At 37.4% G+C, this 144179-nt stretch overlaps 2 protein-coding genes across 2 annotated transcripts; both read left to right on the forward strand.

Annotated features, from left to right (window-relative positions):
- The first annotated feature begins 4063 nt into the window (after positions 1-4063).
- Positions 4064-26252, forward strand: rad21a (RAD21 cohesin complex component a). The gene is made up of 14 exons (XM_051721111.1): positions 4064-4186; positions 6240-6426; positions 6509-6638; positions 10509-10608; positions 13704-13810; positions 13897-14088; positions 14172-14294; positions 15018-15149; positions 16941-17164; positions 17540-17693; positions 17848-17993; positions 23405-23587; positions 23711-23794; positions 25168-26252. The coding sequence occupies exons 2-14, from the start codon at positions 6283-6285 to the stop codon at positions 25357-25359; spliced, it is 1911 nt and encodes a 636-aa protein (XP_051577071.1). The 5' UTR covers positions 4064-4186; positions 6240-6282; the 3' UTR covers positions 25360-26252.
- Positions 26253-29093: 2841 nt separating this feature from the next.
- Positions 29094-119757, forward strand: eif3ha (eukaryotic translation initiation factor 3, subunit H, a). Its single transcript, XM_051721122.1, has 8 exons — positions 29094-29252; positions 45990-46146; positions 94366-94533; positions 102420-102519; positions 106987-107136; positions 112072-112192; positions 117652-117784; positions 119510-119757. The coding sequence occupies exons 1-8, from the start codon at positions 29172-29174 to the stop codon at positions 119605-119607; spliced, it is 1008 nt and encodes a 335-aa protein (XP_051577082.1). The 5' UTR covers positions 29094-29171; the 3' UTR covers positions 119608-119757.
- Positions 119758-144179: the final 24422 nt, after the last annotated feature.

Consider the following 144179-nt stretch of genomic DNA (forward strand, 5'->3'; position numbering starts at 1 on the left):
CTCATGCTGCAACCCCCCAATATTCAAACCAAATCTACGCCCTTGCTTTAAGCCCTCCAAAAATTGGCACCATTCACTTCCATAGTAATGGAGCTTTATTATGTTTAACCCGGAATATTTATTTTAATATAAAATGTGTGGTCAGAGGTGTGTTTATCTGATATTTTAAACATATATTCAAGAGAGAGTTAACAAGGCAGACCACATATCAAGGTAATATCTTGAATCTTTTTTAATACGATATTGTTAAAAAGGTGGCTTGCACATCTTTTAATTGAACCTGAGCCTGTGTGGAATTTCAATTGGACAAAATTGAATCAATTCATGGGGAGTTTTCATTTGCACATTTTGATTAGTCCCATTTCTCAGAGCTGTTCCCAGTGAATACAAACCGTGTCTGATATGCTAAACAATGCCATCACCTTTTCTCATTACCATGCCAAACAGACAAAAGAGTAGGGCCAAGGGATCGCACACACAGACCTGTTGCACCTCAGGTTTTATTACACTTTTCACCCTGAGGCATTACAAAGTCAACTGCCATCTTGGTGACGCCCCTGGGCAGCTATTTTCTATCTAGGTAACAGAGCACAACAGTGATCGCTCACTTTTTAGCTGCCTTGGTTCTGGGAGTATTTTCCCCAATCATATTCTCCAAAGGGTTTTTAAAAACGTACATACACATCTATATGACTCTTATGCTATTTTACAGTGTTTCAATAAAGCATTGCATTCCTATTGCATCTGTAATCTGCCACAGTGCCTTCCACTGTGAAATGTGAAAATGTTTCCTGCAAATTCCAGCCTGCTTCAGCGAGATCTAAATTCATTTAGTCGCGGTATCAAAGGCGCAGAAGATCAATGGGCGAGAATAGCTTGGGGTCTGCAGCACGAACGCCCCTTAATCACCTCTCCCATTTTAAATCAACTTAGCACCATGAAAGAGACACTGAGTAGCGGCTAGCCTTTGGTAACTGAGTGAACTCATTCTTAATAGAAGCCAATCAAGGCCTGCAGCAAGCTATACGCAAAGAATGAAACCAAATATTCTTCATGCTGCATCAATACGTTGAACTATTTTTTGAGGTTTGGATGCTGCTGATTAGAATAGAGTAATACATTTTTCTTTTTTGTATAGAAGAATAAAGCGAGAACGAGGCAAGTTGTCCCACATTTCTCATGGTATCTTTATGGTCACTTTTGAAAGTCAATTTCTTTATGGAAAAATTAAAATCTTGACTACAAAATAAGCTTTTGCATATTGCTGTTATATTGATTATTCTTCTGTAAGTCGCTTTGGATAAAAGCGTCTGCCAAATGAATAAACGTAAATGTAAATGTAAATTGCTGAGGTAAAGAACAGCTAAAGTTCATTTAACACATGTTGACCTTTGGTGACCACATACCCCATAGCATGCATAAAAGCCAGGGGGCATGTTGTCACAATATGAACCAGCTGTTTATTGAGAATGATTTGAAAAGACTACACCTTTGTTTTTTATATGAAATACTAAATTAAATTTTAAAAAAAGCCACCTATATTTAAATATATTATGACTTATGACTTTTCAGATAGAATTTAAGCAGTAAAACAATGATGACACACAAAACAATTTATGAATTGAAAAAAGTAGCATAAAAAAGTACGGTAAATTAATGAACTGTAGAAAATTACAAACTGTATATCAATGTGACAACTTGCCTCGACCTGACATGAAAAAAAACCTCTGTCCTCAGAACACAGTTCGACCTTTCAGTTCAAATCTACCATCAGTATATAGCTGACCAGTGTTGGGTAAGTTACTTAAAAATAGTAATCCACTACAAATTACTAATTATTTATCTAAAATTGTAATCAGATTACTTTACTAATTACTTCATTGAAAATGTAATGACATTACTAATTACTTTCCTTTTAAGTTACTTTCTAAAACACTTTTTCACAGAACAAATAAAAAATAATGTCTATAGTGGGGCCTGGGTTGTTCAGCAAGTAAAGACGCTGACTACCACACCTGGAGTCGCATGTTTGAATCCAGGGCGTGCTGAGTGACTCCAGTCAGGTTTCCTAAGCAACCAATTGCTAGGGAGGGTAGAGTCACGTTGGGTTAACCTCCTCGTGGTCGCTATAATGTGTGGTTCTCGCTCTCGGTGGGGCACGTGTTGAGTTGTGCGTGGATGCCGCGGAGAATAGGGTTTGCCTCCACATGCGCTATGTCTCCGCGGTAACGCGCTCAACAAGCCATGTGATAAGATGCGTGGATTGACGGTCTCAGACGTGGAGGCAACTGGCAAATTCGATTGAGGTGAGTCACAACGCCACCTCGAGGACTTAGAGCGCACTGGGAACTGGGCATACCAAATTGGGGAGAAAATGTATTTTAATTTCAAATAAAAAAAATGAATAAAAATAATGTCTATATATCTTGTTCATTGTTACACACAAGTCATACACTCAGCACCTCACATTTCTCCTTCACAATGACTCGTTATGGGGCCATAATTAATGTATTCTACCGAAATAATATTACATTTATGCATTTGGCAGATGCTTTTATCCAAATCAACTTACAGTGCACATATTACAGGGACAATCCCCCTGGAACAACCTGGAGTTAAGTGCCTTGCTCAAGGACACAATGGAGATGGCTGTGGGGATTGAACAGGCAACCTTCTGCTTACAATGTCTGTGCTTTAGCCTACTACGCCACCACCAAATGTAAATGTTAATATAATATATTAGAAATAAGCATAACCCTATAATGTACTTATAATTCTTGAAATGAAAAAGTAATTAGATTACAGTAACTAATTACTTTATAATTTGATTACACCCAACACTGTAGTTGATCATTGCATGAATGCACCTCAGTGTAGTTTTATCGTGTTCAATATGTCTATTATCAGTGTTGGGTAAGTGACTCTAAAAAAGTAATTAATTACTAACTACTAATTACATCTTCTACAGTGTAATTAGATTACTGTACTAATTACTCTGTCTGAAAAGTAATTGCATTACGTATTAATAATTACTTTCTAAAACCCTTATCAACCTTGACCAGATGAAGTTTCATGTCTATCCTTGAATTGTTCTTTTAACTCTTTCAAATAAATCATTTAAAATCAAATAAATTATTCATGAACTGGCCAAAGAATTTAAAGGGGCAGCGTTAAATTAGAAAACATTTATTTTAACATTAGACGTTAAATTGCGATTTTAAATTCACTATTGTTTTATTTTGAATTGTTCTATAGTCTGTACAGTATTTATTGCAATTATATCAGAAGTAACTGTAATTAAATTACTAAAAAATGAAGAGTAATCCCTTTACTTTTTTCAACAAAAAGTAATTTAATTACAGTAATGCATTACTTAGTAATGCATTATACCCAACACTGTCTATTATTTATTATAAATATACAAAAGATATCCTTCCTCTCAGCTCATTGTTGTGAGGCCTCGTCTTTAAGAACCAACATTCGTTTTGTAACACAACACCGCCCTCTGTCAACTGCACAGCGCGCCGTCATTGGGCTCTCCGGCAGCCGCGTCCTGTCAATCACCGCTCAAGTCCCTCCCTCCACCGTTCTTTCAGGCAATCGCGGTCCTGTCAATCACCGACCAAGCCCCTCCCTCCACCGTTCTTTCCGGCAATCGCGTCCTGTCAATCACCGACCAATCCCCTCCCTTCACCACTCTTTCCGGCAGTCGCGTCCTGTCCGGCAATCGCGTCCTGTCAATCACCGACCAAGCCCCTCCCTCCACCGTTCTTTCCGGCAATCGCGTCCTGTCAATCACCGACCAATCCCCTCCCTCCACCACTCTTTCCGGCAGTCGCGTCCTGTCCGGCAATCGCGTCCTGTCAATCACCGACCAAGCCCCTCCCTCCACCGTTCTTTCCGGCAATCGCGTCCTGTCAATCACCGACCAATCCCCTCCCTCCACCACTCTTTCCGGCAGTCGCGTCCTGTCAATCACCGACCAAGCCCCTCCCTCCACCGTTCTTTCCGGCAGTCGCGTCCTGTCCAAGCCCCTCCCACCGCTGAATTTTGACTGTAAACATCCCGCCGAGAGTGCGCGCCATCTTTGTCGGATTCAATGAGAGGAAACGGTTGCTAACTTCTCTCCGCAGGAGGGGAGCGAATAAACCAGCCGAAATCAAACACGAAAAACATATATTGGATGGTGAGTTCTGGAAAATGCGTGTTCTTGTGGATAAATGTCCCTGGAAAGTCAAACATATTTAGAGCAGGAGAATGAAATTTGATGCTCGCGCGGTGTTGCTAATCAACAGTTGGCTAATGCTAATTGCTAGTGCTAGCTTGAAAAAAATTACTTGGACTTTGTAAATATTTTTTAAAATCATACATTTAATTGGTGTTTAAATTTACTGTTTGTATACCATCGAGAAAAATAGAATATTATTTAATATCTATAGATTTATTAAGCCCTTATTTGGCTTTTTAAAGGTTTTGCATTGTATAGTCTGGCGTTTTAATGGAGTGGAACTGTGTTGTAGCTTGCTGTCTGCATGCTTTGGTGTTGTAAAGGCGGGCAATGCTGCACAATATTATTACTGTAATAATTTTAATTATGAACTCGAAATCTAGGCGTGCAATAGTTAAAACAAAGTAATCTTAAGATGCATATTTGTTGTTATTTTGCATGATATTTGAGTAGTACATTTGATTGATTGGTTGATTTGTCAATCATTGGTCACATGTGATGTTTTTTCCGCATTGGAGAGCATGTAGTTGCATAATGCCATACAGGGTTCCCACGTTCATGGAAAACCTGGAAATATCTGGGCTTTTGAAAATTGTGATTTTCTTGGGCTTGGGATGTCGTGTAAATTACGAAATTCATTTCATATTGCGTATTTGTTATGCTCTGCTCTAAATGCGTCATTTTTGTGAGTTCAGTCGCTATAAATGGATAATCACAACAATTATGGAAAAGTTAGGGACTTTTTTTTTTTTTGTCAAAAAGTCTGGGAACTCAGAATCTTATGCAGGGATCCAGACAAAAAAAAAAAAAAAAAAAAAGGACTTAGGAGCCATTGGCTCCTAAACTGAAACATTAAGGAGCCAAATGGCTGTTTTTAGTAGCCAAATCACAGAATTGCTTTATTTAGATAGACAGCTGGAAAAAAGACAGCTGGTAACCCATTAATCAGAAGTTTAATAAACAGTAGATATAGTTGAGAAGATAAGTTTGCATCCCCTTTGGTCCCTTTCATAACTTATACAAATATAAGAGATTAAAAATAAATTATTTAGTACTGCTGTTCAGAATCTACATTACAGATATTTACAGAAAGTATAGTATGCATATAGTAGTGTGTTGTCTTCTTGAGCATCAATGAATGTTTTCACCTTGTGTAATAGTTGTGTACAAGTCCCTCAATTGTCCTAATTGTCAAAAGCTTGATCTCATATATATATATATATATATATATAAATTTGTTTTACAGTTGCCTTAGTCTGTACTGTTACCGGATGGACACAGAGACTACAAGAGCGCAAATTGAATGAAATCCCAGATGCAGTTTATTGCGCTAATCCAATCCCAATCAATAATTACCAGAAGAAGTAAAAAACTGGTATACAATATGTGACTTTTAATTATAAAGAACCCCGGAATACACATGGGACTCTTATTTTGAAATGTCTGCGCTCCCTGTTGTGAGCTCACTGGCGGCTTATTCGCTGAGAACGTGAATCGGATTCAAACTGCTAACCTGAGTTCAAACCCTCTGTTCTTTTCAGTTGATTCATGAAAAAGACCCGGTTCAAAAGAGTCATGTGTTCATGACTCTCTTGCGCTTGGGTTTTTGTTGCGTGCGGTTCAGCGAGCTCTTCAGAAACAGAACGGGTGTAAAGTGGCGTGAGACACACTGGTGCGCATTCTAAAGATGTCATCAATAACTCACAAGATGATATCTGACGAAACTGCATATGAACGAACACAACTCAACTGTTGCCAGTGGCGATTAGATTTTAAATTATTGTCACAATTAATTATTTTTGGTCGCATTTGCTACCATTTGCTACCAGTCTGGAGCCCTGTTATGCAGGATGTCTCAAAGCCTAGTGAGCTGCCTATCTAGACAGCATTTTTGGGTGTGCCTATGATTCCCAAAAGTGTTAAGTTAGACTAGTAAGACTAGATTTTGAGAAAGCTATCAAGCCTTATTTTTGAATGCTCATATGTCTTAAATGCTTATGTCCCCTTCCAGGTGTAGCAGAGCATTCTCAGAGCTTTGACCAGACACTGGGGCAATGTTTTACGCCCATTTCGTCCTCAGCAAACGTGGGCCGCTAGCCAAGATCTGGCTGGCGGCTCATTGGGACAAGAAGCTGACCAAAGCACACGTCTTTGAATGCAACTTGGAGAGCAGTGTTGAAAGCATCATTTCACCAAAGGTTTGTCTCTAATGCGTGTTTTTTGAATGCTATGTGTGTGTTAATACAAATGTTAATTTTGCTTCGATACTCTGATTAATAGGTGAAAATGGCGCTGCGTACATCTGGCCATCTTCTCTTGGGAGTGGTGAGGATCTACCACAGAAAAGCAAAGTATCTCCTGGCTGATTGTAATGAAGCATTTATCAAGATCAAAATGGCTTTCCGCCCAGGTAACGATTGTGAAATGTCAGCTACTATATTCTTAATGCATATTTTTGCTAGGATTTCCCGATTAGATTCCGATTCACAAGCTTTCAATTCCAAATTCGATTTGATTGATTGATACTAGATCGATTCATATGGGTATATTTCAGTTACAGTGTCCATTGTTGCTGACATATTAAATAAATTCCCTCTCAGCTTATCTGGTAAAGTGTACAGAGGACCTTCTAACTTGGTACAATATGACATTATTAATTTTACAAATTTGATTTAATCATCGTGTATCGTTTTGGTCACATTTTATCTATTTAAAATTGCATGTTATCCATCAATAAATATGATGTCTTGATAAATTGCAGATATTATATTGCGTATATATACTGTATATACAGTATTTTGTTTACATGCATTATTAGCATCATTTTAGCATATTGAACATTTTGAATTTGACACTGAATTTTTACCTTAAGGTACTATGTAAATTCAAAGTAAATTTAATTAACATTTATTAAAATGAACTTATATAGGACTTATCATATTCTGTCTGTACATTAGAGTACTTTACTGATTTGGGACTGTGCTAGTGAAAATGTTTGTTTCCCACTCCATAACAGAAATCATTTTTCTTTCATCAGGCGCCTAGTGATTTGGGCTAAGTAATCATTACTGTGGTTAGGTCAATGTAAATAGCCTTTTTTTAAACCTACCACAGTTGCAGTGAATATTAGGGGTGTAATGGTTCTCAGTAAAAAAACTAACCATACGGTTTGTCACCCACAATTCAGTAATTATTGCACCGCGGTTCACCAAATGTAATGACGACACATGGAGCACAAGGTTTAGCGAAGAAGTCAAAGCATCAAATATACTTGCACAGAAGGTTTGCCACGGTGTTACCAGTTTTACTCTGGACAAGGGATGACACCGGTGTGAAATTTTATACCGGGTAAAAGGGTTAAACATTATGAATGGAACTTCCAATATCAATACAATAGCCTAACGAATAGAATAGCTTTAAATAAAGAATAGTTGCCTAATGAGGAGTTTGTGACCCATGATAAATGAACCTAAATAACGCATTGAAAGTCAGATGTTCTTTACCAACTTATGAAATTACACAGTAACAAAGTACACACACTGACAGTAGATGTTTAATTGCAGGTAGCGAATATAATGTGCAAGGTGGGTAAATGTAGACTTCTCGGATTTGGAATGACACAAGAAATGCTGTTAGAGACATGCTTGAAGAAACACAATTATATTTTTAAGAACAGATGACAGAAAAGCTGTGTATGCGCATGTCTGACGCACTGTTTGTTCGGAGGCGTGCAGTCTCGTGGAACACGTATGTAAAGGGTTCTCACTCTTTCTTTGTTTCAGTCTTCTGAATTTTTTTTGCAAGAATAGTATTGTCTATGAGTGCTGCAAGAGGTGCTCTGAGTTCAGTTCGCTTTATTTCCACAGAGCAGTTCGTTGTCAGCACAAAATATAGCCTATACATCTGTGATTAAATCATAAAATAATACAAAAACACGTTCACCTCGAACCATGATTTATATTTCAGTGATTATTATCGTCATTATAAGTATTATGATTACATTTATAAATGTTAGATCTTATTTCTTAGTCATTTTCTGCCTTTTGTCATACTTGCGTGATGGTAAATGGAAAGGTGGTTATGTGTTTTTTTTTTAACCACTTCGTTGTTTTAATTGCTTTTTCGTTTATTTTTTTAAGTGCAATTTAAATTTAGAAATGTCTTTGGTTTAAGTTTTTAGTTTTTTAAATAAATGAATTTCAATGCAAAATCACTAAAGCAAAATTAGTACATTCACCGATCCCTCAGCCGAGGGGTTGACGATATAATTGGGATATATAAACTCGCTCAGCCCTAGGAGGAAACACAACAAATGTATTCACATGCATTCAAAGTCATTACCCTTCTGAAGCATCTAAACTGGGTCCTGGGTTGAAAGGTAATAAAACACCAACATTAAACCCTCAACATCACAATAAGTGACGTATTTGCCCGGACAACGAAATACCTGACCGGTAGCCCATGATGGAGAGAATGCACGGATGAAGTAGGTTCGTTGCCAAAGAGATGTTGCCCTTCACAACTGTTGAAAAGCCATCTTTCAAAAAGTTGAACAACACACATTTTAATTGCACTTAATTTTTTTTATAAATAAATCAAGCTGCCTTGTGTTATTGTGTAGGCTATTGCTTAACAAAAATTACCCTATAGTAACACTTAGCGTCCAACCAGCGGTAATAGACGGTTTGAACATGAACACCGCACCGGTGTGAAAATTATTATATCGTGGCAAGTCTGTTGCACAGTTACAGTCTCCTCTAATGCACCTGTATTTCACATGGGTCAACTTGACATCACTGTTCTGAGCCGCAGATGATCCTGAAGCTGCACACACTCCCTCCTGTTTTTAAGGAGGCACTCAGTGCCAATGCGGACACATGAAACAATAACTAAAGCATTGCCAAAGTTATGTTGCCCTACTCCACTGATGAAGATTTGGGATTTCAGCGTATTATTAAAACACTCAAGCTGCGTTATTATATCCATTCTTTTATCAATTTTAATAACAAGGTTATTCCTTCTGTAGGGATGTGTAGCTTCCGAATGTTGAATATATGTTGAGCAGAGTTTGAGATGCACTTTATTGATTCTTGTAGCATAATAGTGCAGGTGTTAAGTTAAAATGTTGATTTAGTAATGAGAGAAGTTTTTTTTTTTTTTTTTTAATGACCATAATGAAAATTATCCATGGTTTAACTATAGTAATATTGTAGTAACCATGACTGCTGTCTCTGGTTTTCTTAGCAGAAATCATTGTTTTGATGCAATTAACCATGGGTTTACAACAGTAATACTGTAGTTTCCATATAGTAACCATGATTTTTCTATATATTATAACCATGATAGTAACCATGTTGATTTTGTAGTTACTATGTTTTTACTAAAAATACCATAGTTAAAATATGGTTACTGTAAAACAATGATTATTTTTTTTTTTTTTAAGGGCAAACTTGAAGTGTTTGTTAAATAGAGTATTTTTCTTTTCTTTTTTTCTGAACATGGCAAATACCGAAATGTACCGAAACAGTGATACAAACTGACCCGTTAGAAATTTGAACCATTACACCCTTAGTAAAAATGTTTTCGTTATTTAAAACTTTAACATTTCTGTCAAAATGCCGTAGTCTCTGTCACTACTGTAAAATCGTGATAAATTTAAGCAAGGGTGATGATGTTTAATTTAAAAATCCTTTATTTTGGCGCCTGCAGAGTTTTGTCTTTCCCCATCAGTGCTGAATAGAATCTGTTTGAGAGGTTTGACATCCTCGATAGTGCTTTAAACTAGTAATTTTCAGAATTCAAATAGGTCTTAAGTTCAGAAGACTGCGTGACGATATCAAGGGAAGCCGAGCTGATATCAAGTGATCAGCTCTGCACTATCCCACTTCTGGAGCGCTGATAGCGAGGGAAGCCCGTTGAAGTGCATGCTCCAGAATTACAATAGAATAGAGCTGAGCGCATCACTTGCGTGAGCTGCTGTGATGTCTCGTGCCACACTTGCCTGAAAACCAGGCTTCAACTGCACTGCACAAATGCGTTTAAAGCATATCAAGCGCCGGACGCCAGCTTTGGCGGCCCGATGACGCTAAATTTAGTCGCATGTGCTTAAATTGATTTTAGGATTTAAGGATCAAGATCGTTCAAATGAAGATTTGCGATGCATCGATAAATTGATATTTTTTCCCACCCCTAATTTTTGCTGCAGTTGTAGGTTTTGAAGTCTTCTAACTTTGGCTGTCGCTAGTTCATGTATTTACTGGGACGTTTTACATGCTTTTAGGTGTTGTGGATCTGCCAGAGGATAACCGTGAAGCCGCGTACAATGCCATCACCTTGCCAGAGGAGTTTCATGATTTCGACCAGCCTCTCCCTGATCTTGAGTAAGGGAGACCATTTCTGACCTTTTTACACTTTAGTGCAGGAAGATGCATCACATATGTGCAATGATTTTGCTGGCTATATACAATTTACAATTTTGAAGAGTCATATGAATTTTAATGCATTTCTTATTTTACCATTAAGTTTCGTGAAGAGGATTTGATTAAACAAATTTCATGATTTTTGCATGTCTTGTGACTTGCAAGTATGAGAGCATTAAGACAGATGTTTTAATTTAAGCTTCTAGCAAAAAACGGCATTAGTGGCTATACAGAGTCTCAAGACTTGCTTTGAAATGTATGACATGTATGATTAAACTTGACATGGCATCTAAAAAACGTGGCTCTCCAGCGTGAGGTGCTGAAAAAACACAAGACACAGCATAACGGTAACAAAATGTCCATCTAATGTACGTTTACATAGAAAAACTATTTAAAATCAGTGCAGATAGATGCAGAAACGCATTTGGTGTGAACTGCCCCTTGGAGTTGGTAAGTTTGACTTTTCAAAGTGTTCGTTTCAATTAATCAATTCTAAACTCTGATGCAATCATGTATGTTGTTACGTATTGTTTATTACTATCTATCAGAGATTTTCACAAGTCTTTTATCTGAAGTCAGAGTCAAGTCTGAAGTCTTTAATGCTGGAGTCTGTGTCAAGTCTAGAGTCTTTTGTCATGAGTCCGATTGAGTCTCAAGTCACTAAACCTTACATCTTTCACGCTTAAAAAAAAAAAAAGAAAAAAAAGAAAATGCTCTACTTAAAAATCATATTTACACAATTACATTATATAGCCAAAATGTATGATCTTTGAAAAATCTGGGATACTACTAGGATTCTACCTGAACTTGTTAAATTTTATTTTATTACGTTTTATTTTATGAATTCAGACTTAATGGCTTTATGAAAAACGAATAGCCTAAACACGTTAGAAACCTTTATCTACAACTTTGACAGTTAATAATACCAAAGGAGATGTTAAGTAGATTAAACTCAGTCATTCACTTTCATTACACCTTTTTCCATAAATTTTTAACAATCATTGAAGAAAGTTCTGTGGGTTTGGATCAAGATAAAGCTAATTGAATTATTATTAATAAAATTAAGTCTTATAGATGCACCCTTATTGATTTATTATGCATCTATACCAGTTGATTTTACTTCAGTTAAAACATTTTAGCATGAATAAGGTGTATTTTAAAAACCTAATCTGTGTTGAACACACCTCGTCAGTTTATGAGGTTCGACTTGCTCAAATAGAAGATTCTAGGAAGGATTCAAATGGGTCACATTTGCGGTCTCCGCTGGCTGCTGCGATATCGAAGTCTGAATCATGCTAGTTTTACTCTGCACTGTGACTGTCCCAGAGCTCTGGCAGTCTTCTCTCTGGATTACGCTGATGTACAATACGTGCGAAAGTACGCTTCAATCACTCCACACAGATGCGCGTTCAAGTTATGAGAGGAATATTTAGTGCTTATAAGGCCCTGAACGCAGGATGATACAATTACATTTCTTTCGGCTGTGGCCACCTGTCAATGTGGCTAGTAAGGGTGACGGAGTTACAGTCCTCTGCCAGTTTCTACCCACATTTGGCAGGTGGGCGGGTGTTGATGTCAAGCCCAGCGCAGATGTTATAAAATAGGGCTGCACGGTTATAGCAAAAATCATAATTGTCGATTATTTCCCTTGATTTTATCACGATTATTAATGTCGATTAAAAAAATTAATTACCATGACGTCACAAAATAAGCAACCGTGCAATTCTAAAGAGTAGCAGATTTCAATGGTGGATATGAGCTGCGCTCCAGTTTCTTTTAAGTATTGTAATAATGTTAGATCTTCAGTTGTGGTCTTGTTCGTGTTAGATCATTTTTGGCCTCAGTGGTTGCACTTGGGAAATTCAAAAAAAGTCATTTGCGATCGGAGTTTGTGCGATTCGTGAAAATGTTAAATCTACTAATACCTGCTGCGTAGCAAATGGGCCTTATTAGAGCAGATGTGAGAGCAATGATGGTGATTCCTAATATATGCTATTCATGCCATATTCTTTGTTGGCTACACCTCCAAAACAAACTTAGAACAGCTAAGCTGAATTACTTTATTGCTATTTTGTACAAGTCAAATTCACATTGGCCTACTTATTAACATGACAAAACTGTTATTAAATCTTTTATAAATTGTACACAGATTCGAGCAATGCGACAAACTCTCCCATTACAATGACCCATTATATTCTACAGCTTCTTTTTGAGTGTCAGGTGATGTTTCTTCAGTATTAATTTTTGTGTGCCACCGCGAACAGTGGTGGAACATAAAGCAAAAATCTGGGCATTCAGACGGTTTAAAACGTGCACATTAGGATCAGTTGTCATTACTAATAGGGCGGAGGACCAATTTAAGTGGCTCTGATTGGCCATTGCTCAACGGACATGCTAGTGGTTGATTAGAATACTCAAAAACTAACCACTGAAAAAACATGTTGTAAATAGAAACCATTGATGCAACAGGAGCAGACTTAAATTGAACACTGTAATCATCAGTTTTCACGATTACATAATCGTGGCAGCCGTAATCGCGATTAGTTTTTCGATTAATTGTGCAGCCCTATAATAAAACTATACAAAAACTTCCTTTAAGATATCAATAGTTAAGGTTAAAAGACGTGAGTCGTTTTTTTAAACATTCACAAGTCTTTTTTGTCAAGTCTGAAGTCATTTCAGGTCGAGTCTGAAGTCTATTAAAATGCGACTCAAGTCCATGTCTCTAACTCGAGTCCCCATCTCTGCTATCTGTTGTTATATTGGTGCATATAAATGAAATAAATGATTATTTCAAACTAGATTTTTACTGCTTGCATTTAATACAATTGTATTGGCTTTAATGGCTGTTTAGATCAATTGTTGATTCCTCTGATTGAAAAAATGTTTTCCTTTTAAGCCATTTCCTTTTTTTTGCTAAATCACTCAGCCCCAGTCTACGTGGTGAATACTATAGCTAAGACCCTAGCATCTAATTGATGTTCAGCATTATTTTTCTGTGTGCTTTCTACACCTTTTTGATTTTTTTAACTGAAATATTTGCGGATGGATTTCAGTGATATAGATGTAGCACAGCAGTTCACTCTGAACCAGAGCCGTGTTGAGGAGATCACCATGAGAGAGGAAGTGGGAAACATCAGCCTCATGGCCGACAATGACTTTGGTAAAATCTCACAGGCTTTTTTCCTCACTAGTGAAAAGAATAAATGCCTAGTACTACATAACGTAATGCTTTTACTGGGATACCAGGTGACTTTGGCATGGATGACCGTGAGATGATGAGGGAGGAGAATGCTTTTGAGGTGGACATCATCCACGGTTCTTCCACCCTGCTTCTGGAAGCTGAGCCTGGCCCCGCCCACCTACCTGACAAATCAACTAACCTTGAATATGATGACTTTGGGGACAACAACCTGGAGAACAGTGATGGTGGAATTCTAAGTTAGTTCTCAGTGATTTGACCTTTATAATTATTTATTTGATGATGTGATGATTCTTAATCCAGTGTTTTTACTCCATTTCAGTGGATAAGATTCTGAGCAATGAAGAAGGTGGTGGAATATTTGATGATCCCCCAGCTATCACTGACAGCGTAATGATGCCACAAGACCATGGGGATGACGAAGATGACTTCGATAACTTTTCTCGTAAGTAAATCGTACTGAATTCATAGCTATTGATTGGGAAGTTAATGTAACAGAAGGAGAGTTCCTCATAAAGGTTGAGTATTTTATTCTACTGATATGCTCCTTTGCACTTGATGAATTTATTTTCTGAAAGTGTTTAGATTGTACTGTTTTGTTCTGAATTTAGTTTGTTGGTCGATTACAAATAGGGGTGTTATAGATCTAGGTCTCGCCTAGAAAAAATCGAGTTTTAAACACTTTCTTAGAAATGTGATCATTGTTTTCATATTTAAATGTGTTTTTGTAATTTTGTATATCCTTTTTATTTCATGACTCTTAAAATGTTAAGGTGTTAATCACATAAAAATTACATCTTTACATTTCTTTGCACACTGAATACATGTAAGATCATAAACATCGTAATTATTATTTTGCTCTCATACTCAACTGACATGGTTTTCAACTAGTTGCTATTATTTTTCACTAGTTTCAGACAAAGGTCTACTACTTTAATAATAGATTCAGACCACATTGACTTTAACTACACATTAACAAAGCATTTTCAAATAATCATTACAAACAAAACTGCTGCTGCTTATTTTAAAAGAACTTATAATAAAACATCATGCCAAACTTTCAAGTAATTTTTTCCAAGAGCTTGTCTTTTAATTAGGGCACAAAAAATGGCATTGTGTATGAATTCAGAAATTAAAACATGATTATGCATTAAATTTATTATTTTAGCTGCTGGTGGTCTTGACAGTCCCGACTCTGGACCAGTGGAGCCTCTCCCCAACACCACAGATCAGACGGAACAGACCACTCTGGTGCCTAATGAGGAAGAAGCATTCGCTCTGGAGCCCATCGACATTACTGGTAGGGATGCAACTATATGAAATTTTTTTGCCAAGGCTGATTTATCCAAAAACTATAGAACAATAACAATATTTTGCCTCTTACCTTTCATTTGTCATGAGATCACGCTTTTGCTTAGGAATTGTGCTTTAAAATTTATAAAAGAGGTACAAAAGCTATTTTATTATTCTAACAATTTTGGCAATTTCAGCGTTAAGGAAGTGACATTTGCCATGAAAACAAAATTTAACATTACATGAGTTTTTTGGGAGACCACACACTTTGTAAAAACTCTGTGAATTGAAATGCACAATCCAGAAATAATACTAGCCACATAATGTAGAAGGGTTGGCACTCCTAAGAACATGTAATATGAATTTTTTATTAATTGTTTTCACATAAATTGGAAAAAACTATCGTTATGGACGTAACATCTCTTTGTTACGGATGTCACTTGTGAAAAAAAGCACTTTCAAGATGAGGGGAAAACCCATCCAAAATGCCAAAACTTGTATACTTCTATCTCTGAGATGTGTGTGTTTTAAAATGCAGACTTGCGTTTTAGGGTTCGTGCAAGGCCATATAGCAATTCAAATCTTAATTCAATCAATAGATCTTTATCACGCTCCGGGTTTTGGAACGCGGAAGTAAACGTTTGCAGGGTAAACTTCGACAGCGGTGAATGGGAGATGACCGCAGATATTATTTTCACTTACACATTTGCTCCAAGATCAAAAGAAAAAATCCACTATTACGTTTGAATGACTTTCTAGAAGAGGTAAAAAATAGAGAGCATGGATTAAGACAGTAAAATGGGAGAAGATGCCCCAAATTTACTGTCACTCTCTCAGCAGCTGTGGTAATTCATTTTTTAAAACCAATTCCAGGGTAATATAACACAAAGCGTAATGTTTTAAACTTACACTCAAATTGCGAGATTTACGCTGCTAAATAAGGCAGAAATGCGTCATCACAGTCTGTGGATAAAGGTCTATTGTGCAGACTTAAGTATCATACGGAGTCTCAGAGGTCAAAATCTGCAGATTTCGAAGCATTTTGGATTGTTTGCCCTCATCATGTAAGTGCCTCTTTCACCACTCTCATGTAACACCAGGCTTTCCTCAATGTGTGACAAAAAATAAATAAAACAATTACATGTTCTTAGGAGTTCCAACCCTTCTATGTTTTGTGGCTATAATTAAATCTGGAATGTCCTGTTTGACATGCTTTATTTTCTAGATATCCTTGATTGTGGTATTTCTTTATATTACACACATTTAAAAAATGGACACACTTCATACAACGCAACTTATTGACGTAATTATAAATAAATCATCGGTCATGCTTCTAACCAATATGCCTTTTTTTTTCTTCTTCCATTTGATCAAAAATTGGCCGATTTATATTGCCGCAAATAGGAATTTCTTCAGTGAATATAATTTTTTCCCTGTGCTCTGAAACTATTGGCTAAATATTGCTGTTGTGTAGAATAAAACTTGCTCACAAGCCATATTGTTTTCCAGTTTGTGAGTGAATTGGTCTGACTAACTGAGTCGGTTAGTTTCAATAAAACTGTCAAAATGATTTACAAATTGCTCTTAATCAGTGAATCTTTCTGAATTGGAATGATTTTTATTGATCCATATCCAGTTATCATTGACAGAAAAAGTATTTGAAATCTTTGGTCAAAAAGTATTCCTGTGATTTACCCATCCTCAGCTTGGTGTCGCGATCATTACATCTGTATTAATTGTGAATTATAAAACATGGCATGAAAATCGATGAGTTAATATACCACTGATGTGTCCTCAGTGAAAGAGACTAAGGCTAAACGCAAGAGGAAGCTCATTGTGGACAGTCTGAAGGAGTTGGACAGCAAGACCATCCGTGCGCAGCTGAGCGACTACTCCGACATCGTCACCACTCTGGATTTGGCTCCTCCCACTAAGAAACTGATGATGTGGAAAGAGACAGGAGGCGTGGAGAAGCTCTTCTCATTGCCCGCTCAGCCCCTCTGGAATGGCAGACTGCTGAAGGTGACCGTTTGACTTTATGTCCCTTTAACGTATAAGAAAGAGGCCAGGACTCAAATAATGGTTCTGTTTCAAAACCTTCTGAGCTGCATTTTAAAGTGTTAGTTCACCCTAAATTTAAAATTCTGTTGTCATTTACTCACTCATGTTGTTCCAAACCTGTATGACTATTTCTTCTGTGGAGAAATTTTTTAACACGAGGAGTCTTCTTTTAAATGAATCGGCTGAACTGATTCACAAATCGTTCTGAATGAATCATCAGCAGTCATCCTCATCCAGTCATCACAAGTGACCGGAAACTTTGAAACTCTTTGATCAAAAAGTGTGGGAACTCTGAATTTATTGCTGATCGTGATTTTTGAAATGTGGTCGTTTCAGATGTTCACACGCTGTTTGACTCCACTGGTGCCTGATGAGCTGAGAAAGAGAAGGAAGGGCGGAGAGGCCGACAGCCTGGAGGACTTCCTGAAGGAGCTGGAGAACCCAGAGGTGCCCAGAGAGGAGTTGCTGGGCCAGAGGAGTGATGTGATTGGTGAGTTCACTCGCCCGCTGTTTAGTCGCAGCACAAGCCTTACTCTTACTCTAGCTTAAAGGGATAATTAATCCAAAAATGAAAATTCTGTCATTTACTGACCTTCTAACATTATAGCTAGTCTCAAGTTGTACTGTATTTTTATGCTCTACAGATCAGACCATCATGGAAGAGCCCAGTATGCTGCAGGCTTCCTCTATGGAGGGCAGCAGAACTGCTCTGGATGAGTCCATGATGCCACCTCCATCTCGGCAGCGTGGAGTCAAGCGCAAATCACAAGACCAGGAAGCAGCTTTGCCTGTAAGTCAACCAGCGCCAGCCATGATACCAAGTGAAAAGGGGCCATATCATAAGTTTTTATTTATTTATTTTTTATTTAGTTAGTAATTTTTTTTTGTAGCTTACACCTGATTCTAAGATGTGCTTTTGCCAGTCCTTTTTAAATGGGACAATGCTAAAGACAGGTGTAAATGGAGTTTCAATTACATTAATCTTGCGTTCGGCGCTTCATAAGCACTTAAGCTTCTCATCAGACACACACGTTTCATATGTGTATCGCGTTCGCTATCTCTGGAGCACGCAAGTGCGCGTGAGTTCAGCAGGCTTCCCGATATTTACAGGAGATCGCAGAGCGGCATCACTCGCACTACTCAATCATATTTTTTACCCAGAAAAAAAACAAAGTCAAGAAAATTAAGTGGGGTGTCGGTGAAGTAGCATGTGAATGATTTGGAAAATTTCAGTGTTAGGTGTGTGTCACGAGGAGGAGAAGGGCAGGGCTGTGAGTACGCACGCCTGGCCACCAATCAGGCTAATCAGCCGAGGAGAGGGATAAAGGCAGTTCGGGCCACAGAGAGCCACACACAGCTGCCGTGTTTGTGTCTTTTTGCTTGTTTTATTAAACATTACTTTGATGGTTCGTCCAGTTCCCGCCACCTCTTTTCCCATTTTAACCCCCCTGTTACAGTGAACAAGCATTTTTTTCCGGCCGATTGTATCCTTGATGAGCACCACAAGCATAGGTGGATGCGTGCATACCACCACCTCTATGTTTGACAGACGCTGTGCATCTCTGAAGGGCTACCGGCAGCAAGCTCTAATAATCATGTATCCAAACCAGGGGGAAGGTATCCTCACTGTTGCAGTGTATGATGCAAAACAGAAAAACTGTGTTTGTCTCTTTAAATACTCCACAGAATTCGTTGACTTGAAAATGTTGTAAAATTTCCACAATGTTTGGCTAGTAGTAACGCACAAACTTGCTTTATGATGTCTATTTGAATATCTGTTATGTTCTTTACTGTCAGTTGTTGATAAAAAAAAAAAGATACATTAATATCAATCAAATATTGCGCAGAGCCGGCAAAGAAACGGTGCAGAAACTCTCTCGTCTATAGCTTCTCATTTCTAAAACTGTCCCATTCCTTCGTGTCCTGTCAGCTCCCTCTTAGGATTAGTGCCGATATTAGCCTTTCACCGATATATCGTATCGCCGTATATGTTTACCGATATGCGCAGATATGAAAACTTTTTTTCAGATCATATAATGCAGAAAACAATGCTTTAGAATTAGTTTCATAGCGTAGTTTGTCCAGCAGAGCGTGCTCCGACTCCACTGTTTACAGAGCTGACTCTGAAATGACGGTGGCTCTGCAGACAGGGCGGAGTTAAGCGGTGCTGAGTTGAGCGGTGTGTTCTCGGTAAATTGCTAACTAGTTTGTGAAATACATACTGGAAAGTTAATAAACAATGACCCCATCATTTTCCCTTTTCAATATAACTAATGTAACGTTAACCCTGTTCCTGACAACCATGTCACTCATGTTTAACACTTCTGTTTGCTATGTTAGCCAGCTATAGTTTGTCAGTGCAGTAAGTAATGTAGCAGACATCAGAGCATCTTTTTGCAGCTCAGCAGACAACGGTGCAGTGGTGGATTGTGTCTGTTGAGTGTTGATTTCACGCTACGTTGTTACATAATTGGTGAGACACAATGCTGGAAAGTAAATAAACAATGTCCATCTTTTGCTCTCCGTGACAACGAGCTTATAGCTAACTAGCTAACCACATAGCTACTTGCATAGCTTGTCAGCTGAGTGGGAGCTAATGTGTAAATATGTATTCACCAAAAAGGTTTGTTCAAGATTCACAGTTTGGTACCCTCTTCAACCGAACAATTCCAGTCGTTGCATTTATAAAATGTAATATTTAAAAGTCTGATTTTCCACCTTTGAAAGTTTCCCTGAAACTGCCCCTAATTGACTGGCAGTATTAAAACTGTCAGCATTTGACTGATACTAAACATACAGTACTGATGTTTATTTAGCTATTTATTTTATTTTTATTCTTTATTTTAATGGTCAGCATTTGACTGATACTAAACATACAGTACTGATGTTTATTTAGCTATTTATTTTATTTTTATTTATTCTTTATTTTAATGGTCAGCATTTGACTAATACTAAACATACAGTACTGATGTTTTTTTTAAGCTATTTGTTTTATTTTTATTTTCTCAGTGTTCATTTCTAGAATTTGTTGATAATGTATAATAATAATGTCAAATATTCTTTGATAAACATATTTAAGAAAGCAGCCTTCTGAGTACCTTTGCATAGTCATATTGGTGCAAAATCGGTGAACAATCCACATAGAAAAGGTCTGTTTTCATTCCAGCTCAAAAATGAACTATATCGGCCACCATACCGGTAATAGGTTATTTTTCCCCCCTCTAAAATCGGTATCGGTCAGGCTCTACTTAGGATACGATGAAAAGATGCAAGGGAAGGAAAGAGGACGGAGGAATCAAAGTGAAATGTATTTGTAAAATGAAATGTCCCGCTCATTCAAGCGTCATTTCAGAGCGTTGCCTTTGCGCAGCTGCAGTAGCCTACCTCAGAGTGCTTGCTGTTATGTTGTTCAAATTTAATTCATTGATTATATTAAGAATAAATCCTAATAATTCAAGATGCACTGTCAAAGTATGTGACAATTACAGTTTGTTAAAGCTGCGGTGAAACAGGAATTAGAACTATTGTCAAATGTGAAGGGGGAGAAGAATTTATGCGTGCACATTTCCACGTAGAATCAACCTGTGCATCCTCGCTCAAGCCTCCTCATATAGCTTCCTCTGTACACCTTTCATTTGTTTTTCATATAAACATGCGCTAGATTAATGTGTTTTTGGTGCTTTTTGCTGTGTTTTTAGATGCCATAAAGAACTTCAACTGTTAAAAACGCTTCTCGAGACACCTGTGTTCTGTCTTATTCATTGTGCTGCATCTTGCTTTAGTGTAAGAACATGTTTTGTCTGAACTAGGGTTAGAAATTAACAAGGGCTCAGGGCAAAAATGCCACTGAAGGTGACAAATGACCCCGAAATTGAAAATGTGGAGGGCAAAAAAATAAGATGAAAAATGCCACTAATGATTTCTATTTTTTATTTGTAACATCGGATGTATTTCTTTTTATTTTAGACCTAGTATATATGTATCACATGAAATTATTTGATCTTAATTTAAATTTATAGGTAACCGCTTATCTGATTATTCAGGTTCAACATGTTTTTTAAGGAATTTATTAATTTGAAATATTTGATGTAACACAATGACGTCATATTGTCATATTTTGTAGGGTTAGAAACAAATATCCCCTAACAATTTCCTTATAATGGAGAAAAATGCCCCTAAAAACAATTCCAGGGGGCAATTGTTGCCCCTTAATAGAAAAGTTAATTTCTGACACTAGTCTAAATAGCCTCTTTTGGAAATGCTTTAGATAATTGTTACATAAATGCTATACTCAAGAAAATAATAATAAAAAATGCCTCTCTCAAAGACACCAGATTTTAATGCTTCGGTGTTATTTTGCCAAAAAAATTAAACAAAATCTACAATAGTGGTACACTTAAAATATGTTTTTAAATATAATAGAATAACAAAGAATAACATATGTTGATAGATGCATGTCACAAAAAATTACATTTCCTGAAACCCAGCGAAAAAAGTTATACAATTTCCCTTTTCTAAAATGTCAATACAGTGTTTGGTAAAAATTGTTTATTGAAAAAATTATATTTTATTCATATTGTATTTGATGTGCTGAATTGAGCTATGATACATTTCAGTCCATATTTATAGATGGAGAGGAAGTTGTCATGGCCAAACTCTGTAAATTTTTATCTCTGATGAGCCCAGGAAGTCCTCTGATAATACCCCAAGAGTTACCACTGTAGCATGTATGGGCTAAGTAAATCTTAAATAAAAAATGTCCCGCACAAAAATGAATTGCTGTGCCTCAGGAGGATAATGACCTTTAAAGCCTTATGTATTTATTTATTTATTTATTTATTTATTTTACTATTTCTTTATATAGTTTGTCTAATGGTACATAAAAACAGTTTTCTTTCCTTTCTTTTTTTTTTATCCCCCTTTTCTCCCCAATTTGGCATGCCCAATTCCCACTGCTTGCTTGGTCCTCGTGGTGGCGCGGTTACTCATCTCAATCCGGGTGGCGGAGGACAAGTCTCAGTTGCCTCTACTTCTGAGAGAGTCAATCCGCGCATCTTATCACGTGGCTCGCTGTGTATGAGACCGTGGATACTCACAGCATGTGGAGGCTCATGCTACCTCGCGATCCACGCACAACTTACCCCATTGACATTTACATTTATTCATTTGACAGCCGCTTTTATCCAGAGTGACATACAAAAGAGGAAAACAAAAGCAAATCATCTTAATGAGACAGTGGTATGAAAAGTGCCATACTAAGTTTCACTAGCATCAGAATAGTATTCAAAACAGATTAAACTGCAACAAGAATTTTTTTTAATTTTTTTTAATGACTGGTTAAGTGCTCATGGAAAAGATGTGTTTTTGGTTGTTTTTTGAAGACCGAGAGTGAGTCAGCTTCATGGATGGAGTTGGGAAGGTCATTCCACCATCATGGTATGATGAAGCTGAAAGTCCGGGAAAGTGTTTTGGTGCCTCTTTGTGTTGGTACAACAAGGCGACGTTCCTTAGCCGACCGCAGGCTTCTAGTGGGCGCATAGCTCTGCATAAATTATTTTAGGTATGCTGGAGCAGACCCAGTGACTGTTCTGTATGCCAGCATCAGAGCCTTGAATCTGATATGTGCAGCCAGTGGAGAGAGACAAGGAGTGGTGTAACATGTGCTCTCTTTGGTTCATTAAAGACCAGACATGCTGCTGCATTCTGGATCATTTGCAGGGGTCTAATTGCACATGCGGGGAGGCCTGCAATGGGAGCGTTACAGTAGTCCAGTCTAGTTATGACAAGTGACTGGACAAGCAGTTGTGTGGCATGTTCAGAGAGCAGGCTAGTATGATCAGACAATGCCAAGTCCTGTCATTTTATTCTTAAGAAGAAAAATGAAGATGTTCTTAAGGAAACATTTGAGAACTTACAAATTTTTCAAGAATTGCACTTATGAACACCTTGTAATTTATCCTAAGAACTTTCTTAATTTTTTTTCTTAACATTTTTGTGAATCCGGCCCCTGGTGTGAACAGAGCTTTCCTTTTTTTTTTCTTTTTGGACTGTGAAAGATGTTTTGTGTTCTGAAAGTTTCAGTATGTTTTCATAGTTTAAAGAGCTCTTTGAAATACTGTGCTTGATCTCTAGACAAGTTGTATATCATTTTAATTAAACCTAGCTATTGATGTCTCTAATATTGCATGTTTGTCATTTCAGCAAATGGGTGTTTTGGATCAGACTCTGCAACCCGTGGATCAGTCAGTCCTTTCCCATCAGCTCGACATGCCCCAGGTGGATCTTCCTCCAGAGGACAGCGTCAACCTCTCTACACTCGTCCCTGAGCTGGACCTGTTGGATGACCAGAACAAGGAGAAGGACAAGGACAACAGCGATGAAGAGGTCAGACATTTGTCATTCACAAGTCATGCTCTGACCACTGATGAGTAAAAATGGCTTATTTTTACTCATCATGGCCCGGTGTTATTGTTTTTGAATTGACCAATTTGTTTTATTAATCAATAGGGGGAGGAGGGACAAGGAGGAGACCAGGACCAAGAGGAGAGGAGATGGAACAAGAGAACTCAACAGATGCTTCACGGACTTCAGGTTTGTATTTGCAGCATTCTGAGGAAAATGTCCATTAAGGTTTGGTGGGATGACCGCTGTGCGAGACGTAACGGCAAACGGAAAAATTAAGTATAGCCTTCAGCCGTAGCCTTGATTTGAAATGGAGTTTAGTTGTTTTCGGTTTGCAGTGTTACATCGCAACTTGATGCATTACTGTAGAATTTAACTGATGTGCAATCACAGTTGTGTATTTTGCATATAGCTGCTATTACAACGGCTTTGAATGTGGCTCAGTCAATCAGAATTTCTGGTTTTAACTATCCATTTAATAATATCAGTTTTACTGTTTTGAGTCTTGTTTTTAACTCATAATGTGAAGCTTTTTTTGCACTGATGCCAGGCTTATTATTCATAACAAATTAAGGATCTCATCATTTGGTTTGCTTCAAAGTGTAACATTAAGCTCTGAGGGTGTTTTTGAAGGATTTCCTGTTCTAGTGGCATACCCAAAATTAAAGGTCTATAACTACCAAAAAAACCCCAAAAAAACAAGGACGGTCAAGTGTTTGGTGTCATTTAAAAACACTTCTCAATTTTTCAGTGTAACGGATTATGATAAATTCTGAGACTCTCAGCCTAAGAACATTATAAATGTACATAAGAACTAATTACACATGCAAACACAACAATGACTAAAGGTTTGCATAGCATGCAGACATGATTTTAGTAATGAGATTTCACAGAATGAGTTTAATTCTGTGCCATTTGAGTCATCATTGAGTTTGTCGTACTTGGTGCCATCTCCTGGTGGCCATATGAAACAGTCACCAATCACATGTCTCTCTGCCCAAATATGGAGGATTTTTCACCGATCTGAACCCAATTCGATTGGTTTAGCGTTCTTTCTGATGACTTAATTTGATCCAGGAAAGCTAACGTGTTTTCAGCCAGATTGCACATTATGTGCTGTGTGCACATTGTTCTTTGTGTCAGTTATCTAATGATCTATCCATCCAATTACGGTGTGTGTGGGTTTGTTTGAAAGATAATCGCCACCTCTTAAGTAATGGTATGTGATATTTTATGTTCCGTTTATTTTTCGTGAAGTTATAAGCGAAAATGCAGCATGTGAGCAGCACCTGTTCCTATGAAACATGTATGTGAAAGACATATACTTGGCTATTACTCGCTTTTTGTAAAAAAAAAAAAGTAATTAAAACATTTTTCACTGAATTATCCAAAAATAGTCATAGCCACATTTGAAATAATGTCATTGTGATATATAATTACTCAAACCATGATGCAACATTTTAATCATACCGCCCTCCTCTAATGTCAGTATAGTTTGACCATATCTGTGCTCCTGTGGCTTGAGAAAGACGTTCAAAACATGGTTCTTAATTTTCTTTTAGCGTGTGGTGGCCAAAACCGGAGCCCAGTCAATCAGCCTGCTCGAGCTGTGCAGAAACAACAACAAGAAACAGGCTGCAGCGAAGTTCTACAGCTTTCTGGTGCTCAAGAAGCAGCAGGCCATCGAGCTGAACCAGGCAGAACCGTACAGTGACATCGTCGCCACACCAGGACCGCGGTTCCATATTGTATAGATGCGTCGTACCCTCTGTTTTTAGTAGTTGTATTTAACACCGTTATTTTTGTTTTACTACTGTTGCTTTTTTGTTTTTATATCTGTTTTTGTCCTTTTGGGGCCAATTTTAGGGTTTTAAGTCAAACCCAATAGATCATGAAGACATCGTAAGGACATAGTAAGGAGTTTTATTGCTAGTACATGTTGGACTTCATAATGTCAAGACCGTTGGGATTTTTCAGTCTCACTACTTTTTTTTTTTTCAACTGTTCTTTTTTTATTTTTCTCCATAAGCTTTATCCCAGTATGTTTTACATTGTAGTAGCGTTAGATTTGTGTACATTTTAACATTATAATGATGTCATGACTGAGAGAGAGAGAGGTTTATTTTTGGAAAACCAAGTGGATTTATTGACAATAGCTCAGTGATTTGTATCTCTCTTTTAATGGCAGTTACAATTATTAAAGGTTTGTTAAACTCCTTCATACAGTTGGAATTTGTATGCACTTGTGATTAAATTTTCATATTGATTGAAAAGATTTTCCTACATTCCTGTAATTTAAAGTTAAATGTCATGTTAACAACTTTTGGGTTTGTGTCTAGAAATTGTACCGCCTGGAATGCATGTTAAGTTTAGACTGCAAATAATACACATTTCAACTCAAAATTTCTTGCATTACTTACCGTGTAAAAATACATATTGGTATGAATTTTTATTACTCTAACTTTTTATGATTTGTTTAAGCTTTCCTACAACGTGACTGTTTTACCTTGAATTATGTGTGAATTGAATTTATCCAATGAAGCCATTTTGAATCTGATAATTACAGTGCAAATCAGGTACATTTACAGTTGCATCTCATGGCTTTATAGGTCATTTTAGTAATCTTAAAAATGTAAAACCCTTTTCACGGTGTAGTGTTTTTTTCTTCATTAACATAGTTTCTCCTAACCCAGTTTAATATGCAAAGATAAAAGAAATGTAAGCTATTTGTAGGTTGACATCTTGAAAAGTGTAAACTCAACATTGAGAATAGCATAGTACTCATACTATTTCGGATGTACTGTTGTGCTCAAAAGTTTGCAGACCCTGGCAGAAATTGTGACATTTTGGCATTGATTTTGAAAATGTGACTGATAATGCAAAAAAACAGTCTTTTACATAAGGATAGTGATCATATGAAGCCATTTACTATCACATAGTTGTTTGGCTCCTTTTTAAATCATAATGATAACAGAAATCACCCAAATGGCCCTGATCAAAAGTTGACATACCCTTTAATGTTTGACCTTGTTTTAGACACACAAGGTGACACACACAGGTTTAAATGGCAATTAAAGGTTAATTTCCCACACCTGTGGCTTTTTAAGTTGCAGTTAGTGTCTGTGTATAAATAGTCAATGAGTTTGTTAGCTCTCACGTGGATGCACTGAGCAGGCTAGATACTGAGCCATGGGAAGCAGAAAAGAACTGTCAAAAGACCTGCGTAACAAGGTAATGGAACATTATATAGATGAAAAAGGATATAAAAAGATAATCAAAGCCTTGAAAATGCCAGTCAGTACTGTTCAATCACTTATTAAGAAGTGGAAAATTCGGGGATCTCTTGATACCAAGCCAAGGTCAGGTAGACCAAGAAAGATTTCAGCCACAACTGCCAGAAGAATTGTTCGGGATACAAAGAAAAGCCCACAGGTAACCTCAGGAGAAATACAGGCTGCTCTGGAAAAAGACGGTGTGGTTGTTTCAAGGAGCACAATACGACGATACTTCAACAAAAATGAGCTGCATGGTCGAGTTGCCAGAAAGAAGCCTTTACTTCACCAATGCCACAAAAAAGCCCAGTTACCATATGCCCAACAACACCTTGACACGCCTCACAGCTTCTGGCACACTGTAATTTGGAGTAACGTGACCAAAACAGAGCTTTATGGTCACAACCATAAGCACTATGTTTGGAGAGGGGTCTACAAGGCCTATAGTGAAAAGAATACCATCCCCACTGTGAAGCATGGTGGTGGCTCACTGATGTTTTGGGGGTGTGTGAGCTCTAAAGGCACGGGGAATCTTGTGAAAATTGATGGCAGGTGAATGCAGCATGTTATCAGAAAATACTGGCAGAGAATTTTCATTCTTCTGCACGAAAGCTGCGCATGGGATGCTCTTGGACTTGACCAGCATGACAATGACCCTAAGCACAAGGCCAAGTTGACCCTCCAGTGGTTACAGCAGAAAAAGTTGAAGGTTCTGGAGTGGCCATCACAGTCTCCTGACCTTAATATCATCGAGCCACTCTGGGGAGATCTCAAACATGCGGTTCATGCAAGACGACCAAAGACTTTGCATGATCTGGAGGCATTTTGCCAAGACGAATGGGCAGCTATACCACCTGCAAGAATTTGGGGCCTCATAGACAACTATTACAAAAGAATGCACGCTGTCATTGATGCTAAAAGGGGCAATACAAAGTATTAAGAACTAAGGGTATGCAGACTTTTGAACAGGGGTCATTTCATTTTTTTCATTGTTGCCATGTCAGAAATAAAAGAAATGTGTTTTGCCTGCTCACTCATGTTTTCTTTAAAAATGGTACATATACTACCAATTCTCCAAGGGTATGCAAACTTTTGAGCATAACTGTATGTATACTATATTTTCCTAAATGTAAAGTATACAATAGAGTATGCTGTGTAAAAAACTGTGTCCCTACAATGAAATTTTGAATTCATATCAGCCTCTTTTATATATCCTTAGTTTCTAGTGCCATACTACCATACTATTACTATTTCTGCTATGTATCTTTTGGCAGAATTATGTAGAGTGGTATGGTAGAATGCCATTCTAAACACTTGGACTTAAAATTGAATCATTGTTCAACAATATTGCGTACTTGGTTTGAAATAATTTTAATTGTATAACGTGTATTGTTTCACAGTCTGTTGAAACAGTATATACTAGTATGCAGAATATTTGTACTCCATTCCGGAAACAGCCATTGCTCAACTAGTGGTGAGTTGTTTAAATATAAAAATAATGAAAATATGTCAAAATGCAAAAAAAGGCAAAATATATTTTATTTGATTTTGGGGCGAAATATGACCTGGACATTTTATTTCTGTGATATTTACCAGAGAGTATTTAGCAGAGATGGGCCACTTCTATTGAAATGAATGGGAGAAAATGGAACGTTCAACCAAGGAGCTTTGAGCGTCCAAACGGATGTAGAAAGGAAGTCCCGCCTTACAGTTAAAAGAGCCAATTACCTTTTAGATACAGACATCACATGTCAATCAACTCGCTAACACGCATGCGCATTAGCTATATAAGCTGGGAAAATTGCGGTTTTTGTTTATTGTTGCGTAAAATGAGGCAAAGAACCACAGTTTATGATTAGAGTATTGTCAGATTTTATTGCTGATTTGAAATATGTTCTTCGATCGTAATCTTGACCAACCGTTTTAGAGATTTCGGTGTTTCCCCCATTCAAGTAGATAGCAGCTGCACTGTCATGACAGGAAATAGCCTCCCGAGAGCGTTCCAAAGATGGCCGACAGTGGACTGACTTGCTAGAAAGACTTTGCACTATTTACCCATAAGATTTCACAAATTAGCTATGTTTGTGGCCGTGTAGAGCCATATTACTCTATTTTGTCTTATCTAGATACAGCAGAGATAACAAAAGTACTGTAGCATTGATCTTAAAGTGACTTTTATTTTGACGAGCAGTTTTCCGTGAAGCCTCGCACTACTCAGATCTAACCGGAAGTCCTCTTTTCCCCACGTGTTTTGTCGAACGACTGGTTTTGGCCCTGTGCGTCTTCATCTGACAATGGCAAGCCGCAAAGAATCAGCAGCTTCGGCTTCTACTTCACTGGATTCGCAGGTCAAACAGATCCAGATCGACGGGCTGGTAAGTGAACTCTAACAGAGTTTTTACTAGACAGTTTTATCTTTAGTCAGAGAATCATGAGTCGAGTGAGTGAGTGAGTGTGAGCTGCCGGGAAACCCTCTTCCTGGAGCTCAGGCTGATAGGGAGAGCTCAGCATTCACCATAAACTCATGAACGATGTACACAAAAAAGTACCATAATATTACCATTATTAACATGGTATTACTATAGTTCTGTGGATATGCTACCAAGGTAATACCATGGTTTTTGGTCATGTACCATGGTATTACTATTGTTCTTTAGACATGTTACCATGGTAATATGCTTTTCAAAATGTTCTGTGGTAATACTGTGATTCTTTAGAACTGTTAATATGGTAATATCATGGTTTTTGGTCATGTACCATGGTACTACTATTGTTCTTTGGACATGTTACCATGGTAATATGTTTTTCAATATGTTCTATGGTACTACTATGGATATTTAGGACTGTTAATATGGTAATTAGAGGTAGACCGATATATCGGTGTTCCCGATTTATCAGTGCCGATAGTTGCTTTTCGGAACTATCGGTTATTGGGCAAAATATATGCTGATCATTTTTTTTTTAATTCCTCAGTGATCCTTTTTTTGTTTATTTGTTTTTTAATTGAAGTGAGGGCATGCAATGAAAAATGTACATTATGCTTTTTGGGATTTTCCCTTTCCTTTAGTGTGTAATATAGCTGTTTGTGCATGTAAAAGTTCTGCGAAGTTACAAAGCACAAAGTCCACACAAAAGGGAGTTATTCTCTCCCACAGACAACACTGCTCAAGAACTACAGGAAACGGCTGGATTGTAGCCGTAATGTATCTACATCACTATTTAACAAATTTGCATAATGGGCTAAGTGCTTCTTTGGCCCGCCCTCAAACAAACATTGTTATAGCCGAGGCCAGGATGAGTTGGTTAGTGTTGTCGCCATGTCGAGAAGATGCTGTTTTCTTCACTGCGAAAGCAAAACCTCTTTGCTTGGACTTCCAAAGGCAGACGAATTGAAGAATCAGTAGTTCAATTTTAATTATTTAGCAGTACAACCACAACCAATGCCAGATTCAAAGTCGGTTACTCTTGAAAGATGGTGCAGTTCCCACTTTGTTGGGATAATCTGGCACATCAGGATCACAGCCTGTAAGTATGCTTGATTATTTGGTGGAATTATCTGCTACCGGCAGTTCAAATGCGGCGTTTTGTGTTGTAGCTGCGGTGTACACTCAGTACACAGTTGTAGGCCTTTGTTAACCTGCTAGCTAATGTTATTGTGTTGAAATAGATTTGCTAATCAGCTGCGGGCCCACTTTTACCTGCAATTGTGTAGAATTATGCAGATTGTCATTCTTACTCTCATGAATTGTGATCAAGTGTGGAGATGGATTTATTTTTGCAAACGATAATTTTACGTCCGCAATCCACGGTAGTGCTCGGCTAACTTGCTATGTAATGTAATTGTTTTGGTAAGGGTTTACCATTCAGCTGTGGGCCGGCTTTTACCTAAAACTGTGTAACAAAATGGTAGATCTTAAGAGTTTTATATAATTATATAATTACAAGCTGTAATGTTACGGCCGCTATCAGCAGTCCACGGCTAACTTGCTCACTTTCTCTCTAATACCCTCCAGTGATGTCCAACCGGGAGTAAGCCTCTGTTCTCCGTTCATATCTCGGGTGAAAAAAGTTTGGCTATACCCATTCCAGCAAAAGATGGCTAACTTGGGTGCACTACGTGTCTTTTACTTGAAGCTTTGTTAGGTTCACAATAATCAACAGTGTACTTGAAAGAAAGCTACAAAAGTAAAACTTACCACTGTGAAACGTCCTGCTCAAGTCGTGCTTGCGAAGGTGGTTGTGATCAGCTTGTTCTGCCAAACTTTCATTATCGGACTCAAACTGGTACGGCAAAAACCGACGCCATTGTTACCGTAGTTACAATAGTGTTTACAGCTGTTAAGGAAACCTGAAACTCAGTTATGGTAAGGGCCGTTACATTACCAACACACACTACACGGTTGACCAATCACAACAGACTAGGCCAGCTGACCAATCAGAGCAGACTGGGCTTTTTGGAAAGGGGTGCTTTAAAGAGACAGGACCTAATTCAGAGCGTTTGAGCCAGAGGATGAAAATAGGTTTAGCAGAAATGTACAGTATGCCTATTCTTATAGACCCCCAAAATAAAATCATGAACATGTAAATTAGCATAATGTGGGCTCTTTAACTATATGGAAACATCCCTTGTCAGCACATACATTATGTCTCCAACATTTTTCTCATTATTTTCCAGAGGTATTGATTTTACAAGCTCTACTGCGATATTAGTCTGAACTCTTATAAAAATAACAGTGATTTCTGTTAAAGGCTTAAGTTTGCCGACAGAACCTGTAGACTGCACACACAAGTAGCTCTTTGGCTGAATTGATTCAATCGTGGATAGTGGCTCCACTTGTTTGAAATTAGTTTTCTTAACTTAAAATTACTATGCAATCTCAACACAAAAATTATGTGTAGAAAGAACCTAGTTGAATTGGGTACACCCAACATAATTAGACGTGTCAGTGTAACTCATAAATCTCTTAATTTCTTTAGACTAACTAGTGATAGGGAATGTTAGCATGCTAAATACATGCTGGTTGGAATCACTATAGTGTGTGTTTTAGTAACTATCCTATGGTTAGCACAGCTATTGCTCAGTGAAGCTAGCAATCAGTTTCATGTGTGACATCAACCTGTCTTCATTGTTAGCTCAAGCTCCACTCTTCACCATAATGGTAACTAGTGGTCAACCGATATCCAGAGAGCAGGGTGGCCGATACAATGTCTATATATCGCACAATTTAATATAGTAAATAACAAACATAAAATTGCTAAAAAAAAAAAATTATAAACTCTTATTTAGCACTATATTTACTCAATTTCACACACAACTTCAATTTCTGATTGTTCTGATTTCTGTTTAGTCATCAAATTTAAGTAATTTATTTGCACATGAAGAAATTGTTAATATATTAGGAAGAGGGAAATAACAGTACACACAGTAGTCCAGCAATCATGGATGGCATGTCCACATTAGCAATCGCATTTACTAAAAAAAATACAGCATTAAACCAAATGATCACCTGTTGCATGTAGCCACTCTTGTTAAATGCCGAAATTACGCTTTACTCCTGCTTCTCCTCGAGAGACCCATCTCTGTAAAGGATCTCCGCATGTAAAGGATGTGGAAACAGGTAATCGCGCCGCCACCAAGATGAGCCACTTCACTCGCACACCGAAGTTGAAAGCACACATTGCGGCCAACGGCCCAAGATTTCGGACCATAATTAACATAAATAGTATGATAAACGTCTCTGAGGGCTGACGACACATCCACTGTTCGTTTACCTAGTCATTCATGTTTAATTGTAGGTCTGTTGTTTATTTAAACAACCTTAGCTGCAAGTTTAAAGATAATCCCTTACTGAGATTTAAATAAGTGTTGGAGCAACAGGATTAAAGTTAATTCAGATTTACTGTAAAATGTAAGTCAGGATCAGTTCGATGGTTAAAATGTAACCCTGATTATTTTTAAACAAGATTTAAAGTTCGGTGCAACAAAATTATCCGATAAACCTTGATTTAATCTAAATTTAAGATTAATCCTTGTTGGTGCAACCCACCCTTACTCCTTGTTGAGTTCTGGGCAAAACATGCTGGGAAATGGAAATCCCCAGCCCAGTTTAATCAATGCTACATTAACACCACAAAAAGTATTTCATGTAGTCCCACCTCAAATGGATTAAGTAAACTTCCTTGCGTTCTATCCATTTAAATTTGTAAAATGAAATCAAGTTGTGACAATATTTAAGAATTGTGTGCTTAAGTTCATTTTAACAATGTAATTTGAACAAGCATCAGAAATCCTTTTTAAGTGTGGCATTTGGATAAAACAATTTAATTATCACAATAATGTGTTCGGAAGTTTCGAATCTCCCTGTACACGGTGGTGCTCAAGTGTTTAATTAAAGAGTGTCTGTGTTTACAGTTGATGCAGTGCATTATATCTCATGGCCAAAAGAGGGCGAAGTTATCTCAAGAAAAAGCCTTTCTGTGTCATTACCCAGCAACAGTTACTGCATTTTCAGACAGATCGAGATCAAGATAGGACAGTCTCTTTCATCTTTTCAATTAGCATTTGCTGTCAGCCAGACTTAAACGAAATAGCACACAATAGTTATATCGTGAATTAAAAATATTTCTAATAGTTCCAAAAATTCTGTCATATGGGTTTGAAACAACATGAGAAGTAAATGATGACAGAACTTTCATTTTTGGGTGCACTATCCCCTTGTATTAAATTCAGTCTTGGCACTTAACATTTTGGGGCTTTGAGAGGTAGAGCTTTTGCTTTCCAAAATAATCTGCTGTACACGTCTTTAGATTGGGTCGTTTGTAAGCATGACATACTGTACAATTATAACATCGTCAAAGGCTGCTCGGTTTTAGAGCCAGTTTAGCACGCAGTTGTTAGGGATCCTGTTTCATCATCGTTTATGAAGATGGATCATATGCCTCCGTGCACTGGAACGAAACTTGCCATGCTATGACTGCGTGTCCTTTCCCATTAACTGACAGGGACAGACAATAACATGTTCCCTGCAGATCACGCTGGTGTTAAAGAGGTAATTCACCAAAAAAATGACAATTCTGTCATCATTTACTTGACCATATGCCTTTCCAAACCCGAATTACTTCAGTGAATCACAAAAGGAGATGTTTAGCAGAATATCCAAGCTTCTGCTAAACATCTTTTGTGTTTCACGTGAGAAAGTCATACGAGTTTTGAAGAAATGAGGGTGAGCGAATGATGTCAGAATTGTCATTTTTGGCTGAACTATCTCTTTAAATGCTTTTACTTGATTGCCTTGGGCATCCACATTGCATCATCTCTCAACAGAGGCATGTTTGAAAGAACATTTGCAATACACCGCAGAGAGAGTGCTAGTCATTGCAAAACCAAAGCGCCTCTCAAAAATAGAACTGGCAAGCGCTCAATTCTCTCGAGTTCAGGGGGGATCATTAGATGGAGTGTTGAAGCTGTGTTGTGCTGCTTTGATGGGGCTACGTAGTCTGCGCACTTGCAGTCAAAGCGTGGACCACATGCCGCATGCTCTCATTAAGTATTCTGTTATTGTCGCCCGGTTGATGGAGGTGGAGAACAGGGGGCGTGGAGCACCACTTTGAACCTTTGGTTAAAAAAACCCTGTTCCCTGGCCACCGCGACAGCTCAATTGACGGATAGGATCTGGAGAAGTCTGCAAAGGCTCTAAGCTGCCTTTGGGTTTTATGTCTCTTAAGGCTGCTACTTCTTGCACACAGTGTGCTTGACGCAAATTTCGTCATCAGCAAAGTGCGCATTAACCGACTGAGTGCAGCCCAGTTGTTCAACATACTGACTTGTTCGCATTTGTACACGTCGTCTGCACAAGTAAGAATGGCAAAGCAGTCTCTGTGCGCATGCATCGCGATCAAGAGTATACTTTGAAAGGCTGAGCATGAAACAGAACGGCGCGTGGAATAGTATAGCCAAGCATTTTTATTTTAGTTGTAATGTTCATAAGGTGAAAATGAGAGAATTGCAAGTACGCGAATGCAGAAGCTTAGCCAGAAATTGCGATACAAATAATCTGTCAATCTGACGGACTGAGTTGTAGCACATTAGTTACTTTAAAAGCATTAAAGTGCGTTTTACTAATGTAGGCAACTAAAGGTAAGAAATTCAGCCTTCTTGTTAAGTGTTACTGAATTATTTGTCACAGTTTTTTTTTTCTTACTATAAATGATGGAAAATCTTTGGTTTTAGCTACACAAGCTAGATTTCATGTGTTGTTTTTTCCAAAATCTTTCAGCGCACAGTTCGTAATGGAACTTCAGAGCATTCGTTGCATTCTCAGCATTGCCGCAAAGGGGTATTATAGTGGTCATTAGTATAAATTGTCGTCTTTTACAGTCAGTTGTCTCTTTCAGGTATCTACTGTCATCTCAAAGCATTTAGATCTTATAAGCTTTTATAGAAATGGCATAAAGGCTGACGAGTACTCGATGCAAGTACGTGAACATAGTTGCTTCAAGCTACACAAGCTCGGTTTTGTGCATAATGTTCCAAAGTGTGTCAGACCGCAATTCATAACACAACGCATGTACGCGTTGCGTTCTCAATGTGCTGTTGCAGTCATTGGTGTGAACAGTCCGTCTCAACGGTGAGTTTTCTTTTTCAAGCCAACTACTGTTATGGTGGCGCAACAGTTTAAAGACAATATTGGTGAGCAAATAAGTTAGTCAATATATATTATTTATAGCGTCTTACCTGAAATCCAGATTGATGGCACAGACTTTTGAACGTAACTCTATTGCCCTTCTTGAGTACTGAGGTTTGTTACTGCCACAGTAAAGCAAGAACGTGCGTTAAGCATGTTCAACCAGCTGCGTGTTGGCAATGTGTGGGCCAAGTGCTCGCATCTGTTTATGCATACTTAGTGTAAAGTATTTTTTGGGCCTAAGAAGAGCATACTAAGTATTTACAATGGCACAACACATTTGCAATGCTTTGGCCAAGTTTCGTTTATGCATTTGTGTACTTGCATAGAGTATGATTCTGAGTCAACATCAGATCAAAATTAACCCAGTGGTCTTATTGTTGCCATTGTTAACCAACAGACAATAGCTGTTTATTCTCTGTTACCTGTTTAGAGTCTGTTGTGGTTTGGAACATCCACTTTTCTTAATCCAGTCAATTCCAGTTAACATCCTACATTTTTTTTTCTATCAGATCAATCAGATTTCAATCAGAAATGCGTAAACGTTACTTAAGTAAAATGTATTGTGAATGGAGTTTCGTTTGGACTTAAAGGGTTTGTTACTTTACAAAGTTAATGTTTTTATTTGCATTCTTGACCCTTGACAGATTATACAACTATTTGCACTGACGACAGAGAGGCATTGAATTGCAAAAAACAAACAGCACCGAAACAATCATCAACAATGAGAAACTGAATTGGTCTAACACAGCATGTGCAGTCATTTAATCTACCATTAATTGCGCTGAAACAAATGGGCGACGATGCAGACCCTCAGAAAACACAGACAGGAAATTGGCTGCTGCTATTTCCTGTTTTTAATGTGTAATAACTGCTTAAGCAATTAGTAACATTGGTTTCCCCTCTGTTTTGCCATACTTGTTTACACCACACTGTAGTCTTTGGCACTGGTTTTGTTTTGTATCAGCCAGCTAAGCAAAGTTCAATTCATTTGAGGAATCATGCGTGTGACTTCCCCTCTGAATGATTTAGGGGAACAGGCTTTTTCACAACTCCTCCAGCAAGGTGCCGCAGTTCGGAATAAAGGGATTGGCAGGAGTCTGCTTACAGAGCATGTCTTCCCTCCTTTTTTCTCTCTCTGACCTTAAAGCCTGTTGCAAATCCTCATAGGCAACAATAAGCTATGGATAGAAACAAAAAGCCTGTAACTCATGTTGAAATGAGGTGGCATGCATGCCCACTGTATTTCTGATCGGCATCTGTGTGCAGTTTTTAAAGGGAGGCAAAGGGCATTGCTGTAACTTTGCCGTGTTTTCAGGGAGGCCATCCATAATTAATTGAACACGCCTCTGTGAAATGGTTCATATATTTTTACAGCTGGGTTGTTGTGAGCCCGTAGCACATTTGTCAGGTCATTTGGTCTTGACATGTTACATGTACCCAGAGAATTGTGTGCAATATGGCCTTTAGCCTGCTGTTTTATGAATGTTGTGGTAAATGATGGCACACTTGTTGAATGTGGCTTTAGGCTATAGCAGGGTAGTGATGAGAATCATAAGGAATTTAATGATTCCAATTACATTTGAACATTCCTGTTCCTCAATGATTCCATTAACGATTCTTAGTCCTTATTGATTAAAAAAAAAAAAAAAAATGATTATAACTGCTGTGTAAATTTTCAGTTTTTGCCTTTTGATGAAAAGGTCCTTTTAAATTTAGTCAACATTTCATCGCTATGTTCATTTATTTAGGTCACTTTTACCCAGAGTCTAACTGAAATAGCATATAATTGTAGTCGACAAAAATAACTTATTTTAGTTGATAATGTGCAAAATGACCAAAACATGTATCACTTCATGTACCAAACTTCAAATATATTAAAAAAAAATTAGAAATTAAATTATTAGTGTATCAAATATATGTTGTTTAATATGTAAGATTAAACAACATAAGAAAACCATCCTGAAAACCTGAGCTCCTGAAATAATAGCATATAGTGAATATACTTTAGTTAAAAGTCAAGCCTTTCTTGTCATTAAAGGACCTTGAAAAGGTCATTCATGCATTTATTTTTGCCTGTCTGGATTACTGTAATTCCCTTTTATATAGGTGTTAGCCATGCTTCCCTATCAAGATTACAAATGGCCCAAAATTCACCAGCAAGAATGCTGACGGGTGCTCGCAAGTGGGACCATATTACTTCGATTTTACATTCTCTTCACTGGCTCACTGTTCAATACAGAATTGATTATAAATTACTGCTTTTTGTTTTTAAATCTCTCAGTGGATTAGCGCTCTCATACCTTGCTGATATGCTACATACACATAACCCCCAAAGATCTCTTAGATCGTCAGATCAGAATCTTTTGACAGTTCCTAGATCTAGACTAAAGACGAGGGGTGACCGTGCCTTTGCGGTAGCGGCCCCTAAACTTTGGAGCAACTTACAGGGCTCGACAATAAGGACTGCCCGATGGCCTGGGGCCAGTGTGAGAAAGATTGGGGCCAGTTGCTAGCACTGTCACTTGCCCGATCAGGCCAGTGCTGCATTTACAACATTAGTGCAAGCAAACAACAAGCGAGAGAGCACAAAAATTAGACGGAGCGAACGAAGTCTTCTAACCGAGGAGCGAGCGCGAATATATTTATCTCGCAAAGACACGCAAATGCATAATATACTGGACGCACCAAGGCACAGTCGCTTGCACGCACAAGATTGTGCAGACATTGAGCGCGCACTCCTAGCACTGTCCTCGCTCTTTTCCAAGCGTCTTAGCAGCAGCGATTACCAATATGTAGAAAATAGCAGGTAAAAAACCCAATTTTGTAGTGGGATTTAACGTCTTGTGCAACACTAAGTATCCCCGCACATTCCGTGTTCACAGTGCGCGAAATCCCCACATTGTTCGTTTTTACATGTTGGTGAAAAGTAGTAATCCACACATTGGAACACAAGAAATCAACAGTTTCTTTCTATAGGACTGAAAATCCATGTCTCTCCGTGCATATGTCTCATCATCATCTACGTGCAGCGTAGACTGTTTAACATGCATGTGCTCTCGTAAAGGGACAGAGCGCTAGTTTATTCACACTGTAAAAAAAAAAAAAGCATTTTCTCTCATTAATTTGCCTTTAGAGATGAAGCGCCGAATGAGATGTAATAAACTTTGTTAAACCCCAGTTATACACGTATCTGGAAATCACAAGCTGCTCCGTATCCAAAATGTAAGTATACATTTAATTAGGTAATGTTTCAAAACGTAAACATTAATTCAACATGATAATGGCATTTGATATGAACAGAAGCAAGATCACTATGGCTATTAGGCTATTATTATCAGATCTGTTTAGCTGAAGGTTGAAGATGAATATTTGAAACAGTCTACTTCATATCATCCTCATAAAACACCTGTTACATGTCTCATTTCTGGACCATACAGGTGTTTTTGTTCTTTGTATATCAGTCAGTGTTGGTCTTGTTTGAGTTGTCTGGTTTCTTGTTATATACACATTGTTAATTCGCAGATTAGGCCTAACCTCTACCTACTGTATATTACACATCACAACCAATTTAGTAGCAAGTCTGTTCTCTCAGCCAATAATCAGATCTTTAACTCTGTGAATAATCTTTGATCTTTCTTGTGAAAACACCACACATGGGCAAAAGTTGCATGACTAAACGGGTGACCGAAAACCCATCATCTCCTCCACAGAACTCTTGGCTTAAAAGCTCATGTGTAAATGGCAGGATGGCCTTGGTTAATATGATGTATTTATTTATATCTGTAAAGCGCATATATGGGATTACATAAGGCATAAATCATATCTTGCAAATTATAGATGTGATTCAATTTTGGGGGACATTGTATTTTTTATTTTTTTTTCTCCCCAATTTGGAATGCCCAATTCCCAATGCGCTCCAAGTCCTCGTGGTGGTGTAGTGACTCTCCTCAATCCGGGTGGCGGAGGACGAATCTCAGTTGTCTCCGCGTCTGAGACCATCAATCCTTGCATTTTATCACGTGGCTTGAGCACGTTACCGTGGAGACATAGCGCGTGTGGAGACTCCATGGCATCCAGGTACAACTCGCCACGCGCCCCACCGAGAGCAAACCACATTATAGTGACCACAAGGAGGTTACCCCATGTGACTCTCCCCTCCCTTGCAACCAGGCCAATTTGGCTGGCTGGAGTCAATCAGCATGCCCTCAATTCGAACTCGCGACTCCAGGTGTCCCAGCGTCTTTACTCGCTGAGCTACCCAGGCCCCTGGGGGACATTGTATTATAAAACATAAGCTTTGTAAAAAATATTTATCTTTGGACATATTTTTTAAAGCCATGATGGTGAAAACAGCTATTTGTCATTTTTGTGTTGGGGCCAGTGAAAATTTTGCCAGGGCCAGTAAAAATCTGAAGCACTGGTCCAACCAGGCCAGTAGACAAAATCCTTAGCGTTGAGCCCTGACTTACCAAATTATATTAGAACTGCTTTAACGATATCTGATTTTAAAACTAAGCTGAAAACATATTTGTTTACCCTGGCTTTTAGCCAACCTTAGATGCTGTATTTTGTATTTGTGTGTTTCTATTTGGGTATTTATAGGTGGTTCTTCATATGGATTGTACAGCGCATTGGTCATCGTCTGTTGTTTTAAACTGTGCTCTATAAATAAAATTGAATTGAATATACTGAAGTATTAGCTGCTTGTTAGAAGTTACTCATGTTTAGACTGTTTATAAAATTGTGTTACGTTTAGCACATTTTTAATGAAACGGCCTGATTACAAGTTACATATTCTGACTAGCGTGTAACTTTAATTTAAGCTCACCTGTTCATTGGCTTCATTGTCTGTGAACATTTAGGTTGTAATATTATGTTTATGTTGTGGATAAATCAGATTAATGTCACATACACTCTTCCAGCACTTTATCAGGAATGCCTGTACACCTACATATTCATGTGATTATCTAATCAGCCAATCGTTTGGCAGCAGTGCAGTACAAAAAACATGCAGTTAAGAAGCTTTAGTTAATGTTCACATCAACTATCAGAATGGGGAAAAATGTGATCTCAGTGATTTCGATCGTGGCATAATTGTTGGTGCCAGACGGGCTGGTTTGAGTATTTCTGTAACTAATGATCTCCTGGGATTTTCACACACAACAGTCTGTAGAGTTTACTCAGAATGGTGCCAAAAACAAAAAAGAGCCAGTGAGCGGCAGTTCTGTGGACAGAAAAGCCTTGTTGATGAGAGAGGTCCACGGAAAATTGCCAGACTGATTTGAGCTGACACAAAGGCTACAGTAACTCAGATAACCACTCTGTACAAATGTGGTGAGAAGAATAGCATCTCAGAATGCACAACACTTCAAACCTTGAGGCGGATGGGCTACAACAGCAGAAGACCACATCGGGCACATTATTAGGACAATTGTGTTCCTAAAAAACTGCTCATTGAGTGTTTGTTTGGGAGAAAATGTTACTCATTCAGTTTACATTTCACCTTGGAACTGCCACAGTTCGTGTAATGAGCCGCGTAATATCATTTTGCAAAAAGGTCGCCACAGTCACGTAATTTACATGAGATTGGCTTAATTATTTTGCCCCTCTCAGTCTTTCAATCGCATTCATTAACTCATTCGGCTTTGGTGTGTTTTTAACAAAATGGTCAATTCCCAACCCCATAGGAGGGATTTCAGATTTGTAAGTCATTTTATCCAATCTGTAGAAAGCCTATTGGGTTGTCGCACTCTTATCTGCAGTCATAGCAGTAAATGCAAGTCTCCCCATCTCCTCTCCACAGCATCCATACACTCTAAATGCATCCCCTACCACGCTACTCTGTCTGAAATTACGGATGTACTGATACACTTTAGTTCCTTATCAGATATTGGCGATATAAAACTCTGTGGCCCTTCCCAGAAAGAGAACAGTATCCCGTCAGGCTATGGGGCGGAGTTGGGTCTCTCAGCTGGATCGAAGATATGTTCTAGCCTCTAAAGGTCTGTAGTAAGAACAAACAGTGGAATTGGTATTCAGGGAGCCTGTATCGTACAGACAGCGTAATTAGACAGTGAGTGTATTTGTTCTTCCATTAACCCTGTGTCTTCATCTTTTTCTGCTCTGAGTGGCTGGAAAGTGCCATTTTAAGATGGAAAAGCAATCTTCCATTTAGTTCTCAAACTTGTTCTTTAAGAAGTCTTCAAATTCAGGATTGTGTCTACGCGTTTGTCCCTACACAGACATTTTCTCTTGAGACCCCGATGTGCCCTGTAAAAGTGCATGAGCGCTTGAGATTTTCCTTTGTCGAAAATGGTCTACTGTGGAGGCTTGTATATGTGTACGCAGTCATCCACACATGTAAATTTGGTTGATTTACATAAGTAATTTCAAATCATTAATAATTAACAATTAGCCTAGATAGACTGATATCAGCCAGGCCTGTTTTAATTAGCCAAAATTTGACCACTTTGAGATTATAATTAATAACTGATTATATGAACATATTGGTTGTTTAACAGAAGTGGTGTTTCCATCCTGTGTCATTTCCAAAATTTACCAACGGTTTTGTCAATAAATGGTGCTCTCTTTCGGTTATAGGTGATTTTGAGTGCATGCTGTGGAAAAATAACCATTGTGTATTAAGTAGCCTACAGCTTTTTTGCTTGTATCTCATTTGCTATCATTAAATTGTACAAATGCATATACCAGCTAGGGCTGCGCAATTAATCGGAAAAACTATTCGCAGTTACAATTACGGCTCTCACGATTATGTAATCATGAAAACTGACGATTACAGCATTCAGTTTGAGTCTACTCCTGTCGTGTTAATGATTTCTATTTAGAACGTGTTTTTGCAGCTGTTGAGTTTCTAACCAATCCCAGACATGTGCGTTGAGCAGTGAGACGGCAATGGCCAATCAGAGATGCAGTGAGTCCACAGTACAGTCCTATCAGTAATGACAGCCAATCCTTATGCGCAAGTTTTGAATAGTCTGGTGTATATTTCATCTCGGTTTGCGATGGAACACGAAAAGTAGTACTAAAACATCACCACCTGATTTTTATGCCACATTTTTCAGGCTTTGGAAGTGTTAAATGTGTGAGGGTGTGAATACATCAACCTGTTACTTGACACACAGGCGTATTGACTGAAGTTAAAACTGGTTTTGTTAATAGTTCAGAAAGAACCTACATACATTCACTGTAAACCATATATATACCTTTTATAATAACCTTTAGTAACATTAACAAACATTATTACATATTTAATGCTTAAAATAAACTGCAGCCCATAACCACCTGATGTTCTGAATAGAGCCTGACTGATATTTGATTTTTGAGTCCGATACTGATTTTAGAGTGGGAAAATTCACTGATTACCGATATGGTGGCCGATATAGCTAATTTTTGAGCTGGAATGAAAACAGACCTTTTCTATATGGATTTTTCACCGATATGACTATGCAAAAATACTCAGAAGGCTGCTTTCTTAAATATTTTTATCAAAGAACATTTGACATTATTATTATACATTGTCAACAAATTCTAGAAATGAACACTGAGAAAATAAAGAATAAATAAAAATACAATAAATAGCTTAATAAACATCAGTACTGTTAGTATCAGTCAGTTGCTGACCATTAAAATAAAGAATATATACAAATACAATAAATATCTAAATAAAAATCAGTACTGTATGTTTAGAAGTCAGTTGCCCACCATTAAAATAAAGAATAAATAAAATAAAATAAATAGCTAAATAAACATCAGGGGCCGGTTGCACCAGCTAAACGTACGTTACAACTTAGCCTAGTTGTAGCATAAATGGGCATTTAGTCACAATTTACACTCTACTAAATATTTGAGCGTTGCACCATCGAACTTGGGTAGGACGTAACCCTACATATAAACTAAATATATACGGCAGCCTCCGACCAGGAGTAACTGATGGAATAATAAAGCATTTAATGACATCAATGAGCTCAAGTTTTGGTTGACAGGCTTCAGTCCTTTGGACAAATATGATGATGTTGCCATTTACACTCTTAAATTTACGAGAGAGAAAAAAAAAAACTTAAATGGCTCTTCAGCATGAAACCGATCTAACGGTGCCATTTTTAGGGTGCGTTGCCCAGTGTGTGTGTGTGTGTGTGTATATATATATATATATATATATATATATATGAGGATATTAAAATGATTAAATGTCTATTTTTCCAGCCTGTTGTATTAGTATTTATCACCCCTCATTTATTTTAGATACAGTTCCTATATATTATTATTTACACAGGGCAAATATATTATTCATTAAATCTACTTTTATTACGTATCCCATTTTAATGTCTGGAAAACCAGACTTTTAAATATTACTTTTTATAAATGCAATGACTAGAATTGTTCGGTTGAAGGGGGTACCAAACTGTGAATCCAGAACAAAACAGTTTGGTGAATACATGTTTACACGCTGACAAAGTATGAAAGTAGCTACGTGGTTAGCTAGTTAGCTACTTTATTTAATTTCCAGCATTGTGTCTCACCAACTAGGTAACAGCAAAGCGTGAAATCAACACTCAACAGATGCAATCCACCACTGCATTGTTGTCTGCTGAGCTGCAAAAAGATGCTCTGATGTCTACCTTTCAATCTGCTACATTACTTACTGCACTGACAAACTATAGCTGGCTAACATAGCAAACAGAAGTGTTAAACATGAGTGACATGGTTATCAGGGACAGAGTTAACATTATATTAGGTATATACAATTATGGGGTCATTTTTTTTATTAACTTTCCAGTATTTATTTCACAAACTAGTTAGCAATGTAACGAGAAGAGACCGCTTAACTCCGCCCTGTCTGCAGAGCCACCGTCAGCTCAGCTCTGTAAACAATGGAGTCGGAGCATGCTCTGCTGGATAAACTACGCTATGACACTAATTCTAAATGACCCAAGCATTGTTTTCTGCATTATATGTTCTGAAAAAAAGTTCTCATATCTGCGCATATCTGTAAAATATACAATGATACCGATATATAGGTGAAAGGCTATTATCGGCCGACCGATATATCGGTCGGGCACTAGTTCTGAAGAACCTGCGAAAACAGTTGCCTGCTTAGTGACATCACAGTAATTTAATCTATTAATTGTCATTAATAATTGTGATTACAATATCAAGGGCAGTAATCGACAATTATGGTTTTTGTCATAATCGTGCAGCCCTAATACCAGCATAATATCAGCAATCCTCCTGATATTGGTATCAACATCGGCTATAAATCAATCAATAAAAATACACCAGTTGACAAGTATTAGGGTTGATTCTCATGAAACCTGTCAAGAAAATGTCCTGTTCATATTTAACTTCAAATCAATACAAAAAATATGAAACAAACATTATAAATTACTATATTAAATTGTATATTTGACAAAATGCAAAAAATCATAGTAGTATACTCTATGTAGGTTTCACTTTGTGACATTTTTTTTTTCTTCCCCCCAGCATATTTTACCCCCAAATTCTCATTGCTATAATGCAACTGGACGTTTTACTCTTCCAATTGTTTTCAATGATGATTCTCATTACTCATTATTTCCTGTATTGCAGTAAATAAGATGCTGTTGTACAATTACTTTTTGATTTAAAATCAGTGAAAATGAGAAGCAGTACCAAGGGTACTGCTGTCATATATATATATACACTTTACAATTTAAATAATATATGATTTTTGTTCCCCGCATTGCTTTATTGAGATTTGGGGGGTAAAATGTGCATAACTGATGATGTCACAATGTAAAAAATATAATAGTCCTAAATGTAGGCTTCATTTTCTATCTGCAAAATATAATGTCTTGTTTCTTTTAAATGTTGGAGTAAAACAGGACCAGAGAAGCATTTTCCAAAAGCATCAAAAGCCTAAGTAGATCGTAGAAACCACTGGCACCAATGGTCTCTACGATCAACTTAAGCTTGCGATGCTTTTGGGAATCGCAGCACAGGACATTTTCTTGACGGGTTTTGTGAGAATTATCCATTAACAAATAAAGGCTAATAGGCCTAATGTTTACATGGGATGTACACGTTATTTTTTTTTATCATTAAAACCTATGGAACAGACTTTGACAATTCGACAATACTTTAATAACCAGAAGATAACATCGCTAAATTGACTATCTGGTCAAAGTGAATCTACATTGATTCTCGCAAGTGTGGCAATTTTCCTGCAATGATCTTGGACAAGTGTTATTTTTACTTGCTAACTCACCTGCAAAGAGGGCTTCTAAGACACCTTAAATTGTCATTGTGAAAATGCGTTTAGGGGGAAAAATTGCATAATATATTATTACATTTGCGTTAGTGGCTCAATATTGCTTCAGGAGAATTTTTTCCTGCCAGATCATGATCAGGCTGTTTGTGTATTTGCAGGTGGTGTTGAAGATCATTAAGCATTACCAGGAGGAGGGCCAGGGCAGTGAGGTGGTGCAGGGTGTTCTGCTCGGACTGGTGGTCGAAGATCGGCTGGAGATCACAAACTGTTTCCCCTTCCCTCAGCACACTGAAGATGATGTCGAATTTGATGAAGGTGAGATGCACAGCGAGGAATAAGTTCACCAAAAAAATCATAAATGTTACATTTACTTACCCATACGCTTTCCTTTTTTTCTGTCTTTTCTTTTTTTTCTTACATTTTAAGTTTTTTTTTGTTTTTTTTTACCACGTCTGTCAAGCTCCTAAAAGGACAACGCAACACCATAAAAGCACCATATAAATAGTTCATACAACTGGCGTGCTGTAATCTAAGTCTCCTTAAGCCCTACGATAGGTTTTTGTTTGTGGGGCAGTGATGTGAAGCAAATTTGTTTTTTGCCAGATCTATAAAATTATTCAAAATATACATTGCAAATGGAGTTCACACAAAACAATTGCTTGAAAGCACCTCTTCTGTGATGAACATGTTTTCAGTTATTGAGTTCAAAGTAGTTGTTATTTTTTTCTGTAGCTTAAAGGAGAAAAATTATAAAAAATAAAAAAAAAAAACTATTTTTTCATGACGTTAAATATCAATATTTGTATTTTATTTTTTAGAAAAGGCATATATTCTATTCAGGTTATATGTAGTAACCCTGAGAAGACGTATTGGTATTCTTACTCAATAATTCATGATATTTGCAAAAAATATCATGTTATTTACTGTAAAATATTGTTATTTACTGAAAATCAGCACTGGGGAAGATTTTTAGTGAATACCAACTTAAAATTCAGTGTTTTCTTCGCACAAAGCTAATTGAATGGCTTCAGAAGACTTGGATTATAGCACATGAGTTAATGGACTTCTTGTATGGTGCTCTTTGACTGTATGGCTCTGTTCCACTGGAAAAAATATACCAACATGTTTGTAATAACGTGAGGCTGAGCAAATATTGACAGAATTTTTAGTTTTGGGTGAACTATCTCTCTAAGCGATAACATGTGCTGTGGTGAGGCCTCTAAAGAGTGATTTCTTTGGAAAGGATAATTGTGAAAAGTGTAATTGTTTTCCGGTTTTAAGATTGCCTTTTCTGTCATCATTTTGGACCCACGCAATAAAGGTAGAAAAGGTGGAAATGTAGCTTTCCTGCAATAAATTCCTCACAGTGAGCTGGGCTTATTACAGTTTTTGCTTTTCCAACCATCACATTGCATTGTCGGATCCGGGGGGATCTGGGTTATTAGTTTTCTGTGCTGGCCTGGTCCAGTCACAGTAGTAATTAGTTCTGGACCTCCATCGGCTTGGTGGCACGAGAAGGTCAGTTCCCATCCTTGACACTTTGACTGAGTGTGTGACCTTGTTGTTAGAAGCTGCTTGTTAGTGTAGTTGAACCGTTTGGCTGAGCACTAACAAGCCCAGATGTAGCAGGATCGGAGACCAAACTGGTGGTGATGTCCAAGGATGGCTATTATAAGACGAGGCTTAATGTCTCTGGTCGACACGCTAAACATATCGCTCCCTAATGCACCTGCGATTGGAATCGATACAGAAATATCTATTGCATGGATAAAGCTACACGTTTGCCATGATAAGAGCAGGCCTGAATTTATGTACTGTACAACTGGTCATAAATATAACCAAGTACTCTTGGTTATTTCAAAGAATAAAATGGAAAGCTTTTCGCTTAAAGGTATTTCTCAGCAGTATACGAAATTAGGGATGTGAAGATATCAACTAATGAAATGTTGGTACCAATTCTAGTGGAAGTTTATGATTTGTAATGGAAATTTCATAGCTACAGCCAAAATGAATGTTATTGAACCCACTCTGTTCTTTTCAGTTTGCTGATATTTTACTTTTAAAACAACAAAAGCATTTAGCCTGCAAATATATCTCAATTAGAGAGCAAGTTCACGCAAAAATGAAAAATCTGTCATTTACTTACCCTCATGTTGTTCCAAACCCAAGACTTTAAACCGTGGAAGACAAAATTAGGATGTTTGGCAGATTTTTAATCTTGGTCACTACTCACTTTAAGTAAACAAGTTGTTAAATTTGTATTTTTTTTATTTTTATAAGAGATTAATCAGGTAAACAGTTGGTTAAGATTAACAAATAAATGACAAGCAATAGAAAGCTTGTTTTTTTTTTTTTTTTTTTTAGGTTTCTAACAACAAAATTAAGCATTTAAGTAAACCTTCAGAAATGTAAAAAAAAAAAAAAAAAAAAGTAATATTTCTAACAAAACCAATTACATTTTTGGTGAAATGCTTTATTATTAGATATAATACATTAATACCCATCTTATAATGTCAGATTTTGACTGAGAAGCAGGCCTGAAATTAAAATGACCTATTTTTACTGTGTTTTCATGTTTGATTGTAAAGGGCTTATTAATATTTCCAACCACGAGCAATGATTGAATTATTTCTTTCTTGGCAGTTTTGTTGTTTGGTTTAATAACATAATGCACAACACAATGATTACTGTAAGACATTATAAATATTACAATTTCATTTTTTTTTATTGCATGATTTCTTGTAAAGCTGTATTTTAAACGATGTGTGTTGTGAAAAGCACTATACAAATAAAATTGACGACAAATAGAAAGTGACAGATCAATAAGACTGCATGTTGTTAAATACTGTATAAAAATTCTGCTTTGAATCCGTGCTAAAATAAGTGCGATCAAACCCACCAATAAGAATAGAATAAGCTGGTAAAATTACCACTAAGTTGAAATGCTGCAATAAGCCTAATTTTTTACAGTGGAAGAAGCCAAACAGCACCCTAGTTAAACAAAGCCTGCTTTTATACAATGCGGGCCGTCGTTTTAAAATTAACCTGTGAAGATTGTGTTGAGCATCATACTGTATAAAAGTGTACTTTTTAATAATTCTTGGCTGAAACTGAAAATTATTATAATAAATTATTCTTTGGAATTATTAAGCAAACTTTCAATTATTATATTATATTTTAGGGATGCACCGATGTATCTGCTGCCGATATTTATCGGCCAATTATTGACCAAATTAAAACCATGGGCATATCAGTAATAAGCATGAAAATGGTAATATGGAAAACCGATGGTTTATTTATGCACAATCCAGAAATAATAATAGCCTGTATCTAGAAGGGTTGGCACTCCTGGGAACATGTAGTGGTTAATTTGTTAATGCGGAAAAAACTTCATAAACAGACGAGACAGTTGTGAAACCTGCACTTAACTATAGGCTACATGATAAGGGAAATCATCCAAAATGCTTTGAAACCAGCAGACTTTGACTTCTGAGATATTGATATGACATTAATGCTGTATTACTGATTGAATTAATATTGAAATCGCAATATGGCTTGTGCAGTTTACAAAACCTTAAAAGGTATGGTATGGTAGGAAAATCCGTATTTTTATTATGAATTTTCCATACGCATTAGTGGGCATGATTAATTGCGTTAATTTTTAACGCTTTTATCTTTTATATAATTAATCACACTAAATTAACGCGTTAAATCAACAGCCCTAATTGTGACTTATTTTTTTTTATATTTGACTTGGTACCAAAGTTCCAGTCATTTTTGCTCTTCTACATGGAACACACAAAAATGCTTACTTCATTGTTGTGATGTAAAGTCTGTCTCAACGTGACCTGCCTGATAAGTTCAGTCTCATGGACCACACTTACCGCTCATCACTCATCCTATCGAGTAAACGTTGTGTTTTTCTCATCTGTCCGAGCATGATGAGTAATGGACGTGAGTAAGTGGAGCTCAGATTTCTCCAGATTGCCAGTCTAAATGTCTGGGAAAGGAAGTTTCTCGGTAATAACCCTGAAGTTCTCAACAGGTGACGGTATTAGGCTTCCGTTTTATTTAGGTAGTCTTAAGATGGATGACCGACTGGCAACCCAGACCGGGAGGAGGAGTTGAGGGGTGTTTGGGATTGTTTAAGCATGTAGAGGTGGGCTGGCGTTTGACTGTTGTGACTGGAAAACATTCAGAGCAGATTGATTATGGTGGAGCTCATCCCAGTGTCTGTATCTGATTTAACAGGCTAAGAAGCATTTTGGGTGATCCGATTACATGTAGGCAGCGCTAAATACAGGTGTATATGTGGTCCAAAATGTTTCCTGAGAAAGACTGTTGATATTTGAACTCAACAGCCAAACAAACACACCCCTCCCTTCAGTGCTCCTTCAGAAGCTCCGCCCCCCAAATTCATGCACGCGCAATTGTTTTGTTTGGATCGGTCCAATCCACTTCATTTTCCCATTTACAGAGCCAGGGCTGTGTACAAACACCAGATGTTTTTTTCAGTGCGCACACAGAACGGACAGCTAGCGGGCCGTGAAGAGATATTCGCGGAATTTGACAAGTGACAAAAGTGTATTGGATTAAAATGTCTTACTCCACCTTTAATAAAATTAGTTCTTGAGGAAGAACTGATCACTGCATTTGATTCTGCTTCAGCTGAATCACAGCATGCTAATATTCAGTACACTCTTATTTGTGTTAGTAGTAGTAGAAAGAAGAAAAGTTAATATAAAACATTTGAATATTATTGGTATTGTAGTAGTATTATTACTACTACATTGAACAAGTGTAATCCCTTTGAATGAATGAACGTTACATTTATATAGTGCTTTGAGACACTACACTCAATGCGCTTTACACAGTGAACAGCGGACTCTCCTCTACCACCACCAGTAGGTTTGCAAAATTCCAGGTATTTTCAAAGTTGGAAACTTTCCATGGGAATTAGCAGGAATATATGGGAATTAATGGGAATAAACTGGAAATTTGCAAAATTGCATGTTAGCCTATAACAGGGAATTTAAATGTATCCCATCTTGCAGCATAATCTTGGTTAAAACAACCAGATTTAATGCAAATTCAGTTGAATTTCAACCCTGCGCATTCCTCAATCACATGCACACAGCACACTACTTACTGCAGGCTACTTACTACACCAGGACTATTGAAACCACACTAATGCATTGAGCCCAAGGACTACATCCAGTAAAGTAAGTTTTGATGATATAACTAGGGTAAATATATCTGATCTATGGTATTAACGTTTAACTAGCAAATACTGAATCAAAATGTGTTTATACAGTAGCTAGCTAGCCAGATAATCAGATATGCTAAATGTAAGCTAGCTAACACCGTTTCATTGACAATTTAAGAGGCTAGCTATCATGGTGCTAGCTAGCTCTACTGTGATGCTGTTTCTTCTGCCTTCTGCTAGCCAGTTTTCTTTTATCATACAAGAACATAGGTTATAGTTTGATTTAGCATGCTGATTGAGGAATGTTCATTTTCATCTAGCCTATTTCTATTCATTTGTCCAGCATCTATTGCAAAATATTTTTACCATTCCATAATATTCCAATTGCTTGGCTAACTATTTATACGTCTGTGCATGGCATTGCATTAGTGTTTGTTACAAGCTTTTTTCTAATCTTATTCTACAGAACAATGCCACGTGCTCCATCTGATGTGTGGATACATTTCACCTCAGGCAATGTAGAAGGAAAGGCTGTGTATATTTGCAAATACTGTGCAAAGACCTATGTTAAGAATGCCACAAAGATGCAGCAGCGTATAGCCAAGTGCCCAAAGTTTTTTCCAATATTTCCAAAATTCCCCAGCTTAACTTCCCATGGAAAGTTTCTGGAAAGTTTACCGAAATTTACCGGAAATGTTCCGCCCCTTTGCAAACCTAACCACCAGTGTGCAGCATCCACCTGGATGATGCGACGGCAGCCATAATGTGCCAGTACGCTCACCACACACCAGCTATTGGTGGAGAGGAGAGAGTGGAGTGATAGAGCCAATTAATGGATGGGGATTATTAGGAAGCCATGATTGATAAGGGCCAATGGGGAGAATTTGGCCAGGACACCCTGGGCTTACACCCCTACTCATTTCGAGAAGTCCTGGGATTTTTAATGACCACAGAGAGTCAGGACCTCAGTTTAACGTCTCATCCAAAGGACGGTGCCTTTTTACAGTATAGTGTCCCCATCACTATACTGGGGCATTAGGACCTACACAGTCCACAGGTTGAGCACCCCCTGCTGGACTCTCTAATACCTCTTCCAGCGGCAACCTTAGTTTTCCCAGGAGGTCTCCCATCCAGGTACTGACCAGGCTCATCCCTGCTTGGCTTCAGTAGCAACTGGTCTTGAGCTACAGGGTGATATGGCTGCTGGCAAAAAAAATAAAATTCTATTATAATTAGGGCTGTCAATCAATACATTTCTAAATTAAATGTGGCAATTAATTAATGGAATTAATTGCAATTAATTGCATATTAATATTTTACTGCAAAAGGCCCCCAAATAAAGGTAAATTAGAACTTGATCATTAAATATACAGTAAATATTAGAATTCAGACAATTAAAATACATTACATCATGTAGATTGTGACAATGGAAAAAGTTTTACACTCAAAGAAATTAATAGTAGTTTTGAAATATACATATAAATCATGAGCGTTAACATGAGATGAAGACTTTAGTCATATCAGTAACTTATAAAAGCGGTTTTTATTCTACATGGAGAGGGTCCGCACATGGGGACTGCCATGTAAATCGTGCAGTGTTTCCCACAGGATTTTGTGAGACTGAGGTGGGTTGACCTCAACCCTCTAGGGGGGTCCGGGGACATGCTCCCCCGTAAGAAAATATTGTACATTTTAAAGTTAAATGCATCAGTCTGGTGCACTTTGAGAGCAAAAACTGTGACGGACCGCCACAGTCTAGGTAATTAATGGGAAACACAGACATGACCAGCCGATTACTACTCGCTTAATCTCAGTAACCGCTCTGATATTAGACACTTTCACTCATGGATTAAATTAATCATGATTTACTGTAATGAATTTACAATGCCAGTGGTAAACGAAAAGTATTGTGTTTGAATGATGTTGCATCCACGCCACTAGCTGTCAGTGTAAGTTCAGTATGACATTCAAAAAATTGCACCTGTAACTAATTTTAAATATAACCTCATTGTAAAGTGTTAGCCTTTTTTCTATTCAGTAGTAATTCATTTTGTCGCAATGTCTTCAATTTCAAGCATTCGGTTTAATCAAGCTTTTATTCTGGGCGGAAAGCTTAGTGAACACCTTTGACTTCCTGTTTGTATTTGATGGTAGTTTTCAATAAGCTCCCTATTCTAAATGAAATTCTGAAATGCTTTCATGCAAACCATATATTTAATTCACGTCCTTTTGCAGTTTTACCAGAATAAGCTGCAATGTGGACCAGACTCGATGCCTATAGTCAAAAGTCTGACTACGTGAGGCTTGTGATCTTCTGACATATGCTGATTAATTTGAGCTCATGTGGAGTGAGGTTAGAGATGAGAGGCTGTATCCCTCCTAGAGACGCATGAGTCTTGACCACAAGTTGTAGAAGTGCCACAGGCAGAGAGCTTCAGGTGTGCAGTGGTTATCGATTAAGCAGACTCTACAGAGACTGTCTCTGGCAGCCATGCGTAGGGCTTAGAGATTAAACCCACTATGTGGCTGTTAGATAAGCTTATCTAACCCACCGCTTCCCTCAGCATTAAATCAAACAAACTTTCCAGTTCACCCTCACATTACCACTGCTGTGCACATGTATGGCTAGGCAGTTGTGTTCAAGCCTTTTAATTAACCTGACCAGGTGAAGTCTGACTCACAACAACAAGTGGTCTATAGAATGCTGGTTTATTTAGGGCAACAGTTCCTGACATTTTATTTATTTTATTTATCAATCAGGTCATTTGAAACCCTCTGATCTAAAATATGATCTTGAGATTTCAAGTAATGTTCAAACCTATCAATAAATACTAGTGGTCGACAGATATATCGCCAAGGCTGATAAATCGGCCGATATTCTGTCTTTTTTAATTATCGGCATTGGCCGATAATATTTCCTCTGGCCGTTTTTTTTTCTTTTTTCTTGAGGGTGACAAATCATCTGATTGCATGTGAAGCGAGTGAGATACAAATGACCAGTCACATTTTGTTTTGTTGTTACATGCCATCGTGTTACTATAATAATAGACCGGTGTGCAACACAGTGTCATTTAAACGGTCCGCATATCAGAGCCGCGACACGTGTTTGAGCTCATAATGTTAAAGTGCTTGCCTGTTTCATTCTCCCTCTCTCTCCTCAACAGTTCACTGTAATTTTTAACTGTCTTGCCTAATGATAAAAAGGCAAATATCAATAAAACAAATATCATGGTATACCGCCTTGAAATATGCACATCTTGTTTAAACAGATGTAATAAACCAACCTCACACAGCTAAAGCAGATCCAGCGTCCTGTGGAGTGCTCATTTATTTAATCTAAAGCACGTATTCTATCAGCCTCTCTTCTACATTTCCCTGTCACTTTTAACGTTCTTTTCTAATGATAAAAGGCAAATATCAATAAAACTTCTATTATATACCATTTGCAAATATGCTGATATCTCGTTTACATAGATGTGATTCACGAACCCACGTCGAGCGCTCATCTAATATCTTCCTTGGAAGTGCATATACCATCAGCCAGAATCAAAAACTGCAGAATCAGGATCAAAAGTTCCTCTGATTCACAAATCATGATGGTCAGTGGTCACAATCCAAGCTGGCGATCCAGACTGTTTAAACTATCAGGAGATTGCTGCTACTTGCTGTATCCGCACGAGCGCGTGAGTACGACCAAAGTCTTTCTAGCAAGTCAGTCTTCTGTCGGCCATGATTGGAACGCTCTCAGGAGGCTATTTCCAGTCATGATAGTGCAGCTCTTATCTACTTGAATGGAGACAGACCAAAGATTACGATCAAAGAACATATTTCAAATCAGCAGTAAAATCTGACAATACTGGTATCATAAATGGTGCTTTTTTTTTTTTTTTTTACCTCTATTTTGCACAATCTGAGAAGCTTTTATAGCTCAATCCATGTTCTCGAGTTGATTGACAGGCGATGTCTGTATCTAAAAGGTGATTGGCTCTTTTACCTGTAAGGCGGGACTTACTATCTACATCCATTGACTGTTGGGCGCAAGAGCTTCTTGGTTGAGCGGTTCAATTTCTCCCATTCATTTTAATAGAAGTGGTCCATCTCTGCTAAATAGTCTCTGGTGCAACTTCATGTGTGCTAGAAGTAAGTCACTTATTCACTATGCACTGTATGTACAATTGGTTTGATTCATCCATGGTTGCTGCTGGACTACTGTGTGTACTGTTATTTCCTTATTCCTGATATATTAACAATTTATTCATGCAAATAAATAAAAATAATTGATTACTAAACAGAAATCAAAAGAAACTGCTATCTACCATTTAGAAGACAATATATATATTTTTTATTCTTTTTTACAAAGTTTTGTGTGAAATTGAGTAAATATAGTGCTTAATGAGAGTTTATTATTTTTAAGCAATTTTATGTTTATTTACTATATTACATTGTGAAATATTGACATTGTATCAGCCACCCTGCTCTCTGGATATCGGCATCGGCCATAAAAAAATAAAAAAAATAAAAAAAACATCGGTCGACCACTAATAAATACAATGAATATAAATGTAACACCTATTTCCTTTTTTGTAGGGATGGGAAAATATATCAAAAAAATACTACAAACCATATCGTGGCATAAATCGATATTTCTAAATTTGCAACATCTCGTTTTCTGTCCATGTGATCATAAAAGAAATGACCCGTCAAACATCATAATCTCTCTATCACTTGGTTTTACCCCTACTGCACTTTCTACACTGTTTACAGGGTTCACACAATTAGCTTTTAGAAATGTAAGTACTGGAATACCTGGAAAATCGCCTTGTTTCGATGAAGTGCTTAAGATTAAAACGGATCGTTTCATCCATGTAATGTGTGTCCGTCAAAGATGGTGACCCACTTTCATTGAATAATGTGTCTTAATATCCTTTTATTTACAGTCAAATAAAAAAGTAAACAAAATATAAATTTTAATCTCACACAGCATGGATGCACTAAAGAAACCGAGAGATTCTCGTTAATGTTCGCTGAACTGGAACACTGGAAAAATGCATGTTGAAACTCTTAAAGTGACAGTACCTTATTAAAGTTTCTTATACAAATGGATGTCAATGTTTTTTCTTGTAAATTGTACACATTATTTCAAACAGCGAAAGCTCATATCATTATACAGTGCTGTGAAAAAGTTGAAAGTCTTGATTTCTTCTATTTTTGTGTATTTTTCATACCAAATTGTTTTAGATCTTCAAACGAGTTATAACATAAAAAGGCAACCTGGCTATGCTTCTGCGAGTGCAGTAAAGACAAAATATATTCAAGATCTATTCTCTAAAAGCAAGTCTAAATATCTTATATGCTGCTTCTCAGCATAAAAGGACTTTTAGATATTTTAAAATATTTATTTTTAATATTATATTCAATATTCTCAGATAACATTTTTTTCTTCTGCAGTATAGCTCCTAAAGTAAATGTACATTGTTTTAAGGAGTTTCAGATATTTATATGGGAAAACAAGCCAAAACAAAAAACAAATCAAAAACATATTTTGTTGCAGTGTATAATGGGGCGAAGACTACCTCTCTCACCTTTCTGTTCACTTCAATCCATCTTTAACTCACAAAAAAATGCAAGTTTTGCTCCAGCTCCACTTATTCCACAATGAGAGTGCTTCTGTATTTACTTATTTTGTATTTTTGCATTATAATTCCCTCATACTTTGCGATATAAATTACCTGAAGCTGTTTGGAAGGTTTGGAGTGCGTCTGGACTGTGAGCTGTGTAATTCTTCCTCTCCTCAGTCAGGCACGAACTGCGGTGCTGCTCTCTCGTGCCATCATTAGCGTTTCATATGATCTCATGTTACGTTAAATGAGATCAAACCACTATTCGACAACGAAAATTTTTGTCAAATGTTTCATTGTCGACGTTGTCTAACATCGACTAATCGTTTCAGCCCTATTGAAAAGGGCTGGGTGTCTAGTCCAGCTGAACCCCATTATGAATGCAGCTTCATATATTTGGGGATTTAGTAACTAAGGGGGCAAATACTTTTTCACTCAGGTGCAGTTGGTATTGGATAACTTTTTTTGCTACAATAAATGACATTGTCATTTAAAAACTGTATTTTGTGTTTACTCATTGTCTTATGTTAGATTTTGTTAGAATTTTTAAGACACTTTAGTATGAGATTTACACAAAAACAGAAGAAATCAGGATGGGGCAAATATTTGTTCACAGCACTGTATATACCATTTCCTGTTATAATAGTAATCAATATAATGTAGACATTTTTTATTTTTACAAAGTAAAGAATGATTATAATAATGATTAAAAACAAATAATTAATTTAATATTCACTATCACATACCTGTTTCAGGACAGGTTTTCAGTTCTAATGATTTTCTGCACCTGATCATCCTGAATGTAGCCCACTATTTTCGAAAACTTATTTGTTGTGATCTTTTCTTATAGAGGGAGGTATATGAGCAACTCATTTAAATTTTGAGCATTTATTTTTATTAAAAATGTTGGTGAGAAATTGTGTATTTTGCTAAAACATTTTTTCATAAAATAAAGTCTATAATATTTTGTATTTTAAGTGTTATTATATCAAATCATGAGAACCATATTGTACCATTCCTACCTTTTTTGTAGTCTAATATACCTAGAAAGAGCTATCTGTTAACATTCCCATTTATTTCAATGGCATTTGCTCAGCTGGACCATGAAGGTCATAGCCACTCATTTCCAGTATTATTATTATTATTATTATTATTATTATTATTTTAGTTAATTGCCTGAGCTGTTAATGCCATGTAACTAAGCATTCTATATTAGAATTCCTTACAGCAGACAGACAAAAACACAAGTCTATTTAGCATTGTTTAAAGCCTTAATCTATTGTAGTAATTTTTATTTTTAGCGATTATTATTATTTTTATTTTATTTTTTTATATGCTTGCAAAAATAACTTTTGAATGGCCATGCAATAGAACATGTTATTTGCCCTCATAAAAGTGTAGTAGTTGGGGAACTATCAGTGACCAAACAGATTCGCAAAAACATCACCATGAAAAATGTTATTGTACGGAAGTCTAGGAATAGCACTTAAAAAAAAAACCTTACTGCAATAAATTCCAATTTCAGTTCAATAAAAAAGGAATCAATTATCAATGTATTAATTTAAAAATGTAAATTAATTAATCATTTTTGACACTTTGTTGATGAATAAATAGACATGTTTAAAAAATGTAGTTACATGTAACAAAATAAAATGGTACATGATTTATAAATGCAACTATTTTTTGCCAATTGAGAAAAAATGACATTGGACAGTTCACATGTGGGAGCAACCAATTTTGGTAACGCTTTCCAGTAAGGTTGTATTTGTTAGCATAATGAGATTTCCGATATCGGGATCGGAAGATAAATATTTTTATCGGTGCATCCCTAGTTAACATATTGAGTTAACAAACTAATATGAATCAATAATTTAACAACCCTAATTTATCTTGGTTAATGTTAATTTCAACATACACTAATACATTTTTAAAACTAAAAGTTGTATTGCGATATGACCTAACATTAACATACAGGGGGCAATTCTATTTTCTTTAACATTTAATAAGATAAATGTTGTTAAAATATATTAAGTAAATGCATAAAGTTTCATGAACTAACAATGTTAACAAATACAACTTTATTGAGCCAAGGTGGCACCGCAGATGGCTGCTTTGGTGTGGAGCTCTCTAGCGTTTCTGTTACTTTTGTTTGTTTGTCATGTTTTTTTTGTCACTCTTTCCCAATCAGTTTCACCAGGGATGAACTGCTGAATATTTTCATATTTTTTGCCGGTGTTTGATTATTCTGACATTTTATTAGATATCATAGTTGTAGGTGCAGTTGTGCTCTACAAGCGATCCAAAAGACGCACACGAGGGAAGAGAAGCTTTGTCAATGCGGCTTTTGGGCTACACTGCCGAGTATTCGTCTGGCAAATGTCCGCTCCCTCACCAACAAAACGGACAAACTGCTTCTGCTCACTCAAACAAATAAGGACTTTTCTAACTCTGCTGCTTTGTTTCACGTAAACATCACAGCGCGTTTCATCTGCCGGGCTTCCAGCTGTTCAGAGTGGATCGCGTTGCAGAATCATCGGGGAAAACGACAGGCAGTGGAACATGCTTTTACATCAACGAAAGTTAGTGTACAGATGTAACATCGTAGAAGATGTGCTGTCCTAATTTAGAAGCGCTCTTTATCAACTGTAAGCCTTTCTACTCGCCGCGGGAGTTTTCCTCGTTCATTCTAGTGAGTGTTTATATTCATCCACAAGCATCACAGACACAGAGCAACAACACCCGGACTTGCTTATTATTCTGGGAGATTTTAATAAAGCTAACCTAACCCGTGAACTTCCAAAATACAAACAACACATCACATTCCCCACCAGAGACATAAATATACTGGATGCTACACCACTGTAAAGGATGCATATCGCTCTGTCCCACATGCAGCTTTAGGACTCTCTGATCTCTGTCTGGTTCATCTTCTCCTGACCTACAAGCAGAAACTAAAATCAGCTAAGTCTGTAGTAAGGACTGTAAAGAGGTGGACCAATGAAGCAGAGCTGGAACTACAAGCCTCCTTTGACTGCACTGATTAGATTGTTTTTGAGGCTGCAGCCACAGATCTGGACGAGCTCACCGACACTTTGACATCATATATCAGTTTCTGAGAGATTATGTGCATCCCTACTAGGACATTTTTGTCATTCAGTAATGATAAACCATGTTTTATAGGAAAACTCTGACAGCTTTGTCATGCCAAAAGGATGCTTACAGAAGTGGGGATAAAATATTGGACATCCAGGTCAGGAACACACTAAGGAAATCAGAGTGGCTAAAAGAAGCTACTCTGAAAAGCTGAAAAAACAGTTTGCATCCAACGGTCCTGCATCTGTTTGGAAAGGCCTGAAAAGCATCACCAAATGCAAGACACCTCCTCCTCGCTCTTTAGTGAGTTAACTAATGGTCGACGGACTGAATGTGCTTTACTGCAGGTTTGAAAAGCCCGCTCTGATCTTCACACACCAACATCTCCTGGAATCCCCCTCCAACCCCCTCCTGCAACTCAATCTACACTTATGATCTGTGAGGATGTGTGCTGGGTCTTTCGGAAACAAAACACTAGGAAAGCTTCAGGCCTAGATGGTGATTCACCTGCTTGTCTGAAAGTCTGAGCTGACCAACTGGCCCCTATCTTCACACAGATCTTCAATAGATCACTGGAGCAGTGTGAATTTCCTTGCTGCTTCAAACGCTCTACCATCATTCAGGTCCCCAAAATCATAGGACTTAATGACTACAGACCTGTAGCTCTCACGTCTGTGGTCATGAAGTCGTTTGAGAGACTGTTTTTGGCCTACCTGAGGGACATCAATGGACCCCTGCTGGACCCCCTTCAGTTTGCTTACTGAGCAAACAGGTCTGTGGATGATGCCGTCAATATGGGACTGCATCATATTCTGCAATACCTCGACTGGGACTTATGCAAGGATCCTATTTGTGGACTTCAGTTCAGCATTCAATACCATCATGCCTGATCCTCTGTCAACCACACTGACCCAGCTCTCCGTGCCCACCCCAATCTGTCGATGGATTACCAGCTTTCTGACAGATGGGCTGCGGCTAGTGAGACTGGGGAAACTCGCATCCGGGACTCTCACTATTAGCACTGGTTCTCCTCAGGGATGCGTTCTCTCTCCCTGTACATGAATGACTGCACTGCAAAAGACCCCACTGTCAAGCTCCTGAAGTTTGCAGAGGACACCACGTCATCGGCCTCATCCGCGACAGTGACAAGTCTTCATACAGATGGGAGGTTGATCAGCTGGCTGTCTGTTGCGGTCACAACAACCTTGAGCTGAACACGCTCAAAACAGTGGAGATGATCGTGGACTTCAGGAGAAAATTCCTTGTGTATGTGAAAACACTTGGCAATAAAGCTCATTCTGATTCAAATTGTAAAGGGTTACCTCAATTTTATTTTAAATTTAAATGGCATTCATAGTCTGGGACTAAAAACAGTTCAAGGAACAAAAACGGAAACCGAAAACGAACAAATTTTTTAGCAGAACGTAACCAAAAACCAGAACAAAGTGATTTTCAGTTGTTCCGGATTGAAAACGTTATTTACAGGTGCTGGTCATATAATTAGAATATCATCAAAAAGTTGATTTTATTTCACTAATTCCATTCAAAAAGTGAAACTTGTATATTATATTCATTCATTACACACAGACTGATATATTTCAAATGTTTATATCTTCTAATTTTGATGATTATAATTGACAACTAAGGAAAATCCCAAATTCAGTATCTCAGAAAATTAGAATATTACTTAAGACCAGTACAAAGAAAGGATTTTTAGAAATCTTGGCCAACTGAAAAGTATGAACATGAAAAGTATGAGCATGTACAGCACTCAATACTTAGTTGGGGCTCCTTTTGCCTGAATTACTGCAGCAATGCGGCGTGGCATGGAGTCGATCAGTCTGTGGCACTGCTCAGGTGTTATGAGAGCCCAGGTTGCTCTGATAGTGGCCTTCAGCTCTTCTGCATTGTTGGGTCTGGCATATCGCATCTTCCTCTTCACAATACCCCATAGATTTTCTATGGGGTTAAGGTCAGGCGAGTTTGCTGGCCAATTAAGAACAGGGATACCATGGTCCTTAAACCAGATACTGGTTGCTTTGGCACTGTGTGCAGGTGCCAAGTCCTGTTGGAAAATGAAATCTGCATCTCCATAAAGTTGGTCAGCAGCAGGAAGCATGAAGTGCTCTAAAACTTCCTGGTATACGGCTGCGTTGACCTTGGACCTCAGAAAACACAGTGGACCAACACCAGCAGATGACATGGCACCCCAAACCATCACTGACTGTGGAAACTTTACACTGGACCTCAAGCAACGTGGACTGTGTGCCTCTCCTCTCTTCCTCCAGACTCTGGGACCCTGATTTCCAAAGGAAATGCAAAATTTACTTTCATCAGAGAACATAACTTTGGACCACTCAGCAGCAGTCCAGTCCTTTTTGTCTTTAGCCCAGGCGAGACGCTTCAGACGCTGTCTGTTGTTCAAGAGTGGCTTGACACAAGGAATGCGACAGCTGAAACCCATGTCTTGCATACGTCTGTGCGTAGTGGTTCTCCCCCACATTTTGGAATGGGTTTTGTTTCACAATCCTCTCCAGGGTGCGGTTATCCCTATTGCTTGTACACTTTTTTTCTACCACATCTTTTCCTTCCCTTCGCCTCTCTATTAATGTGCTTGGACACAGAGCTCTGTGAACAGCCAGCCTCTTTTGCAATGACCTTTTGTGTCTTGCCCTCCTTGTGCAACGTGTCAATGGTCGTCTTTTGGACAACTGTCAAGTCAGCAGTCTTCCCCATGATTGTGTAGCGTACAGAACTAGACTGAGAGACCATATAAAGGCCTTTGCAGGTGTTTTGAGTTAATTAGCTGATTAGAGTGTGGCACCAGGTGTCTTCAATATTGAACCTTTTCACAATATTCTAATTTTCTGAGATACTGAATTTGGGATTTTCCTTAGTTGTCAGTTATAATCATCAAAATTAAAAGAAATAAACATTTGAAATATATCAGTCTGTGTGTAATGAATGAATATAATATACAAGTTTCACTTTTTGAATGGAATTAGTGAAATCAACTTTTTGATGATATTCTAATTATATGACCAGCACCTGTACTTCCGAACCAGAAAGGAAAAATACAGTTTTTGCTCAGAACGAACCAAAATGAAAAACATTGAGTTTTTAGACCCTAGAGTCTGACGGTGCATGAAGCCACAAAGCCATCTCTCTGACAATGACTTATTTTTGTCTAAAGGTTGAGCCGAAAGTTTATTTATTTTTATTTATAAATTTTTTATTTTATTTCAATTTTCATTGTAAAAAGCACATTTTCAAAATGTAGTTTAATTTGGCTCTGGCATTTCTATTGCAATCTTAAACCCTTTACAGGAGTTTGTAAATCACTGGTTGAAAAACCCTGAGAACAATGAGACAGCTGAACTCTAGACTCTATTGTGCACCTTAAGGGTAAGTTAATCAGTGAGGAATCACGATCCATTTCCTGTTCGGATTCTCATCCGTGTCCCGCCATCCTGATCTTGGCACTAGTCCCATCTTCTACTTAAATGGCTTGATTTATTAATGGTCCCCGATGCCACCATTGAATGTGTCCTGTGCAGGGTTTTAGTAGATTGCTCTGCACCCTTCTCAAGGCATAATTAATCACAAGTGCATGAAGATCAGCCATAGTGACTAGCACATGTCTTGGAATCACATCACTGTCGGATGAAGAGGAGCGTATTATAAAATAATTTTCTTAATCAGTATTTTCATCTTTAATTGTAATTGGGCATTCTTGTCTTAAGCATAAAACTCATTAGATTTTGTTACATTTATGCTTAAAGAAAGAAATGCCAGTGGGCATGCACTTTCATTGCTTCATTTTTTTTTTCACCATACAATGGAAGTGAAACCGAACCTTTTGCCAAAAATCTCCTTTTATGTTCATACGGGTTTGGAACAACATAAGGGTAAGTAAATGATGACGGGATTTAAACTTTTGGGTGAAATGTCCCTTAAAGGATTTTTGAACTAAAAAACAAGACAAATACTGATTAAAAAATATATTTCTTGCAGTGTGTAAGATGTAAAAATGAGGACCTTTCAGTAATTACTTCAATTTGTAATTTTATGAAACCTGAATGAAAAGGATCCTTTCACTTTGATCCTCCAGTTGACCCAATCAGCTAACAGCTCTCAATTACATGTTTCTGTGTTTTATTTGGGGCTGGAATGGGCCTGTTGAAGAATTCAGTCATACCCCAATGTCTCTCGGATTAATGCAGATTGTAAACATGATTGATTGTGAATCGTTTCGGCAAAATGACAAGAGGCAGAGATTATTTCCCAAATGAGCATTACAGCTGTACAACAGCGCAACACATCAGGTTGCACTTTGCGAACACATCAACCGAATTAAGCACCGTCTTTCAGATTTTGAAAGGTTATGAACTTATGTGCCAAAGTGGTTCCGTGCTGGATAATTAAGTTACTAATTAAAAGCTAGATTTTCATTTCCAGAGGGAAATGGTAGTGCTTGCGAGGCAGGAAAAAAAATAGTGTTCAAGTTTAGATAAGCTTAGGTTTTAGGCTTTGGTTCTGTGTAAATGAAATGCCACATTAAAGCTGCTTTGCCGTTGTCATGATGCTTGTTTTCCATTGGCAATGTATGATAATCAGTGTGACATCATCTTTGCAGTGTAAAGACTCCTATATGGTAAAATAGATCTAAAAATCTATCGCAGTTCAGTCTGCAAATGGATGTATGAAAGAAGACCAAGCGGATATCTGTGTGCAAGTATTACAGTGAATATTACTGTTGATTTTAAATGGTGAACATTCTATCAATTTAAATCTATGGAAGATTTCTATACTTTAAATTTCTGAATGGTGAAGTGTACAAAAAACTAAAATGGCACATACGGCTGAAATTTTGTGCAAATAAAAGTTTAAATGAAGTCTTTCCAGACTATTTAAGAAATTTCGATAGTGATCTTTTGCATACAGAATTGTATTATTTGCTCATGTGTTTTGTTGTCAGGGGACCTTTTTTAAAACCCACCTGACTCATGTGGTATGAACAATTTCAATTACTTCCATTTTATCAAAGTGTTGTACTTGATTCAAAGTCTCATTTAATATAATTTAGCAGCATGTTAATGTCAAAGCAGCATTACTCCCTCTGAACTGTAAAAACAGTTGGTTTAAAAGGATTTTAATTGGCTGACATTATCATGATTTCATTAGGGGAAACTTCAGTTAGTGTCTTTGACTTAATTACAGATAAATAAAATCTGCCTGTTTCTTGATTATTCTGTCACACAGTCTGCAATGACTTGCATGTTGGGATGGGTTGACACTATGAGCTTATGTTATGGTATGAGTAACTGTATATAGTAGGGGTTGGCAACCTTTTTGACATGGAGTGCCATTTTTTTTTGTGTATTTTTCTGGTAAATGTTTCTCGTCATCTGACTTGCATTCCAATCTACATCTTGATGTAATCCTCATGATCACGCAGTGTTTTTATCAGCTGAATGGGAGTGTGATGAGACTCGTGCTGCACGTGCAAACCAATCAACTATTTAACCCTTTTCAGTGAATCGCACCTGCAAAATCCTAAAACTTTATTTCCAGGTTTAATTTATATTTTGAATAGACTCAGATTTTTGTTTTCTCTTTTAATCGTTTAATGTAATTTTGAGTGTGACTGGTTTAAGGGGGGTGTACCTGTATGCTGGGTTGGAAATCTCAAGGATTAATAGTGGTGTTTTCCTTATTACATCACGTGTTGTTCTGAAAGCAAAAAGAAACAAATTAAACACAGAATGTAGGCTGTTATCCACGCAGCCTGACTGAAGCAAAGTGGACACGTTTACTCGCGCCATTAACCGAAAGTGAAGCGCTGCCGGCTCGTGATGCGTGAATGGCTTGCACGCGCTGCACGAGTCTGTTGGGTATACTGAAGTCTCGTTACATTTTAACTTTTTGTTTAGTCTCTCATTCAGCTCATGAAAACATTTTGTGTGATCATGAGGAAGGATTACATCAAGATGTAGATTGGAATGCAGGTACAGAATTTCATCTAAATAAAATAGTCCACTCCTCTCTCGCTGTTGCTGACGTGCCAGTGATTACCTCTCCGTGTGCCAGTGCTGGCACGTGTGCCATAGGTGGCCGAACCCTGGTGCATGATAGTAATTTTTGATGGAACGGGGCAGGGGATTTCTGTTTGACAGCATGCTTTGCATGGGACTGGATAGGGAGAATAAGTGTTTAAATTAAGTGTTGTTTTATGCATTTTTGAGCAAGATTAGAATATGACCATGTTAAATGTTCTGTTATGCTTGTATTTAAAGAGTCTATTATGCTGGAGCTTTGGGGGTTACCATTGTGGTGAAGAATGGGTCTTGAGGATGGACTTACACTTGAGTGCTGCAATTTACTAATGATTACTAAAATAAACTATTTTGGGCCAACATAAACTAAATGAATAAAACTTTAGTATATTGAGTTTGATGAACCTAATGAAGTTGAGTTAAAACTACTATAGTACATTGATTTCACCTAATCCAACTGAATTATGTTGGCTCAATGAAATTTATCTGAAGGAAAGACATTAAAATGCTTGTGAAAACTTCTCAAATTCAATTAAAGGAAATGACTTAAGTTTTTGAGTGCATTTAGTAATGCCTATTCTGATCCATCCAGTTAATTAAATGCGCTACAAATGAAAGGTACTTCATTTATATTTTGATTTTGTTATGTAGAACTTGATGGCAAACCTAGAGATGATACACTAGGGCTGGGCGATATGTAAAAAATATTTTTCACAAAATATTGTGAAATCCGATTACATATTCAACCCCCCTGCTGAGGGTCGGTGAATTTTTTTGCTTTATTAATTTTGCTTTAAAAATTTAATTTGTTTATTGAAACAAGAAAAATATGAACGAAAGACATTTCTAAATTCAAATGACACTTTAAACGAAAAAAGCAATAAAATAACAAAGTGATCAAACAATTTAACCACCTCCACAAATCTAAACATTTACCGTCTCCAACGGCTCCATTTTCCGTCACGCAAGCATCCATCAACGCATCGTTTTTATCAAATTTGTAGTGTATTTTGGGAATAGTTAACGCTACCTAAAGAAAAGAAAATAAAACTCAATTTTAGGTTCAAGTTGAACATGTCTTGCATTACTTTGATTAATCACTTTCGTCTTTGTTTATTTAATACAAAGATATATATTACTGAACCTGCTGAGCTGCATTCACAATGCATGCCAACCAAGTGGACTAAACTAACAGCACCTCCTGAGATGAAAAGAGAGAATTTGCAGCATTCTCACAGATGACATTATTCTTGCTAACAGTTTTCAGATGAATGAAGCAGAGGAAAAAAAAAGTGAAAACTCTTTACATGCGCTTGTTCCACATGACAGGCTCGTGCTGCACAAACAGCAAATTAGACAAGCATTGACGGCTTTTCTTTTGTCTGTTCTTAAAAATATAATAAAGTGTGTTTCTTCAAGCATGTGTTTTTGTAACTAATAGCATTTCTTGTCACGTCACTCCGAGACATCTTAAAGGTTGCCCGCCTGTTGCGGGTAGACGAGCAAAATTACCCGTGCATGAAATACATTTGGACGAGGAGCGAACTGGATTGAACCTCGTCGCATTTGGCGGGTGGCGGGTGCTAGGTTCACACCCTGGTCACGGTTTAATATATTTGGTGACTTCCCAGATCCATGGTTTTGCCATTTCCCGATATTGTCGATCGGCATTGGGATCTTTAAGACATCGTCGATAGGACGATGTAATCGGATATCGCCCAGCCCTATGATACACTTCGTAATCTTATACACAATATACAATTGTTAAAAACAAAAAAACGTACAACAGTAGCACTTTAATCTGATTGGATGAGCATTAGAAGTAGTTGCAAAATTGCCTATACAGTGGCAAGAATAAGTATGTGAACCCATTGGAATTGCCTACATTTATGTAAAATATGGTTTGATCTAATTTACAATGAACACATTTGTTTTAACTAATAACACACAAACTATTGTATTGTTCTTGTACATATTGAATGAATCATTCAAACATTCACAGTGAAGGTTGGAAAAAGTATGTGAACCCCTAGGCTAATGACATCAACAAAAGCTAATTGGAGTCAGGAGTTGGCAAGCCTTGCATCCAATAAATGAAACGAGATTGGAGGTATGGGTTAGCAATACTTCAACTTAAAAGCACAAAAAGTTTGAGTCTGCTATTAGCAAGAAGCATCTGTTGACGTGGATTATGCCTTGCAAAAAAGAGATCTTGATTTGTTTGTCTCAGAAGACCTACGATCAAGAATTGTTGCTTTGCATAAAGCTGGAAATGGTTACAAATTTATCTCAAAGACCTTAGATATTCATCTGTCCACAGTTAGACAAATTGTATATTAATGGAGACAATTTAGTACTGTGGCTACTCTCCCTAGAAGTGGCCGTCCAGCCAAGATGACTCAAAGGGCACTCCACAGAATGCTCAGTGAGGTAAAATGAACCCTAGAGAGACAGCTAAAGACTTGAAGGAATCATTGGAACTGATTAACATCTCTGTTCTTGAGTCTACTATACAGAAAACATTAAACAGTCATGGTGTCCATGGCAGGACACCACAAAGGAATCTGCTGCTTTCCAACAAAAACATTGCCGGAAACGCTTGGTTGAGGTTGTTACTGCCAAAGGTGGATCGACCAGTTATAAAATCCAAGGTTTCACTTTTTCCACAGCACTGTGAATGTTTTCAATAAAGACATAAATGGGAATTGGTTTGTGTGTTAGCTTAAGCACATTGTGTTTGGCAACCATAAAAAAAAGCTACTGTCTGGCAGACGTGACACATCAAATCTGATATTCATAAACATGCCATTGGCGCCGTTTAAAGTAGTAAAGATATCAGCAACATGTAATAAATATAATATTAATAGAAAAAATTGCCTGTTAATGGGAAAAACAATGACAGCAGCTCTTTTGTTTGGCTGTTTTGAAAGTACTCATAATGACAAACTGTTACAATCCGCTTCTCTAGAGAGCAATATTTCATCCATTCAGCTGCCATAAGGCAATTCTGCGTAAAATAGTTATTGTGCTTTGCCTCCCTCGTGGGTTGTACTCTTAATTGACTGCCTGAAATATGAAGTCCTTGGTGAACATGCAGTGTATCATAGCCGTTTTATTTGTCCTCTCCTGTCCCTTATTTGCAGTACAGGTCGGGCTGTAGCAGGGATTCGAGCATGGCGTTTGATCTTGATGCAAATGTCATGCTGAGATGTCTGTTTGATGCCTGTTATAATTAAGCGCAACTGTAACTGCCCACTTTTTCAGTTCTGTGCAGTTTTTTTTTTTTTTTTTTTGCTATGTATCAGACTAAACAGATCCAAAATGAATTGCAACATTGCAAACTTTGTTTCGAAGAAAAAAAAATCTGAAAATAAATGTACTTACATTTTTATAAGGGAATGAACTACAATACTACGAAGCACACAAATTACATAACCATAAAGTAATGCCTGTTTTGGAAAATCCAGTAAATTGAATATGTATGAAAGATACCTTTATCTCATTTGATTTGTTTAAAGATAAGACACTTTGTTGAAGTGAATAATCTTAAAACATATTTCTGTCTTGACAGCTTTATACATTATCATTAAAAAATAAACTCCTGTGTAGGAAAGAAATGGGATTTTTACTTCAGGAACCCTACTGTTGTGCTCTTTTGTGGCATTGGACAATGAGGTATGCATGAATGCTTGAATCCTTTTCACTCCTGGCGCACCGTCTGAGGGCACAGCATGGCGCATCAACACTGAGCTTGCGCACCGCTTACGCCCTTGTTATTCTGATGTTGTGCTACTTCAAGACGTATTATATTTTCTTGTTGTTGCACTTGAAATCCTGCGGGTAATTAGAGGCTCACCGGGGTGGTTTTCTACAGAACAAGTGTGAAATATGAAATCATATCTGCCATTTGCAGGTGTGCACAGGGACAGCCTTTGAAGGGAACCAGTAAATATATATAAATATATGTCCTTCTGTTGTGCTTTTTTTGCCAGCCAGCGGGGAGGAACGAGATTGCGTGCCGTGTTGAGGAAGCTCCGTTGGAAATGTCGCTTGCCAAGCTAATAAATTTAACATAGATAAACTGTCAAGCTGCCATTTAGAAAAGACCACAAACGTGGTCAAGTTCGTGGTGTCGCTATTCTTATTTAGTTACACCCCAACACTGGCGGAGGGTAGGGATTTACAATACCACTTATTTTCATTTCAATCCAATACTTAGCACTATTAATGCCAATATTGATTATATACCGATACTAAAATCATGACTCTATTAACTGGAATCTATTAAACTCTATTAAATGTTTGCTATTTCTGAGGATAAATGGGTAGTTATAGGAGATCGACTGATGTTTTTTGTTTTGTTTTTACAACCGACATAGATTATCTTTTTTTTTTTTTTTTTTTTTTTTTAAATAGATAACTGATATGCAGATTGGATATTTAATAATTGTGATGCATTAACCAATAAGACATAATAGCATTAGTTTATGAATATTTTGATGATTACCGTATTATATACGCTCACTGAGCACTTTATTAGGAACACCTGTACACCTGTTTATTCATACGATTATCTAATCAGCCAATTGTGTGGCTGCAGTGTATAAAATCATGCAGATTCGGATCAGGAGCTTCAGTTAATGTTCACATCAACCATCAGAATGGGGAAAAAATGTGATCTCAGTGATTTTGACCGTGGCATGATTGTTGGTGCCAGATGGGCTGGTTTGAGTATTTCTGTAACTGCTGATCTCCTGGGATTTTCACACACAACAGTCTCGAGTTTACTCAGAATGGTGTCATAAACAAAAAACATCCAGTGAGCGGCAGTTCTGTGGACTGAAAAGTCTTGTTGATGAGAGAGGTCAACAGAGAATGGCCAGACTGGTTCGAGCTGACAGAAAGGCTGCGGTAACTCGGATAACCACTCTGTACAATTGTAGTGAGCAGAATAGCATCTCAGAATGCACAACACGTTGAACCTTGGGCTACAAAAGCAGAAGACCATGCCAGACACTTTATTAGGACCAAAGTGTAACTAATAAAATGCTCAGTGAGTGTATATTTATCATAATAATATCATAACAGAATTATTGCTAATGTTTTTCTCTGTTAACTAAATATTTTATACTTTTTCGGTTAGCAGTGTTTATTGTTTAAAAGGGTATATGATAGCCTACTAGTTAACTGGAAAAATCAAGCTACATTCTAGTAAAAAAAACTACATCGCAGCATTCGGAATTCAGCTGTTCAGGCATGTTAGCGTAATATCATAACTTATATTATTGTTTTTCTTAGCTAACTAAATGCTTACTGACAGACCGCTACATTTTTTTTCTTTCAACTTAAACGAAGTAACGTTAAAGGTGCCATTCTTTATGCACCCGCCAGTTGACACAATTTAGTGGAAGTTCAATATTAAAATATATATTTGATTAAGCTGAAAAATTTAAATATCTGTTTAAAACATCGGTAAACCGATAATCGGTTGATTTAATTATAAAGCTTAAAAATATGATCTCATTCTGTAATTGTTTTTCATGGCATGATAAACAAACAATGAATTTAACAACTTTGAATTTAAGTAAACTAATTTAAACATCATCTCTCTGTTTGAAAGAGCGCAGTGAATGTGGCGAGTGTCTTGGCATTCTGTACGTGTTAAAATGAGCGACGCTTAAGATATACATTAAATGAAAAGTTCTCCCAAATATAAAATCCAAACCCATTTTTTTCCCATTAAACACAAAAGATCACCATTTTCACTTATTGCGTATTTTTTCTCATATAATGAAAGAGAATGGAGACATCTTATAACATTCTGCCTAGCATCTCCTTTTGTGTTCCAAGGAAGAAAGTCACACAGGTTAAGAACAACATGTGAGTGAGTAAATGATTACAGACTTTTCTTTTTTGGGTGAATGATTTAATTTTCTTCACTAGTTTCAAAAACACTTAGGGTCAATGTATTAAGGGAGAATCGGTCCTCTCGATGCAACATAAGTATCAAAAGGAGTGATACTTCAAGATTGATTTGACTGGTCATTGTGACATACAACCAGAACACGTGTCCCCCTTCACTGTTTTCTTGAGTGATGCATGTGTGGCTGCGAGTAAACAGCGCATTGAGTGCCCACGTCTCGTCCGGCGACAGCAAGGCGCACTAGCTAATTTTCTCCTTGCGAGCAGCTGCATAATAAGATCTGAGGCTTGCTTTGTCCCACGTTCCACCGGGAATCACAGATTAGCTGCAATTAATCTTAGTTAAGAGAGCCTTGTGTGTGCCTGACACGCGACTGTGCCGGGAGGAATGTATTGCTGCCACTGCTGTGGAAAAAGGCAGAGTGGAAAATAAACATCAAGCGGGTTTATACGAGTCAATATCATGTGCTCTAATGGGACGAGAGACGACTAAAGAAGCCCTTCATTTGACAAACACATCCCATCAGTCAAGCTCTTGTGTTGGCTCCTCCTTTTGTGTCTCTGAGCAGCGTGTTCCTCTTCAATCCCACATGATTCCACTCACGAATATCTTTATGGGCATGTGCCAGCTCGTTCAGTCTGAATGAGATTTCCCTGGCCTTCTCTTTGGCATTTCATCAAGGAAAGTGTTTTAATAATTTCTCACAGACTGCTGAGTTCACAACGAGCATGACATGCCACATCTATGGACCTTAGTCGGGGTAATACGGCTTATTATATTTGACACATGTGAAAACGAGGCTGTGAGGGATAGTGCAGTCCGTTCTACAGGTTGTACTGTCTTAAAGGAACATTCCGGGTTCAATACAAGTTAAGGTCAATTGACAGCATTTGTGGAATAATGTTGATTTCCACAAAAATGTTTTTTGAATAGTCCTTTTTGATAGATAAAAAAAAATGGAAGTGAATGGGGCAAATTTCGGAGGGTTTAAAGACAGAAGGAAGCTTATAATATTATAAAAGCACTTAATTCTTCTGTTAAAACATATTTGAGCTGTAAAGTTGTTTTAAATCGTCCTTTTTAATGGTTGTTTTTAGTGTTTACAGAGTTACGTTGTCATGGTAACGAACCAAGTTTGTAAATTGCATATCGCACTAAAATCATGTTAGCACTAGGGTTGGGCATTTTGGTCATTTTGTCTACTCGAGTACTCGGACTAATGACTCGAGTACTCGTCGAGTACTTGAGGCGCAATGACATGTTAATAACTTCATATAGAATAACATGTCTGACAAATGTCTACAGCTGCTGTATTGTGTCTTGTTGTTCCAGTGTATCGTCTATTCATCATTATAGGCTGTTATAAAATAAAATGTTACAAAATGTACAAAAGATTGCATAATCAAAATATAATGCATCATATTTTATCATTATGTGAAGATCTACTGCCCAGCTCGGAAAGAATGTGCACAATGCGTGTCTGTCTGTTCTTCCTTCAGGTTACCGTAGTAATCTTAGTAAGTGTGCACCAGTTTTTTTAGTGACTGTCTGAACCGTCTATTTTCAAATCGCATTTGGCTTATCAGGAGATTCAATAACCATTGCGTTTTTAATATACATGTTAAGTTGAAGTTCAGTTTTGAAGACGCTGCATTCTGTTCCATTTAGCTGCACTCTGTCAAAGTGTTTGAAACACTCACCTGCTGTATATGCATTGCTTCAGCGCGTTGAGTCCACTGCCGTACTGTCTGGTGTGTGTGCGTAAGTGCGTCCAAGTGTTCACTCTTGTGGGGAAAGCCTCGATGCTCCGTATTGTCTTTGATGTGATTCATGAAGCGTTCCATTCAACTCGGAGAGTCGGAATTTCCACCTTTCAACTGGGGAAAGTGCAACGGAATGACACTTTATATCGGACATCTAACTTAGAAACTCGTGCGGAAATCTTCATTCATTTCGTCGAGATGCAGGTGTGTGTTACATCACGCAAACGTGACGCCACCCAGTGCAGGGAGGTTTACAGTCAGTGACAGACGTTCACATTTATTAAATAATGTCCATTAACGAGTCCAAGTTCTTTTATATGATAATAACCTTTGCTAAAAGTTTAGCAAAGGTTTTGCAGAGACAGGTGTTCAAAACACGGTTAATTACACTCTCTTTTGATTATTGTAACGATAGCGTTGCAGCGTCAGTTTGGTTGCTATGAGGCGTCTCTGGTAATCAATGTACCCCTCAAAATCACAACGTAATCAATCTCAAAATTAAAAATAAGCTCCCTTGTTTGTTTGTTTAGTTGTCAGGTAATTGTCACTGGATTTCGAATTAAGTGAAAAGTCACATCATGCATGATCACTATCGATTATCGTATTCATGATCGATCATTGCTGCCATGTCTGAGTACTTGAGTACTCGTGCCCATCCCTAGTTAGCACACATTTTGTTTGTCTTTTGGCTATAATGTTTACAGATTGGCCCCATTTACTTCCATTGTAAGTGCCTCACTGTACCTTTGATTTTTGCTTTTTAAAGAAACAAGGGACGAGTCAAATTTTTTTTTTTTTTTTTATGGTAATCAACATTATGCCACATATGCTGCTGATTGAGCTTAACTTGCATTGAACCTGGAATTTTCCTTTTTAGTTGGAGTGAAAAGTTCAAAATAATGGCTGTGCTTAATTTGGTTTCACCACCTGTTCTTAACGCAAAACTTTGCTAGTAGGTCGTAAGCTCTCTGTATAGCAATTTGTAGTCACATAAAATGACATTTATGTTTATTAAACCAATAAGCACCCTTTGTAAAGGAAGAGATCACATTGGTGTTCAAACCTTTTTTGTTCCACGTATCAGGAAATATGACACATAAAAAATAAGTTGGCTAAATATTAAAAAAAGGCGTAGTGGGCTAAAGCACATAACTGGTAAGCAGAAGGTTGGTGGTTCGGTCCTCACAGCTGCCATTGTGTCCTTGAGCAAGAACTTAACTCCAGGTAGCTCCGGGGGTATTGTCCCTGTAATAAGTGCCCTGTAAATCGCTATGGATAAAAGCATCTGCCAAATGCATAAAGGCAAAGGAAAAAAATTGCCAGTTTTGCTTATATTTAAATATGTAAAAAAAACTACTTAGGAAAGATTTCTAAAATGAATAAAGGCAAAAAATAAACACACAAAAAATACTTTCGTTCAAAAGAGAAAAGGCAGAAAATATTGGCCGAAAATTTGAAGAGAAACAGTAAAAGTAACTTTAAAATATGATAACAGAAACACTTACATGAATAAAAATCGGTGTTTATGTTAGAAGATCGTAATATTTTTACATTTAATGTAAACAGCGTTGTTCTGTTGTTTTCCAGAATTTAGTGATGCCGTTTTCCAGTAAGTCCAAAATTTTTGGGTATCCGTTTTGGCCAAGAATTTTCATTTTGGTGCATCACTGTAAACATAACACATACAGGTTTTTAGATGTGTTACCTGTTTTTATATTTTAACCTGGATTTTGCCATGACATTTTTTTTATTTTGTGAAAAAATTAGTACATTGGCAACTTATATTTGTCTACGAAAGATCAAAAGGATTAGATCGAAAAGTTTTTTTTAGAACATGTGAAACATAAATTGAGTCAAGTGTGTCCAAACTTTAGATGAAGTGGTACTATCATTTGAACAGACAGTATATGCATGTGTATCCCTCACAACCTTGTTTTCCTTTGCATTAAATCAAATATGGCCCACACCATGCAAGAGTAGTTCTGCTGGCCTGCTGCCTGTATTAATTTTCATTGTGTTTCCATTTAATGAAGCAGGCATCCCGTATTCCTTACTGCAACTTCAAATATTTGCTAACCTGGCCGAGCGTAGGCAGTGACAGTGAATTACCACAGCAGGAGGCACCTTGTTGAATTAAAAATAGAAAAATAGGGGGTGTCGGAAGGCCCGATGTTGACCTTTGCCACTTGAACATGCACAGTGGTGGGATCTGCACTCAATCTTTTTGGACTAAATCTAGCGTTTGGGATTGGCTGTTTTGCAGTACCATTACGCAGACCCGCTCAGCCGTATGAAATTAGAGAATCGCAGTTTTGGAAGGCTGATGTGCATGTATAATGTACAACTCCATCCATTTGATTGTCGCGACTGTGGCCTGATGGATGCATGGCATTGTCTTTCGGTATGGTCGCGGCTTCTTTGCTGGGTTCATTGTGAGGAAAATTAAGTTGGAATGGATGATGATTATCTCTGGAGTTTCTGGTTTCTACTTGTCAGGCTGAATATGGTTGTAATTTGTTTAATCATTGCTATGGCTCTAGATCTTTGCTGTGTAATTCAGAGGTTTTGATGGCATTGTTTTAGTGGATTTTAGTCTTGTGTACACCAGTATAGATGTATACATTTCTTACGATACAATACCATCTTGAATGATTTAGAGATGGCTAGCTGAGTAGTAAGGTCAACTACTTTTACATCTATTTTTAGCTTGGGAGTGTTTTGAAAACCTGTTTGCATAAAGGTTCCATTTGGTGATGAAAGGGGTGCAGAAATTAGGCACTTCACCAAATTTTGTGGTAAATAAAAAATGCTAATGCTCAAACTGCTTGAATCTAGAAAATATATGTGAAAAATTACATCTAAAGATTTCTTGTTTCGAACAAAATGCCAAATAATATTTCAAGTTCTGACCATATTTGTTGTTCATTTGAAATGTTCTCAATGCTTTTGATCAATATACTAAACTAAGGTTGTTGGACTGTCTGTAATCGACCATCTATGAGGATTCTCCAAAGCATTACATTTTTCAGCATTTGATATCTGACGTGAACATGTGGTTCAGGCAGTTCTCGGCTAGTTCTTGCGCTATGGTTAATAGGTTGTAAATGATACGCATGTCGTGAGGATTTGGAGGCACGAGCACACATTACAGACAGACCTGCGGTGTGCTATTGCACTGGCTAGTACGCTGCTTCTGTTTGGAAACGTGGCTATTAAAGGAATTATTCACCCGGAAATTACAATTCTGCCTTTTACTCACTTTAGATCTACTCGTTCACAATTATGTATGACTTTTATTAAATCAATCTTGGATTTTTTAAGAATATCCTAGCTGCTCTTTTACATATAATAAAGGTGAAAGAGGACTGAGATGGTCAAGCTCCAAAATTACCCAAAAAAACACCATAAAATTATCAGTGGTCCATTTGACACATGCAGAATATTCCTCCAATGAAGTCATTCCTATGCTTTTATGTGAGAAAGACATCGTTAATGATGTTAATTCCAGGTTCAATACAAGTTAAGCTCAATCGACAGCATTTGTGGCATAAAGTTGATTACTACAACAATTATTTATTTTAAAGTGCACCTATTATGGTTTTTAAACGTGCCTAATTTTGTTTTAAAGGTCTCATACAATAGATTTACATGCATCTAAGGTCAAAAACACTTTAATTTGCTCATAATTTAAATTGCAGCATTACCTTTTTTTTTTCCAGTGTCAAAAACGACTCGTTCAGTGATCCGTTCTAAATGATTCATTCTAAACTCCTTTCAGAGAGCCTACTCTGCTCTGATTGGTCAGATGTCCCAGTCTGTTGTGATCGGTCTACCGCTTACAGCGCATGTCGGAAAGGAAAGGCCACTACCATATCCGAGTTTCAGATCCATCTGAAAAAATGTCTATTTTACCTTACCAATTTGAGCCCGAGTCCAATAGTGATACATCGGAAGATAAACCCGAACCACCATCGCAAGCACGACGAGAACAGGACGTTTCTCAGTGGTAAGTTTATATGTAGTTTGACAATAACGTTAGCCGGTTAGCAGAGGCAACGGCTAAGGCTAACAGCGTGCACTGGCTGTAAATGTAAACAGACCAGAGGTGGGTTTTTTGTTACCAAATTACATAGATTAGTACAGGAAGTAAGTCTGGAATTACTAACAACTCGTTTCATGTGTTCAGAATTCGGTTCTTTCTTTTGGGACTCAATAACTCCATTTGTCGTGCACTTTGATTTTTGAAACTTTGCAGACTTTTTTACATTCACAAACAGCTATATAACACACTGCATGAAAGGTAATATTTGAAAAACCATAATAGGTGCTCTTTTTAAAATAAAAAAAATAAAAAAATTGAGGTTGCAGTGAGGTACTTCTAATGGAAGTGAATGGGGCCAATCTGTAAACGTTAAAATGCTCACTGTTTCAAAGGTATAGCCACAAGACGTAAACATTATGCATGTTAACATTATTTTAGTGTTAAAACATGGCTTAGTTGTTTTAAAGGAGTTTGATATTGGAAAACAAGCCAAAACAAAAACAAATCAAAAACATATTTTGTTGCAGTGTATAATGGGGCGAAGACCTCTCACCTTTCTGTTCACTTCAATCCATCTTTAACTTTCAAAAAATCGAACTCTTTTTTATTAATAAAGCTGTGTATTGCCAATTTTCTTCACGATAGTAAATGCACAGTGACGCATATATTATGATTCAATAAGTCGCAAGCCATCACGTTATAATCTAGCTGCATTAAGCGTGCGTGCTCGAGGGACGAGCATCCCCGCGACAGAGCGTGCATCAGTCAGGTGCAGTTTCAATCTCTCCCCTTTAGATCCGGACACTTCGTGCAACTCATAGAAGAGATGCTGGCCACACAGATAAATGCCAGTTTCGGAGTTTGTAGTTATTTACATGATCAGCTTCCGTATTATTTTAACTAATAAAACTATAACGCATTAAATATAACTGCATTAAAGATGTAACGCCGGTGTGTTTCCTTTATAGACGCTCGATACGCAAGTTTTGCTTCATCTCCACTTTTTTCACAACGAGAGTGCTTTTGTATTTTTGTATAATTCCCACATACTTGCCGATCTACAACACCTGAAGCTGTTTGGAAGGTTTGGAGTGAATCTGGGCTGTGAGCTGTGTAATTCTCCCTCTCCTCAGTCAGGCGCGAACTGCAGTGTTGCTCTTGCGCATCATCATTAGAGTTAATGTGATCTCATGTTACATTAAATGAGATCAAATGACTGTTCGACAACGAAAATTTTTATCGACAATTTTTTTTGTCGATTAATCGTTTCAGCCCTACTTGGTAACCTTATCTGTGTAAAGTTATATTCAATATTACAACTTTGTTGCCACGGCAACGTAAAACTGACCCTAAAACAACCGTAAAAACTGCAATTTAAACGGATATTTGATGTTCTGTTAAAACTCGTTAAACAAATATTGTTAAGCTTATAATTGTATAAAAGCACTTGCATTTCTGCCTTTTAAACCTTTCAAAGATTGGCCCCATTCATGACCATTGTAAGCGCCTCAGCCGCATTTCCACTATTGGGCCAAATGAGGGTGTGCTAGTGCTTGCCAGGGCCAGTAGCGTTCCCACTGTCACTTCCGGGGCTTCATTTTGCTACCTCAGGGCTTTCTCGGGGTCAGTGGCCTTTGGCCCATCGATTACCTTTAGGCCAGATTCTGGAAAAATAAAAATAAATTGCTGGCACAGTACAAATCCGTTAAGATGCACAATGGACAAAGCGGTGCCCAAAGAAAACTTTCCATGGTTCGAGGTCATGGACAGTGTGCTAGGACATCGTTCCACAGTTAGTGGAGAGACTACTCGGGACACCATGGCAGTTACAGTTGGTGAGTTGTCAACGCTTATCTTGCTAGCCAGCTAATGTTTACAAACTATGTGAACTCGATATTCTAGATAACCTGATACCTCAGCTTGAGTTTACCTCTTGCTTTTGACGTCGGCACCAGGGTGGCGTCTTAAAGGCGGGTTTTAGGGCAATGCTGCAGGGCTGTTGGCCCGATGGTGGGAACGCAGATTGATTTTGACCTCCCAGCACGAGGTCCGAGGCTATTGGGCCCAGTTGGCCAGTTGATAGCCTTGGCTCGCACAGGTGCGATAGTGGAAAAGCGGGGACCGTAACCTTGATTTTTGAATTATTGTTTTTGGTAATCAACATTATGCCACAAATGCTATCGATTTGAGCTTAACTTGTATTTAACCTGGAAAATTCCTTTTAAGTACTGGAAAAGTCATGGACATTTTAATAAAGAATATAATTTTTTCTATTTAATACTATTTAAGGTTAAATATCTATTTTAAGATTATCTAAAAAATGTGATTGGCTAGAAATTGCCTTTTGTGAGTCCAATCGTATATGAATTCATAAATATTAAAAATTCATTCGATAGCCTTGTGTGAGGAGGAACAGACGGAAATGTAAGTTATTTACCGAAAATCTTGATGTCTGTCCTAGCTGTCTTTGGCGCAATCATGAGAGAAGTAGCAATGTCCGATTCATGAATGAATCACTATTTTGTGTCGGATCTTTTCTATGTAATGATTCGTCCAGTTCACAACTGGTCTTGATTATTCGTTCACCAATCAGATTGATCTGTTTCTAGAGATCAACTCACTAATTCAATCCGGTCAATTGAGGGGAAGGTGATCAGTGATGAAGTTTTGCTAAAGTTATATTTTGACTTCAGAAGACTTGGAATAAGGCTTGCAAGTCGGAGCTACATTTATGGTGACTTATGTCTCTTTAGATCTTGATGCCTCCAGTGTCCATTCACTTACATTAAATGGAACTGATAGTTTTGAAAAAGACTTGATTCTTCCATATAATCTTTCATTTCTACAGAAGAAAGTCAGATATACTGGTTTGGAATGACTTAAGACTGAGTAAATAAATAAATGTTCTTTTTTTGGGTAAACCGTTCTTGACTAGCAGAAAATGGAGTTGAATAAAAATTGCGCTTGCACTATACTGGATATTTTCTAGCCTAAGGTTCAGTCTATCAGTCCTGGCCAATAATAAGCAATCCATTTGCATGCCAAAGCCTTAATTAATTAAATGTGTGGCTGAGCGGTCAATGACCTGAGAACTGTGATTGTAAAAGTGCAATTTCAGACGCTAGTTATTGCTCTTATGTTTGACGGGCCTGTTTGCTGGACGGAATTCATGGTTGCCCTGACACTAAGAAATCAGGCCCTACGAAAGGCAATAAATTATTCTGTTGCCTGACACGAGCTCTTACTACCTGTGTCACTCTACATAGAAGGACTGTGTTGGCCTAATGGCGAATTTTATCAGGGGACGAATTTTCCAGCACAGTCACTTGACAAATCAAATGTCACTGCACGCCCAGGTAATGAAGTCTTTGCCTCCGACTCGGCTAGTGTTTTACACTTAGGGTTTGACAACGGTACCAATGTATCAGGAGTTGAAGCAATTTGGTGTGGGTGGGCTTTGACCCTCAATAGGCCCCTTTGAAATCTGTTTTATTTTAAATTCTATTCTGTTTGTTTCCTTTATTTTTCTGTTTAGTCGTTTAATCCAGTTTGATCACCATATATTTTCATATAAAATCAAAACTTTTTATAATTAATATGCATTGGGCAAATGCTTTTACTTGCACTGCGTTCAAGCTATACATTTTATCATCACCTGTGTTCATGCGAATTGAACGCAGTGTTGCTAACATCATGCTCTATCAATTAAGATGCTGGATGACAAATGACTTTATATTTTATTCAAAGCAACTTACTGTGCATTCAAGCTACAGTATACATTTTTTACTGTGCTATGGCCATACTCGACCAGTTGAGCTCCATTAACCATATCTTTCCACAGAAAATACCCTAAAAAGATTATTTTTAAAATTGAAACATTTTCATAGCAAATTTCATAAAATTGAATTGAGTAATCTATTTTTAAAAAAAACATGTGTATATATATATATATATCAGCAAAAAAAGAAAGGTCCTCTCACTTTCAACTGCTTTTATGTTCAGCAAACTTAACATGTGTAAATATTTGTATGAACATAAAAAGATTCAACAACTGAGACATAAACTGAACAAGTTTCACAGACCTGTGACTAACAGAAATGGAATAATGTGTCCCTGAACAAAGAGGGGGTCAAAATCAAAAGTGACAGTTAGTATCTGGTGTGGACACCAGCTGCATTAAGTACTGCAGTGCATCTCCTCCTCGTGGACTGCACCAGATTTGCCAGTTCTTGCTGTGAGATGTTACCCCACTCTTCCACCAAGGCACTTGCAAGTTCCCGGACATTTCTGGGGGGAATGGCCCTAGCCTCACCCTCCGATTCAACAGGTCCCAGTTGTGCTCAGTGGGACTGAGATCCGTGCTCTTCGCTGGCCATGGCAGAACACTGACATTCCTGTCATGCACAGAACGAGCAGTATTGCTGGTGGCGTTGTCATGCTGGAGGGTCATGTCAGGATGAGCCTGCAGGAAGGGTACCACATGAGGGAGGAGGATGTCTTCCCTGTAACGCACAGCATTGAGAGTGCCTGCAATGACAACAAGCTCAGTCCGATGATGCTGTGACACACCGTCCCAGACCATGACGGACCCTCCACCTCCAAATCGATCCCGCTCCAGAGTACAGGCCTCGGTGTAATGCTCATTCCTTCGACGATAAACACGAGTCCGACCATCACCCCTGGTGAGACAAAACTGTGACTCGTCAGTGAAGAGTACTTTTTGCCAGTCCTGTCTGATGCAGCAAAGGTGGGTTTGTGCCCATATGCGACGTTGTTGCCAGTGATGTCTGGTAAGGACCTGCCTTAGAAAAGGCCTACAAGCCCTTAGTCCAGCCTTTCTCAGCCTATTGCGGACAGTCTGAGCACTGATGGAGGGATTGTGCATTCCTGGTGTAACTCGGGCAGTTGTTGTTGCCATCCTGTACCTGTCCCATAGGTGTGGTATTCGTATGTACCGATCCTGTGCAGGTTGTTACGTGGTCTACCACTGCGAGGTCGATCAGCTGTCCTTCCTATCTCCCTATAGCACTGTCTTAGGGGTCTCACAGTACAGACATTGCAATTTATTGCCCTGGCCACATCTGCAGTCCTCATGCCTCCATGCAGCATGCATAAGGTACGTTCACAAAGATGAGCAGGGACCCTGGGCATCTTTCTTTTGGTGTTTTTCAGAGTCAGTAGAAAGGTCTCTTTAGTGTCCTAAATTTTTAGAACTGTGACCTTAATTGCCTACCGTCTGTAAGCTGTTAGTGTCTTAACGACCGCTCCACAGGTGCATGTTCATGAATTGTTATGGTTCATTGAACAAGCATGGAAAACATTGTTTAAACCCTATACTATAAAGATCTGTAAAGTTATTTGGATTTTTACAAAATTATCTTTAAAATACAGTGTCTTGAAAAAGGGATCTTTTTTTGCTGAGTTTATATATACACACTAGTCAGCCACAACATTAAAACCACCTGCCTAATATTGTGTAGGTCCCCCTCATGATGCCAAAACAGCGCCAACCCGCATCTCAGAATAGCATTTTGAGATTATATTCTTCTCCCCACAATTGTACAGAGTGGTTATCTGAGTTACTGTAGACTTTGTCAGTTTGAACCAGTCTGGCCATTCTCTGTTGACCTCTCTCATCAACAAGGCATTTCCGTCCACAGAACTGACGCTCACTGGATGTTTTTTGTTTTTGGCACCATTCAGAGTAAATTCTAGAGACTGTTGTGTGTGAAAATCCCAGGAGATCATTAGTTACAGAAATGCTCAAACCAGCCCATCTGGCACCAACAATCATCCATGCGATTATCTAATCAGCCAATCGTGTGGCTGCAGTGTATAAAATAATGCAGATACGGGTCAGGAGTTTCAGTTAATGTTCACATCAACCTTCAGAATGGGGAAAAACTTGATCCCAGTGATTTGGACCGTGGCATTATTGCGTGTTCCTGTGTTGAAAGGGCACATGTATCAGTACTAGAAACCATGATCAGCGATGTGTTAAATATGTAGCTGTAACAATTTTTTTAATTACACTTTTAATTTGCAAAAAATTGTATTTTAATGTCACAGATGTTAAATTATTTTTAATTGTATATCCTGACTTTTTCTAAAATGTTTATTTCAATGTTATCACAAATGCACGAGGGCATAAAAGCTCTTTAAAAGTCTGAAGATTTATGAAGTAAATTACTCCTGACTAAATTGGTACCTCTAAATCAGCAAAATGAGTGTTGCCTATTATTATTTACAATACTAGGCCTACTATTATTTTATTCTGTTTTATTATTAAAATCATAAGTATACTAAATTATCATTGCCTCTGCTTCAAAAGGGTGCTCTCGTATGAATAATGCAGTGGCCATGACTTCTAATATCACTTCTGCTTATAAAGGTGCGATCTAATCCTGTTTACGTTAAATAAGCCTGCTCCCGAGCAGGTTTGAGCTTACATACCTGTTGCCATGACAGACAAAGAGATGTTCTTTGAAGAATGTAACAATCCAGGATTGGGTTAAATCGTCAACCATGAAATCCAGATAACACCCTAATCAACGTATGAAGAATGGATCCAAGGAGCGCCATGTTTTTTTAGATGCCATGTCAAGTTAAAACAACTTGGGAAAAAATTGCTTTAAGACACTTGCATTATGATCTATTCCAGGGGTCGGCAACCTTTTTGACATGGAGTGCCATTTTTATTTTTTTTCTTAGTCAATGGCTGTGCTGATGCCCCCTGCTAAACACTATTAAAGTGAGACGAGACACGTGCTGCACATGCAAGCCATTCGCGCACCACAAGCTGATCAACTATTTAACCCTTTTCAGTGAATCGCACCTGCAAAATCCTAAAACTTTATTTCCAGGTTTAATTTATATTTTGAATAGACTCAGATTTTTATGTTTTCTCTTAATCGTTTAATGTAATTTTGAGTGTGACTGGTTTAAGGCGGGTGTACCTGTATGCTGGGTTGGAAATCTCAAGGATTAATAGTGGTGTTTTCCTTATTACATCACGTGTTGTTCTGAAAGCAAAAAGAAACAAATTAAATACGGAATGTAGGCTGTCATTCGCGCTGCCTGTCTGAAGCAAACCAGCCGCGTTTACTTGCGCGATTAACCGAAAGTGAAGCACTGTCAGCTCGTGAGGGGCAAATGGCTTGCACGCGCTGCACGAGTCTGTTGGGTATACTGCATTCTTGATACATTTAAACTTTTTGTTTAGCCTCCCATTCAGCTCATGAAAACACACTGCGTGATCATGAGGAAGGATTACATCAAGATGTAGATTGGAATGCAGAGTAGATAGTCTACTCTATCGCCGTTGCTGGCGTGCCGGTGATTACCTCTCTGCGTGCCATAGGGTGTGACCCCTGTTCTATTCGTTGCACTCTTTATTTTATTTTTTTTTCTCCTTTTTAGCACAATAATAGGTTTGGTCTGAACGGCCCTTTAGTCATCAGGGACAGCCTCTTCTACGTGCTTTTTTTTTTTTTCTCCTCTTCAAATCCAAGTTATTTATTGGGAGCAACCAAATTGCAACCTTTAGGGTGGGCATTAGGTTCTCTATTCATCTGACCAAGGGGATCCCTCTTGGACGTTTCGTTGTCCAAATGGGAGAAATCATGGAAAATCGAAGGGGGCAATGCGCCACCTTAGACCCGACCATGGAACATAGTCATGTAGCCCCACGCACTCTATCCCCATCTGACACAAAAAAAATTCTCCAAGCGAAAACAGGGAAATGTTAAACTGCTTGACATTTTATTTGACAATTACTGAAACCACATTTGAGAACAGGCTTTCACAATAATTTATGATGGCTTTTGATTCATTTCATGCAAAATTTGTCAGTTTCTGTGAAATTCCATGTTTCTTTGACTGCACTTGCAACGAGAACAGTTTGCAATCATTGCTTTGCGCATTCACCCAGCTAAATGAGACTCTCTTTGTTGAAGATCAAGGGAACAATTCATTGTTGTGAAATAGCCACGTTCAAAAGGCATTTATGCTGCTCAAATAGAGAGTTTGAAGGGAGTGCCTTCACTCTGAAGTGTTTTCTACTTTTGCACAGCATGAAAAGGGTCAAACTGTGACTGGTATTTAGAGTTTATATCCTCCGTTACATTTCGGATCAAGAGTTTCTGTAGCCTGAACTGGTAGAACATGGTGCTAGCAATGCCAAGGTCATGGGTTCAATTCCCAGGAAATAAACATACTGATAAAGTGTAACGTTAAAATGCAGTGCAAGTCCAAATGCTTTTTGTGTTAATTTTGAACAGTATATCCGTAGTTTAAAAAGTTGAAACCTAGTTTGCTTGAAGCATGCTTGTGCTATCTTTCCCATGAATTCGCTTGACAGGTGCAAGTGCTTTATAAAGGCATGTCCCTTTTTTTAAAATGGAATCCCATAGATGTTAGATCCATCACAGCCATTAACTGTGATTTGCGACTTGTTGGTTGCAGGTGGTATTAGGGGGAAGGGCCGTTATCATCTTAGAGAGCTTTTGATTGGACCGAAATCTGTGTGGTACAGGATGAGTCATCAAGATTTTTGGCTCATTTACCTGATAAGTCAAACATTTTTGTGTGTATCTCCTTAAAGGAAAGTTTGTCAGTGTTTAGGAGTACACTAGCTAGGGCTATCACGATTATAAAATCTGGATGACAATTATGGGTCATACAAATAATTATGATTAACGATTTAATGGTCTGTTTTAGGGCTTGTCACCAATATGATGATTAATTGTCATACAAATTGTCATACTTGGTGTTTGTATGCTTAAAACACATACACCTTAAGAGGTCATTTATTTGTATTTAACTTGCAATTATTTATTAAAATAAGGATATATGAATTCCTTTATGGCTTATAGTGCACAGGGGTAGAATGAAAAAATATTTTAGATATTTACTTCCAAATACAACTTGGACAACTTTAGTCTTGGTCAACTGTACATTTTAAATTGTCGATTTTGGAATCTAGCCATTTATATTATATTAAAGGGCTGGGTAAAAATGTAGATTTTCCAATGCTTCGCAATGTTCATTTCAGTATCGATTCTTAAATCCCAAGAGCGATCTTTTACTCTGTGCAGCCCTCCACTACAATGAAAGGAAAACACTCGCATTTGCAACCAAATTTCGTGCTCTGCGACTTAAATGTATATGTTTGACATCTGGCTGGTAAATGTTTAGATTTCACTCACCAGTGATTGTGTAGTATGGTGGTGGAATATTCAGCAGCGAGATCCTTTCACAGTGTGTTGAGAGTAAAAGTTGTTCCATATAATGTGTGTTCATAGACGAGATCCACGTGACCCATTTATCATTTAATTATGTCTCTTTTAATACCCTTTCTGTTGTTTACATTCAGTTGTTGATCAAAAACAACAAAAAAATAAAAATTTTATTCTAATTACGCATGGTACATATGAGAGCCATTCGAGTCTCTCATTAACGTGCTCATTTACAGAAGCTCTTTACAGAAATGCTGGTTTTGTTAAAGAGACAGTAATGATTTTAGCATGTGTACAACAAATCAATGTAAATACTTGTAAATAGTAAAAATTATACAATAAAAAAATAAACATATAATATCTTATTTATTGATAACATGGATTTGTTCATTTTTAAAAAGCCAAAATGTAACCACAATGATGAAAAACGAATAAAGTGTAATTCGTAAAATTTATATTTCTGTGATGTACCTAGTTAGAAGGTCCCTTTTATACTTAACCGCATTAGCTGGGAGAGAATTTCTCTCATATGTAATCAAAAGGGACATTATAGCTGAAATGTACCCATACGAATCAATATCAAATTGGAATTGAACCGAGAGCTTATTAATCGGAAGTGAATCTTATATTTTATAATATTAATTGTTAATGTATTTTTTCACAAAACTGAAAAAAGTAGACACAAAAAATTCACTTATTTCGACAGTAAAATGTGATCGAAATTTGAAGTACAAAATTATCGCGATTATCTCTAATAAATGCGGTTAGATCAAATAATCGTAACCAGGCGATTATTATGTAAGTTATGTAATAGTCGCGACAGGCCTAACACTAGCGTACAGATGACCTCAAAGCTAGCACATGTACTTAAAGCAACAAAACTTTTAAACAAATTCCACTTCCTTTGGTAATTGTTTTAAATTATAATAATAAATTGTGTATTAAATGCCCAAGTACATTTTGGGGCCACTGCATTTATGAAAATATTGCCCGTACATGTACAATTCTGATCTTGTGGCTCAACTTGGCCCAGCAGAAAAAAAAAAAATCTTGCTTGTTGAGCCCTGCATGTCATGATGGATTTAGTCAAAGCACAAATAGTCTAGAAATGGAATGCTGTGTTGTAGATGGAAAAGCATTGTATTCATTGTTGCAATACAATAATCAATGTTTCATTTATTTCCTTTTACAATGGAGAGTATTGTAAAAGTTCCATAAAACCGGCCTCTTGTCCTCGCCTCATTTACTATAGGTATTTTTTAGAGGGTTTCATATCAAGGAAATGTCATTGTGAAGCTTCCAAGGGAATGCAAATTGCATCTTGCGCTGAATGTATTGCCTCATACCTATCAGGTTTTACAGGGCTGTAGGGATTGTTTACGATGCCGACAGAACTGTCTTTTCTCTGAAAGCTGGGCTGCAGGGTTTTTTTTGTATGTGTGTGCTTATTTTGAGGCTTGAAGATTTGAATCGCTTGTTTGGCTTCAATTTAGTTCTTTTAAAATGTCGCCCCCTCGTGCATTCGCTTTGATGAAACCAAGCAAGATTTTCAGAACAAATTGCATCTGAGTGTCTCATTTATATTCAGTGTTGCCTGTCAGTACCTAGTGATGATTAATTTACTTGTTAGGCCTTGTAGACACGCATGAATTTTCCAAACGCAAACAGTAATGCCGAATTCATTCCATGCACACAGCTCGGGGACTGATCAGTGGATATTTAATCTGCCAGTCACCTGCCAATCGGAAGGTGATGACCAAGATGGGTGTGGAATAGCTAAAACTATTGTTAGCACAACGTTTTGCATGATTAGGAAAAGTGCTCTTCTTGATGTAATACCATCACTCGCTGTAGAATGCTGAGAGCGCTAGTAGAGCATGTAAGGTAGATGCACTTATCAAGCTGAGTCTACAACACAAGAGTGAAAACAAGAGTACATTGCTGAGGTTACTACGCTTTCAAGACTCTATGAAATCGAAACTGGAGTTTTGTGGCCATGTCTGTTTGCTTTGAAGCCATCTATATGCTAGTGCACTCCTTTAAGTTCTCAAAATTAACCTTTAATATATTTAATATTTAAAAAATAAAAGGGAATAGCCCTTCAGTGTCACGCTCAGACTTACAGCAAATCTCGTCATCAGTACAGTTGTGTTGTCACTGTACCAAAATTTCAGTAATCTGTACCGTTACCAGTGAAATTTCACGGTTCTTGATACCAATTTCGATACCACAGCAAAAATATGCTAATATTATAATGTGCTATTGAACACACCAGTTTAGTTATTTTTAATCATTTAATAATTATAGTTTAATAATTATTATTTTCCAGAACAATTTAATTTCATCAAAATGGTGTCTAATCAATAAATTCTTAAAACTTTTAACAAGTTAAAATAGAACTTTTCAACATGTCATTGCATTTTTATTTTTTTTTGGCCAAACTTTTATTCAACAACTGTCTTGCTTGTGATTTATTTAAATTATTATTATTATTATTACTGTGTAGTTGTAATATATTAAATTAAAATTCAATTTCTTCAATTTCAGGCATCTAGATTTTATTTTGAATCGTACTTTTATTGTGACGAGTGTTTTTTTTTTGCCGTATGCTTCACTTTTCCCTATAAACAATTCGTGTCACGGCCCAGTGTGATCATTGAAGCCTTTTAAGTCACGTCTCAAATCTCATCTCTTTACACTGGCCTTTGAGTCTGACAAATGAAATGCAGGACACAGTTTTGGAGTGTTTGTATTTTGTGTTTTAGATTACTGGTGTTTGTGTATATGGTAATTTTTAAATGTTACGTTTTATACTGTATTACTGTAAAGCACTTTGGTCAACTCAAAGTCGAGTTGAGAGATTAAAGTGCAAATGCTGTGATTTAATTATAAATATGTAGTTTACATGTGCTGCATAGTTCACAGTAGATTAGTGCTCTGCTCTGTCATCTCATACAACATGAATGATTCTCTGTCTATGGCGTTTCCAGTGTTTGAGCGGTCAGATTTATACATACATTTAAAGTACGCATCTCTTCCATACTAAGATCGTATCTTTTATCCGTTTAATAAATCACATTAGGATGTCAGGATTTTAATTTGATTGATTGTCCATTTCAGTGTAAGGAGTAACAGAGCACGTGCTTAAAATGAGCATTTTAAAGCTGTGGTGTTAGTCATACTGTGTGCTGGTACCAGATTGATTCGGTGCTCGGTACTGCAGAAATGCTGGGATCGTTACTTTTTTTTTTAATCATTTTTGTATCGACTTGGTACCAAAATACCGGTACTTTTGACAACACTAATTTTAATAGAGCTTTCATGTTAGCAGGACTTTTATTTTGACAGACCTTTGAGTTCTTCCTATTTTCGGGTTAGTTATATCAAGCTTCCCATTAATGCTGGGATACTCCCGTCGCGACTCTTGAGCTGAAATCTCAGTTTCACCCGAGGAGTTCATTTAAGTGTTAACAGCTGTTTATAATCTAAACACACTGAATGAAAATGAAGCACCAGTAGTGTGGGTTGCGTTTGTGTGAGTGTGCTGGCATGCCTGCTCCCGTGTGTGTGTGTTGGGGGGGGGGGGGATCATATGACAGAGCAGAGCAGCACCTCTTCATTCTGTAGCATGCAGTGCATGTGACTGTATATTTAATTAAATTACATCCTTCTACTGTTTAAAGATCACACTTGACCATATACAGAGGTTTTTTTTATTTTTTTATTTTCAAATTGTCATTAATTTCATCTCAAAACTGTCATATCTCATATCATTTTGCTAATGACAGCATACTGTAATATGGTACCAAAATTGGCAACAAGATGATATCGTGCCGTTTTCATTTAATTGGTATCACGGTACTTCAATGGTACCGGTAATCCGCACCACCCTACTTCAGACAGACATTACATTCTTAAAGGCGATTTCCATGATATTCTCTCCCTCTTTCACTCTCATCCAGTGGAACTGCAATCACGGAAAACTGACGGCTTGACAAGATCATGCTTTTCAACAGGAGGGGACTGGTCCTCATCCCACAGATCTCAGTGCTCAAGCTCCTACTGCTTGTAAAACTGGCACAGGCAATTAAACTTTCCCCTGCACATGAATAGGAATCAACTCCCTTTTTTAGAGGAATAGTTAACCAAAAAATGAACATTGTCATAATTTTCTCGCCCTCATGTCCAACACAAAAGTTGAGTGTTTGAAGTATATCCTGGACACTTTTCCATATAATGAAAGTTAATGAGGCTGTTAAAGTAGACACCAAAAAAAGTATAAATGGAGTCCAACTGGCACACTACCTTTTGAAGTCTTCTGAAGCCATTTAATTGTGATTGTGTGAGAAACACTAAAATGTTGACATCCACCCTAGTTATCCTTTGCGCATTCATGTGAAAAGTAGCGATGTCTGATTTGTAATTTAATCATTCAGACCGATTTGTTAACAAATTGGACAATGCTTCTCTCATGAACATGACATTGAGTTGAACCCAAGAACCGATTCGTAAACTAATCATTCAGACCCGTTTTGTGAACTGGATCAGTCTGTTCTTTGAAAAGATCTGACTCGAAGGCTTTGAATGTGGTGCTTGAGTCGTATGGGCAAATTTTTTCCGGTTTTGTTCATTTTTGGAGCTTGACCACCTCAGTCCTTATTCACTTTCACTATAAAGAAAAAGGTGGCAGGAATGTTCTTTTAAAAAATTCACCTTTGTTCCATGTAAGAAATAAAATCATTTGAAATACTGTGGGTGAGTAAATAATGAGAAGTTTCATTTTTGTGTGAACTATCTCTTTAACAGTGTCTCCAGTAGAGTTTATTTATAAGCAGGTGCGTTGGAGTTCACTAGTCGAGTTGAGGTGTGAAGTCTGCCTTCGTTTGTTCATGCTGATTTATCTCGTTCTCGCCTCACCTGCAGATGTGAAGTTTCCACTCCACTCGTGGAAAGTGAGCTGTCCCTGTGTGAATTGTCATTAAATTTCACTGCTGTCCCCCTCTGCTTCCTGCATTCTGATGCACTGGCATCTCACCTCATAATCTGCTGCCCCTTCCTCCTCTTTTTTTTTTTTTTTTTTTTTTTCTGTCTGACTGTGTCAAATTACTTGAGTAAACTTGTGGAGCTCAAATTTGTATTGAGACTCATATTTTTATTGCATATTTATACCAAAGGAGGTTTTCTAAACCAAGTGTTACTGTTATTATTGCTCAGGCTTGGAGTTAGAGATTTGAACAAACTCTTTCCTCTAAATATTAAAAGTGAAGTAGTTTTATCAACATTAAAATACATTCACGGATCCTGCTTAATATGTAGTGACAACTTTAAATAACTAATTCGTAGATTAGTTTAGCTGAAAAGTGTAAACCCTGTGGCGCTTACGAACACTGGTGTTTGTTTGAGCTGGCAGATATGTCAACTGCTGGCACAATCCTTGGTGTGAGTTGGGGGCCGGGCTTTCTTTTTGTCCAAACAATAGTAGACATGGAAGTGTTTGTGAAATCTGTTTGAAAAATCATGATTTTTGTAGTTCCATTTGATACTGTTGCTGCTGAAATTACACCTTCAACCTGATCCCTAAACTTTCCTTTTGAATTATACTGTATATTTTATGTCTTTTTATTCACGGGTAAAGCGCGTTTTTATGCACAATACGAAGCAGGATTGCAAATTTCTGCAACAACAATATAATAAAGGACACCAATGATTAATACATATATTACATTATTAATATTAATAATAATCTATTAATATTAATAATAATAAAGCAATTTAGTAGTCCAAACTGTAGGCGTGTTTTTTTTTTTTTACTGATACTATACCAATACTATAGGCCAATATTGATATTTTGTCACTTATTCACCTTATTTTGTCATGAGATCACCCTATTGCTTAGGAATTATGCTTTAAAAAATGAGGTAAAAAGCGATTTTATTGTTTTAGTAGTAATTTGGATTGGATGTGTTGAACACATGACAGGCCAAAATTATGAGAGCCACAATGAAAGATAAATGCAAGAAAGAAATATTTAAAATATAACATGACGAATTATGTGGGGGGAAATTTTTTTTGCACTTCTGTTTTTGCATAGAACATTACAAATTCATATTATGCACATTCGACATGCTTGACTTTTGGATTTAATTTATTTTGGTAGGTTTTTCTTTATATAACACACAGAAAAAGTGATTATAAACTTAACGCAAATTAACTGCGTTATTATAAATACACTAGGGATGGCCATTTTCAAACATTTTATTTAGGCAAGTACTCTAACCCACAAAAAACTAGTAATTGATTACTCGTAAATTAAATTTTTATTTAGTTTTATTCAAAACAGTAACAGGAACGGTTTCAAAATTAGGTTGCTTCAAAAAACTATGCTGAAATGAACAATATGCATTAATAAAAATTAAATGTAAAAAAAAAAAAAAACATTTGCACTCACGCGGAGCTTAGAAACATAGAAACCAATGCTGACGGCATTAGGGTAATGCACATATATAAACTCTTGAGTCTACATAAAGACAGTCACATTTGTATCATTTTACATGTAATTATTCAGAAAAACAAGTGGTGAAAGTTGGCTTTTTCTAAAATGCACTCTGGCCGCATTAGTGATTTAACACACATACAAACATACTTGTCTGATAAGCTTCCGAGTTTCTCGTACCGCTTTGCAGTTTCTTTTCACCATAAAAGTAGATCCTCGTCTGTTGGTTTGCAAGACTCTAACAAGAACCGAATATCAATTAAGTAGAATTCAATAAGAACCAAAATATTACAAGAATTACTAGTGCTACACTAAGCTTTGCTTTCAAAAACACAGATGGCATCATATCATATTTCATCCAACATCTTGATAACACATCCACAGCACCCCCCAGTGGACTCAATTGTAACTGCGAAATTTGGTGAAAGATTCTGAGAGAAATGTACAGTTTCAGCGCTGCTCACGGCAGGCAAGTGCGCAAAAAAAAATCAATTTACAATATTCTTATATATTTATTGTCAACTAGCTGGTGCAGAACGAGTACTCAATTAGTCGATTACTTGTGCACATCCCTAAAACACAATTTCATATTGCCGTTTTCATGCTTATGACGGATATGTTGATGCTTTTTATTTGGTCAATAAATGCCTGATAGAATGTGCATTTGCAAGTGTGCGTTTTATAATGGTTTGCAATGTGGTTCATCCAGTTGGGATTTAGAGTCATTACTATCCGTTTTATAATTAGATATTTAGCATTTCTTTGCAAATAACTAGATTTAGGTGAGGAATATTGAGTAGGACATAGAAAACATGTCTAATCCGCACGTTCCAAAGCCCCCTTATTTGTGTTATTCTTATCCATTTGGTCAAATGAATATGCGCTAGCATCTGGTCTTTTTCAGGGCACTTGAGCTGAATCTCCCCAACCATAAAGTTTTTCCCAGCAACTCACTCCTACACACTCTACCAGCAGCAAGCCTTTTCACTAATGAACAGCCCTGTAGATGTCAAACTTTTCTGTGACCAGTACAATCATTTCTCATGGAGTAAAAATATAAACTCACACACACGCTTTCTCTCTCTCTCTTTCTCCCTCTCTTAGTTCAATATCAGATGGAGATGATGAGGAGTCTTCGTCATGTAAACATCGATCATCTGCATGTCGGCTGGTATCAGTCCACGTATTACGGCTCTTTTGTGAGTCGAGCCCTGCTGGATTCTCAGTTCAGCTACCAGCATGCCATTGAGGAGTCTGTCGTGCTTATTTATGGTGAGTCTAATTGAATAATTATCAGTAGAAATGCATCCAAGATTTGACTATTGCTTGGTTCCTTTACAATGTTAAAGGGGTAGTTCACGCAAAAATAATTCTCTCATTTATCATGCCGTCTCAAACTTGTATAACTAACTTTCTTCTGCCGAACACCAATAAATGTATTTTGAAGGATGTATGGTGTGTTTTTGTCTGTAAAATGCAACTCATTAGATTACTTTTATGCTGCCTCTGTGTCCTTTTTGGAGCTTGAAAAACCCCATTGGACCCCATTGATTTTCACACTATGGGCATAAAACGCATTATACATTCTTAAAAATATCTTCGTTTGTGTTTTGCAGAAGAAAGACATATACGTATTAGATGGCATGTTAGTTTTTTGTTTTCAGATTATTTTTTTTATACGTTTTAACATTGTATTTGTTGAAATTTAACAGATTTTTTTTTTTTGTTCAGTTTGTTTCAAATAGTTAGTCAACATGAAATACCATCTGTAACCCATTTTACTCGCATGATCTGACATATTTCTGAGTGAAACAGGATATTCGATGAGAAAAAATTTACAGCAAGACTTTTTTATCCATTGGGAATTGACTGGATCATAAAAAATTGGTGTTACATACTGGAGAGGAGGGGTTATAAAATAAGAGGGATTGTTGACGTCAGCCAAAAAGGAATGCCGTTTCATAGGCGGAGCAAGTTTTTACAAGTTTAATAAAAGATTACGAAGACCAATTTTTTTTTTCTTATTTGTAATAACATGCACCAGTAAATCAAGCACAATAAAACCAATATTTAAGATAGTAAATAGGGTAATTTTTGATTTCAAGTTGACTTTAGGAATCAGTTTTACAATCAACACATCATTTCTGGAATTTAAGATGCAATTAGCCAGAGGAACTATTTAAATATACTTCAGTCAGAACTTTTTTTTACTCCAGCCATCAATACAGAGTGAATTCCATCTATCACCAAAAAAACAACTATTTTTGTAGTTATGTGAGTAAAGTTTTCAATCGCTGCTTTTAATTTAGCTTGTTTTTCATTCACTTTTGTTCAGCGTTATTTTATTTAAGTTTTTGGAAATTATTTATTTTTAATCATTAGTTTTTATATACTTTTAAAGCTGCACTACGTAACTGTACTCTCTAGCGACATTTGTGGTTGTTTTAGAATTGCAAGCAATTTACGGTGGAATACTAAACACAAGTTGTGTTTCGGCACTGCTCTTCTGGCAGATGTATCTTATGATTTGAGCTTATCTGGACATCACCTGTGTGTGACCATGACTGGAGATATTCAGAACCGGAGTCATAACGTGCTATTTTTCATGTTGATATAATGCTATATGATTAAACATTTAAAAATATTACTTGCTTTGATGAAGATAAACAACACTCGTATTCATATATTTTGAATGAATGAATTTACACTTGTTCATGAATTTACACTTAAATCACTTTTCTGACACTACACTCAAAGTTCTTTGATATAAAGAACAGGTGACTGAATTAATACAAGTTTATTTTAATAGAATTTTTCAAGTGTTTTAGCTTCTATTAATGTTTGTATTGTACTACATTTATCAATTTAAGAGGTGATACTCGTGATATGACTGATATGAGTTCAGTCAGAGACTTTATTTTTGTTATATTATATTGTACAGCCTCAGTTGATAAAGCATGTGAACCGTAATACTACAAAAGTACAGTTCAAGTTAGAAGTTTACATACACCTTAGCCAAATACATTTAAACTACATTTTTCACAATTCCTGACATTTAATCGTAGAAAACATTCTCTGTTTTAGGTCAGTTAGGATCACTATTTTATTTTAAGAATGTGAAATGTCAGAATAATAGTAGAGAGAATGATTTATTTCAGCTTTAATTTCTTACATCACATTCCCAGTGGGTCAGAATTTTACATACATTTTATTAGTACAATTTGTAAGAATTGCCTTTAAATTGTTTAACTTGGGACAAATGTTTTGGGTAACCTTCCACAAGTTCTCTCACTAAGTTGCTGGAATTTTGGCCCGTTATTCCAGACAGAACTGGTGTAACTGAGTCAGGTTTGTGGGCCTCCTTGCTTATACACGCTTTTTCAGTTCTGCCCACAAATTTTCTATCAGATTGAGGTCAGGGCTTTGTGATGGCCACTCCAATACCTTAACTTTGTCCATAAGCCATTTTGCCACAACTTTGGAGGTATGCTTGGGGTCATTGTCCATTTGGAAAACCCATTTGCGACAGAGCTTTAGCTTTCTGGCTGATGTCTTGAGATGTTTCTTTCAATATATCCACATAAATTTCCTTCCTTCATGATGTCATCTATTTTGTGAAGTGCACCAGTCCCTCCTGCAGCAAAGCACCCCCACAACATGATGCTGCCACCCCCATGCTTCACGGTTGGGATGGTGTTCTTTGGCTTGCAAGCCTCACCCTTTTTCCTCCAAACATAATGTTGGTCATTATGGCCAAACAGTTCAGTTTGTTTCATCAGACCAGAGGACATTTCTCCAAAAAGTAAGATCTTTGTTCCCATGTGCACTTGCAAACTGTAGTCTGGCTTTTTTATGGCGGTTTTGGAGCAGTGGCATCTTCCTTGCTGAACAGCCTTTCAGGATATGTCGATATAGGACTCGTTTTACTGTGGATATAGATACTTGTCCACCTGTTTCCTCCAGCATCTTCACAAGGTCCTTTGCTGTTGTTCTGGGATTGATTTGCACTTTTCGCACCAAACTACATTCATCTCTAGGAGACAGAATGTGTCTCCTTTCTGAGCGGTATGATGGCTACGTGGTCCCATGGGGTTTATACATGCATACTATTTTTTGTACAGATGAATGTGGTACCTTCAGGCATTTGTAAATTGCTCCCAAGGATGAACCAGACTTGTGGAGGTGCACGCATTTTTTCTGAGGATTTGGCTGATTTCTTTTGATTTTCCCATGATGTCAAGCAAAGAGGTACCGAGTTTGAAGGTAGGCCTTAAAATACATCCACAGGAACACCTCCAGTTGATGCCAATACGCCTATCAGAAGCTAATTGTCTAATGGCTTGACAATTTTCTGGAATTTTCCAAGCTGTTTAAAGGCACAGTTAACTTTATGTAAACTTCTGACCCACTGGATTTGTGATAATCAATTAAAAGTGAAACAGTCTGTCTGTAAACAATTGTTGGAAAAATTACTCATGTCGTGCACAAAGTAGATGTCCTAAATGACTTGCCAAAATGTAAAAAAAAAAAAAAAAAAAAAAAAATGAAATCTGTGGAGCGGTTAAATTAGTTTTAATGACTTCAACCTAAGTGTATGTAAATTTCTGACTTCAACTGTATGTTTATGCAATACACACAATAGCACAGTAAACTAAAAACATAAAATAAGGATTCAATAATGATGGGGATAAAACATACTTTATTAAACATAAAAATAATATGCTTAAAAATGCAATATAACAATTAAAAGAATTCAATTTCAGAAGTCATATTAGTAAACATGTCACAGTAACTTCCCCCAACAATGTATATAAATTGCGATCAATTAAAACATGAGTAATGTTCGATTCATACAAGCATAACAAGCAATATTAGCTTCAACAACCCTAACAGACAACATATCCAAGCATTAAAGCAGGTAAACAACTTCGCCAAATGGATAACAGATAAAAATCTATCCAGACTGTTGCGATGCTGTCCGTAACTATGTGTGACTGAACTGTAGTTTCTTTTTTCTTTTTAACGGCTTCTCACAAACTAAAGCAGTGCATTACCACTAGCTGATGGTTCTTTCATATTTTCACAGACATGATGTAATGACACAAGGATGTACGTCATAAGCCAGCGATTTCGCGCCAAATCGAACCCGACAGCTCAAAATACAAATAATTTTTATAGGCTTACCATAGTGAATCGGGGTAAGGTAAGAACATTATTTTGAACACTGGTTGTTTATGTACTCAATCAATAATGGCAATTTATTTTTTTTAACCTAAAAATCTAACATAATGCAGCTTTAAGCTCAGGTATATGGTAATAACCCAGCTGCTGTCTTAGTTATTTGAATAATTTACCACAGAATGGAATGGATCATCACTTATTTTCTTTAATAAGGTGTGTCTGCTGTTGAGGGACATTGTTAGGTTGAAGGCCATTCTCAGAAAGTCTGGAGTTTTCTTTGCCCGTCATTTCACACATGACTTCACAGTCAAGACTGCCACACTGCCATGCCATTCTTTATATTTAATCATGCCCCCTTTAAACCCATCAATAATGCATACTGATATATTAAAGGCTAAATAAGTCTGCCAACATCTCTTTGCATAGTGTGAAAAGAAGTCCATTTTAGATGCAGCTCTGGCCCTCATTGACTATTTAGACGTATTTTCAGTGGAAAGCTGTTTTAATAACTATTTCCAATACATTACGCAGTCTCACATGACTAAAACTATAGCGTACGCTTCTCAAAATTCTGGATTTGTTTAAACCTAATATTAACGTACCACATTTCTGATATCCTGTCGATTACCACAGACAATAATTACAGAGACCTATTTTGATTGACAAACAATATCGATGTTTTTGTTTTGTTTTATTACTGATATTCAGAACTGATATTTCAATATTGCTTTATGCCTTTTTACACAGTGGTAACTAATAATTCATTAGACTACAACAATAAAAACATAATAGCCTATGCATATTTTTATTAAAAATAATATCATGCATATAAAAGAAAAAAGAGTGCATACTGCTGCATGCATAGACCAAATTAACATTGTTAACACTGAAAGTTCCTTTACCTGTGACTACTGCTGTTTCCTACTGAACATACAGCAGTGTAAATACGGTTTAGGCGCTTAGGTGCAATTTTTTACACACCCACTAGATATCGATAGTTAAAAGAGAACCAGTTAAGCAGAATTTTTTAATATCGGTTAAAAACATGGGTAAAACTGATCATCAGTCGATCTCTAGCACTCATATCATTGCTCAATGTGAATGAACAAACAGGAAATGTAAAATTATTCAAATGACATGCTCATTAGGAAGCTTAATGGCCAAATAAATCGAATGTAAATCATCGCGGTATTCCTTTAATAGCCCTTGAAACACAAAACCTTATCTTTTCTTTGTGTCTGTCAAATGCTCTGGCAAGAAAATGGCCTTCCTTGTCTGCAGCTGGTCAAACCTTCGGCAAAGGAAGGACGTTTTTAAAAGTACGCAGGACCCCCTCTGCAGGGCGGATGTGAGTGACAGCACTGATAAGCCTTGTGTGAACACTTCCAAAGTCTTTTGACAACCCTATGACAAGCACATTAATTCAATACAACTCGGTTACTAAAAGCAATGGCGAACTTTTGTAGCTTTCTCAGCTCGATTATGAAAACTGACAGCATTGGCAGTCCATGACTTCTTTGTTAAAGAGGGGAAAAAGGCTTCACTGCGTGACCTCCTGGCCCTCGGACCTGAGGTTGGTTTTCCGCAGAGTGAATATAAATGTCTTGTAGCTGCAGAACAGAAGGACGAGGGAACGGTTGTTTTATGATGTTTAGCTCTGTGACCTTTTTGATATTGTAATAAGCCTTATTGTGCATTACAAATGAGTCATCGAATGCCTGGGCATTTTAGATTCCAAGGCTTTTATTCTCAAAGATATTCTTATGAGGCATATCTGTTTTAGTGCTTGTAGAAGATGTAGAATTGTACCTCACTTGGCAAAATGTTCCATGGTAGCAATAGGTTTTACAAAAAATGCCAACTATGTATAGGCAGAATTATTCTGATGTATTGTCCAAATCATGGCATTTTGGCTGATGATTATTTAATTGATTTGATGATTAATTCTCTGGTTTGTTCAAGTCATTAACAGTGTAAGCTCGATACACATTTACATTATTTACTGACACTGAACTTGGAACCATACAATAAAATGTATTATTTCTTTTACAGCTTTTATCAAATGTTGCACAAGGTTTACCAATGTATTTGTAGTTATAGATTAAATGGTAAAACATTTACAAATGCTTGAAATAATTATTTGTCCGCTTAAGTCCACTTTTCAGTCTTTTTTTTTTTTTTTGGAACCCTCCAAACTAAATAATATATTAATATATTTTACATATTGTTATTAATATAATAATCAAATATTTTGGAATACTAGAAAATATATTGTAGAATAGTCGCCTAATAATTCTGTTCTATCTGTTAGTAATATGTTTTTATAATATTGTTGAATATTAAAATATTCAATATATAGAAGTCACCTTTATATACAGCTCTGGAAAAAAGAGACCCCTCAAATAATGCAAAGAAAATAAGTTAGTATTCATTTTTATACAACACAATTCTAATGTTTTAACTTAGGAAGAGTTCAGAAATCAATATTTGGTGGAATAACCCTGATTTTCACAACTTTCATGCGTCTTGGCATGCTCTCTACCAGTCTTTCACATTGCTGTTGGGTGACTTTATGCCACTCCTGGTGTAAAAATTCAAGCAGCTCGGCTTTGTTTGATGGCTTGCAATCCATCTTTCTCTTGATCACATTCCAGAGGTTTTCAATGGGGTTCAGGTCTGGAGATTGGGCTGGCCATGACAGGGTCTTGATCCGGTGGTCCTACATTCACACCTTGATTGACCTGGCTGTGTCGCATGGAGCATTGTCCTGCTGGAAAAACCAATCCTCAGAGTTGGGGAACATTGTTAGAGCAGAAGGAAGCAAGTTTTCTTCTAGGATAACTTTGTACGTGGCTTGATTCATGCGTCCTTCACAAAGACGAATCTGCCCGATTCCAGCCTTGCTGAAGCACCCCCAGATCATCACAGATCCTCGTCTCGATTCGTCTTTGAGAAGGACGCATAAATTAAGTACAAGGTTATCCTGGAAGAAAACTTGCTTCCTTCTGCTCTCATCATTTACTCACCCTCATGCCATCATAGATGTAGAGAATTAATGACTTCCTTCAGCAGAACAAAAAAAGAAAAATATCTCAGCTCAGTAGGTCCTTATAATGCAAGTGGATGGTAACATGATTTTTGATACTCTAAAAAGCACAGACAATCAGCCATACGACTCCAGTGGTTAAATGAATGTAGACATTTGAAAATGAAATTGATATACGTTTTGTTCATCTTCACTCAAGAAATCAGATGAAAAAAGAATTTAGATTCTAGCCCTTATGGTTGTGAAGATATGAGCCAAATCGTAAATGTGCTTATTATAGCGCCACCTAAAGTTGGATGGGGATGTGTGTATGCGCCTGAGTAGTGGGGGGGATTTGGGAACATCCTGCCAAGTTTGGTGTCTCTAGGACTAGGAAAAAGAATAATAAGAAGAAGAAAATCAATACAAATACAATAGGGTTCCACCACCTTTGGTGCTTGGACCCCTAAATATAAAAAATATATATATATATATATATATATATATAATCTTATGTCTTAAGTCCATTTTCCTTTTTATTCACCCTTTTTATCCCAGCCCATGTTAAAATATTATAATAATATATGATTATTATTATATTGAATATGTATAGAATAGCCACCTAATGTATTTGTCAAATTCATTACTTTCATGTAAGAATTAAATTGATTAAAACCACAAGTGTTTTTAAATGTAGATCTTCGCTGATTTAATGTAAACGTGCTTGTCGATTTTTCGGGAATTGACAACCACATTCGGTTTCAGTTTAGTTCGGTTGTTGAATGCGCTTGTATATAACTGAACTGTGTGTGAATAGAGCTGGATTAAACACTAAGAGGAGTGACAACAGTATTTAACTGCAGTCTGAAAATGGCCTACATGTTCTTGTACTTTTGGGGCCACTGTATGTAATACAACTTACCTTTGTAACTTCTTTTTTATTTTTCTGTAGATCCCATAAAGACGGCACAAGGCTCTCTGTGTCTCAAGGCCTACAGGTTAACCCCCAAATTAATGGAGATCTGTAAGGAGAAAGACTTCTCTCCGGAGGGGTAAGATACACCTTCACACACAATGTCAGACTCATGATGAATTCTGATGGATGCAGAATTCTTCCTAATGTGAAATGCTTTATTACATTTCACAACTATTTCCAACTATAGTGTACACTGGTGTTCCATTACTTCATTTAAAGCATAAGAGACACAAATCATGTATTAGTTGTATTAGATAAAATATTAATAAACTATCTAATCCAACATAAAATTAACCTAGCATTGAAATTAGGTCGTTTTAAATGCATCACATTTGCATTAAAGAAATTGATCAATAACCATTATTGATAAAGCATTTGCAACATTTGGTCCCAAACAAACTATCTCTTACCGAGTGATTAATTCATTTAGGCCAAATGTGTAACCCTGTTACCCAATGTGGTATATTTGTTTTGTGTTGTGTATTTAAGGTTTATTGCTAGAAAATGACCTAAATCAGGGTTTTAAAACTAGTCATGTCTCAAATTTGGTAACAGGGTTAAACAATGACAAACCTTTATATAACATGAGTAATAATTAAAAATGTAAATTAAAAAAATATATATAATGCATACATAATTTTATAATATTTTTTTATTAAAATATTTTTATATTTGAGGTTGACATTCAGCATTTTATGACCTCTCACAAAAGAAAAAGAATCAGTTTCAGACCCTTTTTTGTACACTGTTTGTGTGCCTTATTCACTTCCTGTTTTTGTTGCTATTAATCTTTACTAATGAGAACCTTCCCCAACACGCACAAAGAGAAATCCTTCCCTCTCTCAAGGAGCCGTTAGTGAGGGGATTTTATTTGTCATGATGGGATGTCTTTGAAGCAGCAGACAGCACTGTCTGCCAAACAAACAAATGCACCAAGTTTACAACCTCCCTGGCTTCTCGGCTGATGGTAATTGCTTTTAAATTGCTGCTAGACATGCGTCTAATGGGAGAATGTATCAGCAAAGCAGTGACGTTTGAGCATTCAGGAGGAAAAATTCAAACTGCCGACAGAAAGTCTTTGGCTCCAGGCGGAGATTCATGGAAAGGGGGGCGAAGCCTCTTTTAGGGGGGTCTGGGCATACTCCTCCAGGATTTTTCTTTTTAAAGCCCCCAAAACATCTTTTCATCATGTATTTTTAGAGTAACATACCTGTTTAGAGTAACAATAACCTGTCTCATAGTTTGTGTTAGATACTGATCTAATATGACTTCAATTCTATCCAAATAAAGAAATTAAAGTCCACACTGTCCCCATCCATCCAACACCAACAAAAGGCACACAAATGGCTGTACTATGTAGCCAAAATACTTTTTGGATTTTATTTTGAGAGAGAGAGAAATGAGAAGACATGTAGGTCATATTATACCATTTAAGTTTCACCCTTTTGTTAATTATTGCTCAAAATTAACCCAGTAATTCAGACACATGGAACATCTTAAACAGTATCATCCACAATGGGGCAAAAATAATGAGCTAAATAAAATCAAATAAAAAAACGGAAAAATAATTAGGAATAAAATCTGCTAAAAAAGTAAGATCCTAAACAAATACTACAACCTATATTACAGTACTGCTTCTCTCTTTTGATGGCCTACTGAATGAAAGCAATTGAGTATGAAAAGAGATGTGCATAATGTTACGTCATCTGTCTCATTTATAGCCTGGCACAGATAGCAAAACTACATTAAATACAACTTTAATTAGATATCATCGCCACATAACTTATGTCGAATTTAAAAGACACCGTTAACATTACCGTTAGCTCGCTCACAACGTCTGTTACACTGTAACTTACAGGCAGCCTCACATAAAAACGTACTGGTTAACAAATCTTTGATTATGACCAAAGTATATAGTAGTGAATTCTCTCTCTCTCTCTCTCTCTCTCTCTCTCTCTGTCCTAACTTTACCATATTCACATCGTAGCCTATCTGCATGAATCCGTCCTTTTGGCTGTTAGCTAGCAGTCTCAAGCCACAGAAGTAGCTAATGTTAACCAAAATGTTAGCTACAAGTAGGCCTAAAGGCCGTTTCACACGGGACGCTGCAAGTGCAATCGTCTAGTTAATTTTCAATTGGAGGCTAATTTTGCTAGCGGTGCAAAGGCGCCGCGCAAGCAGTGCTCGTGCACCCAAAATCCTGCCACTTTCACGTGCACGGCTCTTCACGGCAGTTGCCGCGAGAGATACAAATATTTTATCTTTTTCTGATGAATTTGAATAAAACGGGAATGCTCTATTCACAGCCAATCATACAAACTTTTAACTGAACAACTAATGATTTGATATAACTACTATTATATGAACTACAGTCATGTGAAAAAGATAGGACACCCCATGAAAACCTGTGTCTTTTTCGACGTATGGACATTGGATCTTCATTTTAACAATATTGAGAGATGGAGGTAATATAAATAAACTAATAAAACTGAAGAAATGTCTTTTTAAAATTATTTGTAAAACGTACTTAATAGAAATGCAGTTTTTGGTGAGGAAAAAGATAGGACACCCCCACATTTATTTACTACTTAAAATGCATACAATTAGAATCAGGTGCGCCACATCAGGTGCAAAAGATTAGAACATTGTTAGAGAGGATTGTGGAGGAGCCTGTCTTATTTAAACCTCAGACATTTAGTTTGGTTTGCTCTTGATTGTTGAAGTGAGTGAAATCACCATGGTGAGATCAAAAGAGTACAGTATGAAGAATTTACATGTTTCCTTTGATCATGGTATACATTTTGGGGGGGTTGTATTTGCATTTTTTTTATTATTATTATTGTTATTTTTTTATCCCTTTTCTCCCAATTTGGAATGCACAATTCCCACTACTTAGTAGGTCCTCGTGGTGGCACGGTTACTCTTCTCAATTTGGGTGGTGGAGGACAAGTCTCAGTTGCCTCCGCTTCTGAGACAGTCAGTCCGCGCAACTTATCACGCGGCTCGCTGTGTATGGCATGTGGAGGCTCATGCTATTCTCCACGATCCACACGCAATTTACCATGCGCCCATTGAGAGCGAGAACCACTAATTGCGACCTTGAGGAGGTTACCCCATGTGACTCTACCCTCCCTAGCAACTGGGCCAATTTGGTTGCTTAGGAGACCTGGCTGGAGTCACTCGGCACACCCTGGATTCGAGCTCACGACTCCAGGGGTGGTGGTCAGCGTCGATACTCACTGAGCTACCCAGGCCAGGGGGGCTTGTACTTGCTTGTTTTGATTATTGGGGGGGGTTCCCTCTCCCCCATCCCCCCTGGAATCTACTCCCCTGACTATAAACACAGTTAAAGAAACAATGTGAGCCCAGTTTAAAATCTGTTTGGTCCAACTGCATCTAAATTTTACAATAGAGTGTTGCCAGGGCACTTCTCAATCAGGTGAGGTAAAATAGGTGCAGAATATTTCTCTCACATACATTACAAGTCTGCTGCTGCTGTTGGTGTGCATGTAGGTGACTTTGCGAGTTCTTGTTGATTGTAACTATGGCAACAGCCGCCCCTGAAATCGCGACGCTAGCACCGCCTTGACTGCACAAAACGCTTCCTCTACTAGAGAAAGCGGCAGCCGTGCTGCAATTCCACCGCTTGCCACGTCCCGGGTGAATATTAACGAATATTTTAGGGGGTGTTAAAGCCCCTCTTAAATATGCCTAGCGACATCCCTGGCTCCAGGGACTGAAATGCCATAGGGATGCTTGCGGGTCAAAAAAGTTTCTCAGTTTCTGTTCCTGTGGCCTGTTTTGACCTAGTCTCATGTAGCCTTGTCTCAGCCTTTGACGGCACACCATCAGACTGTTCAATGATCAATCATCTGATGCATATTGAATGCAGAAATGGTTAAAATCACCAGTTCCAATCTGATTTTTAATTTATTAAGTTGCATGACTTTTCCAGGCCTGGAAATCACAATTTTTTTTAAATTTCCTAATTTTTCCATGTTTTCATCACCATGGGGACCCTGAATCAGTGAACTAATCCAAATATTACAACATTAAAGAAACCTCATCTGACTACATTCAATTGAAAAGAAAAGAGAAGCAATCGTCTTGATGACTTCATCTTAAATGTTTTCTGTACACCAAGTCCCCAACTAAACCAGTAAAATGGCGCTATTTTATCTTATAGAAAATAAAGGCCAAGTTCCTCCACAATTAAAGCATTTTATTTCATAATGCAACGATTTGGTAGCTCATTAAGCCAAAATAAAAATATGCATCCAGACAGAATGATTTTCGTTGCTGTATTATGGAAAAGAGAATAAGCTTTTTAATGCAACATAAAATTAGTCCATACAGCACAAGTGCTACATTTGAAGTCTTCTGAAGCCATAAGATAGCTTTGTGTGAGGAACAGACCAAAATTTAAGTCGTCATTCATTGATTATCTTTCCATTCAATGTACGTTTCAAATGAAAAATAGTGCAAAATGCACATGCAGTTAAAACCATTTCGTTTGTAACTCTGAAATTCTCCACTTTTGCAGGTTAAAGAAGGCCAACATCGGCTACGAGCACATGTTTGAGGAGGTCCCCATTGTCATCAAGAACTCTCATCTTATAAACGTTCTCATGTGGGACCTTCAGGAGAAGAGTACAGTGGCTGACAAACATGAGCTGCTCAATCTGTCAAGCAGGTCAGTATCACCCCGACCACCCCCGTCCTCCGTGCCAATCGTGCCCATTACATCTGGAGTCCTATTGGGTTAGAATGTGGAAAAATATTTTTAATTTGCCGATTCATCCTGTCAATTTGTGTCTTTTAAGCCTCTCTTCCATGAGTCTGCTTTGCACAGGCAAGTTGACAGAGGAAATACACAGTGATGTGCCCCAAAGACACAGTTTAATCCTGACCCCTGAAATACGGCTTGCATGTAGCCTTAACTGAAAGCAATACGAACACTGTCGTAAAACCAGCCTTCTGGAAGCAGAGAAATGTTCTGTATGCAAAGCTGTGATTTTATGCCTGCATTTATTAAATCCTGTTGCTTACAGGCAACCAAATACAAACTTCATAATTCGGATATGGATGCATGCTCTGCTTCTAGCATATTATCTTGCCCCAGTAAAACCTAAAGCAGTGGTTTTCAACTGGTTCTGTGTCAACCAGAGATCCCTGGCTTAATGTTGTTTTTTTTTTTTTGATAATTTTTTTAAATGGTGAACGTTACGTAAATGATGATGTAAGCCAAAATATTATATTCCATGGATTGATATTTGCCAAGTAATCCATTATTGTGTAGAGGGGATTTAAAATGACTATTGCCTATGATTTTGGAGCAAAGGTACAGGTAAAAACAAATAACATTAGGAAGGTGGCAGCGTCGTTATTTAATTTTTACACAGAGAGAGATAAGTAGGTCTATTACTGAAATCAGTTGTCTTCAGCACCCCTTGTTGCATTATATGCCAGTGGTGTGAGTCCAAAAATGGAAAAAAATATTTTCGTGTTGTTTTTCAAAAGTTTGAGCCTCGATAACTCCATAAGTATTAAAAGTAGCTTAAAATCCTTTTAGATTCTGGTTCAGAAAAAAATTAGCTGTCTTAATTTTTAAGGCCCTATATGGTTAAATCCCAGAGATATGGGGCTCTCAATGTGGCTGCATGTGTAAAATGTTAAATTTACAATGGCAGATAATCAGATGTGGGTCACATGCTGTGAAGCTAGTTTTTGGTCTGAAGTACAAATAATGTTAAAGCTAGAAATGGTTCATTTATGCACATAAATACAATAATATCAAAATCTTGTTTTTCGAGAGTCCAAAATATACGATTATTTAGAATTAAGCATTTAGCATTGTTTTTTCCCTGCTTTCCGTGACCCCATCAGAACAGACGTGAGACCCATATTTTGGGTCATGACCCACCAGTTGAGAACCGCTGACCTAAAATTAAATTTTGGTAAATCAGGAAGGGCTTCTGACCTAGCAGGACATTGTATTCTCCTGCAAATCTTCTCTTTTTAATTTATTCAATCAATTCCACTGAATTTTATTACAGATTGAAACGAGACCATTTCCATGAACAGAAAATGTGTTCTTTGAAATGAGTCTCATTACAATTGAACAGTGTTATTTTTTTATTAATATGACAAGTAGCTTCAAGGACAGTATGCAAGTGTTGAATTTAGTGGAAAGTTAAGAGTCTTTAAAGGGGATGTACTATACAGTTGCCGCATTCTTTTTTTTCCTTGTAGAAATCCACTTATAATGTTAGTCAAGGTTTCTTGCACCAAATATTTTGCAAATTTTTTCTCATATTTTAGTTTTACACAACCATATTCAGTATATTCGCAGTGATTTTGCTAAGCAACAATTACAATTATTTTAATGCATTTTTTTTTTACCACAAATTTTGTATGAAAATATTAAGACAGATGTTCAAATCGCATCTCTGATTTAAAGTTCAGTTCAGTAATTTTCATGATTCAATTCAAATCAGTCCGATTCAATGAATGGATTTAAAACTGATTCAGTGATTTGTTTGCTTAATTACATTTTAGTAACAAAATATGTTTATGTAAAATATAGCCATTTCAGTGCAAATACGTATATATATTGTGATGTATATCAAATATTGTCAATAGAGCAGGAAAACGGCTATATCGCCCAGCCCTAGTCTACGTAGCTTTTCTCTTCTACTTCAAAAGCACAGGGAAAATCCTTTTTGCATGATACGTCCTCTTTAATGAACATAGTGACTGATAATTCAGCTTTTCTGACTGTTTATTCATCTCCAGCAGTCACAGCTGGTTAGGCCCTCCTGCGAATCAGACTAATTGATAGACTAAATACTTGGGATGTGAGCAGGTGTTGTAGACTTTAACACTTTATGAGCTGGCAAAATCTTTGCCATTTAGAATACTTATTTCATTTGTTATTCCGAGCATCCCGGGAGCTGGTGTGTTTAATAGGCCCTGCTGGTGACATCGCTCAGCGCGCACATAATGATAATGTATTCAGCGTGTAATTTGGGTGTTTCTGTGTACAGAGATGCCCTTTCCTTTCATAGCAAATACCAATGTGTCAAAAGTGCAAATGTGTCACTCTAAAAACACAGACTGAAAGCATGTAATGATGAATGTTAAAGTGTCGTCTTTAGTAGGAGGATGTGACCCATTTCTATAACGGCTGTCTGTCGGAAATGGGAAATTATTTTTTTCACCATATTAATAAAGATGAAGCATTTCTGAAATTTGGCTCTTGAGGAATTTGAATATAAGAATAACATCTCCGTTCTATAACCTAGTGAGCTGTCTTGCTGTGTACTGCCTACACAGGCATTTGCCTTCTAAGGGGTCATTCAAACAGAAATAATTTCTATCCATATTCCGTCTACACAATTTATTTTAATGGTTAGTTATGTACATGTGTCAGAAAGGCCGTTGTGTTGCATCGCACAGTTTTGAACGTTAAGATACTGTGTCTCGAAACCCCTGTAGTCTGTTCCATTTCTGTTCTACTCTTATCTAACAGTTTTTTTTTTTTGTGTGTTTTTTTTGGTTAGTTTTTTTGGGGGATTTTCTCCCCTTTTTCTCCCCAATTTGGAATGCCCAATTCCCAATGCGCTCTAAGTCCTCGTGGTGGCATAGTGACTCGCCTCAATCCGGGTGGCGGAGGACGAATCTCAGTTGCCTCCGCGTCTGAGACCGTCAATCTGCGCATCTTATCACGTGGCTTGTTGAGCGTGTTACTACGGAGACATAGCACGTATGGAGGCGTCACGACATTCACCACGGCATCCACACACAACTCACCACGCGCCCCACCGAGAGCGAACCACATTATAGCGACCACGAGGAGGTTACCCCATGTGATTCTACCCTCCCTAGCAACCGGGACAATTTGGTTGCTTAGGAGACCTGGCTGGAGTCACTCAGCATGACCTGGATTCGAACTCACAACTCCAGGGGTGGTAGTCAGCGTCTTTGCTCGCTGAGCTACCCAGGCCCCCCCAATCTAGCTGTTTTTAAGACAGTTGCGGATCCTGTGTGAACACCCTAAGGTGCTGTTTAGACCGAATGCATTCTTGGGCTAAAAAAAGGAAGCAGTGCAACAAGTAGAACAGAACACAGGTGTCTTGATGTGTTTTTAACAGTTGAAGTTATTTTTAACTTGGCACAGTGCCTAAAAAACGTGTCGCTCCTGCTGAGATGTTGACAACATGACGAGGCGCGGCTCAAAAGTCAAAGATGTCCGTATAGCGCATGTTTACATGGGAAAACAGTTGAAAAACAGCACAGAAGGACAACAAAACGCGTTCAATGTAAACAGCCCTTAGGCAGCATCCTAACAGAAATAGAACCTCATACATGACTGAGGGGACGTCTACACCAGGGGTCGGCAACCCACCAAAGAAAAAACGTGCATGTATGTGATTTTCCTAAGTTTGAGTCCACTTGTCAAAATGTTTCTATTTTGCACATCTGCACAGCCTGACCGAAGCAAAGCGGACACGTTTACTTGCGCGATTAACCGAAAGTGAAGTGCTGCCGGCTCGTGATGGCAGATGGCTTGCACGCGCTGCACGAGTCTGTTGGATATACTGAAGTCTCGTCACATTTTAACTTTGTTTAGCCTCCTATTCAGCTCATGAAAACATGCTGCGTGATCATGAGGAAGGATTACATCAAGATGTAGATTGGAATGCAGGTGCAGAATTTCATATGAACAAAATAGTCTACACCTTTCTCGCCGTTGCTTGCATGCCAGTGATTACCCCCAGCATTGGCACGCGTGCCATAGGTTGCTGACCTCTGGTCTACACTAATATATTTTCGTTGAAAACCATATCGATTTTGCTACGTTTACACCTCTCCATCCACAATGGCACAGCGTTTTCCTCCACCGTAAATGGAGACATTCTAAAATACACTCTAGTACCACATATTTGGGAAAAGATGACGTTAGGAAACTGAAAACGGAGGTTTCAAACTTAAATGAATCTGTGTGGACGTGGCCTCACACTAATACGTTTTTGTTTGAAAATGCATACATTTTACTCTCATCCACACTTCTTCCACCAAATGATGCTTCCTTAGGCCACATTCACACTAATCCGCTTTTATTTGAAAACTGTATTCAGTTTTCTTTTTTAGTTTTCTGTCGAGGAAAATATCGGATGAGAGGCATAAACGTAGTGAAATTTATACATTTTCAAATGAAAACATATTAGTGTGCACATGGCCTTAAAATTTGGCCAAAAGAAGCCATCTTGAAAGGCAGTATGCTCATGCTACGTACATTTTGGAGCAGCATTTGCTTTGGTAACATACCTTAAAATGCTGCCTACATAGGGGGCACATTAGGCTTTGGAACAGAGTCGGTATGTCAGTAGATCATCAGAGGTTTAAGATATTTTGTGGCCCTCAAAAATTGCCACATGCTTCAATCAGAAGTCTCCCTGAACCATGTAAATTTGGTGCAGATAGTCGCCCTTATCAACTTAATCATAATTCTGTCGTCTTGGGTTTTTAATTGAGGAGAATGCTGTGGAGAAATTATGCTTTGATGTGCAGCCAACCGTTTATTACACAAAACTTTGACTAACTTTCTGTCAATCTGTTGCCATAGTAACCACCTGAAAAAAAACCTTCAACTGCTGATGGATCGTGTGGATGACATGAGCCAAGAAATCGTGAAGTATAATACATACTCCCGCAACCTCAGCAAGCAACAACAGCAGAAGCAGCAGGTATATACACTTTCTATTTTCATATATTAATTTGTATTTATTAAACCATAACAAATTGTCAGATTTTCATTTTAAAAGTTGGTGCACGACACTAACTTACACCATGGAACATGTCTTGCTTAGTAGTATTGACGTCCCTTTGTGCCTGAGAAACAACCGGCCAGTAGATGGTTATTTAGAGTTGAGGCAGGCTGTCTTGTTTAAAACCCTAACCCCTTGACATTTTCAGGTTTTTGCTTTTATGGCATTTTGTAAACATGAGTTCTAAGAACCACCTGAAAATAGCACATCACAAACAAGAAAGAGCATGAAATAGCGTAGGATGGCTCTTAATTCATTTGTCTGGACTTGGGTGCACATTTGTCAAAGTTTGGTCCTATTCTTGTTGTCTTTGCCCAAGAAGTATGTTTATCTAAGGCTGTAGTGTCAAAAAAATCAGCAATGGCCCTCAGTATCTTACTCAACTTACGGATGTAAATTAAGGAAAGAGAAGATGCAGTAGCTCATTGGAAAATTTTAATTGATGACCAAGTTCATCCATGAAACTCTAAATGGCACAAGCAGTTTTATTATCTGTTACCCAGTCAGCTCGCTCGCATGTGATATGTCAAGCCAATCGGCTCACATGGTCTAAGCTGATAGGTCATTTGACGTGTAATCAGGTAGCCAAACGACTAGCGTACTCTCTCTTTGCCTAACATTTAAATTTGTTCAGTTTGCAAGCCAGTTTAACTGCAGTGCTCTGCAAGAGTTTTCTCTGAAAATGCATTTGCTCAGGTGGTTACTGGGGTTTTTCTTCCATCACCTTGCACAGTAAGGTATGCTTTTGGCCATGACACATAGAAGCAAACCTTTATCAAGGTAAGCCGTAGCCAAATTAGGCACTGGCACACATCACTCTCTTTAGTTTAAATACATCCACACATAGCTAGGCTAAGTCACTAGTTAAATAAGCTGGGCATTCCAGGTCCAGAAACACATTATGAGTCCGATCACTGGCCGTTTAAGCCTTGCAGCTAAGCAGGCCCAGTAGGGGTGAGTAAAAATATTGATTTCCTGATGCATTGCCATCTTCATTTGAACAATCTCGATATCGATTATTAAATCCCAAGATCAATGTTTTTCTATGCGCAACCCTCTACTACAATGCGAGGAAATCACTCGCACTTGCAACCAAATGTTGCATGCCATTCGAGTCCTCTCTCATTAACGTCACCCAAGAATTTCACACACCATTGCACTTGTGTATATGGCTGTGTGACAATAAAGTGATTTGATTTGATTTGATTTGCTCATTTACAGACGCTCTTTACAAAAATTTGTTGGAAATAACCAAAAACAAAATAAAATGTAAAAAGTCAACAAAACAAAAACCCATTTTTTGTCAGTTATTAAGGTTTCTTTCACTTATTCAGTTATGAATTATTATTTTTTTATTTAATTTTATTTCTATCGAAATGTAGTCACAGCAGTTTGCCTGAAAGAGCAAAGAATTCTGATGTCTTTTATGGGCGATTAACTCGTGGTCAGGAGCAGGTGTAAATTGTTCATACCCACTAACTTTAATGAATGTGACAGTTTACGTAAAAATGGTTTTACAAACGATTTGCACAAAAAAATAGTGCTGCTCGTGTTTCATGAATGAGGCCCATTGAATGTATACAGTAAATAGGGACCGTCAAGCCCCAGCAAAGGCAAACAAGAACCATAAAATTACCATAAAGTAGTCCATACAACTGTACAAAACCATATGATTTGGGAAACAGGCTGAAAGTTGTTAGTCTTTGCCTCCACTTTAGCTCTTAAATCTCATTTGTGTTCATTCGTTTAAAAATGGCACATGAAGACATTTCCTGCCAGGTTTGACGCCGATGACAGCAAACACTATTGATTTTGGATTTTTTTTTATCTGATTACAATGTAATTAGTTATTGTAATCTAAGTATTTTTTGTCAAAAAGTAGTTCAACACATTACAGTTACTGACTTTCAATTAAGTTAATTAATTGTACATACATTAGTGGTTACACGTATTTCTTAATAATAACATTATGTAGAATATGGGGCCTGGGTAGCTCAGTGGTAAAAGACGCTGGCTACCTCCCCTGGAGTTTGCTAGTTCGAATCTCTGGGCGTGCTAAGTGACTCCAGCCAGGTCACCTAAGCAACCAAATTGGCCCGGTTGCTAGGGAGGGTAGAGTCACATGGGGTAACCTCCTCGTGGTCGCAATAATGTGGTTTGTTCTCGGTGGGGCACGTGGTGAGTTGAGCGCAGATGCCGCGGTGGATGGCGTGAAGCCTCCACATGCGCTATGTCTCCGTGGCAACGCGCTCAACAAGCCACGTGATGAGATGCGTGGGTTGATGGTCTCAGACGCGGAGGCAACTGGGATTCATCCTCCGCCACCCGGATTGAGGCGAATCACTACACGACCATGAGGACTTAAAAGCGCACTGGGAATTGGGCATTCCAAATTGGGTGAAAAATCAAAAAAAAAAAAAAAAACATTTATGTAGTATAGAATATATTTGCATTTCTCGGACAGCTGAGGGGACCCATAATGAGCGACAATGAACAATTGGAAAAACTGACAGAAAAAAACAAACTTTCTGTGAAGTGTTTTAGGAAGTAACTTAAAAGTTAAGTATTTAGTATTATGATTACTTTTCCTAAGATGTAATCAGTAAAGTAATCTGATTGCAATTTTAGAAAATGAATTATGTAGTGTGTATATAGTGGATTATTTTGGAGAAACTTACCCAACACTGATTAAGGGGCATTAAGGGGATCTCCCCCCCCACTTCGAATTTGTCCAGGGGGACTTCAGTGTTTATTAGAATATTAGCACTTTCTGTTTGACAGAAAGGTTAAGCCTTTCAAAATAAATTTAAAGGGTGCTTTTAAACAGCGCTACAAATGAGGCCAGACCCCAGCAGTCCTGGCCCTATCAGGTCGCCACAACGGCTCCTATATCAACCACGCTGAAATCTGCCATAATTACTCTTGTCATCGATCATATCCTTCCCTTCTCCACCTTCACACAGCGCCGCATGTGTCAGTCCCCATGTGGACCATATAAACCAAATGACCTGCATCCATCACCATTTTATATCAAAGAGAATTGCCGCTGTGTTGGCTGTTTGCAATCCTAAATCTTATGCCTAATTTCAACAAAAATGGCCAGTATCCTCAACGGTGACATAAGTCACACCAACTAAAATAGGATATGAATTTCACTTTCCTTTTTTCTAGGAGTATACCATATTTTAAAACTTGATGTATGGCAGGGTTTTAAAATCCAGGGCAAATGTGAAACCTTGCTGTTTTGCCCCCGAATGTTTTCGGACACTTTTAAAGATTGTTCATGCAGAAATGTTGTTCATGTTGTTGTTTCAAACCCTCCGTTAAAAAAAAAAAAAAAAGAAAAGAAAGTCATTTTGAATTACATGAGAGTAAATAATGAATGATGTGCATTTTTGGGTGTGCTATGCCTTGAAATCTCACTTAAAAATATCTGAATGTCATTGCATTAGATAAACTATCAGACTCAAGTGGCATCTACAAACAAATAATGCTATACAAACATATCACAGAAAGCGATGGCCAGTATGGCCTAGAAATGCATCTGTATTCGTGCAGCATGAATTGCAGCTGCAATGACACCTGAACTCACCAGCCATGTTTCTGATGTATTCATCTAGAATTGGAATATCTTTCTTTCTATTATGAGTCTCTGGTTCTCTCTCTATCTCACCCATTTGGAAACCTTACCTTCTGTTGATGCTGACCAGGTCGCTGAGTTCCTCCATGAAATGTTGTCTGTTTCTAGAGGGGTTTTTTTGTTTTGTTTTGTTGTTTTTGTTTTTTTGCCTCGTTTGGCTCACAATTTTTTCCTTTTCTGCTTCCTCCTGTCAGGGGTGTAAGTACTTGTAAATGTAGATAAAAATAGAGTAAATGTACGTCATTCCAATTTTTAAAGGGATAACTCTACCCAAAAATCATAATTTGTCACCCTCATCAAAATACAAAATTAGATGTTGGGTAGAATATCAACCTCAGTCATCTTTTTTCCATACAATGAAAGTGAATGGTGACTGAGGCTGTCAGTACCTAAAATTCTACCTTATATTTCTTTTTGTGATCCATGGAAAACATTAAGTAATTGTTGACAAAATTGTAATTTTTGACTCCACTAACCCCTTAAAGGAAAAGTAAAATAAAAAAAGAAATAAAAAAAATCATCATTCACTCACACTTATGCCATCCCTGATGTGTATGACTTTCTTTTTTGCTGAAAACAAAGATTTTTGGAAGAATATTTCAGCTCTGTAGGTCCATACAATGCAAGTGAGTAGTGGCCAGAAAGCACATAAAGGAAACATAAAAGTGATCCACATTTACTCCAGTGGTTAAATCCATATTATCAGAAGCGATATGATAAGTTTGGGTGAGAAACAGATCAATATTTAAGTCCTTTTTTTACTATAAATCTCCACTTTCACTTCCACATTATTATTCTTTTGTTTTTAGTGATTTGCATTCTGTGGTGCATATCGACACCTACTGGGCAGGGAGGAGAATTTATAGTTTAAAAGGACTTGAATAGTTGATCTGTTTCTCACCCACACCCATCAAATCACTTCTGAAGATATGGATTAAACCACTGGAGTCGTATGGATTACTTTTGTGCTGTAATCTATATTTTTATATGCTTTTTGGATCTTTAAAGTTCTGGCCACCGTTCACTTGCATTTTATGGACCAACATAGCTGAGGTATATAAAAAAAAATCGTAGTTTGTGTTCAGCAGAGGAAAGTCATAAACATCTGGGATGGCATGAGGGCGAGTAAATGAGAGAATTTTGATTTTTGGGTGAACTATCCCTTTAAGTATTTTGTGGAATGTGTGCTTTACTCCGAGTACTGTTGAGACTGAATATTATTACAGTTCCATGGCAAAAATCACACTGTGTATTTGGAAGATTTAAATGAAATTGTAAGGAGTGAATGTAAATATTATATGGGTCATCATGACCTAAATCTTTCCTTTTTAAAATATTTTTTTCTTGGCTCCATATTACTGAAGTAAAAACCCTATTCCATTAAAAAATTTAAGTGAGAGAAAAAACCCTTTGTACTTTACTTTTTACGGTTTTGCCCCATTACTTTGACATTTGAATAAAATATTGACACAGGACTGGTATGAAAAGGTATAGTTCACCCAAAAATAAAAATTATCATTATTTGCTCCATGTTGTTCCAAACCTGTATGACTTTCTTTGTGGAATTCAAAAGCAGAATGTTACCCTCAGTCACCATTAACTTTCATTGCATTTTTTCCTTGAGGCTGTCATCTGCCAAACATTACTTTTTACTTTAGCTTCTCCATGTTTTTGCTGTTACTTTATTGAGTTATAATTTGACAGTACCAGTACTAAAGTATAATTTCTCTGTCTGCAGTATCTTCAAAGGAGACAGCAGGAGAACGCACAGCGGCAGAGTCGCGGAGAGCCGCCGTTACCAGAAGAAGACATCACTAAGATGTTCAAACCCCCCCAGCCCCCTCCCCGCATGGACTCGCTCCTCATCGCAGGTACCAAAAGGGTCAACAGCTACTATACAACCCCTGTTAAATGCATTTTATTGTCTTTCTGCACATTCTGCAGAATATTAGACATTTATGGTCCTCTGTCTGAAAGAATTGATCCATAAACTGACCAATTCAGCAATGATTGGATCAGTTGAAATGGGAATGCGCCTTAACTGCAGGTCATAAATCTTTACACCGTGTCCTTTTCTACAGTAATGATTCTGATTGGAATGTTAGTTAGACTTGCCCACTTTTATCTGACAGCCATCATCTCTGAATCAGTTGATTAAATACTAGCGGTGTTAATAGATTAAATTAATCGAAGTTAATCTCTATATTTTGGCATTAATGTGATTAATCTTTGACATCTGAAGTTTGCCTGTATTTCTTTTTTTAAATGAAGTTTTACTGCAGTTCTTTCAAGGCCTAAAATATTATTTCCGTTTGTCCACCGCTGCCTTTTATTAACCGACTCTTACAGTTAACAGTTAGTTACGAATAGGGGTGGGTGATATAAGCAAAAATTGCTATATTTTGAATTTCTTGTTCAATAAAAATAAAAATCACAACACTGACATTTTTATGGAAAGTGTTTCAAAAACTTCAGAAAAATATATTTAAAATGCCCAAGTGATTGTAACCAGAGGTTGTGTTAACCAGGAACTTTTCGTTTTTTACAGAATTTTTTCAACATTGACGTCTAATTCCGAAATCGGCAAGCAAATACCTAAGTGTAAAAGTAACGAATGACGGAAAAAAGAATAAAATAGTTGTAGTAATGAAAATTTATTTTATTATTATTATTATTATTTTTTTGTAGCTCAAACCCTGATTGGAACGCACATTCCCTACCATGTGGCGACATTTTGCATAACCCAAAATCAGAGTTAATTTTTACTTTTGTGATCGTTTTAGACTTTTGACGAAAATGTCTTTTAAATCAATATTTCATCATGCCATATTTATTAATTTTAGTCTGTTGTACTGGTATATAATGGTCAACAAAAATAAAATGTTAGTTGTTGATAATGTCCAAAATGACAAAAGATTGTCAAACTGTAACAGACCAAACTTCAATCAAATATTCAAACATTTAGAAAAATGCATAAAATGATATTACAACTGTCCTTGTTGTGGAAACCTGAGCTCCTGAAATAATAGCGTAAAATGCATATACTATAGTATTAGCTACTTTTTAGAGGTTACTGCATAGTTGCGTATTTTCATCAACAGTGTTTAAATCGTTTAATTATCATCACGATGCGTCAACGAACATTTTCATCAGTAATTTTGTTGACGAGATTAACGCTGCCTGCAGTGGAAACGATATTCGAAAATGTCTACCAGTTGACATTTCTACCTGTATTTCGATTTAACCGGTATATCACTCACCCCTTGTTACGAACATGTTTTGCTCATAGGAGAGCGACAACATCCAAAATGGAACTTTTGCCACACCTGCCAATAACGAATGCCCTACTGTGCCCTACAAAGGCAAAACACAGTTACTACGCCAACACTGAAACTGAAACAAATGGCCTCAAACTTGTTTTGTCCAGACAAATGCAGTTTCTCCCATTTTCACACTATTTTCTTTGAATCCAAGTAAACATATTTTGACAATGTGTTATGGCGTTTGCCTTCACTTGGCAGAACACTTGACATCCTTGTTAAATAAACAATCACTTGTTCTCGTTATATATAATTTATTTGTTTCTTCTTCAAAAGGACAAATCAACAACTACTGTCAGAACATTAAGGAGTTCACGTCACAGAATCTCGGCAAACTGTTCATGGCCGAAGCTTTGCAGGACCACAGCAGCTAGAGCGATTGTCAAGAGGGACCAGGCGAAGATACGACCAAAACATCTGCCTTTTTCATCTCTGAAGAGCAAAAGAAAATATGTTAAAGATGAGCTTAGGGGAATTTTGTAATTTGTACTTTGACGTGGCCAATAAAAACTAATGCATCTCTCTTTGCTGGTCTTGTTTATGAGTTCTCTTTGGTTTTTATTCATTACCCAAGTTGCAGCACATCTGCCAGGGAGTCCCACTGTTTGATTACGGTGATTTTCATAGACGGAAAAACAGACACACTCGCAGAGCTCAAAATGAAATGGTAATTGTTCTGGTTTTTAAATTGAACTGCCTGCAAAGCGGCACTGAGTTGATATTCCTTTTCAGTTAGGGATTTTGAAGCTTTAAAGTTCTGCAATTAATTCAGCCCAAACCACTTAACGTACAGCCTTGATTGAAACTTTTTTTTTTTTTTTTTTTGGTAGATACCCTGCTGAAAGAAACACACACACAAACAGCTTAGTCTTGTTTGTTTGCTGGATTTAGCTGGTCTCCCAGGCTGGTCTGGTTTGTAGGTTTAAGAGGGACTTTGGGAACTTGTCAGACTGCAGACCACCTAAGGCTAGCAAACCACCTTGGACTGATTTAAGCCATTTTTAATGTTTTTTGCTGCCTTGCCAGCACTGCTGCTTCCTTCAGAAAATTCTAATGTATTTTCACTTTTATAACCTCCACGCACAGACTTGTAGATCTCTAATGCGTTCATACTGGATTTGTGTACTAAATGACTGGTTTGGGGTCAGTCAGATCAGCTTTCATCACACATAATTATGTGCTCTTTGAACAGCGTACATCAGTGCAGTTAATGCTCATGTTGTGCAACAGTAAGTTACCGACTGCAACCCACCCAGCAGCTGCAGTGCACAACAGTTAAATGCCGTCTTTGATACAGAAAGATTTTCATGTCATTTCTAACAAATAAAGAATGATTGTGTGAGCAAAGGTCATTGGAAAGAGGAGGTTTGTGCTATTGATTAAATCTAATTTTGTTGTGGAAACACTATGTTGGTTAGACTCATGAAGAATTGGTGTGCTGCTCCACTGCATTGCATAAACAGTTCCAATACCTACTGAGCTGCCTACCTAGACAGTATTTTAAGGTCTCATAAGCACACTCCCAGGCAAAAGATCCATCCATCCATCCAGTGTTGTTAGCTTAAAAAGCCTCATACTCTCTCTCTCAATGGTTCATCAAGAGGGATTAAAGGGACAGTTCACCCAAAATATTTTAATTCTCATTTGCAGTACTCTAATGTCGTTCCAAACTCATATAACCAACTTTCTTCTGTTGAACACAAAAGGAGATGCAAGGCAGAATGTTAGCCTCAGTCACCATTCACTTTCATTGCATATTTTTTTTTACTTTCAGTGAATGGTGACTGAAGCCATCAGTCCATAACTTTCCGCCGAACCATGGACAAAATATTATAACAGTTACCGCTGTACTACAATGCATTTCAAATAATTGTCCGGTTCCTATTTTAGAATACAGCTCTGTAATGTCTGTCCATACTGTCACTGTAGGTTTTTTAATCTATTCCGTTTCAAGTTTTGGCAGTGTTTCCTCACAATCAGTTTTGATGATTTAGTTTTTTCATCTGAAAACACTTTGTATTAGCTGCACATTTAACAACGCCTGCCTCAGAGACAGTGAATACAGATATTTTTAAACTGACTAAGTCACTGCACTACATAGGCCTGAAATAGATTATGAAATATGTCATATTTTATATAATATTTAATTGAATATTTGGTTATGTCCTTATTTCTAACCCCAAATTGAAGTATGTGGGGCCTTTTTTAGTCACTTCCGGTGGCATTTTTATTTCAAACCCTGGTTAACCCTGGTGCTGACAACTTGAGTTAATCTTAGGTTTTTAGAGGATTTTGATGAAATCGGGTGAAATAGGCACCCCTCATGCCTGTGTTACATCAAACTACTGAAATATGCCACATTGATTAAAAACTGCAGCTGCTTGCTGTGCTGTTCAAATCGGGTTGTCAGTAATGATGGACAATACTCCGGCTTAATAAAAAGAAACGAGTTATCTCGCCATCATGACTCGCTTACTTTTTTCCGCTCTGAAATTGCCATGGCAACTGCAGATTCGTGACGCACAGGCGGGTGGGAGAAGAGAAGACACCCCTCATAAAAGTAATGTTGTAAATCCTGAAAATCTAAAGATAATATTGATTTAGCGAGGGTGGAGGAGATGAATGGAGGATTTGCGTGACGAGAGGAAAACACACAAGTTAACAGATTAACGAGAGAAATGCAGTGAGCTGCGAGATAGTGTTGAGGCTGCAGATACGGCTGTTTTACCGTTTCATAACGATATCGTGAAGCAAACGCACAGTTTCTGAGGCAGACCTTATTCGAGACCTCATCTAACCTTCAACACGCTGTATGAATTCGCCACATATAATTAACGGCTGTCATGTATGGAGTTATATATGTGCCACAATTCTTTTGCACGCGTAAGATGATATTTTGAGTGGAAAAAAAAAAAAAAAAAATTCTGCACACGTAGTATGAAATTGAGCACACGAAAAAAAATTCTGCACAGGTAAGATGAAATTTTGAGTGAAAAAAGAAAGAAAAAATCTGCATGGGCAAGATGAAATTGAGCACACACAAAAAAATTCTGCACGCACAAAATTGTATTTTGAGCGCACAAGTTATTTTGCACGCGTAAAATGATATTTTGAGTGAAAAAAAATTCTGCACACGTAAAATGATATTTTGAGTGAAAAAAAATCTGCACACGCAAGATGAAATTGAGCACACAAAAAAATAATTCTGCACATGCAAGATGATTTTTTTTCCTGCACGCGCAAGATGAAATTGAGTGAAAAAAAAACATAAAAAAATCTGCATGCATAAGATGAAATTGAGCGCACAAAAAAATAATTCTGCACAGGTAAGATGAAATTGAGTGCAAAAATATTTAAAAATCTGCACGCGCAAGATGAAATTGAGCACACAAAAAAAAAATCTGCACGCGCAAGATGAAATTGAGCACACGAAAAAAATTCTGCACGCGCAAGATGGTATTTTTTTCTGCACACGCAAGATGAAATTGAGCACAAAAAAATTCTGCACGCACAAAATTATATTTTTAACGCACAAAAGTTATTTTGCACGCGTAAGATGATATTTTGAGTGAAAAACAAATTCTGCACACTTGAGATGAAATTTTGAGTGAGAAAAATATAAAAAATCTGCACACGCAAGATAAAATTGAGCGCACAAAAAAAATAATTCTGCACGCGTAAGATGATATTTTGAGTGAAAAAATATAAAAAATCTGCACGCACAAGATGAAATTGAACGCACAAAAAAAAATTCTGCACGCACAAGATTATATTTTTTCCTGCACGCGCAAGATGAAATTGAGCGCACAAAAAAATAATTCTGCACATGCAAGATGATTTTTTTCCTGCACGCGCAAGATGAAATTGAGTGCACAAAAAAATAATTCTGCATGCGTAAGACGAAATTTTGGGTGAAAAAAAATATTTAAAAATCTGCATGCACAAGATGAAATTGAGCGCACAAAAAAAAATTCTGCATGCACAAGATGATATTTTTTTTCTGCACGCGCAAGATGAAATTGAGCGCACAAAAAAATAATTCTGCACGCGTAAGATGAAATTGAGCACACAAAAAATTTCTGCACGTGCAAGATGATATTTTGAGCGCACAAAAATTTATTTTGCACACGCTTGAACACAGTTTTGTAAAGCAATGTATTTTCTTGCAAAGATGAATTCATTTTGAGCAAACAAAAATCAATTTTGTGCTTGAATAAAGTTTATTTGAATGTGAATTTGCTCAGAATTCTTAAATTTTGCTTTCTCCGCCTACCCACTATGCATGCAAAATACCTTTTTACATACTCAAAATATCCTCTTGCACACGAAAGACATTTTTGTGCGTGCTGAATTGTGGCGCAAGTATAACTCCATAGTCATGGGCATATACTGCACTGTGACACCTTTGAACAGTCATCTGTGGTCTGTCAGAGTCCTTGAGACGACTGACCCAGAATGTCTGGGATAATTATGACGAGTGGCTTTTTTTCCTCCCTTGTCCAAAGGGATGAGCTCTGTCTGATATTAGAGGCTGGTAGAAAGTATAAAGCAGTGATTTGGCTTTATAGCTGACCCCACTTAAGCAACCAGTTAAAAAACAGTGAAAAATGAGATCAATTTTTGGTAATTAGTCCACAGTATGTGTGAATGGTGAGCTTTTAAATTGGATTGTGAAAAATTGCAGGGGGAAGCCCAAAAAATGCCCTGGAGTTGAAGATGTTAATTGAATCCTCAATATTATGTGTAATGATGTGTTTAACTTATTTTAAGGATTAATTAAACTATGGATCAGAACAAGACGTGGATGGTGTATTGATTATTGACATACAGGATACCTGAATATAGAAGTTAGTAGAAAGTTAGGAGAATACTGGGGTGACGTACTCCGAACCTAAAAGGGAAGGCTATTTTCATTAAAAAAAAAAACTTTCCTGGCTAACCAAAAGAGAAGGTTACACACACACAATTTTTTTCTGCTTATTTTTAAGAGTTACGCATTTCAATTTCATAAAAGGATTGCATCAAATTGAATTGTGTAATTTTTAACTAAATTAAATTAATATAACTAAGTTAACTAAATATAATATTTTGTTTGTTTATATTTTCATTTGTTAAAGATTACTCAATTCAATTTGATAACATTTTGTTGAAATTGAAATGCGTAAAGTTAAAAAAACAAAGTAGTGTAGCATGTTAATACTGGGAACCAAAAACCAATTTTCTTGGAATGTTCTGGGAACCAAAAAGATGGGAATGTTGCTTAAAAACAAATCATCAGAATACATAGCTAATTTTGAAGGGTTGCAAAGGAGAAAGATCCTTTTTGGAACCAGATGGTATAGTTACAGCATCGACCAGAAGGGGCTTACCTGGTCAGGTGAACAAACCATGTCTTGATCCTTTGGTCTGAACAGGCATATCCAGATTCATCACTTGAAAATTTACAGTGTGGACAGTAGTCCTAAAAATTGAATTTGAAAAAAGAACCGGAATTGGATGCAGTGTGAACAAAGCCTGCCTTTACACGTCATCTTTCATACGTCAGGCTATGGAATACCTTTTTGTTCAATTAGGAATCCCACATCCGACTTTGGATGGAGCAGAGCATGAGGCTTTCCAAAAGATGTGATCACTTTTGGCATTGGTGTCACGTTGAATTGCAAGAGACCAGTGCTAATAAAGTGGCCAGTGACAATGTACAAGAAAAATATGAGCTTGCTGTAACACTAAAAGCTTGATGATTTTTTACATTTTGAACAGGGAGGAAGATCATCCGAGACCATTTGTGTACTGTTCCTGTCAGAGTGTGAGCACTTGACCCAGACTGCCTTTTGTTGATGCCTGCAGGTGATTTAAACAAATGCTTTCAGTGCTTGGAAACCTTGAGTTTTGAGAAACTCGTTCAATGTTCGGAGGCCTGTAAATTCTCTCAAAGTGTTTGCGTTTTCACATTGCTTACCTCAAGAAGTGAGGAATGAATTCTCACCCAATTTTGCAAGCTGAAATCGCTGCTTTTTTCCCCACCTGGCCTTCACTAAGTGGTCAGAGCTTTTCTGCATGACAGCATACGTGATTGTTGCTGATGTGTGCATATTTGTGTATTTCCACTTTGCAATAAGAAGAGACACATTTAGATGGTCTTTTTAGTATTTATTTGATTGCTGCTCAAATTAACTGTCAAAATCAGATCATGCTGCCTGTAGTAATATTTAGTGCCAAATAAGTGTAAGGTTCATGGCTTATAACTATTTTATGAGAAAAATAATGGGAAAAATACTTCCGGAACCAAGATGGCTGAAACATTGGGTGGGCACTGTTGTAATCTACACTCATTAGGCTGTCATGTTAGGTTGACTGCAGCTGTGTCATCTACCTGTACTCTACCGATGGTGTTCTGAGTAGGGTTGCCACCTGTCCAGGATTGTCACGGTTTTTGGCCATCTCCTGGAAAAATTTCATTCCATTCCGGGATGCAAAATGTCCCGGAATTTCAATGTTTTCCTGACATGTTCACACACATGAACCCTTGTTTATAAGCACACTATGCAAGGAGGAGAATCAAGTGCATTCTTATAGGAATCATAATTTTAGTGAACTGGTTCGTTCAGATAATTTTGTGTGAACTATCCTTTAAACTTTAATTTACTGTTAAGTCTACTTACTATAATAGTTAAATGTTCTGGACACTGGTTCATATCCAAAAAAAGAAAGTCCTTCCTTTTACTATAAGATCACTTAGGCTCATAATGCCCAACACTCAAAAAAAAAAAAAAAAAACAATTTTTTATTTTTATTTTTTTATAAATAAATGAAAGCCTATTTTTAAGATTTACACATTTCAATTTCATAACAAATTTCCATTGAATTTTGTGATCGTTAACAAAATTAAATAAGTAAAACTTTATTTATTTTGTTTTGTTAGATTACTCAATTCAATTTCAAGGAAATTTGTTATGAAATTGAAACACGTAAATATTAAAATGCATACCATAATTATTTGATTTCCTTTGGTTTAAATGTACAATTGTTTGATTAAAACTTTATAAATAACTTTATACTTTATACTGTACATACATATTTATACATTTTAAAACATTACATTTTTCAGTGTGTACCATAAACTCAAGAAAACTGCTTAGGGGCCAGAATAATCAAATAATATGTTACACCTGTACAAAAAAATAACATTTAATTTTAGTTCATTTTGTCACAAATTACTCAGTTCAGTTTGATGGAATTTTGTTATGAAATTTAAATGCGTATCTTAAAAATAGGCAAATATATATGTATTTTTTTAGTGTATCGGTGTTATTGTTTTATTGAATTATATGCTATACATGCAGGGGCGTAGATTCCCCCCCAATATTTATACCATGATCAATGGAAACATGTAAACCCCCCACCCAAAGTTCAAGCCAAATCTACGCCCTTGTATATGCATTAATTTCCATGTCAAACAAGGAGTAAACAATTACAAATAATGTTTTATTTCTTGTGTGATGGCCAGCAATACATTTTTGGTGTCCAGGAATTTTACAGGGTTAAGGTGGCAACCCTTGTTCTGAAGCATACAAGTCTCGTAAGGTATTCATCGCATACCCACATTTCATACAGTGAATGAATAGAGTTCTAACAGCCCACAGAGTGAAGTTACAAACCATTAGACCCAGTTGTGCTTTAACATGCCAATTAAAAAGTGTTTTCTTTTGCTGTTTTACTGCACAGTTAATGTTCTCTAAAGTTGCATTACATTCTTCTTGCGTCTTCCCCCAAAATGGACTCTTTGAAACTTTCTTAAACTTTTGTACTGTTCCACACCACGGTACATCTACCGCATGTCCCTCTGCAGCATGACACTGCACTCCGGAAGGCTGTAGCATGAGGAGAATTTTAATTGTACAAATGCTTCTCTCCTTCTTTTTCCGGCAAAAGCACAGTGGGTTGTTTCCAGTGTCCGGTCAGAAATGCTTCTTTTTGTAAGATTAATTTGCATTACTTTTCTCACTGATAGCTGGCTGAAAGGACTCCCTGATCCAGAACGTTAACGCTATGCTTGACTTCCAGGTGCTTTTGGGGGGTTTTATGCTGTGGACCTGTTTGTCCCCCTATAACAGGTTTTGTTCCAAAACAGCATTTTAAAGGGACTTTTTTTCTTATAGTGGAACATAAAAGAAGATTTTCTGTAGAATGTTAGCCTCAGTCACTATACAATTTCATTGCATCTTATCTCCATACAGTAAAAGTGAATAGTGACTGACAGATAGGTGTGGGTGAGAAACAGATTAATATTTAAGTCCTTTTTTACAATAAATTCTCCTCCCTACCCAGTAGGTGGCGATATGCACAAAGAATGTTAATTGCCAATAACAAAAGAAAAATGTGGAAATGAAAGTGAATATTGATAGCAAAAAAGGACTTAAATATTGATCTGTTTCTCACCCAAACCTTATATCTTTTCTGAAGATATTTATTTAACCAATGGAGTTGTATGGATTACTTTTATGCTGCCTTTATGTGCTTTTTGGACCTTCAAAGTTCTGGCCACCTTTTTTTTTTTTTTTGATATCCAAATCCCTAATTTCATCTGTTGTTGATCGCTCAACTGGAAACATTTTAGTCTCAGATCACACCCTGGTGAGTTTCGAGGTGTTGCCACATACAGAGAAAAAGAAATCATACAGTTGGCGCTTTAACGTATACCTTTTGCAAAATCCTGATTTCCAGCAAATGTTAAAGACTGAAATCAATGTTTATATGGAGACCAACTGGTCCTGCTCTGTGGGCGTGGCTTGGGAGGCACTTAAGGCGGTTCTTAGGGATCGGATCATACAGTATGCCTCATTCACCAAAAAATCCAAAGCAAGAGAACTCGTGGAGTTGGAAGAGAATATTAAAAGTGCAGAGGCAGAGCTGAAGCACCGTATGTCATCTGATGGCCTCAGAGAATTGACCCGTTTGAAATTGGAAAAGTGGAGTTTTGGTTATTCAGGGCAAGACAGTCATATTTTGAGTCGGGTGACAAAGCAGGGAAGCTTTTGGCTAGATATATAAAGCAGAGAGAGTCTTTTTCTACCATTCCCTCAGTGAAATCTGCTGGTGGTGAAATTGTTACCTCAGCCATTGATATTAATAATGCTTTTAAAGTTCTTTATAGTTCCACGTCTTCATCCACTGATGAAGATATTAGAAACTTTGTGGAACCATTAGATCTTCCTAAACTACAACTGAGCAAAAAAACTCTTTTGATTCTGAGATAACCTTGGAGGAGCTTGACGAGGTAATTAAGTCCCTACCTACTGGCAAGTCTCTGGGGACAGATGGCTTTGCTGCAGAATTTTTTAGATCTTACGCTACAGAACTGACTCCACTTTTGTTAGAAGTTTATACTGAATCATTAAAGAATGGAAAGCTTCCTCCAACCATGACACAAGCCCGGATCAGTCTGATTCTTAAAAAGGACAAATATCCAAGCGAGTGTAAAAGTTACCGTCCAATTTCCCTGATCCAACTAGATGTAAAAATATTGTCAAAAATTTGGGCTAACCGATTAAGTAAAGTTATGACATCTCTTATACATATAGATCAGGTTGGGTTTATTCGGGGCTGTAGCTCTTCTGATAACATCAGGCATCTCATCAATATCATCTGGTCAGTAGTGAATGATCAATCTCCGGTCGCTGCCATCTCGTTTGATATGTTAGAATGGGATTATCTTTTTAAGATTTTGGAAATGTATGGGTTCAGGAGTACATTTATTGGATGGATTAAGTTACTTTACAGACACCCTGTAGCAGTGGTACAAACAAATGGATTAATTTCATAATATTTTACTCTGGATAGAGGCACTCGGCAGGGCTGCCCTCTTTCCCCTTTATTGTTCTGTCTTGCCCTGGAACCATTAGCAGCCACGATAAGGGGGGAGGATGATTTTCCAGGGGTGGTGGCGGGAGGTGTGGCGCATAAGCTTCTGCTTTACGCAGATGATATTTTATTATTTGTCTCTGAACCTACTAGATCCATGCCTTGCCTCCACAGAATTATTAATTCCTTTTCTAATTTCTCAGGATACAAAGTTAATTGGTCTAAATCCAAAGCTTTGGCTCTGACAGCGTACTGTCCAGTAACGGCTTATCAGCCGGGCGCCTTCCAGTGGCCCAAACAGGGCATTAAGTATTTGGGGATTTTATTCCCAGCAAATTTGTCTGATTTAGTTAGTGTTAATATTGACCCTTTAATAAAAAGATTTTCGAGCGATGTGGGCATGTGGGCTATCATTATATTTATCGATGATTGTGAAGGTTAATGTTATTAAAATGAATTGTATTCCAAAATTTAACTACCTGCTACAATCTCTCCCTGTAGATGTCCCACTCTCTTATTTCAGGCAATTTGATAGCATAGCTAAGTCCTTCATTTGGAATGGTAAACGTCCCAGATTGCATTTTAATAAGTTACATAGGCCGATTGACAAAGGAGGGCTAGGCCTACACAAGATTTTGTTTTATTACTCTGCATTCAGATTCAGACATTTGGCTCATTGGTCACTTCCACTTGAGAGAGCCCCTCCCTGGTTTGTTATTGAACAGGCAGTTCTTGCCCCTATTTTGCCATTACAAAGAATCTCTATCAAACTAATCGGAGAAAGTTAAGTTACACCCCGTTAATTAGCATTTACACTCGGTATGGACTAAAGTGTCCAGATTGTTTAAATTGGACATTTATTTAAATGTTGCCTCGAGCATATGGCAGAACCCAAGATTGGCAAGTCCCCTTTCTGCTGGCCAGAGTGGATTATGAGGGAGGTTGCTACACTCGGTGACCTATATGAAAGTGGAGTGCTGAGATCATTTGAAAACTTGGTCCAACATTTTGGGATCCCCAGACCTCAGTTTTATAGGTATTTACAGCTGCGCCACCTGCTTTATACTATTTTTGGGAGTAGCACACACCCCCCTAAGGAGGCAGATGCTTTGGGAGAGGTGATTGCGGCTTTTGGAAAAGGTCATGAGGCATCAGTGTACTACTCCCTGTTAATTCAGAGTATGGGGGATGGAGCTTTAACTTCTATTAAGAGATTATGGGAGAAAGATTTGATGAATTTATTATTGGAGGAGGGAATGTGGACTAAGATTCTGAAAAATGTCAAGTCTGCATCTAGAGATGCAAGGAGCCTTATGCAGTTTAAGATTTTACAAAGATTTTATTGGACCCCCTCTAGATTATATAGGCTTGGTCTTAAAACACACCCAACTGCTGGCGATGCCAATCAGAAGTTGGAGACACAACCCATGTTTTTTGGGGATGCGTTAAGATCCAAGATTTTTGGTTAAAGATTCAAAATTATTTGCGTGACATTCTGGGCACTCAAAGTTTACTTTGCCTCAGACTTTGCATTTTGGGCGATGGGGAAGTTATAAATTCGGGGGACAAATATATAAAAAATTGGGTTCTGACTGGCGTGATTGGCAGACAAATTATTTTAAGAGGATGGAAGTCAGACGGAGCGCCACAATTTCTGGAGTGGTGTGCGGAGATGGGGAGGGTGGTGGCTTATGAGAAGATGATAGATGGAAGGCTGGGGCTGGAGGACTTATTTTTCAGGAAGTGGGGTAGGTATTTGGCACTTTTGGAGGACTCTAGGGGAAGGGATGAGGAGGGAGACATTTAGTTTAATTATGCATGTTTATTATATATTTTATTATTTATTTATTTTTATTTTTTTATTTTTTATTTTATTGTTTGTGTGTGTGGATTATTTTATGTGACCACAGGGGTGTTCTTCGGGGTGGGGTTGGTGTTTGGGGAGGGATGTTAATGAGGGTTAAAAGTTAAATGTTGATTCGGTGTGTATATGTTGTGTTTTTCTCTGTTGTGTTTTTTCTTTGAATCAATAAAAAATGTTAATTACAAAAAAAGTTCTGGCCACCATTCAGTTGCATTGATAGGACCAACAGAGTTGAGATTTTATTCTAAAAATCTTTGTGTTCTGGAGAAGAAAGAAAGTCATACACATCTGGGATGGCATGAGATACGAGTCAGGAGCTTCAGATAATGTTCACATCAACCATCAGAATGGGGAAAAAAAAATGTGATCTCAGTGATTTGGACCGTGGCATGATTGTTGGTGCCAGATGGGCTGGTTTGAGTATTTCTGTAACTGCTGATCTCCTGGGATTTTTACACACAACAGTCTCTAGAATTTACTCCGAATGGTGCCAAAAACAAAAAACATCCAGTGAGCGGCAGTTCTGTGGATGGAAATGCCTTATTCAACGGAGGTCAACGGAGAATGGCCAGACTGGTTCGAACTGACAAAGTCAAAAAGAGAAAACCGCTCTGTACAATTGTGGTGAGAAGAATAGCATCTTAGAATGCTATTCTGAGATGCGGGTTGGTGCTGTTTTGGCAGTATGAGGGGGACCTACACAATATTAGGCAGGTGGTTTTAATGTTGTGGCTGATCAGTGTAGTAACACGTTTCATTTCATGTTTACTATGATTCTACTACAAATACTATGGTGATACTATGGTTTCTGTAGTAAGACCATGGTTAATTTTTGTAAGGGAAGGGTTGGGGTTGGTGTAGGGTGTCTGTGGGATGCCTCTTTTGTTTGTTAGTATGTGTAACAATACAATAGGGTGCAAATAGCATCTAACACTATTTGCACTAAGTGCAAAGAAAATGCTTTTTGTTGCTATTTACACATGCGTTTTCACACCTGACTCGTTTGGAGCATTTGTTTCTGAACCTGGTGCATTTCCTCCTTTAGTTCGGTTCATTTAGGCATGTATGTACACTGTAATCACACTCTGATTCACACCAAAACAACTGGTCTGAGACCACCTGGATGAGGTAGTCTCGGTCCGATTGCAAACAAACTCTGGAGTGGTTCGCTTGTGGTGAGAATGCAATCTGACCCAACGGGCCAACGAGCCAAACAATATCCCTATAAAAACCATGAGCATAATTGACGGCTCATACAAGCTAGAACCGTTGCTGCTTTTATTAACAAAATTTTGGTCCATTTTGAAATGTTGCCTTGTGGAAGAAAACTGAACCAAGAAGGAAATGCAACATTGTAACAATTTTCGCCGCCGTTTCGGAACAAATCAAACCATTTTAATTATTTATATGCAACCATTTGGCATTATTTGGAGGCAGGCAGTTTTCTCAAACACAACAGACTTCTCAGTTGGTCAAAGTCAAATTCGAAGTTGACAAAAACATGACGGATGATTTGATCAGCTCAGCAAGGCAGCCAGAGTTCAATATAAGCAGGACAGAGGAAGGCGTAAGGTGGAATAAAACAGGTCTCGGAGGTTTTGTGGCATTGACATAAAGCTGAAAGACCATAAACCCCCAGTAATGTATGAAGCTCTCTTCCCTGTATGACTGATAGTGATGGCAGACAGTCATTTCCAACACACTGCAGGCATCCAACTGCCTGCGTGAATCCCAGCCTGTGCATTTCTGTGGTTTTATAGCCCGCCACATGTGTATGATTAGTGTTACTGCAGTTTGCAGAACAGCTGATGAAATATGGAGAGGTCACACGTGGTCCAAATATCCAGTTCCTTCAGTGAGTGACCTTACCCTTAAAAAAAAAAAAAAAAAAAAAAAGCACAATAGTGGAATCAGATTGTTATACAGTGGCGTTTTGATACCATTGTAGTGAATGATTAGCACATTCACTTTATAATTATAATTATGATTGGTAACATTTTACAATAAGGTTTTATACGTTTACATGTGCACATGTAACATTCTAAACTTTCTAAATTAGACATTATAAACTAACAATGAATATTTATTTTCATGCATTTGTTCATTTTAATTAATGTTTTTATCAGTACAGGTATGCTATTGTTCATTGTTAGTTCATGTTAGTTCCTAATGATGTTTCATCACTAATTTTTATTATTAAAAATTTAGAAATGAACATAAACCAAGATTTAAAAATGCTGTTAAAGTATTGTTCATTCTGTGTTCATGTTAACTATTGTGCAATGTTAATGTATACAAAAACATTAAGTTAAAGAGGGTAAACTTTATCATTCAACTGAACTTTGCACATGCATTCTAAACATTATGTTCCACGCTATGTCCATGCACGGAATGAATCCGCATCCTTGAATTAGCTTTTTCTTTTTTTTCTTTTTTTTTTTTTTTTTTTAAGAGCATGTATTTGAACCGTTTAGGCAATGTCAATGATATAACCCATTTTAGTGGTGGTCAAAATTACAACTTAAAATCAAGCAGAGCTATAGAAATGAATCTTCAGATTTACAATTAAAGCTTCATATTACAAATACTTTCTATGACTCTTGTTTTGACGTCCTTCAGGGGGGGATCAAGCCTTAATTAGGGGGGGTCATACCCCCCCATACCCCCATGTAATTCGCACCGTGCTTAGAGGACAAGAAGGGAATTTATTTTCTGAAATTGTTTTGCGTTCCCTTGCAGTAGTTTTGCGTTCCCTCATACACTCCAAAAATATTTCAGTCATGCCATCTCTTGGAAAGATTTAGCATGTGAATGTGGATATAACATATTGATAGGATATTGGTCTTTGTAAACTAGATCTGCCATGCTATTGCTGCTGCAGAGCAGGTACGAAGACTTGCTACTGCTAGAAAAACATACATATGGAGTTAGTATGTGGACATGCAGCTGCTGCACAATGAGACAAAACGCAAGACATGCTGCATCAAGCATGTTACATGCTGCAGCACACATAGACATAAACAATCTCCATGTAGTAGATCTAGGCAGGTGAAAGCTAGGGTGAAGGTTGGTGTCAGAGAAAAACTCACGGCACACTGCAGAGAAAACAGCTTAACTGCAAAACTGAGCCATTTAAATTAAACACAAGGAAAGAGATGCAAGATGATTGGCTACCTGATAACAAGTCAGAGAACCAATCAGCTTACGCCAAGTGAGCCGACTGGCTTAACAAGTCACATGTGAGTGAGCTGACTGGCTAACAGATAACAAGACAAAGAATCTATCAGCTTGTGCCACATAGAGTTGCATGGCTGAACTTTGGACATTTAAGCCTATTGTGCCAGTTCAGAGAGTTAAAATAGAAAACAAGCGATTGATAAAATGTACTGTCGCTCGTCACAGCTGGTTAGGACAAAAACTCTGGTTCCCATAGAAAATATACGTTTTATAGCATGTCGTTTGCCATCAGGTTAGGACACATTGTGACTGTGGCTGCCTGTAACCTCCTCTGTGTTTCTGTATGATTTCAGAGTACTCCATTAAAAAAAAATAAGGTTGGGCATAGAAATGGATAAATTCTTCATCTACAAACACTTCAGACATGCTTAGTCATTTCTGTTCTCTGTTTTGTGTGCAGCTGTGTTGTGTTCTGTTGTCGCTATCGACATGGCGGACCTGTTTATAGATAAACCTGTTTTTCAATTGAACACTCCATGTTGTGAGGGGGCTGCGTGAACTGTTGCTCTTGTGCCCTATCATGAACGCGCACAGAAAATCAATGGTCAGTAAACATTTTCACTAAATAATACATTAGATTTTGATTTGTTTCTCACCAAACCTTATCGTATGCTTTCATAACAATCATGAGTCTCATGGAATCATTAATTAGACTTCTGAATTATACTTTTGTGTCCTTTTGAAGCTTGAAGAGGTGGTCAACTAAAACTGCCATTGTATGACATCACTGAGCACAACATTTTTTCACAATTTTTCCCTATGTGTTAAGAAAAAGAAAGTCCTATAGGGTTAAAACAACACAGGGGTGAGTAAACAATGGCTCAATTTTCATTTTTAGGTGAATTAATCCTTTAAATAATGACCATAAATCATAAAATGGTTATTTGGAGTGGATCACTGAGAACTATTACAAACTTAAATGTTATGAAATCTAATTTACCTGAGAAGGAAGACTGGATTTACATCCAAATGTTCATGAATTTACTTGGAATGAAACCTAAACCTCAAATTGCAGTATACGCATAAACTGCTTCATCATCTGCATTCAGTAAGATTTATTTAATTGAAAACCATTTATGTACCTGTCCCTATGTGTGTGACTGGCATCCAGCCAGACAGATGCCTTTTTTCAAGCTATGGGAAAGTAGCTTACTCAATTATTTTGTGCAGCTCCATTAAAGCCCATTGCAAATGATTGTGTTGTCAAAAGGTTTACTGCATTTTCAAATTGTTTTCTTCTGAGATTTCAGTCTTTCCATAATTAAGTATTCAGGAGCTGTTCTTGTATTCCTTTTGCCTAGATAGAAAATATCCTCAGGATTGCCAAGATGGCCACCAAGTGGAATGACTTGCTTTAAAGGGACGGTGATACACCCATAACTAACAGAGCTTGGATATTACTTTGAACAAATTCTTGCCAAAGTGGAATGCATCAGTGTGTTAAAAGTTTATAAAAGTGTTTGTACTTTGTTTGATTATGAAGAATGTGGCTTATGATGCAAACAAGCATTTTAGATGCCAGACATGAAAGGAGATAGATACACAGATATACTCTCTCAAGTCTGAGCTCTGGGCCAGACATGATATGCCTCTCAACGCAAAGCAGTGTGGATGTTATGGATTATTATTTGAATTTTTTACTATGTTTCTCCATAAACTAGGAGATATTTGCAGTAAAAGGTAAAAGTCATATAAGCAATCTCTCTATTAAAATCTTTATCATTGTATCTGTTATTTCGGTGGTATCTATTATTTCATCAGTTTTGTACACAAGGTAAAAATATAATATTTTTTCTCAGGAAAAGCTATTCTCCAAAGCTGTCTGAGAGCTGATGGAGATTAACTAGTCTATCACTCAGAGTTAATTGAAAGTGAGCTTTGCTGTGTTTTGAAATCCCAAGAGGTGTCGAAGGTGGTTGCAAAGCAGTTATTTGATTATTTCAATAATCTGTCCATCCATGTTGCTCTGTTTCAAAACCTAGTGAGCTGCCTTGCTATCTACAGCCTACATAGTTCCATTTCAGTTAGATGCCAGCTATGTAAGTGACTGATGTGGAATGTTCCACCCAGGCAGCCATACAAATAGCACTCCTCATATGAAGTGCACGGGAGACTCAATTAGTCTCAGTACAGACAATGGAGCGCAACAGTCTCCATAAGCGCATTGATTTTTAATGATAACTTCTAAACAAACCTACTGTGAGCTCTGAGGTTGTTAATTGATGGTAAATGCTTCTGTTGAAGCCATCAGTCTGCTTTATCACCATTTTTAAAAACTGTTAATTAGTGCAATTTCTGGTGAAGAACTACACTACCCATAATACTGAAGAAAAACAATCCACCAATCAGAGAATTGGGGCAAATAAACCATGGCAAAAATAGCTCTGCAGCGTCCACCTCCCATGATGCACTGTGAATGGAGCGCAACAGTGCCCGCCCACTTTTTCAGCCGTCTGGGTTCTGGAAGTATTTTCCCCATTCATTTCTTCCATAGACTTTTGATAAAATCTTTCATAAAAGAGTTGTGAGCCATGAACCAAACCAACCACCTCCGAGGTGAATCACAACATTGCAAACTTTGTTTTGAGGCAAAAAAATCATTTGAAAATCGGACATAAAGACAAAGGGACAAGACTGTGTACTTACAGTCCTTAATGAGAGAATGAACTACAGTCCCATAAAGCATTGTGAATTATACCATTGAATAAAAAACGATGGGAATATAAAAAACTATTGATTTTAGGTTGTTGGTTATAAGTATAGAAACAATATATTTTACATTTATTGCAAAATATTCAGATATGTACAGATATATAAGTAGTTTAAGGGTGGAGGGAGACGACTCGATTACATCATTCACAATGCATCATAGGAGTGTGCGGTGGGTTTCGTTTGCAGCAGTTCTCTAATTGGTGGATCTTTCTCAGCTGTACCATTGGTACTGTAGTTGTTTACCATGAATTCAACCATCAAACACAATTTAAACAATGAAATAATGCAAATGAATGGCTTCAACGGAAGCATATACCATTGGTGAACAACCTCGTAGCTCAAGGTAGGTCTGTCTTTAAAGGTTTACAAGTTATCGTTGAAAATTAAATAATTTTCAACACTTAAATAACAGGTAAAATAATACATTTTTAATTAGATTATTGAATGAATAAGTATGTTTATAATCAACATTTCTCTCACGTCATATTTTTTCATGCCAATGACCTCTCGGTTGATAGAGAGACGGATCACGTAGCCACTTTTACGTATTATATTAAGTTGAATGTTGCATTTTCAGTCTTTCCTATAATAACGTGTATAGTAATGTATTTGCATACTTTATGATGTGTACATTGCAAAGCCAATGAAATAATAATTTTTGATGTATAGAATCATATTTGTGCATTACACTGTAATTTTACTTAATACATTTTAATGCGGGAGGGACAATAAAACATTAAGCATTAGTTTTGGTTGAGCACAACTTAATGTGTTTACGCATATTTAAAATTTTTCACCATAATTAGTTTAAAGGAATAGTTCACCCAAAAATGAAAATTTGCTGATAATTTTCTCACCCTCAGGCCATCCAAGATGCATCTGAGTTTCTTTCTTCATCAAAACAGAATTTAAGGTTTTTAGGATTTCATTTCAGGCCTCCTCCTCTAAACAATGCAAGTGAATGTACTCCATTTTTTGAAGGTCCAAAATGCATATTTAGGGTGCATCAAAATAATCCACACAACGCGCGCTCATGAGAGGGATGACGTAAGCTCGCTGGTAAGGTCACGCGTCATGTGGAGGAGGAGGAAGGAAGCGCGTCATTGTTTACAAGAGAAGGGCACTGTACAAAAGTTTAATTGTCTTTGCTGTAGATTTGTATTTGTGTATTGTTCAAAATGGTCGTTTGGTGTGTGTATCCTGGATGCTTCAACCTTCAGAAACCCCAAAGAAAATGCACGGCAGGAAAAATATTAACTTTTCATCGATTGCCTATACATGATCATGAGCGATAGAAGCTCTGGCTTATCACGCTGAACCTGGATATCAGTATACCCCTACATTCTCTCAAAATTAAGTAAATTATCAACAAATGTTTGGGTGAACTATTCCTTTAAGATCAAACAATATTTGTCAGACTACCTGTTGAAGAAGCAAGGCTCTTTTGATGCTGTGGTAACAACTAAACATTTGTGAGTAATGTAATAGCATGAAGAAACTACATGATGTTTGCGAGAGAGAAACAAGATTTACTCAGTTTTGTGTGCGCTGGGGGCTGTTTATATGCTTATGGCTTACAACCCACATTATCCTCAGAACTAATCCAGATCTCCTCGACAACAGGTTTGTTCTTTTGCTGTTGGCTTCTTGTGCCTTCTTATTCGTAGACAACATGTTGGGAGAAAAAGTCCAAAATAGTCGTCGAAAATATCTTGCAGCCCAGTTCTTGTACAAAACCTTGCTTATTTAGTGTTGAATGGCAGAATTTTGCTGAATAAATGATATGTATGTGTGTAAATCCTGCAAACACAATCCGCAAGAGCAAGATCCCATCTTGAACTCTTGACGGAGTGCTGTGTCACAGCCTTGTAAAGCTGTTAGAGAAGACAAAGGATGAGTAAATAGATAAACAAGTGCAAGGGCCTTCGTCAACTAGAGCTGTCAACACACAAAAACGCAAACGCACATATCAAAGACAATGAGCTCCAATGCGTGTGATTTCCTAGAAGGTTATGCAGATTTTACCACCCTTCAATATACAATTAAATGTTCAACCACAAATGCAAAAGGTACAGACTATCTGATCTGATCTGATTGGCTTTATTTTCACAACTTCCAGGAATTAGGGAACACAGGTGTTTTTAATCAGTCCGCCTGGAAACAAAGTAATGTTTACAAGGTACGGGGTTGATACAATGAGTAGTCTTGAAATAATCACTGCATTCTTTCAAAGATACTCAGTTTTAAACTCAACATACAGTAGTCTCATGACAGCTCTTAGTAATTCTTATGAGATGTTTATTACATCAAGACCAAGCAATACAGGTATCAAATTTGAGTGCGCCTCCTAAACATCACTTTATTTTAAGAAAGGAAACGTCTGTGAACATATTTCATTACTCATTCAGTTTTTATTTATGCAATCTAAATGACTGATGTATGTCAATAACCTGTAATATGCTTCCCTCAACTTGTTCCAAACCCTGATGTTTTCTTTCTTTCATGGTACACAAATGCTATTTTCCTATTAAAATCATGGTTTATGTTTAGGTTTGGATGAGCGGTTAAACATAGAGTATGGAGTAAAAGTCGACGTTTTTGTTCGAGCCAACAAGTAAAATTTTGCCATGTTTTACTATTATTATAACTTATGTGACCGGGTGAGTAAAATAGATATCCATAAGTATAACTGTATTCCGCATAGTTTTCTGAGTTGTGTCTGTGAAATAATCAGTACTTCTGTTCTCAAAGTCTACTTAGATTTCCGCTACTGTTTCCATGTTTTCTGTGCAACTGTTAATGGTGACTACGGCATTATTTGAAAAGTGGTGGGAAACCTGGTCTCATAGAATCATGCTACCATTAGTGCTGTCAGTCGATTTTAATTGTGATTAATCACATACACTTCATAGTTAATCTCGATTGTTCACAGATTTGGAAAGTGATGAAATTTAACTCTATATACAGGTGCATCTCAATAAATTAGAATGTCGTGGAAAAGTTCATTTATTTCAGTAATTCAACTCAAATTGTGAAACTCGTGTATTAAATAAATTCAATGCACACAGACTGAAGTAGTTTAAGTCTTTGGTTCTTTTAATTGTGATGATTTTGGCTCACATTTAACGAAAACCCACCATTTCACTATCTCAAAAAATTAGAATATGGTGACATGCCAATCAGCTAATGAACTCAAAACACCTGCAAAATGGTCTCTCAGTTTGGTTCACTAGGCTACACAATCATGGGGAAGACTGCTGATCTGACAGTTGTCCAGAAGACAATCATTGACACCCTTCACAAGGAGGGTAAGCCACAAACATTCATTGCCAAAGAAGCTGGCTGTTCACAGAGTGCTGTATCCAAGCATGTTAACAGAAAGTTGAGTGGAAGGAAAAAGTGTGGAAGAAAAAGATGCACAACCAACCGAGAGAACCACAGCCTTATAAGAATTGTCAATCAAAATCGATTCAAGAATTTGGGTGAACTTCACAAGGAATGGACTGAGGCTGGGGTCAAGGCATCAAGAGCCACCACACACAGACATGTCAAGGAATTTGGCTACAGTTGTCGTATTCCTCTTGTTAAGCCACTCCTGAACCACAGACAACGTCAGAGGCGTCTTACCTGGGCTAAGGAGAAGAAGAACTGGACTGTTGCCCAGTGGTCCAAAGTCCTCTTTTCAGATGAGAGCAAGTTTTGTATTTCATTTGGAAACCAAGGTCCTAGAGTCTGGAGGAAGGGTGGAGAAGCTCATAGCCCAAGTTGCTTGAAGTCCAGTGTTAAGTTTCCACAGTCTGTGATGATTTGGGGTGCAATGTCATCTGCTGGTGTTGGTCCATTGTGTTTTTTGAAAACCAAAGTCACTGCACCCGTTTACCAAGAAATTTTGGAGCACTTCATGCTTCCTTCTGCTGACCAGCTTTTTAAAGATGCTGATTTCATTTTCCAGCAGGATTTGGCACCTGCCCACACTGCCAAAAGCACCAAAAGTTGGTTAAATGACCATGGTGTTGGTGTGCTTGACTGGCCAGCAAACTCACCAGACCTGAACCCCATAGAGAATCTATGGGGTATTGTCAAGAGGATAATGAGAAACAAGAGACCAAAAAATGCAGATGAGCTGAAGGCCACTGTCAAAGAAACCTGGGCTTCCATACCACCTCAGCAGTGCCACAAACTGATCACCTACATGCCACGCCGAACTGAGGCAGTAATTAAAGCAAAAGGAGCCCCTACCAAGTATTGAGTACATATATAGTAAATGAACATACTTTCCAGAAGGCCAACAATTCACTAAAAATGTTTTTTTTATTGGTCTTATGATGTATTCTCATTTTTTCAGATAGTGAATTGGTGGGTTTTTGTTAAATGTGAGCCAAAATCATCACAATTAAAAGAACCAAAGACTTAAACTACTTCAGTCTGTGTGCATTGAATTTATTTAATACATGAGTTTCACAATTTGAGTTGAATTACTGAAATAAATGAACTTTTCCACGACATTCTAATTTATTGAGATGCACCTGTATACTTCTTTTCCTGTCAAAATGCACTCATTTCTTTCTGATGAAAAAACCCACAAAAACAACATGTAACAATATTATGTTTTAATAACTTTTTCCAAACAAAGCCTTCCACAGTATTAAGATAGAAATGCACTAAATTCAAGTAACATTAAATGTTTTGCATTGTCTAAGTGGTAGGTTGACTAATTGAATGAAATATGCAACCAAAGGTTGCATATTCTTTGCGATGCGCATGAAATCTCTTAAACTGTCATCCTCCACATCTGCATTCATGATTCGCGTCAGAGCGTCAACGCCAGCATCAAGCAGTGGCAAAAAACATCTCATTCTGCATTTTTGTGATAGTTAAGGCTTGACGTGCTTCTGTGGTCATTAAATCAATTTTAACGTTTGCATTACATAAACAACTACATTTACAAGCTTGTTCATGTGTGATCAAATTGTGCAGTAGCTCAACTGAAAGAGCATTGCATTTATGTTACAAATGACCGGAGTATGAGTCCTGAAGAGCACGTGAGTCGACAGGTAAGCTGAAAGTGTCAAAGAAGCACCAAAAAATAATGTGTTTGCTTCAGCAACTGTGTTATTCATATCACAATTGCTTTTAGGACATTATCGGTTAGGTTTAGGTTTAAGGAAGGGAGGTACAGTAGGTTTTGTTTATTTAAAACTCAATAGAGCATTAACCTTAACTTGATCTGTTTGGGGGGACATTATACTTTGTTTTAGCACCACACAGTGGACATTTCACCTCTGAACTGCCACAATACGTGTAAGGAGCCACATTATATCATTTTGCAAAAATGTCTCCACATTCATGTAATTTCACGGAATGAGATCAGGCTGTATTGTTTTATGAGCTGTTAGGGATGGGCAAAGAGACTGCTTGTGACTTCAGCATTTCTGCACATTATGAGCGGAAGGAGAAATGCATTGAATCATACAGTGTTGGGTATAATCCAATTACAAAGTAAATAGTTACTGTAATATAATTACTTTTAGTCAAAAAGTAGTGTAATGCATTGTACTTTAAATTCTTGTAATCAGATTACAGTTACTGACTTTAAATTTAAATACTTTTAAGTACATTATAGGGCTATGCTTATTTCTAATACAGTTGAAGTCAGAAGTTTACATACACTTAGGTTGAAGTCATTAAAACTCATTTTTTAACCACTCCACAAATATTATATTAGCAAACTATAGTTTTGGCAAGTTGTTTAAGACATCTATTTTGTGCATGATACAAGTAATTTTTCAAACAATTGTTTACAGACAGATTTTTAATTGACTATATTACAATTCCAGTGGGTCAGAAGTTTACATACATTAAGCTAACTGTGCCTTTGGAGGTGTACCTGTGGATGTATTTTAAGGCCTAACTTCAAACTCACTGCCTCTTTGCTTGACATCATGGGGAAATCAAAAGAAATTAGCCAAGACCTCAGAAAAAAATTGTGGAACTCCACAAGTCTGGTTCATCCTTGGGAGCAATTTCCAAATGTCTGAAGGTACCACGTTCATCTGTACAAACAACAGTACGCAAGTATAAACACCACAGGACCACGCAGCCATCATATCACTCAGGAACGAGACGCATTTTGTCTCCTAGAGATGAACGTTGTTTGGTGCGAAAAGTGCAAATCAATCCCAGAACAAAAGCAAAGGACCTTGTGAAGATGCTGGAGGAAACATGTAGACAAGTATCTATATCCACAGTAAAACAAGTCCTATATCGACATCAAGGAAGAAGCCACTGCTCCAGAACCGCCATAAAAAAGCCAGACTACAGTTTGCAAGTGCACATGGGGACAAAGATTGTACTTTTTGGAGAAATGTCCTCTGGTCTGATGAAACAAAAATGTAACTGTTTGGCTATAATGATCATCGTTATATTTGGAGGAAAAAGGCTTACAAGCCAAAGAACACCATCCCAACCGTTAAGCATGGGGGTGGCAGCATCATGTTGTGGGGGTGCTTTGCTGCAGGAGGGACTGGTGCACTTCACAAAACAGATGGCATCATGAGGAAGGAAAATTCTGTGGACATTTTGAATCAATATCTCAAGACATCAACCAGGAAGTTAAAGCTCAGTCGCAAATGGATCTTCCAAATGGACAATGACCCCAATGACAACAAAGTCAAGGTATTGGTGTGGCCATCACAAAGCCCTACCTCAATCCGATAGAAAAGTGTGTGCAAGCAGGGAGGCCTACAAACCTGACTCAGTTACACCAGTTCTGTCTGGAGGAATGGGCCAAAATTCGGAAGGCTACCCAAAACGTTTGTCCCAAGTTAAACAATTTAAAGGCAATGCTACCAAATACTAACAAAGTGTATGTAAACTTCTGACCCACTGGGAATGTAATGACAGAAATAAAAGCTAAAATAAATAATTCTCTCTAGTCTTAAAAACAATTCTGACGTTTCACATTCTTAAAATATAGTGATCCTAACTGACCTAAGACAGGGAATATTTTCTACAATTAAATGTCAGGAATTTGGTGAAAAACTTTAAATGTATTTGGCTAAGGTGTATGTAAACTTCTGACATCAACTGCATATTATTTATGTAGAATACATGAATTATGGCCCAGTAATGAGTCATTCTGAAGGAGAAATGTGAGGTGCTGAGTGTATGACTTGTGTGTAACAATGAACAAGGAAGAAATATAGACATTATTTTGAATTTGTTGAGCGGAATAGTGGTTTAGAGAGTAGCTTAAAAGTAAAGTAATTAGTA

The sequence above is a fragment of the Myxocyprinus asiaticus genome, chromosome 16 (genome assembly GCF_019703515.2).
Source record: "Myxocyprinus asiaticus isolate MX2 ecotype Aquarium Trade chromosome 16, UBuf_Myxa_2, whole genome shotgun sequence".
Classification (NCBI taxonomy): Eukaryota; Metazoa; Chordata; class Actinopteri; order Cypriniformes; family Catostomidae; genus Myxocyprinus; species Myxocyprinus asiaticus.

Coding starts and splice junctions, on each gene's coding strand:
- rad21a (XM_051721111.1), top strand. CDS start 6,283: ATGTTTTACGCCCATTTCGTCCTCAGCAAACGTGGGCCGCTAGCCAAG. Junction 15,150..16,940: donor GGAGCCCATCGACATTACTG/GTAGGGATGCAA, acceptor ATGTGTCCTCAG/TGAAAGAGACTAAGGCTAAA. Junction 17,994..23,404: donor ACCAGGAAGCAGCTTTGCCT/GTAAGTCAACCA, acceptor TTGTCATTTCAG/CAAATGGGTGTTTTGGATCA.
- eif3ha (XM_051721122.1), top strand. CDS start 29,172: ATGGCAAGCCGCAAAGAATCAGCAGCTTCGGCTTCTACTTCACTGGAT. Junction 94,534..102,419: donor GTCTGTCGTGCTTATTTATG/GTGAGTCTAATT, acceptor ATTTTTCTGTAG/ATCCCATAAAGACGGCACAA. Junction 117,785..119,509: donor GGACTCGCTCCTCATCGCAG/GTACCAAAAGGG, acceptor CTTCTTCAAAAG/GACAAATCAACAACTACTGT.